This window comes from Helianthus annuus, chromosome 14 (genome assembly GCF_002127325.2).
Source record: "Helianthus annuus cultivar XRQ/B chromosome 14, HanXRQr2.0-SUNRISE, whole genome shotgun sequence".
Classification (NCBI taxonomy): Eukaryota; Viridiplantae; Streptophyta; class Magnoliopsida; order Asterales; family Asteraceae; genus Helianthus; species Helianthus annuus.
In genome coordinates, this window is record NC_035446.2 from 114,609,626 (window position 1) to 114,731,473 (window position 121,848).

At 37.5% G+C, this 121,848-nt stretch overlaps 7 protein-coding genes across 9 annotated transcripts; 4 read left to right on the forward strand and 3 right to left on the reverse strand.

Annotated features, from left to right (window-relative positions):
• Positions 1 to 13,333: 13,333 nt before the first annotated feature.
• On the reverse strand, positions 13,334 to 14,388 carry LOC110907190. Its single transcript, XM_022152207.1, has 2 exons — positions 13,982 to 14,388; positions 13,334 to 13,871 (listed from the first exon to the last, which is right to left on the reverse strand). The coding sequence occupies exons 1-2, from the start codon at positions 14,386 to 14,388 to the stop codon at positions 13,334 to 13,336; spliced, it is 945 nt and encodes a 314-aa protein (XP_022007899.1).
• Positions 14,389 to 14,421: 33 nt separating this feature from the next.
• LOC110907192 (protein FAR1-RELATED SEQUENCE 5-like) lies at positions 14,422 to 15,940 on the reverse strand. Its single transcript, XM_022152208.1, has 3 exons — positions 15,282 to 15,940; positions 14,831 to 15,089; positions 14,422 to 14,682 (listed from the first exon to the last, which is right to left on the reverse strand). The coding sequence occupies exons 1-3, from the start codon at positions 15,938 to 15,940 to the stop codon at positions 14,422 to 14,424; spliced, it is 1,179 nt and encodes a 392-aa protein (XP_022007900.1).
• A 1,716-nt stretch (positions 15,941 to 17,656) lies between these two features.
• On the forward strand, positions 17,657 to 22,584 carry LOC110909079 (serine acetyltransferase 2). The gene is made up of 9 exons (XM_022154085.2): positions 17,657 to 18,131; positions 19,312 to 19,509; positions 19,898 to 19,957; positions 20,099 to 20,194; positions 20,670 to 20,694; positions 20,781 to 20,875; positions 21,067 to 21,233; positions 21,343 to 21,416; positions 21,972 to 22,584. The coding sequence occupies exons 1-9, from the start codon at positions 17,847 to 17,849 to the stop codon at positions 22,043 to 22,045; spliced, it is 1,074 nt and encodes a 357-aa protein (XP_022009777.1). The 5' UTR covers positions 17,657 to 17,846; the 3' UTR covers positions 22,046 to 22,584.
• Positions 22,585 to 24,075: 1,491 nt separating this feature from the next.
• Positions 24,076 to 35,051, reverse strand: LOC110909080 (protein GRIP). The gene is made up of 21 exons (XM_022154086.2): positions 34,721 to 35,051; positions 32,406 to 32,954; positions 32,157 to 32,272; positions 30,407 to 30,576; positions 30,062 to 30,155; positions 29,870 to 29,956; positions 29,698 to 29,778; positions 29,488 to 29,613; positions 28,864 to 28,972; positions 28,707 to 28,786; positions 28,492 to 28,620; positions 28,306 to 28,406; positions 27,429 to 27,562; positions 27,236 to 27,342; positions 27,036 to 27,155; positions 26,877 to 26,951; positions 26,707 to 26,778; positions 26,583 to 26,630; positions 24,632 to 24,737; positions 24,474 to 24,532; positions 24,076 to 24,380 (listed from the first exon to the last, which is right to left on the reverse strand). Exons 2-21 carry the CDS (start codon positions 32,842 to 32,844, stop codon positions 24,267 to 24,269), a joined length of 2,367 nt encoding a protein of 788 aa, XP_022009778.1. The 5' UTR covers positions 32,845 to 32,954; positions 34,721 to 35,051; the 3' UTR covers positions 24,076 to 24,266.
• Positions 35,052 to 45,959: 10,908 nt separating this feature from the next.
• LOC110909082 lies at positions 45,960 to 52,854 on the forward strand. Of its 3 annotated transcripts, XM_035982779.1 has the most exons (17): positions 45,960 to 46,208; positions 46,297 to 46,372; positions 46,652 to 46,762; positions 47,445 to 47,542; positions 47,647 to 47,730; positions 47,828 to 47,964; positions 48,043 to 48,115; positions 48,323 to 48,368; positions 48,507 to 48,616; positions 48,738 to 48,845; positions 48,927 to 48,983; positions 49,482 to 49,543; positions 49,624 to 49,936; positions 50,838 to 51,194; positions 51,294 to 51,362; positions 52,359 to 52,634; positions 52,668 to 52,854. In XM_035982779.1, the coding sequence occupies exons 1-16, from the start codon at positions 46,146 to 46,148 to the stop codon at positions 52,620 to 52,622; spliced, it is 2,028 nt and encodes a 675-aa protein (XP_035838672.1). In that variant the 5' UTR covers positions 45,960 to 46,145; the 3' UTR covers positions 52,623 to 52,634; positions 52,668 to 52,854. The 3 variants fall into 3 exon arrangements, with proteins under 3 accessions (XP_035838672.1, XP_022009779.1, XP_022009780.1); XM_022154087.2 differs by having other exon boundaries at positions 52,359 to 52,854; XM_022154088.2 differs by having other exon boundaries at positions 45,961 to 46,208; positions 47,688 to 47,730; positions 52,359 to 52,854.
• A 1,522-nt stretch (positions 52,855 to 54,376) lies between these two features.
• LOC110907193 (protein FAR1-RELATED SEQUENCE 5-like) lies at positions 54,377 to 57,603 on the forward strand. The gene is made up of 7 exons (XM_022152209.1): positions 54,377 to 54,515; positions 54,878 to 54,960; positions 55,067 to 55,516; positions 55,562 to 55,638; positions 55,721 to 55,961; positions 56,337 to 56,729; positions 56,818 to 57,603. Exons 1-7 carry the CDS (start codon positions 54,377 to 54,379, stop codon positions 57,601 to 57,603), a joined length of 2,169 nt encoding a protein of 722 aa, XP_022007901.1.
• A 59,570-nt stretch (positions 57,604 to 117,173) lies between these two features.
• LOC110909083 (G2/mitotic-specific cyclin-2) lies at positions 117,174 to 120,242 on the forward strand. Its single transcript, XM_022154089.2, has 9 exons — positions 117,174 to 117,485; positions 117,638 to 117,800; positions 118,077 to 118,122; positions 118,215 to 118,340; positions 118,418 to 118,543; positions 118,999 to 119,088; positions 119,176 to 119,397; positions 119,491 to 119,768; positions 119,851 to 120,242. The coding sequence occupies exons 1-9, from the start codon at positions 117,428 to 117,430 to the stop codon at positions 120,017 to 120,019; spliced, it is 1,278 nt and encodes a 425-aa protein (XP_022009781.1). The 5' UTR covers positions 117,174 to 117,427; the 3' UTR covers positions 120,020 to 120,242.
• The last annotated feature ends 1,606 nt before the right edge of the window (positions 120,243 to 121,848 follow it).

The following is a 121,848-nucleotide window of genomic DNA, read 5'->3' on the forward strand; positions in this document are numbered from 1 at the left end:
TTGAATTTTAATTTTCTGCAATTTAGTTTAATTTTAGTTTAAATACAAAGCTATACAATCAACACATTTTCCACATACTCCCTGAGTTCGATACCCTACTACCGCTAACTACAGTTGTTTAGGGATTAAATTTGTGTGACCCACGACATCACGTCAAATTTTGGCGCCGTTGCCGGGGAGTAGTGCGCAACGTGTGTTAATTTAGTAGTTTTGTTTGTTATTTTCGGGTTTACGCTGGTTGTGTTTAGTGTGCAGGTACTTCAGGTGTATGCATACTAGAGGCTCTCAAGGAATGGCAAGTGTTGGTGGAATGCCACAACAACAAATTATACCACAACACATTCGGCCAAGACCACAAGGGCCACCAATCCAACAACCCATTCCATTGCAACAAGTTAGGCCACAACATGTATACCCACAATTTCAAAGGCCAAATCAATACCCACCGATGCCCCAACAACCAATTGCACCACAAGGGCCTATACCAAGACCAATGGGTCCTATTCGTCCAAGGGGCCGATTGGGTGTTCCAAGAAGGCATCTTAGGGAACAAGCAAGGGGAATAGAGGCACATTTCAGGCCAATCATTACTCAAAACCCTTCACCGGCGGTTATCCCTCACAACAACCAAGGGAGAACTTTTGAAGTAAGAACAAACTCGTTGCAAAGTTTACCGAAGTACAAAGGGTTAGCAACGGAGGAGCCGTATTTCCATCTAGAGGCTTATGACTCAATTTGTAACACTTTTGGGAGTCAAGGTTTTTCGGCCGATGAAGTCAAGTTGGTCTTATTTCAGTTTTCTTTGGAGGATAAGGCAAAGAAGTGGTTCTACACTTTGCCTTCGGCATCAATATATACATGGGGGAGATGCAACAAACCTTTTTGGATGAATTCTACACCGCCCAAAAGACCAATGATGCGCGGAAGGGATTGAGAAGCTATCAACAACAACACGGTGAGATGTTCCATGAGGCGTTTGAGCGTTTTAACATGATGATTAAAAACTGCCCTCATCATGGAATTGAGTTATGGGAGTTGATGAACGCCTTTCATGAGGGGTTGAGTGCCGAAGACGCACGTGATTTGATGTCTATCACCGGAGGGACGTTTGGAACGAATTATGAGAATGAAGATTGGGAGTTTTTGGAAAGCATGGCAACTACATCAAAAAGGAAGGCCCAAGCTTCAAGGAGAGCCCGACCAACCACTAACCGACCACAAGTGCACGCCATAGATGATGGTAATGTTCAAACCACTAACCAAATATATAATGTTTGTGCTTTGTGTAATGAAATAGGTCATGCGGCTGAAAATTGCCAAGGAATGTTGGAAGGGCAATACGAGGAAGTCAATGCGGTTCAAGGTCAAGGTCAAGGAGGAGGTGGTAGGAACTACAACAACATGAATTCAAACACCTACCACCCCGGATTGAGGAACCATCCGAACTTTAGATATGGGAACCCGTCAAATCAAGCGAACCCGAATTTTCAAGGTAGCCAAGGTAATTTTGGTTCACGGCCATCTTACAATAACCAAGGTGGGTACCGAGGCGGGAATAACCAAGGGTATCAAAAACAATACCAAACGGGTCAAGAACAAGGGGGACTTTCAGGTGGAAACGAGGTGATGGAGATGCTAAAGAGCATGCAAATGGAGATGCAAAAACGGAACCAATTAGACGAAGTGCGAATGCAAAAAGACGAGGTTCGTGATAAAAGCATCCAATCACTAACAACTCAAATGGGTCAATTAGCAACCGATGTGGCGGAACTAAAGAAAGGTAAGGGTCAACTTCCAAGCGACACTAAGGTAAACCCTTCACATGGTTCGTCACGAGGTAATGTTAATATTAACCATGTTAGTGTTCTAAGAAGTGGGAAAGAGTTTAAGGCCAATTTGTCACCCGAATTGGTCGAGGGGGTGGTTGAGGATATCACGGGAATGGAAAGTGATGATGAACTTTCACCGGTTAAACCAAAAGAACCAATTATTAAAAAACCGGGTTTGGGTGAAAATGAAAAGAATGAAAAAAGTGAGGGTGAACCGAGTCAAGTTCCATTCCCATCGGCCCTACTTGACCCGGGAAAGAAAAATTTTATTGTGTCAAGAGGTCCTCAAAAAGAGGAAATGTGGGATATGTTCAAACAAGTTAAAATAAATCTCCCACTCCTTGATGCAATAAAACAAGTTCCCGCTTATGCAAAATTCTTAAAAGAATTATGTACACAAAAGAGGCAAAACAAGAAAAAAGTGCCTAAGCGGGTAGATTTGACCGGGCAAGTAAGTGCGGTGTTGAATGGGGAGCTTCCTCCTAAGCTCCAAGATCCGGGCACGCCATTGATTAATGTACAAGTGGGTAATTTTCAAATGGCTAAGGCGTTGCTAGATCTCGGAGCCGGAGTTAGCATTTTACCGGGGGGCTTATACGACCAATATGACTTTGGTCCATTAGCAAGGGTGGAGACGACGGTTGTTTTGGCCGATTTGTCTCATAAGTTGCCCCGGGGTATGGTTCAAAATGTTATTGTAAAAATTGATGAGTTTTATTATCCGGTGGATTTCTTAGTGTTGGATTACTCATCGGCGGACCCTAAACAACAACAAAACATAATTTTGGGTCGGCCATTTTTAAGCACCGCACATGCTATTATCGATTGTAGATTTGGTACAGTTGATATGGCATTTGGAAATCGAAAAATGCGTTTGAATGTTTTTACTAACAATTCTAATGCTAACGGTGTTGATGAGTGTTTTATGGCAGACATAGTAGATGGATGCAACCCGCATGAGTATGAGGAGGATGGTTTGGATATTTGCCTGTGTGACTTTTCTGAACAGGTACATGCTTATGCACTACGGGTTGAAGAGGAAGCACAAGATGCTATGGCAATGAAAGAAGGTAGACCACCATGGACCCACCAATTCGAGGGTCTACCGGTGGAAATCGATTCGGGTACAAAACCATCGTTAGAGGAACCCCCAAAGTTAGAGCTCAAGGACTTGCCTAGCCACTTAAAGTACGTATTTTTAGGGGATAATGACACTTTACCGGTCATTATTGCCTCTAATTTGGAGTTGGCACAAGAGCAAAAGTTGATGGAGGTGTTAAAAGCGAACAAGGGTGCTATTGGATGGACGATTGCCGATCTCAAAGGAATTAGTCCATCCATCTTCATGCACAAAATTATCACAACTGAAGATGCCAAACCGACACGAGAAGCTCAAAGGCGGTTGAACCCAAACTTAAGGGAGGTAGTAAAAAAAGAGGTAATTAAGTGGTTGGATGCGGGAATTATCTATCCGATTTCGGATAGTGCTTGGGTGAGTCCCACCCAAGTTGTGCCTAAGAAGGCCGGCATTCAAGTAGTCAAGGATGAAAGTGGTGAACAAATTGCCACCCGACCGGTTACCGGGTGGCGGGTGTGTATTGACTACCGGAAATTGAATGCCGCCACTTCTAAGGACCATTTCCCACTACCTTTTATTGACCAAATTATTGAAAAATTGTCGGGTCAAAAATATTATTGCTTCTTAGATGGGTATTCGGGTTATAATCAAATTGCCATACACCCGGATGACCAACACAAGACCACCTTCACATGTCCATATGGCACCTTTGCCTTTAGGCGAATGCCATTTGGTTTGTGTAATGCTCCGGCAACTTTTCAACGATGTATGATGAGTATTTTCTCGGACATGGTTGGAGAGTCGCTCGAAGTATTCATGGATGATTTCTCCATTTTTGGCACTACTTTTGATGCTTGTCTCAACGAATTGCAAAAGGTTTTAAAAAGGTGCGTTGAGAAAAATTTAGTGCTAAGTTGGGAGAAAAGTCATTTCATGGTGCAAGAGGGCATTGTGTTGGGACATGTGATTTCGGAAAGAGGGATGGAGGTGGATAAGGCAAAGATACGGGTAATATCATCTTTGCCACCTCCTAAAAATGTTAAGGGTGTAAGGTCATTCTTGGGACATGCGGGTTTTTATCGACGTTTCATTAAGGGATTTAGTGTTATCACCAAACCCTTATGCAATTTGTTATTAAAAGATGTCCCGTTTGATTTTACTAACGAGTGTATGCAAGCTTTCACTGTTTTGAAGGAACACTTGGTCAAGGCGCCTATCTTGCAACCACCCGATTGGTCAAAGCCGTTCGAGATAATGCGTGATGCAAGCGATACCACTATTGGTGCAGTTTTGGGTCAACGGGTTGACAAGAAGCCGGTGGTTATTTATTATGCAAGCAAAACTTTATCCGAAGCGCAACTTAACTACACCACAACCGAGAAGGAATTATTAGCGGTGGTGTATGCTTTGGATAAGTTTCGTTCGTATATTTGGGGAAGCAAGGTAGTGGTTTACTCGGATCATAGTGCGGTTCGGTACTTGATGGAGAAAAAGGATGCAAAGCCGCGGTTGATTCGATGGGTCTTATTGTTACAAGAGTTTGATCTTGAAATCCGAGACAAAAAGGGATGTGAGAATGTTGTTGCGGATCATTTGTCCCGAATCCCGTTGGAAGGTGTAGATGATGCAAGTGAAATCAATGAACGGTTCCCCGATGAACAATTGTTGGCCGTTTCTACTTATGTTGCCCCTTAGTATGCTCATTACGTTAACTATTTGGCCAAGGGTGCGATTCCAAATCATTGGACTAAGAAGAGACGACAACAGTTTTCTAGTCAAGTGAAGCAATACATATGGGACGAACCCGACTTGTTCAAAATCGGGGCCGACCAAGTGATAAGAAGATGTGTTCCCGAAACTGAAGTTTTAGAGATATTGACCCATGCTCATTCATCCGCATGTGGGGGCCATTTTAGTGGGAATAAGACAGGCTATCGGGTGTTATCGAGTGGGTTTTATTGGCCCACGATTTTCAAGGATGCTCGTGAGTATGCCCGAAATTGCATCAATTGTCAAAGAATGGGAAGCATTTCGAAACGTGATGAAATGCCGTTGCAACCAATTTTGGTAGTGGAGGTATTTGATGTTTGGGGAATAGACTTTATGGGTCCTTTCCCAAACTCAAATGGGTTTTTATACATATTGGTTGCGGTTGATTACGTGTCGAAATGGATTGAAGCTATTGCCACAAGGACCAACGATCATTCCGTTGTATGTAAGTTTGTGCAATCCAATATTTTTTCTCGTTTCGGTGTACCTCGGGTGATAATAAGTGATGGTGGTTCACATTTCAAAAATTTCAATTTTGGAAAGTTGCTAAAGAGATATAGTGTGAATCACCGTGTGGCTACACCTTACCACCCGCAAACGAGTGGTCAAGTGGAGGTATCTAACCGGCAAATCAAAGAAATTCTAATGAAGACGGTTAGAACGGATAGGAAAGATTGGTCAAGCAAGCTTGATGATGCATTGTGGGCGTATCGCACGGCTTTCAAAACCCCACTTGATACCACTCCGTATCGAATGGTTTACGGGAAAGGATGTCATTTGCCTATGGAGTTGGCACATAGGGCATATTGGGCAATTAAAACAGTGAATGCGGACTATGATGAAGCGGGTCGGGCGAGGAAGCTTCAACTGAATGAAATTGAGGAGATAAGGGACCAAGCGTATGAGTGTGCATCTGCATACAAAGACAAACTGAACAAAGTTCATGATGCGAAGATAAAGAAGAAGAACTTTGAAGTGGGTCAAAAAGTGTGGTTATACAATTCAAGGTTAAAAATGTTCGCGGGGAAACTCAAGAGCAAGTGGATGGGTCCTTATGTTGTCCGACGAGTGGGAAGGTTCGGAGATGTTGACATTCAAGACGAGCGAACATTGAAACAACAAACGGTGAACGGTCACCGGTTAAAGCCGTATTTGGATGGCAATGACATCAACAACTTGGAGCTTGACAAAGCGGGCTACATCTTACGCCTGGTCGAGGAGGAACAACCATGAGAGGCCCAGGTTTGGTGGTAGTGTACATAGTAGTTTTGTTTTGTCTTGTTTTGTATTTTTGCACAATTGCCATAGTTCCTCGAAGTCTGTGTTCGAAACAAGTGTGGGGATATTCGGGTTGCGAATTGCTCTTACATTGTGTTGAGGACAACACGGGATTTTTGAGGGGGTAGGGTAATTTTTACAAGTTTTTGAAAAAATTAAAAACATAAAAAAAAATCAAAAAATTTAAAAAATCTAAAAAATTTGTCACTTATAACCTCAAGTTTTGTCAAAATGTGGATGCCCAGTGTCAGCCGTAAATTACGGTGGAGCCGTAATTTACGGTGGGTGTTAAAAAATGTGTGGACTTTATGGTGTAAACCTCCTGTGTTACGGTAAGAATTCAAGTCCAGAGTTTACCGTAAATTACGGTATTGCCGTAATTTACGGTGGAGGTTGAAAATTGTTGAGGGTTACGGTACAAACTTCCTGAGTTACGGTAAAGAAAAGAGGTTCAGGTCTCACCGTAATTTACGGTGAGACCGTAAATTACGGTACGCGAAAAATTCCTATCCGTCGGCTGGGGTCTGCACATATAAAAAAAAATAATAATAATAATAAACTCTAATACAACAAAGCTGATCACGTGAAGAAACCCTACCCACTCATTCAACTTTCACTTTCCCATTGTCATCTTCTTCTCCCAAAAACCCACAACCTCCATTGTTCTTCCATCTTTCTTCTCTCATAAAAACTTCAATTCCTGTCCAAATCAAGTGGAATCTTAGTCTAAATTGACTAATTTTTCGCAAGCTTTGTGATTGTGAGGAGAGATTTCAGAGAAAACGCGATTTTGGAGTCAAAGTTTGAAACCCTAGTTTGAGATAATTTGGGGGTTTTTGGGATTTTTGGTTTCACAAGCATCCTTCCATCTTGAAACAAGGTATGAACCCTTACTTTGCTATATTATGGTGATACATTGTGAAAAACAAGGTGATTTAGGTTATGTGTTTTTGCCCACTTGCTTGTTGTTAAGATATGATAATGGAATTGTTTATTGAACATGGTTGATGGTTGTAGATGTAGGAATTGTTGTTAAAGTAGTGAACTTTTGGGATGCTCTACATTCTAGAGCCACCATGCCCAATTTTTGAAAAATTCTTGAACACTTTAGGTTCACTAACATCTACAACCATGACAACAAGCAAGTGTGGGGAGGATTTTGAAGAGAGTGTTTAATTTGGTGTTTGTTTTTGTTGCTTGCCTCTTGTGTGTAGGAAATGGCAAAGACAAAGGAGAAAGCGGGTTCAAGTTCATCTTCCTCCAAAGGCAAAGGCAAGGGCAAGGAAAAGGAGCAACCATCAAAGAAGAGGCAATATATGGGTAGGGTAAGCGAGAGCGAAAGCGAAGAAGAAGAAGAGATGGAGTTAGACCCAAGTGATAAACCGGTGTGGAATTCGGGGTCGTTGGATGACCAACCCAAAATCTGGCAGCCAACCCTTTATAACGACTGTATGAACAAGTTAAACAATAAAGCAGCCGCGTTTATCTGTGAAAAAGAGGTTGATGAACCCCAGTTTGGCCAGTTCGGGGTGTTTGATAAGTTCCGTGCTTTGGGTTGGGAAGGAGCACTCAAGTGTTTTGATAAAGATAAGAGCAATCTGTTTATGACTGAGATTCAGGAGTGGATGGCAACACTTAAATGTCACAACTTCCACAGGCCATCACAAATGAAGTTGATTGGGATGGTACATGGGGTACCAGTTGAAATGTCATTCGATACGTTGAAGAAGCTGGGAAAATATGATAGTCTTCCGGCTAGGGAGTACATGATTCCCACGCTTGATGATTTATTGCTCAAACCAGAGAAGCACGTGACATGGAACAGCATGTTAGCGGATTTGTTTTTGCCCGGTAGGTACGGTGGCGTGTTATACCGAAAAAATCTGAAGATAGAAGCCAAGCTATTGCATACGATCTGTTTGCTTAATGTCATCCCAAGAAGAGGGGATAAAGAACAGGTGAGGTTTCCAGAGATACCTGTTCTGTATTCATTGATGCATGGATCCCCACGCTTTCCAATACGCTACCTGATTATGCACCATTTGTGGATATGCCGGAACAAATACGGGAGAGACATTGTCCCGTATTGTCGCATCATAACGGGTTTAATGAAACAGCAGAAGGCACTCACATCTGAAGACCGGGGTTTAACGAAAAGGCACCAGCCTTTTACTTTGGATAGGTTGGGAAACGTTTGGACATATACTCAGTCTGAACGTTATCACAAGCTGAAATCGGAGGGTCAACGGTGGAGGGCATTGAAATTGGGTGCAAGGGAGTTGTTACCGGGAGAACCGGATGAACCTGAAAGCGATGAAGAGTTGATTCTGAGTGGGGATGATGATTACGCAGACGAGCCACAGGGTGGTGCAAATGTTGGTTTTGGGGTTTTTCATGGTGGTCATGGTGGTACGTTCTACGACTACGCGCAGCAACCGTATGAGCCGGGGTGGGCTTATAGTGGTTCAATGCAGGAGGTGATCGAGAGCCAACGCCCGCCGGCGGCCATCTTTGATACTTGGTCGGGTTTGGAGAGGTCGTTATTTGATCAAGGCACGCGGAATAGCGCTAGTATTGAGCGGGCGCTTAAACATAGCTTCGATCGCAATGAATCATGGCACCGTACCCACGCATACTCTCGAGAGGTGGATGCTAATAACAGATATCATGATGATCAAATGAGGCGGATGCATGCGGATTGGCATGCCGGAAGGCCGGTGGTTGAAGATCCACAACATGTGGACTATGCTTCATTGCCGCCTTATGATGGTAGCATTTCTTATCCGACTCCACCACTCCACCATTCTCAGTGGCTTGATCCAAGACGGCAAGAGGGACCACAAAAACAAGAGGGAAGCAGTAGCGGCGCATTCGGGTTTGGAGAGTGGAATGATATGATGTCATCCATCTTTGGGCCTCCAGGACCGCGCTACTATTGATCAGGTGGTTTTCTCTCTTTTGTATAGTTTGTATATATTTGTTGGTTTATGTTGATTATGGTTGGGAGGATGGGTGGTGATTGATCATGTGGTTGATTATTGGGTTGGCGATGGTTGGTGGTGTTGTGTTTAAAATGAAAAAACATAAAAAAAATATAAAATAAAAAATACAAAAAGAAATTTGGGGTTTGAGATGAGAAGCTTTTTGGTGGATGTTGATTGAGTTAGTGATCAAAGCCTCCCAAAGCCATACATTGGGGTCAATGTATCCCAAGTGTGGGGATGGGGGGAAATTTTTGTAAGAAATTTTTGTAAGATTTTTGAAAAATTTTAAGCCGAGCAAAACAATGTGAAATCTTGTCGCCCTAATTTACCCCAAGTTAATGCACCGGCAACCCTTATTACCCTTTTCATTCTTGGTGAGAGTTGTAGCCACACGTGTATATAAATAATCTTTGATGAGAGTGGCTACGGGTGGGGGTGCGTTAGAACTTGTGCTTGAATGCGATTTGAATCCTTAGTTAGACATGAATGTAGAAAGGATAAGGGCATTAGGTAGCCTCGTCGTTGGTGTGAGCGAGTGTGGGATTTGGGGGGTTGGACCTCATAAGTTATATATATGAGCATGGTAGTGAGAGGGGCGGGGGTTTGGTCATTTAGTTGCCCAATTTTGTGCCTAAAGCCTATCATTTGTTTCCCCTAGCTACTTACTAGAAAATTTACCCAAATTTCACCCGGTCTTATAGCGTTAGTGGTAGAATTAGTAGTTTTGTGAGTGAAGTAGTTTTGTTTAATGTGATAATGTTTCTTGAAAAAAAAGGGAAAAAAAAAGAGAAAAGCAATACTTGAAAAAAAAAAAAAAAGGGGGGCTTAATTGTCTTGTATATAGTAGTGCGCATTTGTTAGTTGGTTTTTGGTATTCGTAATAAAAAGACCGGGTTGAATTTTCGCTACTCATATATATTCCATTTCCTACCTGTACACCTAGCCACGTTACAACCTTTGAGTCCCTTTGATTTGCATTCATGTTTGACCCATTATAGGAGAATGATTGATTCAGGTACAAGCTTATGATTGTGCATCCACCCGTTTGCCTAGTGTGTGTCTAGCTTATCGTTGCTAGTTTCCACTTGTAGCCGAGAGGAGAGAATTTGTGAGGGGTGTATTGCTTGGGTGTTAAAAAGGGGTTGGTAAAGAAATTGCATGTTTTGTTTGGTTTGGTTTGATCACTTGTTTTGAAACCATGTTGATGAGTTGCTTGGGACAAGCAACGGTTAAGTGTGGGGATGTGACGGGTGGTCCTTGGGACAACCCTTAAGCATGTTAAAATATGAAATAATCCTCCATTTAGCCGTGTAATTATCTTGAATTAGATAACTACGATGCTTATGTTTCAGGTATGAATTAGGAGCTAAAAGACGGATCAAAGGCAGCTTTTGGAGGCTCTGGTGGAAAACGGGTCAAGAGGAGAACAAGAGAATAACAAAGAAGTGAAGGCAGCCGAGTACCGTAAATTACGGTACTACCGTAATTTACGGTAGACTATTTTCTCACTTCAGTTTCCACCGTAACACAGGAGAGTTGAGCCGTAACAAAAAGTTGACCACCGTAAATTACGGTGGAGCCGTAATTTACGGTGGAGCCTGCACGGAAAATATGTAACTGCCATATTATAATCGGTTTTTGGGTGTCTTTTGGTATTATCTCATCATTGACAGTTCTTGGACACTTTGGGGGCGAATTTGGAGCACTAGCTTGCTTTGTGAACATTTCCAATCATTCGGTTTGTGTTTTTAATTTGTATGAACATTAGATTGATGTTGATGATGATTCACCGAGCCATGTCCGGCTAAACTCTTCGGTGATCGTCCTAGGTGAATGTTTCTAAGACTTTTGTGTGTTTAATTTCTGCATTTCTAGAATGATATCTTGCGTTGCTTGAATGTCATGGTGTATGTTTGATTGTTTGTAGTGTGTTAATCCATATTACAATTTCTAGTCTCGATCGTACGTTCTTGGTGCCGTTGGCAACCGAGATATCACGGGAAGGGTTAGGGTTGGTTATTGGTTAATAGGTCATCGGGAAACAACCTCGCGTTATCTAATCCGAGTACTTTGTTCCCTTTTATCACTTCAATCACATATACACGAGTTATGTCTATGTAACTCTTTCTAGTGAAATTGCACACAACTGTTTAAAGAAACTGAAACCTAGGGTGATCATTGTTCTCTCCTAATTGTTTACAACCAACTTTGATTTGACTTAGTTCTTAATTTAGTTTTCTAAAACAACAATCCACAATCTTGAATTTTAATTTTCTGCAATTTAGTTTAATTTTAGTTTAAATACAAAGCTATACAATCAACACATTTTCCACATACTCCCTGAGTTCGATACCCTACTACCGCTAACTACAGTTGTTTAGGGATTAAATTTGCGTGACCCACGACATCACGTCAAATTTTGGCGCCGTTGCCGGGGAGTAGTGCGCAACGTGTGTTAATTTAGTAGTTTTGTTTGTTATTTTCGGGTTTACGCTGGTTGTGTTTAGTGTGCAGGTACTTCAGGTGAATGCATACTAGAGGCTCTCAAAGGTCATCACCGCTATCGTTTGATCCGGAAATTGAAACAACTATATATCTTGTATATGCAGAAACTAGCAAGATTTTAGGGATTTTGATTATATTGTATAATAAATGCAATTTACAAAAGACACAAATACCCTTCTGTCATTTATTTTAAAGGGGAGTTACAACATTATAATTACAATCTTGCCATTGTTTAAAAATCTCTAGATGATGTAATCCAATGGCCCAGATTAGTTCACACAGTTCACTCTCAACCTAGTGTTCACTCTAGAACCCTACCCTATATATATATAGGGTAAGGTTCATGCGAGAACCACCTTTATTGCGAGAACCAATGTGAACACAACCTAAAATAGCTAAAAAAAACCCTAAAAAAGGCTAACCCCCAACCCCCCCCCCCCCAAAAAAAAAAAAAAAAACCTAACCCCCCCCCCCCCAAGCTAAATGCTAAAAACTAAAACCCCCAAAAAACCTAAAAAAAAAACCTAACCCCCCCCCCCCACACACACACACACCCCCAAGCTAAAATGCTAAAAACTAAACCCCCAAAAAACCTAAAAAAATAAAAAAAAAATCTAAATTTTTTTTAATATTTTTTATGTTAAAATCGCTACTTTTAGTAGCCAAAAAAAATTAAAATTTTTTTTTGCTACTAAAAGTAGCGATTTTCTTATAAAAAATATTTTGTGTGTCTTTTAGCTATTTTTAGGCATTTTTGGTTGTGTTCACATTGGTTCTCGCAATAAAAGGTGGTTCCTAACGGATCTTTGTCCTATATATATATATATATATATATATATATATATATATAGGGTCAGGATTTAAAGAAAACGTTCAAAAGTGTGAGAATGGAGAGAACGCTTATGGATCGTCAGATCAAAACAATCTATGGACTAGATGACGCGGTGGCATTTTCGTAAATAAAATCACTTTTATTAATCCAGCGCGCTTCATTAAGGGTAAAATGGTATTTTGACTTAACATAAAACGTCAAACTCACGCTATTAAAATCCCGCCTCAACCCACATAACACACTTCATCATAATATAACGCCATAGATATAAAACGCCAAACTTTGTTTTTAACCGATAAAGCTGAACAAACAGTACTAAAACGACGGAACTTTATTACTAGCATTTACTGCAATAAAAATCGCGCCTAAAATACGCGCCAAAAACTTCCTATATAAACAAACTCTCAGAATTACTAAAATCCACACCAAAACCACAAAAACCTATATTTTCCTCTATACCATTCATCTTATAAACCCCAAAAAAAAACCAAAATATCAAAGATTCAAATCCATGTTTCTTTGATATACACTATTTTCTCAAAAAACTTTCGCTCTATGAAATGAGCAAGATCCTCAATATAAACGCCAAAACATACAAAAACCACAAAACTTCAAAAAAGCTATTTCATGGAGATTCTGTTTTTGTTCTCTATAAAGTTTAGCTAAACGAGATGGATAACATTGTTACACATCTTTCTTGACTGAGGATTAACAATGTTATCCATTTCGTTCAACAAAACATTATTGAGTTTAGCACGACCAAAATTAGAAGTTTATGGAAGTTTTATTTAGTGGCGTTATTGTTTTTTTTTTTTTTTTTGGCGTTTGATTTCCTTGCCCGATCTTATATTGTTTGTTATTTAACTTCGAAGAAGCATGTTATGAACAAAGAGATAGAAAAAAAGAAAAAGATGAAAAAAAAAACATTTAAAACGCCAAACTGAGAAATGTCTGTGTTCTGTAGGATTGAAATAAAAAAAACGCCAAACTACTCTACACTGGCTCTCAAATACCATCTGTATGGGTTCTGTAAGAAAGACAAATACAAAACACCAAACTACTCTTCACTAGCTCTCGAAGACCTTGTCGATCTTCTTTTAATTACGGCCTGTTTGCATGTTGATGCGTAGTGTCCATAGGCTTTGTAGTTCTGACACCGTCTTTCTTTGGCCCTGGGTTTCGACTTTGATTTCTTTTTGTCGATTGCTATCTCCTGTTTAGATTTCAGGCGCTTCCGAGAACCAGAACCTTTGGATTTATAACCTACAGGGACTCTTATCGGATTCTTGTCATTTTTATATTGACCGGTTATCTCGGCAAATCTATCCCTAGATCTAGCGGGAGGAGCAACAATCTGCATATCTTGAACCTTCTTCATATAAGATTGAACATGATCCTTGTATAAGGATAGCTCCTCTTTATTACCAGATAAACGGTTCAAAGTGTATTCGGTTGAATAAATAATATCTCGCATCATACTTTGCACATCAGGATCAAGCTCGGTCATATATTCACGACTAATTGAGAATTCAGGAGAGCAGTTTGGGGAGGCGGCTTTGTGCCATCTATTCAGAATGTATTGTTTTGGAAATTCCCTAATGTCCATAAGTCTCAAAACATAGAATATATGTCTACATAGCAAACCAAACTGTTCAAAACGTCTGCATGAGCAACTGCATGTGCAATCAGACTTACGGAACATTACCTGAAAAACGCCAAAAACAATATCTCTATAACGCCATGCATAGAATGTTTGTCTAAAAAAGAAAAGAACACATTGCATATGATAAAAACGCCATTAACAGAAAACGCCATAAAAACCAAAACGCCATTATTTACCTCAAATAAAGATGTACAAAGTTGTTGGAAGTCATTTACGTAAAACTTAACAAACCCATCAGGTTGATCTTCGTAACGTTGATTTATGCAATCCGCAACTCCAATAAGCTCAGCTTGAACGTCACAAAAAATACTTTTTGTGTATATATCAACAGCTTGCCCTTCCAACAATTTGTAACTACTCTTCAACTGGGGTCTTTTGTATCGAGAATCATGATCATTTTTACGATGTGTGTGACGCTGTGCTTCTATTGCAGTCTCATAATGCGTCATGAACTCAACAAGAGTAGCTTTCGAATTGCACACTTAACCAAAAAAATGATTCTCACTCTCCGACCTGGATGTCGTTCGCATAGGACCAGACATATGCTCCATTCTATAGTATGCAGGGATCCAAGATTCCCTAAGTGCAAAAATATCAGATAGCCAATCATTATCTTCTAAATTGAATTCTGCAATAACCGCTTCCCATTCTGATTCAAACTCTTCAGGTGTGAGAATATCCGTCCACACACCACCACAAATACGTTCTTTAAAATTGGTGGAATTGCATAGCCTAACACCAACCTATAAATAACACGAAAACGCCATGCATAAATAAAAAAAATAACAAAAGACAAAACTTAATTAAAAAAACAGTAACAAGGGACAAAACGCCATGTATTTTAAAACGCATTGTATCTAATAACGCCAAAGGTAAAAAAAGCATAACAACCTTTAGAGAAAGTTTATGCATCACATGCCACATGCATAACCTATGCCTCGTGTTAACAAATACAACAGAAATAGCCTTCTTCATCGCTGGATCTTGGTCAGTGACAACAACTTTTGGTTGAGAACCAACAGCTTTTAGAAAAACTCTTAACAACCAAATATACGTATCAGCAATTTCCGACGCCAACAATGTTGCACCAAATGTAACATTGCAGTGATGATTGTCTATACCAGTGAACGGTACAAACACCATAGAGTATCTGCATATGAAAACGCCATGAGAAATGAAACAATAATAAAACGCCTTTGAATGTAAACTAGTAAAACCCCATTGCATGTAAGCTAATAAAACGCCATTGCATGTAAAATATAAAAACACCATTGCATGTAAATTAATAAAACGCCAAAAACAAAGAAGTTGAATTATAAAAAATTACTTGTTGGAACGATACGTGACGTCAAACGAAATCACATCGCCAAACACGTGGTAGTTACGTTTGGCTTGATCGTCACACCAAAAAAGACCCTTCAAACGATTCTCTTCGTCTGTGATGTAATAATACGAGAAATTAGGCTGGGAATGCTTTTTTTCATTCAAATGTTTCACAACCATATCGGCGTCATATTCCCCTATGAACAAGTTAATTTGCCTCTTATAGTTCTTAAATTCAACTTTTCTTGCACCCACATCTTCAAAACCGCTAAAACAACTCTTCATAACATTAAACGCCTTGACAGGACCCAAATTCAGTTTAGACATGCTGTGTATAACATGCTTCTGGAGCTGAGTGAGGTGTCGTTCAGTTGGAAGAAAATGCTTATCAGGACGTTCAATAAGTTCATGATTGTGCTCCTCGACAAACTTATACAACTTCCAAAATCCATCCTCAAAAAGTACACAAAACAGAGCACCACAATCAGTCCTCTTTGAAAAGTTAGATCGCACTACTCGCTCCTTTTGATCGGGGTCCAACGTATCAACCTTCTTGTCCTTATATACCCCAGCTCTTGTACACAAGAAATACTTAATATGTAAGAAACCTTTAGAGTTTGTCTTTGTAGTCCCTTTCCTGACTGAAAAATCACACTCCTTGGCATACTTAACATACATTGTATAACAATCATCAAGGCTTGAGAATAGCATGTCCTTTCGGGGCTTTAATTCTTCACTGACGTCAGGAATGATAAATGGTAATCCAGTTTTGGGGCAATGCCTTTGACTCGAGGAAGAGACTTCGTCTGAGAAAACACAGGGAGGAACAGAAAAATCAGAAAAACAGAGTGATGTCTCGTAATAACATTATACATTAAAACGCCATTAACTGAATAATAAACAAGACATAATAAACACATAATTTAAAAACGACATGATATAAAAGCCATGAGATGAATAATTAAAAACACTTAACAACATAAATAATTAACAAAATATAACATCATTATGAAAACACCAAAATTAACAAAACTAATGTTTACACAAATTAACAAAATAGTAATAACTGATATTTACAAATACTACTAAATAAAATTCAAAACTAATCAAATAGACGAAAAACGCCAATGATCGTAAAAACATAAGAAATACACTAGAACGTAAACGACAATTAAAATTAATATCGAAAACTCCAATTGCAGTTGTTAATAATAGATTAAATATCAATTAAAACGCGATTAAATTGCATAATTGAATAACGCTATTGAAAATCATACAACACATTATAAAATAATAATACAAAAAAACGCCATAGAACAATGTTAAAAGAACAAAACTCCATATCTGTTGCATGATTTGCTGGAACGAAAAATAGAAAACGCCAACGAATTTTACTTTGACGAACAGAATCCACGTTAAACGCCATAGATCTGAGAAAGCTTGCAAAGGAGGTAACAGCTAACAATAAATCTTTGGAGTTTTAATTTGAAAGAGATTTATAACGCGAATAATGAAGGAACGTATAAAAGGACAATCGTACCCCCGCATAACAATTAGGGCCCCCTGCCACGTGTTGGGTCAGGATCCGTTCTCACCGTTCTCACACTTTTCACCGTTCTCTCCTGAACCCGTTAATATATAAATATATATATAGGGTAAGGTTCGGCTACCAAAGTCCATTTTTCCTACAAAGTGTACAAAGTCATATAACACACAATTTTAGCCATAAAACACACTCAAAACCCATAAATAACAGAGTGAAGATCACTAAAACACAATATCCAAACCTTAACAATCCATAAAAACTTCAAATACACCATCCTAGAACTATGAATATAAAACGCAACAGGATAATCAACATAAAACACATTAATGTTAGTCATTTGATAATCAAAGCCTTATTATCCAAAACACAACACAAAACCCACAAAAATGACGTTTAGTAATCTTCAGTTTGTTATTTGGGGGGGGGGTGAGTATGTTTTATGGTTGCCATTATGATGTTTTATGACTTTTTACACTTTGTAGGAAAAATGGAATGTGTAGCCAACTCCCACCATATAATATATATATATCTTTAAAATCTCTAATATATATATTAATTATTTAATAAAAATAATTCGACCGAAACCGAGCGATCGATGAGCGAGTGGACCTTTGCTCATGCTTGGCTCGTTTTCAAATCAAACCGAGCTGAGCGAGAATCGAACGAACATTTTTCAGACATTTTTCGAGCTATTGTCAAACGATCCTTAATCGTCGAGGAGTTTGTAGAGCCCCGTATCCATGTCCCATACAATTTTCATTCTTTTAAGAAGTTTAATGTCAACCATACAATTTTTCATTGTTTTAAGAAGTTTAATGTCAATATATGTCATGTCCCTTTAATGTCAATAAATATATATGTCATGTCCCTTCAAATAAACCGCTAAAAGCCATACGATATGATAACCATAACAATGTCTTTATATCTTCACTTTCCATGATGACGTGCACTCGAATCACTGCAATCAATCGCACCAACACGAATCTCCACCTCTTCTTCACCCCTTTCACAATCCAATTCAAACCCTAGACCTCATCAATGGCGGCTTGTTTGGGTCCTCTATCCGAAATGCGCACCGTTCGCACGGTTCTCGAAGAACTGGACGAACAAAACCAACCGACCCGACCCGAAACACCGGATTCAAACCCTAATTCAACCGCCTCAACCTCCACATCAATCATGGTGATGCGGCATAAGGTGGAGAGAATCTTTCCGGTTTATGCGAGGGGTGGGTTGTCTCCAAGATCCGACCCGGTTGGTTATTCGGGTTCGGTTGTGGGTGATTCCATTTGGGATGCTGTTAGATTAGAAGCAAAGGCTGAGGTAATTTAAATTACTGAACTTTTCTTAATAAAGTTTTCTTTATCAAGTAAATCCCACCAATAGCAAAGCTAAGGTAGGGTCCGAGGGTTAAGATGTAGATAAGATGCAGACAATCTTACCTCTACCCGTATCCCGTAGGAGTGAGACCCCGGCTCGAGAGTAGTTTTGCATCAAGCCTTGAACATAAGCCACGTAACACTCAGCAGTTAAGACAAAGGCCGATTAGTGCATGTGTCTTTCGGCTATCAACTGCCACCACATGATGCATGATTAACCATCCCCTCTTTTAACGTTATTTTCACGAAATTAGTAAAATAACGTTAAAATCAGTGCACTTTCGCTTTTGACCCCGAGCGCCCACACATATATACATTATATGCGCGTATTTTTTGATAAAGTTTTGATTTTTGTTATTTTGTAGGTGTTTGATGAAATTTAATTTATTGTTTATTTTGTAGTGATGATGAAAGTTTAGTACTTTAGTGAGGAAAATATGTTTTGTGGGTTTATTTTTTTGTTGTAATAATTGTAGGGTTTTTTTTTTTTTTGTGTATTATTGGATGGTCCATAGTTTGTGTGGTTTATATGATACTTGTAATAATTGGTGGTGAGAGATTTTCCCAAAAAGGGAATTATGTGCAAGTCAACTTGTTGAATTATTAGTGTGATTAGTGGATATTCTGTTGGCCCCTTAAGAACCCTACTTTAGAATTAAAAGATAAAAGGCATGTTATTTAAAGGTTTTTTATTTCAATGATTAAACTTGGTTTAATAAGATTGGTTCTTTATTGAATCTTTTTGGATGAAATAAAGTTGGCTTAGTGTTAAATTTGAAATTGTTTTCTTTATTTATAAGATGGTACTTTTCTTTTTTTGAATAATTCAACAAGATTGATTCTTTCTGGATTTTTTTTACAATAAAATGAAGTGAACTTGAGGAGCATCGAACTTATCTTAATGTTAAAACTTAAAATTGTGCTCTTTGTTATAATATGGTACTTTTCTTTCGTTTAATAAGTTGTAGTATGATTGATCGATTGCTTGAAGTGATGTGTGTGAAAATTTATGTTAACCGCTTGCATTTTTGAGATGAACGATTTTGAAATGTGATTTGTGTGACAATGTAACAATTTAGTGATGATATTATTTCTGAGGTTGGTTATTTGATGTAATTTTTCAGGCAGAGAATGAACCGATTTTAAGCAGCTTCTTATATGCCAGCATACTGTCACATGATTGTTTAGAGCGAGCATTGGGATTTATTATCGCTAACCGGCTTCAAAATAATACTTTATTAGAAACCCAGTTGATGGATATATTTTGTGATGTATTGGTTCAAAACCGAGGCATCAAACGGGCATTACGCATGGATCTACAGGTGATACCATCAGCATCCAGAAGTGTGAGAAGTGTATTATAACACTATATATAACACTATATAACACCATATAAACATCGTATAATACTATGTAACACCATATAACACTATGTAACACTATATAACAAATATAACACTATATTTTGTCTGATAGCATGTCTATGATAGATGTATAGTGTTATATATTGTTATATAGTGTTATATAGTGTTACATAGTGTTATATGGTGTTACATAGTGTTATACGGTGTTTATATGGTGTTATATAGTGTTATATATAGTGTTATAATACACTTCTCACACTTTTGAATTAATGTATATTTTTGGTTTGGTTTTGTCGTTAATTTACAAAGGAACTTATTTTATTTTTCAATTAACATCTTTCCACAGGCATTTAAAGAAAGAGATCCGTCATGCTTGTCTTATTGCTCCGCTCTTTTATACCTAAAGGTATTTTCATTAGAATTGAACTTTGTATTGTTTATTTAACTTTTGTGAAAATTGTTACCATATTTGTTTTTCTTCGCCCGTAACTTCTAGAACCTTCTTTGATGTGAAGTGATAAATTAAATGGCATTTATTGAATTGTAGGGTTACCATTCTTTACAAACGCATCGAGTAGCACATGCATTGTGGAACCAAGGACGCAAGGTGTTGGCTCTTGCACTACAAAGTCGAGTCAGTGAGGTAACATATGGTTTTGTAGTTCATTTTATTCATGGTATCTTTTTTTTCAGTTTGTATCCATAGTTGACAATAGCGATCGTAGCGATCGCTATAGCGCGCTACGTAGCGTATAGGTCCAGTGTCGCTATTTGGGTTGTAGGGATGGATAGTGAGAATGGCGACACTTTATTTATTTATTTATTCATTTTTTAAATATAAACAGCAATTAAATATAGCTATAAAATAGGTGGATTTTAGGTTTTTGTTAAATATACATGTAAAACAGCATATATACCAGGGTATTTTGATATAATATACATATAAAAGTTTTGAAAATTCTTTTTCTAGTGTATCGCTATTTATAAAATAGCCACCCGCTATTTATTGCTATTCACTATGTAGCATATAGGTACCTTGTCGCTATTCGCCATTAACAACTATGTTTGTATCTATTCAAATTGCTTATTCTTATTTACAAACACTTACTTCTTTGTAGGTGTTTGGAGTCGATATACATCCAGGTATTGTTTCAAATTTGACTTCCTTGACATAAATAATAGATGTTTATTGGATTTTACCAATAACCGTTTCTCTTTTGTGTTCACAGCTGCCAAAATCGGGGAGGGGATATTATTGGATCATGGAACGGGCTTGGTTATTGGAGAAACTGCTGTTATTGGAGATAGAGTTTCACTAATGCAGGTAAGTTCAGTTTATAGCTAATTTAATCAATTAATCTGCATGGTCAGTATATGACATAAGGTTAAATCTTCATTGTAGAATGAGATCCGAGTTTTGTCAATCACCGACATGAAGTACATATTTGTTTAGGAATGAGTTGATTTGAGTTGTGTTATATAAATAACTATGAGTATAAATATTGTTTACTACAGGGTGTAACCTTGGGAGGGAGTGGGAAAGAAACGGGGGACCGACATCCAAAAGTTGGTGAAGGTGCGCTGATTGGAGCTAGTGTGACCGTACTTGGGAATATTAAAATCGGTGAAGGTGCAATGATAGCTTCAGGTTCCCTTGTTCTTAAGGATGTTCCTCAACACAGGTGAGACATGATATATATTGCAAACGAAATAATTTTGTTTCTTTAATTAGGCCTATATCAAACACCAGTGGTCCGATAGTTAACTTTTTTTTTTTTGTTTTGTTTAAAGTATGGCTGCAGGAATACCAGCCAAGGTGATTGGTTATGTAAAAGAGGAAGTTCCATCTTTAACAATGAAACATGGTATGTGAATGTAATATTAAGCTTGGTTTAAAAAAGCGCGCCTTAAGGGCGCTTAAGCGCAAAGTGACCCTAGGCGCAAAGAGCTGCGCCTTGTGTGACATAAGGCGAGCTCTGTACAAAAAGCGCACAAAAAGCGCACAAAAAGCGAGCTTTTTTGGAAAATAATCCCACTGAGGCGCGCGCTTTTTGTACAGAAGGTGTTTTTGTGCTTTAAAGTGTTATACATGTAGCTAAAATGGTTGTACATTAAATGATTTATACATTAAATCATATATAAACCTTATTTATCACTATATTTTGGGTTAGGGATGCTAAATGCCTGTAGGATATATATAAAAAAATATATAAGCACCTTGCGCCTCACGTACGAAAAGCCCGCCGCTTTTGCGATTTGCGCTTTGATTTTAGACCTTGTCGCTTTTGTGCGGTTCACGCTTTCTTAAACCAAGATATTAAGTTATTAACCGTTTCTGTAAAATCTGTCTGATAAATTATTGTTTTTTTTTTTGTTGCTATGAATCGTATTGTTGATTCTTTGTGTGTGTTTTATGACAGATGCAAGCAAAGACTTCTTTGAGCACGTAGCCATAGGTTACGAGGGAAGATCTAATGGCGAGGATGCTGCTTAACCATTTTAATGTCTTTAAACGTGCAACCGTAGGTTGCCAAGGAAGTTCCATAGGAAGACTACTCGATATAACCAATATATTCTCAAAGTTATAGTGTATTACTGAAATAAGTAGAAGTTATTTATTGTTACTCGATAGCTTGCATCATTTCCCGACATAGCATAACATATGAATCGTTCTCCTGACTGCATTTTCGCTTACATGACTACAACTCTGGCGACAAATGAGGTATGCAGTTGTGCTTTAGCTAAAGATCCTGATGAATATGTATCAAGAATGCCAAGCAGCTGCTTTTATGTTTGATGAAGAGGGGATTTTAGTACTGAGACCGCAAACAACTGTGAGTTTTTTTTTTTTATCTCGAATCAAGGTTGATCAAGTTGAAGTTATCGAGTGAGTACGATTACACAAACGAGTCGGGATTTGGAATAATAAGATATTGGCTCGAATTCTTAGTGAGGTATATGAGCCATGCATGTAATGTTAGAATAAATTTTGGCCAAGCTTGAATAAGATTTGCTTTATAGTAGTTATGGTTATTCGTGTGCTATATAAACTCAAATCTTCTGTGATCTTGTTGCGGTTTAGAAAAACGGTAGGCATACCTGACGATAGGTTCTCGAAGGCGAGGCGAGAGGTGAAAGCGAATGCTCACATACATTAGGTGATCGTATTTGTAAAGACACCTCTAGTTTTTCTATAAATCATATTTTAAACACAACATATTAACATGAATATTATATTAAATAGATGAAGAAAAGAAAGAATATGCTTAAGAATTAGAGGCAAAGTGTGAGGTTTATTGGGGAAAACTAAAAAAGTGGAGAACAGTGGGGAACCAACTCAAACGAACTCCGATTGGACTCATTCCAGCGGCGTTGGAACTGGCTCGTCGAACCCTAACTAGGATCTTTTAACCCTAAACCCTAAATCATAACCCCTAAACCCTAAATATATTGGGGTTTGACTTTTATGGTTTAGCTTTAGGGTTTAGCCTTAGGGTTTAGCTTTAGGTTTAGGCTTTAGGGTTTAGCTTTTAGGGTTTATAGTTTAGATTTTACGGTTTAGCTTAGATTTTAGTCTTATTTTTTAGCTTTAGGGTTTAGAGTTTAGGAGTTAGGATTTAGGGTTTAGGGTTAAGAGATCTTAGTTAGGGTTCGACGAGCCGGTTCCAAAGCCGCTGGAATGAGTCCAATCGGAGTTCGTTTGAGTCGGTTCCCCGCTGTTCCCCACTTTTTTAGTGTTCCCCAATGAACCTTCCCCTAAAGGCAAATTATATTTGCACAAATTAAATAATAATAACAATATATTTAAGTTGCAAAATTATCAACCAGTCTAAATGGTAGTTATACGTGAGTTTAATATTTAACCATAATGTAGTTTAAGGTGTAATATTGTAATTCTTGATGTGTGTAGTAAGTAAGTACTTGGAAGTTGGTCCTAGGTTTTTTTTCCTTTCATAGAGAAGCACACGAGACAGGCGTCGTAGACATGATTTGCTACAAGACATTCGCCTTTTGTACGGTGGTTATGTGTGGAGGCTCAATTTGGGATGGGCCGATTCAGTATTAAATGACAATTTTGAAGCAGACTAATTAATTTGAAGACATGACCCGTCTCATTTAATTATAGTCCACTTATTACTTATTAGTTTTCTTTGGGAACAAGTTATGTAACCCTAAAATGTAATTATAAACAGGCGTCGTGTACTTGTAATTCCAAGAGGCGAAAACAGCAGACATCTCAGTTGCAGCACGTGAACGTAGATTTCACATAGAAACCCAACCAATCATCCGCTCATCACCTGGGGTCACCTCGTGCCTGCATGCACTGTTTACAGCACAACTACGATTCACTTGAGCTTAAATGAAAAACACTTGCCTAGCTATCAAATCAAATTTAAGATTGAACTACTGTTTTGTTAAATTTTCATTCGTAAGCCGTAAATTTATGGCGATAGATAAATGATTACCAGACAATTTAGGGAACACCTGAATAAAATATTAATGAATAGCAAAATAAGATTGAAATGGAAGAAAAGAAAGGCTAAATGTATCAAACTTCTATACACCACTGTCTATGATGAATTCAGGATACAAAACTTCAAGACTGCAATCTGCATATATGTTGTATATAATGTCCTCTCATAATGACACTTTGGTTCATTAAAAAGTCAACTGTTACAAAAAGAATACAAGAATCACAGGTGACATCAGACTTCCTAGGAGAAGGAAAACCGAGAAAGAAGCGAGAGCCCGGAACTTGGTGCCTCACCCGCTCCTGGGGTCGGTGGAACCTCGGCAAAAGTGCGATAAGCATTTTGACACTTTTGCATCTGCATTTAAATGCCATAAACATAAAATTAGGTATCAGGTGTACTTGCTTCAATGCTGGATGAGAACAAACTGACAGTAGACGGATTACTCACCTCATCAGGACTGAACTGAAGGAGCATCGCAATAACAGGTAGTAGAGCACCGACTTCACCTATTCACACAAAGTTTAGATAAATTGATAGAATTCTGTGAGCTTGTAACCGAATTTAACTTATACTGAGGTTCCATGATTGATCACCATATAAAATACCTGTCTCGAGAAGCTTTACTATGACGTTTTTAAGATACGTCATATCCACTCCTTCCCTCTTTTTTGATCTTTCCATATTTCGAAGCTCTTCCTTCAACATAGCTTCCTGTGAGTTGATACAAAACAATAAGGTCATTGCTATACCTGGCCAAACGGGTGGGTCGGGTTGGGTGGCGGGTCAAAATGGGTGCGGGTCAGAACGGGTTGATTAAAAAAAGGTTATTTTTGGTTCGCGTCAGAACGGGTTTCGGGTTGGACCAGGTCGGGTTGGTTTAAAATTAAGCTCAGAGTTGATTAGAAGATCAAATGGCAAGAATGAGGTCACTCTCAAAAACCTCCTCTCTCCCCGGAATCTGATTCGCTTGATAAAAATTCAAAACACAATATAACAAACACCTCAGATTTGCTATAAACGTAAATTGTTGTCGAAATCCACCATGGCTGCAACAGTTGCATGTATCAAATACATACAGGCTGAATTGCCCAAAATAATGGAACAACAGCAGCAACACCATAATTAATTAATCATCATCTCCATGCCCACAAGAGCAAAACTGGTCAAACCCCAAATACAACAGTTGTACGAATTATAAAAAATCAAACGAAAATCAGAAAAAGGGATTAGGATCAAATACAAAAGCTCCTAAAAATAAGAAGTGTACAAAGGCTCCTAAAAATAAACTCACTACACAAAAAAAAACCTAAACACCCACCACCACCCAAAAACCTAAACCCCCCACCCAAAATAAAAAAATAAAAAAGAAAATGCCAAGAGGGGGGAGGGGGGTGTGGTTTAGGTTTTTGGGTGGTGGTGGGGTGGGGTGGGGGTTTTGGGTGGTGGTGTAGTGGGTATAGGTTTTAGGTTCTTGGACACTTGTCACTTTATAAAGCCTTCTTACACTTCTTACAATTAGACCATGCGTAGTCGTTGGAGTGAATAATGCCCCACCCTAGGGCGTTTTGCGCCATGTGGCAGCCCAGTCAGCAACGGGGCATTATTGGGCGTTTTTACAAAATGGGTGTAGTGGGGATGTGGGGCATTATGTTAAATGAGATGTAAAATAATTAAATAAAACAAAAACCCTCAAAAAATCTTATTGGATAACAAAAAGGGAGATGGAAGGTGATTGGACAATGAAATGGGGGCAAGGCGTGTTTTAAATCACGCTGGAGGGGCTTTTATTGCAAAATCATGCCCAAACACGCCCAGGGGGGGCGGTCGAGGGGCAATATTGGGCGTTATTGGGGCTAAATTTTGAAAAAAACACGCCCCACTACGCATGGTCTTAGGAGCCTTTGTAGAATAACTTAACCCCAGAAAAAGATAGCATAATTTATCAAAGAAAGACACATTCAATAGATTTGAATGGCAATGTGATGATCGCAACAACTTCATATGGCAAGATAAGATCATACACATAAGAATAAACTCACCCTTTTGCTCCATTATACGCTAAAAATCAGAAAAAGAAAGCATATAAATTGAAATCGAACCTGCAACAGGCCCTAAAATCAAACCCTAAATCAGGGGTAGCAGCAGACGCGAAATGAAGAGTGTGACTTCGATCAAATGTAGCCCTGATTCAAGGAAGAAGAAGACCCGATTCGCGAAGCATTCAAGCGTTCTTTGCGGGTAGGTCGGGTAAAGACGATGACCCGTTCTCTTTTGTTCAACCCAATCTGACCCGCAACTTCTTTCCTTTCAACCCATTATGACCCGTACCTTCCTTTTTGTTATTTTCAAGTTCACCCATTTAGACCCCTTTGAAAATAATTAATTACCCAAAACAACCCGTTGTCTAATATTAAAAACCCAAATCAACCCATTTCTAATTGTTTGGGTCAGAATTGCCAGGTGTAGTCATTGCGGATCAACGTGGCCCAACTCATTTTGACCAGTTACGTAGCCCGCCATGACACATCTAATGTGACCATATGTAAAAATAAATACCTGCTGGCTGTGAAGACGATTTTCATGTTCAAGCTCTTCAAGTTCTTCCTGGAATAAGGTATATAAGAATCTACCCTAGAAAATTTGAGATATAACTAAAAAACATAAATCCGCTAGAGCTTACTTGAAGCGCAAGAATATGCCGTTGTGACTGAGCTAACTCTTCCTCCCTTTGAGCTTGTTGCCTAGCCAAAATCTGAATTCCAAACATCAGATATCATGATGTGTTTTTGAGTTTGAAAAACAGAACGAAGTGTTTTCGTAACAGTATAAAACAGAACAAATTATGCATACCAATATCTGTTGTTCTGCAACAGAAGTATTTGAGTTTGATGCACCCATATTTTGGCTATTTTCATTGTTATTCGCCTGAAAATAAAATCGAAAAAAATTCACAGTAGGGCAAAATGACAGTTAAAAATATGATGGGTAAAGAGGAACAACTGGGAATACCGATGGTTTTGACGATAATGAACGAAGAAGATTCTTATTGTTGTCTGTAAGCCTTGTAATCTCCATGTCCTTCTCTTCAATTAACTTATCAGCAAGATCACGAAACGAATCATGTTCTTCCTATAATAAAATATAAAAAAAAATTAACAAGACTATAATTTGATATTAGTCTCAACATACAAGTATCACACAAATAGTACCTTTAATTTTTTATATCGTGTTTGGAGATCTTGTACTTCTTTTTGTAGAGTTTCACTAGGCGATGATTTTTGTTCCTCAAGTTCGGACTTTAGTGCCTGAAATCTCACTGTAGATAATAGTTAATTTCGTTATCGAAATAAATCTAAGGTAATGTTTAAAAAAAAACTTTAGAATTAGAATGATTTTGATTACACTGCCAAGTTTCTTCCACATTTTGAAGATTCTTTTCCCAAGATTCTTTCTCGGACTGATGACTAGAAAATGCAGAAGAGAGCTTCATTTCCATGTTCTTCACTTGTTGCTCAACAAGACTAAGAGCTTCGTCTCTAAGCAAATAAATGAATTAATTTAGTCATGCATCAGATATTAAAATAGAAAGTGAGGCAAAAAATGATAAACAAAACCTGAAAAACATGAAAACTAGGGCTGTAAACGAACCGAACGTTTAGAGAATAGTCCGTGAACAGTTCTGTGGTTCGTTTAATAAATGAACAAGAATGAACAAGAAATTTCGCTCGATAAGTTAAACAAACGAACATGAACGGAGGCTGCGTTCGTTCGTTTATGTTCGTGAACAATTGGTAATGTGTTCATTTATGTTCTCACTCATTTATATTCATTTGTGTTCGTTCATTTAAAAGTTATTTTATGTTATATTTTTATTTCAGTGGCTTTAGTTTTTAAAATTTGAAACCATAGTTGTACTATACGCATCCGCAACATCCCTCATTTGATCAGAGTTCAATTTCAGTTTGTGTTAAAGCTTGACAAACTTCTTAATTTTTTTGTTATATTATTTATTTATTTTTGGTGGATTCTTCGTAAAATGCAGATTGAATTTTTAAATGAATATATAACGTTCGTTTGCGTTCGTCTAAGTTCGGTAAGTGTTCATGAACATGTTCATTTCCTTAATAAACAAACACGAACAAGAAATCTGGTTCAGTAAGCGTTCATGAACATGTTCAATCCTTAATGAACGAACACAAACAAGGCCTTGTTCGTGTCCGTTCGGTTCGTTTACAGCCCTAATGAAAACAATAGTCTTGAAAGGAAAGTAGCAACCTACCTAGCACTGAGTTCTTTGTCATGACGATTTAAAGCATTCTCGAGATCTTGTAGCGTTTTGTCTTTTTCAGCGGTTATCATCAGTATTTCATTTTCAGCCTCCTATAAAACAAGGTGATGTACGTGAGTAAATTCGTGCCAGATTATCACGAGAAAGGCAGAACTATGAAGTTAGAAACATATAAACCTTTAGTGCTTCTTCAAGAGCTTTAACTTGTTCATTATCTTTAGCAGATGCCAGCTCAGCTTCCTTTCTCTGAAGAAGTGCATGAGCACGAGACTTATAGGAAGCGAATTCACTTTCTAGACGCTTGATCTGCATAATTAAATTTAAAAAAAATACAATTTCAAATTGCGTTAATATAAACAGGTGTAGTTACAAAAAATTGAAATAGTGGGTACCTCCTCTTTGGCAGCAATTAGTTCAGCGTCTTTTGTGTTTGACCGTTGACTTTGCAAAGAAATTTCTAGATCCATTTGACCTATGGATTTCCATTATTAGATCATTTAAATTATAAGTATCGAAATAGAAAGTCAAACAAAGAGATGATATATATACTTTTCATTTTGGCAGCTTCGATTTCCGCACGTATACACTTATCCTCGGCAATCTCCAGCTTTTTGTTGAGCGCCTGGGTGGCAGCTTCCCATTTTTCCTTTTCATTCTCCTACAAAATTATTAAGAAAATGCATTCGGTAACCTAAATATGCTACTAATAACATAAAATTTGGAGTAAAATGCCATTTCCGTCCCTGAGGTTTGGCCAGTTTTGCGACGTTCGTCCCAAAGGTTTGTTTTTCCGCATGTGGATCCAAAAGGTTTGAAATCTTTTCATTTTCATCCAGCTCGTTAACTCCATTCATTTTTCTCCAGGGGTATTTTCGTCCATATATTTCGAATTGTTTCAAATCTGGTTCAGCTTAGTAAGGGTATTTTAAATGCTTGTACATAAAGTGAAAAAGACCGAATTGCCCTTTAAGTTAACTAAAAGGACGGAAATACCCCTGACTTAACAGAAAAAAAATGATGGAGTTAACAAGCCGGATGAAAATGGCAAGATTTCAAAAATTTTGGATCCAGATGTGAAAAAACAAACCTTTGGACGAAAGTTGCAAAACTGGCCAAACCTCAGGGACGAAAATGGCATTTTACTCTAAAATTTGTGAAGTATTCAGTCCATACATGCTCATTTTTCAGGTGAACAATTTCTCCTTTAATAGTTTCCATTGCAGCTTTAAGTCTAGCTGCTTCACCACTAGATGCCGCATCCATCTCTGCCAATTTTGACTCTTTTTCCGCAACGACTTTCTAAAAGACGAGAAATGATGCCATGTCAGCTTCAAAAATTAAAACTTAACGGAATTATGTAAATATCTATAAATGCTTATTTACCTGCAGAGAAGATATTGTTTCTGTTGCTTTGGTTCTGTCTGCTGCTGAGTCAGCAAGTTGAGCTTCCAGATTTGCTATTTGCTGAAAAGTAGAACAGAGGGTTTAAATTAGCATATAACGGATAAACATAAAACGCATATTCATCACCATCAATCAGTTACATACTATTTACCTGTTGATGTTTTGAAGAAAGTTCGGCCAGTGATGCTAGTCTCTTTTCTTCTGCAGCTTGCAGTAGCCCTCGCATGTTCTCTAGCATCTGCCGATATGCAAGTTGAATTGGAGAAAAAACAAAAATATTGTATAGTCACAAGTAATCTTTTACTATTAAACGTAAAAGTCACTAGTTTAAACATTTCAATACCTGCTCTTTTTCTAGAAGTGACTGTTGCAATGTCTCAATAGCATTCTCTTTGGGCTCCAAAGAACGACGCAATTCTTCGAGATTGTCCCGAAGTCTAAAGGAAAGTGAGATAAATAAGTCAAAATAGAAGAAAAATAACACAATAAAACTAAGGATGCTTGCAAAAGACTGAATTCCAAATAAAGTTACAAATAAAAATCATGGTGATTATAATATGTAGAAAATTTCTACAAATTTGGAATAGTTAATAATACAAATTCTATATGTAATTCCAGAATATATAGATAACTATTAATGCATGGATGAGAAGGTAAAAAACTAATTTATTTTAAGAAACATAAGTACCGATTGTTTGCACTTCTTAATTGCTGTCTCTCTGTATCAATTGCTTTCAGTGCCTCATTAGCATGTTGGCGTGTGCGATCAAGCTCTTGCTGCAATGCTGACAACTGCGATGAAGCTTGCTCTGACTTTTCATTGACTTCACGGTACTTAGCCTCAAGATCATCTTTCTCCTGGAAACGATTATGTCCACAAACCAATCAGAATTATACACAAACTGCATTAGTTTACATACTCTCACTACATTACAAATTACACTATAAAACAAAATCTGATGTTATCATGTATTTACTTCAGGTCTCAGGTTCCTGAAAACATTAAACTTTCTCACATAGCATGTAACTGTCATGTTATGATAATGGGTTGCAAACATGCAGTCATGTTATATAATAATATGTTACTGTCGTACGTTCTGTTAAATAAAGTAAGAAATATGAAGAACGGTTATCATCTACGTAAACAGTAATTACCGCTTATTGACTCTTATGCGCATTTAACAAATCCGGCGCATCATTTTAACCAATGGTATCAGTGAGAGAGAAAAGCATTATGCCTTAACAAAATAATCAGCTGACATAGAGGTATAGTATTATATTCTTAACGAAAAGTCCCTAAGATTTTGCCAGTTTTGCGACTTTCGTCCACAGACCACAGGTTTGTTTTTCCACATTTGTATCCAAAAGGTTTAAAGTCTTGCCATTTTCATCCATTTTTCTCCTTTAATTCAGTGGTATTTCCGTCTTTTTTGTTAACTTAAAGGGCAATTCGGTCTTTTTCACTCTGTAAAAAGACCGAATACCTCTGAAAAAGACCGAATTGCCCTTTAAGTTAAAAAAAAGACAGAAATATCCCTGACTTAACAGAGAAAAACAGTTGGAGTTAGCGAGCCGGATGAGAATGGCGAGACTTCAAACCTTTTGGATCCAGATGCAAAAAAACAAACCTTTGGACAAAAGTCGCAAAACTTGCCAAACCACAAGAACGAAAATGGTATTTTACTCATCATCTTATTACTTCAAGTCTCAGCTGCCTGAGAACATTAAACTTTTTTCACATAGCAAACAAAAAATTTATCTTGCTTTTTGCACCATCCGGCATCCGGATCTTGTTTACTCTCTTCTTTATAATAATGGGTTGCAGACGTGAAGTCAGGTTATATAAGAATATGTTACCATCTTACGCTCTGTTAAATAAACTAAGAATATGAAGAACAATGGTTATCATCTACGCATAATTGTTAATAGCGAATAGCAACAAATAGCGACAAGGACCTATATGCTACATAGCAAATAGCGACAAATAGCGACCGCTATTATATATAGCGATACACTAGAAAAAGAATTTTGAAAATTTTTATATGTATATTATAAAAATACCTTGGTATATATGTTATTTTACATGTATATTTAACAAAAACCTATAAATCCAGCTATTTTGTAGCTATATCTAATTGCTATTTACATAAAAAAAAACTAACTATCCCTATTCACGCTATTGGTCGCTATGACCCAAATAGCGACACTTGGTCGCTTCGCTACATAGCGCGCTATAGCGGTCGCTATAGCCGCTATTGACAACTATGCATCTACGTAAACAGTAATTATAGCTTATTGACTCTTATGTGTACTTAACAAATCTGGTGCATCGTTTTAGCCAACGGTATCAGTGAGAGAAAAAACATTATGTTTTAACAAAATAATCATAGAGATAATAATGCATATCGAATGAATAGAAAGGGACCAAATAGAATTACCTTTTGAACCTCTTGAATTCTTTGTTTTGCTCGCTTGTGAAGCCTGTTCAACTTGGAATCAAGTTCTGAGTTTTTCTCATCGCGCTCTTTTATTTGTTGTTCAAGATTCTTCTGAGCTGTGTCCAAAAACCACAGCATGCATTCATAGTAAGATCTCAACACTAATCATTATCAGCAACACAAAGCATAGTTATACTTATAATAAAACCATAGTCAACAGTCAAACGATAAATGGAAATTTTATACAACCTTCTTCTAGTTTAGCAGCAAGCTCTTGGGCCTTAGCATCTGCCTCTGTATATTCTTCTCGGAGATGCTCGAGAGCTGCCTCTGCAGCACCACGTGTTTGCTTTTCTATTGCAAGTTCCCTATTCAAAGACTCGATTTGTTCATGCAACGTTGTTGAATCTTCACGTGTTCCATTTTGGTCAATTTCTTTTGGTTGTTGGATTGAATCAGCTGAATCTGTGTGTGCATTCTTCAGTTCTTGAAAACGAGATTTCAAGTATTCATTCTGAAACTTGAGCTCTACCACCATTTGCATAAGCTGATCATCATCCGATACTATATTATTCTCGTTTAGATCTTCAATCATTTGAGGACTCATGTTTGACTTTTCGTTTTGTTGTTCAACATCTTCAACGTGATTTTCTGATTTCCCGTCAATGTCACCTCCTCCATCTGACATTGTCTTGTAGTTTCTAGAAAACTGTGATGTATTTTTTTAGTCGGTGACCCCTGTGTCTACTCTACCGGCTGCATCATATATTCGGAATTTCGAACACTAACAAATGATTCCTGTGTAAAACAAGGCCTTCCTTTGTCAGTACAGTTCATATGTGAACAACTTCACGGGAAAAGAAAAAAAAACAGAAACAGGAAAAAAAAAACTAGGTACAGCAGTTGCGTACTTCAATATTTACTACAATGCAAACTGTTCCTCGTGATACTTACGTGCCTACGATTACCAAGGGTGTGTTTGTTTTTTGAGGTTTCGGGATGAAGTAATTACATGGGAAGTGTATAATGGCAAGTATAATAAGGGGTTGAGTTTAGAAAAACCCATGGCATAAAGGTTATAGGAAACCTAGCTACAGAAAGCCTTTAAGAAAACCATGAAACAAAGGTTTAAGAAAATTCATCTAAAGAAAATGATCAGAAAACCCATGCCCATGGTGATTCCCGTATCAAACCACACGTGACGTAAATGGCTAAAACTATCATCCAGTGATACTGTTGTTGAGATTCTATTTAAAGGGTTCATATTTTTGGTCTAATATATGTGCAAAAACCTATCTCGGAATCAAGAAAATAACTCAAGTGAGGTTGGGGTAAAAGTTCCTCATGGAGTTCCAATTATCAGCTACTTTTATTATTCTAATCTATAACGTTTGGTGATAATTCTACCATAGTTATTAAAGGCGTTAGGCGCACTCAAGGCGCATAGGCCTCGCCTGGGGCCTAGGCGCAAAGCGCAAAAAAAGCGAGCGCCTGAGAAAAATAAAGTGCATAATGAAATAAAATTAAAAGATATTATGTATTAGAAAAAGTAAAACTATTCTTCAAACAAAATAAACAAAATATTTTATATAACACCTTATATCATCTATTTAATACCAAAAGTTCTAAAATATTAGTGAAGAAAAATAGATTTCCTTGGATGAAAGTAGAAATCTGGCTAAAATCTTGTCGGAATTTAGAGATTGGCCGGAAACTCTCCGGAATCTAGGAATCGCGCCGGAATGTGCACCTGAACCATCACCTGGAGAATTAAAGCGCAATTTCTTCTACTTAAAGCGCAACTGCCTCGCCTCGCCTCGCCGGAAAAATGAGCCTAGGCGCAAGAGGCGATGGCTTTTAACAACTATGAATTCTACTTTCTGAAAAGAAAATAAAATGAAACACTCAAACACAACATAAGGCTATAAAGTCAGTTGCTTCTAATGAATAAGAATACCCAATGCCAGGTCACAAAGGTAATGTTTGCACCATCAGACTAAATGTATTGGGGTGGTGCCCCTGCCTAGTCAGTCCTTTTAGGGCTGCCGCCCCGTAGGGGCGTTAAAGGGGGCGTGAGTGTGGTAACGGGCATCAGTCTTGTATGTGCAGATATGCATGTGGAATTAATTTTCCAGCCAATCAAATAATTCCATGTGGACTAGGGCCTCATAATTACAGCCAGTATAGGAGCATATTAATCCAGTTCAAATTATGATATCAAACAAACATCAATTCCAATTCTAGTCAATATTTAAACTAACATAGGTTCCAATCCAATTCAGCCTTCCCAAACCCTACCCTAACTCAATTATAACAAACATGAATATGAATCCTAATTCTTAACAATGTCACACTTAAATAATCACTTCAAATAGAACAGATCATGATAACACTCAAACAGAACATAAACTAAACCTAAATTACAGTATAAACACACCAGAATACCAGATTAAAACTAACTGTAATCAAATCTGTAACTACTGAAACAAAATGATAATGTAAACAATTGGAGATCTTATGGTGCATACAAAGTACTCATGCTAAACAAATTTAGAGAATCACACCTGTTCTATTAGATACACGAGATCAGAAGCAACTGATAGTTTGAAATTCGAATTGGATGCCTGATTTGGTTGATCAAGATCTGTATTGTGTGATTGATTGAATACCTAACGGATCTAAACACTACCGCCACCCCCTCTGTGAATCAATCAAACCGTAATTATGAAAAAAGGGGTGGAGATTCGGAAGTCTATGAATCGTATGTTTTTTTCACGATTCGCATTTGGTGAAAATGGGGAAGCTTCAGTGCACAAGGTTTTCGTTTTACGTATACTCCCGAGTCACGAGTTTTGGACTCAGAAGTATACAAGATGAACGGATCCGGTTTGGAACGGTTTTTGCCTTTTTGGTAATCCTGATATGGCCCAAAGTCCGTATAGGATGATTACATGTTAGACTATGGGGTATGGTGGGGCGTGGGTTGGGGGCATGGTGCGACACGTGGATTATGGGGCACCTAAGATCAACAGTCAATTTCAAAGGGGTATGGTGGGGTGTGGGTTGGGTGGCGTGGAAAAAAAACAATTTCAAAGGGCTAATGCTCTTGGTCAATAAGGTTCCGCCATGTCATGTGGGTAGCCTCGCCCAACGCCCGGGCTGAAACCCCCGCCCAAAGGGCCACGCCCAAACTCAAGCCTACCCGGGGTGGTGACGTGGGCGTTTGTACCCAACCCCCGCCCCATACCCCATAGTCTTATGTTAGTGTAGGTTGTGGGTGGTTTGGGTTGGGGTTTTGTTCGACATGTGGCGGACGATTGTGGTTTCTACCAGACTATTCAAAAAAAAGTGGGGTGTGAAAGCGGCGTTGGTGGTCTATGTTGGCTTTATTATATTTTTTTATATACTTGAGATTTATAAAATAAAACACAAACTTATATTAATTAAAAAAAAAGTTACATAACATCCTAAAAAAAACTACTTATTAAATCCTAAAAAGTTTTAAAAAAAAAAGTAGTTAATAATTCCTAAAAAAAAACTTACAGAGTTCGATAAATGTTAAAGTGAGGAACCCACTTAAATTCTGGATTCCCGTCGTGCATCCACTCGATCTTTGCGATCTCCATTCGATCGTCGTGGCTCAGGTCCCCCGCATGGACACGGTCAAAACAAATTTTAAACCGATCCAACTTCGATTTTAGTTCACGCCACTTGTGTTGGCAGGCGTTTAAACTATGACGAGCGTTCCAAACGTGTTGTTGGTATTGCTGGAACGCTTGTGTCCACTACGCGGTTTGACCGCGTTGTGTTGACAGGCGTTTAAATTATCAAAGTCACGCTAGCGGGGCAACGCTGTGACCAACTCTGGCACGGTGTGGGTTAGCCAGCGTTGCTTGGCATCCCCCGCCCCATAAAACGTCCCACTCCCCACAGCCTTAGGATTAGGTATGCTTTTGGGTTTTTAAAAAGCAAAAAAAAAAAAAAATCTTAACATTATATTTTTTCTATAAACTAACATAAAAAATTATGAACATTTTATTTTTTTCTATAAACTAACATAAATTTCACAAATATATGAACATTAAAAAGATAAAGTAAAATTTAGATTACCAAATTAATATACTAGATAATATAAAAAATAAAGTAATTTCAGTTTTATTATCTGGCAAACACGTATATGTTTTCAGGTAATTAGGCCGGGTATATCACTTAATCCTATATCGTTCATATATCGCAATTTCTTTAAACTAATCTGATTATCATGTATTCATCCCTACATAGGAGACGAGTATGTGTTAGACTGTTAGTATTGGATACTTTACACCACTCCATTTTAATATGTTTGTCAGCTCGTATTTGGGCTAAGATTGCTGTATGTGGTAAATCTTGCAAAATATATTCGAATAATACTTTTATCAATAACAATGTGACGTATCCACGTCCTCATGTCTCCAAGGGCAAGATGTTATGATAATGTATCTTCCCTCTATCCATGGTATGGTGAGTTCAAATCCTAAAAGACACAGGTATTGAAATACTTAGAAAAAAATAAGTAAAAAAAAATTATCAACGTCACCACAAGAAAAACACCAAAATTTGTGTCAATAGACCATCAACCCATATTATTAATGGTATCAAGGGTTTTGTATGTGTATGGATGTCAATTCTGACACAAACACGATAACACGACATAAACTTATACGAAGTTAATAGGTTCCATGTTTAACAGGTTTTCTATAACAAGTCGACATGATAAGACCCGTTTAATTTCGTGTCGTGTTTGTGTTTACCTAATTTGTGTTCGTGTCTATGTTTTAACAGGTCATGTCAGACACGATATGACCTGTTAAGATTTAAAACCATTATACAATACTTGTTAAGACATATTAATGGCTAAATATCAAACATGTAGAAACAGGTCGTGTTCGTGTCTTAACAGGTTGTATGATACGTTGGTAATTTTCCGTGTATTATCAGGTCTTTTCGCGTAACCTGATTATTATCAGGTTCGTGTTCGTGTTTGGAAAATCTGACACGATAAGATTTCGTGTCCGTGTTTATCTGTTTCGGGTCCGTGTTTTATCATGTTCGGATCTTAACAGGTTGAGTTGACACGATATTTCAACCCTACGTATGTGGCTCCATCCCAACCCATGACTCCATAGGTTTAACCTCATTACAATGATCCTATAGAAGCTTGTATGATTGACATGCGCACTGACTTAAGACGTGTTTGAGATTGAGTTTGAAATTACTTATTGACTTATTAGTTTTTTGAAAAATTGAAAAACTAATAAGTCAATAAACCATTTACAAAAGCCAATATTTGGGGCTTTTTGAAATGATTTAGTGGCTCAAATAAGTTAATAAGCCATTTCAGAACTTAATCCCAAACACCCTCTCCCTAAGTATTGAAAAAGACGTCATGGTGTCGATGAGTAACATCTTTAATTGCATGGCTTCATGTTGAGTCCACTTTTTATTGTATTGTTTGGCTCTAACAACACATAAATGTGATTGTGTGTAGTTTGAGTCTTTCAAATTGTTGAACCTTCAGTACATATAGATGGTGGTGACATCAATGACCGGTAGTTGGTAATCATACATTCTAGTTAGTTTATTAATGTGTTTGTCAATCAAATGCATCATAAAAACCAAATCACTTGCCATATTCTAACTCGTCCAAATTCCAAATCCGTTTACAAACTTTAAATCATAATCTAGTTCCTAAAATTCTAATATCTTAAAGAAGGCTTTGCGAACAATTGCTTCGTTAGCTAGTGGCTTGGATTTATAATTGACAATATTGGTCTTGTAAGTTGTAATAAAAACAATCACTTTACGATAAGATGACATATTAGTTCTTTGAATGGCTAGTTTTATATACAAGTGTATAACACATTATTTACCCATCCTATTAAACTTATTGCCCAATAAGGATGATCATTAAATTGTCAAATGTATGCAAATGCGGAGACTGTCATATGCGTTTGATTAAAGAAGAATAATGAGATAGTCACAATTATGCAAAGGTGTATACACCTATCCGGAGATTGGGTCCGTTCTCTAAGGACATTGCATGTTTTCTATCTAGACGATATCATGACGAATGGTGTTATAATGAGTGTGGCCCTTTGGAAGGTGTCGCGTCACAGATAATGGAAGCGATGCCCCTCACTGGAGATCCACCGATGTTTGCTGCTCACTGGAAATAACCTATAAAAAAGAACACCGCTAGCCTCACCACGGATAACCCCAGGGGAGGGGGATCTGTGACCAAGCTCTGATGTGAGAATAAGTCTCGTGCCTTTGATCAAATATCATAATAAATGAGAGTAATTAATTGGTCAGAATGTTGTGGTTGAGATCACATAATTGAATGTGAGAATTCAATGTGTTTCGAGAGTATTTTGTCAATTCCAAGTGGGGTGTTTTTTTTATAACTTACCTTCTGTTGATCTCCCCCTTCAATTATATGAACGAGGCCCTTTATTCGAGGTGGACCTTTCTCTTTTTCAAGAACCGTTGGGTGGTTTACTGGACAATAAGAATGTATGGATATTGTATAGAGGGTTGTTCCCTTTTTACGATCTTTGGAGATCCTTCTAATTAATTTATGTTTCACTCTCAAAGAACAAGCCATCCATCAAAGTCTTCAGTCTCCAACGCTATTGACACCTCTTGGGGTATTTAATGTAGGTGGGAGATCACATCACACATGCTCTGTCGGAACAATAACCTTGGGGGCGTCGAGCACTGGCGGGAAGATGATGTCTTTGACTAATTCTTCCCCTTATAAGACTGGAGATATTATGTTGGGCCCAAGCCCATCATCCAATTGGAGGTAACAGGTCCAGACGAAGGAGCTAATAGATAACCCTCGTCGTCAGAAGGTGTACTCATGATGTTATCCAATTTTCAAATGGTAGTTGCTCGATAGTGGTGGAAGTATTGATACAAGTAGTGATTCATGTTTCTTGATTTATGTTGGTGGACAAGATCATTATCCCAATGTGTAATATAGGTTAACATAAAGCACAATTGTGGTATGAGCATTGATTGGAAGAAAATGTGCTTGCAAGTTATGCCAGTGGATGAGATTATTTATATTGAGATGTGACACGACTGACATGGTGCGACGTCGAAATACATGCTTCACATAACAGGCTACCCAAATAGATTATGCAAAGTAGGAATGACGGTCGCTACACACAAAACTATAGTCACTAAAAAGTATGGATGAGCCAAGTACCGTGCCTGAAACGTACTAGTACCGAAAGTACCGATCTCAAAATTGCTAAAAATGAGCACCGCTACCGAAAGTGCTCAGTACAACACGATTTCGAAGGTAAAAAGTGGGTAAAATACCATACCGTACAGAACTGAAAGTACCGATTTTGGAAAATGTAAAAAATAAATACCGAAATTTGATCGATATGGTACAATTCGGTACCGGTATTTTCGGCCCATCTCTAATAAAATTATAAAATGAGTAACGAACCAACTAAGGGTTGGGGGGATATTGTGGTTGGACCACTCGATGAAACTTTTTTTTTTTTTTGAACTGCCAATAAAAGGAATTTTATAGCCAAAAGGAAACAAACTGTAACACCTCAAATTTTTGTGTCCAATGATGTGTTAACACGTGTCAATTGATTACACGTGGCATTGATATTAAATAAAGGACTAATTTTGACAAACCTTGAAAGTATGTAAATTCGAGGGTTATAAATGTCAACAAGGGTAAATATACTGTATAGTAACCCTAAATAATGCTTGTACCTTCAAACGAATAAATCATGGATCGTACGGAAGCGAAACGCGGAAGAAAGTGAGAGATTACAAACCACAGGGGTTAACTGTGTCAACATGTTTAATTATACCTCTGAATGACCCTTTAACGTTCCCAAGGCTTTGTAACAGTGTAATACACTCACTAGAATGCAAAATATAAATTTCGCGAAGTTCCGTTATAAAACGAGAAAGTTACGATCGGACTCGTATGAGAAGGGTTAAAAGCGTTAATAATATAATTTAAGGTTTTCCGGATAATAAATAAATTAACCGGAGGCTTAACAATGCGGGTAAATAACGCGAGGTCCTTAACTGTAATTAACCGAGGGCCAATTCGCAAAGTTACCCCTTCAAACCCGAAAGGTCAGGTAATTAATTACCAAGATTTTCTAGTCATTACAAAAAGATTTAAAACGATTTATTTTTAACCCCTTACGGACCGTAAAGGGTATGCCTTACGGACCGTAAGGAGGGGGAATGATTGCTGGTGATCCGCCTATGGCTTACGGACCGCAAGGCCGAAGCCATACGGTCCGTAAGCGATGCCCAGCGACAGAAAGTTGGCTGTTGGCTGATTTAAACGGCAAAACAACTAAGGATGGGTTTCTCAGGGTCATGGGCGCCCCCTACTCGACCCATAACCCTCTAGGACACATGCCATCCATCCATGCTCAGTTGTAGAGTGCTGTGTAATGATCTAAGGGCTTGTCTTTGACTATAAATAAGCACCTTGTGCTCATAACTTTCATCACAACTCAAAACACTTCTCTGGTCACTTCTAAGAGCTCTCAAGCATTCCTCTTTGTTCACTAAGCAAGTCTCAACTTCTGTAAGTCCATTAGATCCTTTGTAGTTTGATTTATACTTAGTAAATAGCTAAAAACCAAACCGTCGTAAATACGGTTTGACTTCAAAATAAGTCCGTAATGGCTCAGGCTTATGACGGATCAAAAGTAGTTATGAGTTGGTATTTATGTGGGTAATAAACCTCTAAAAGGGTTCCCTCTGATCACCACTCTAACTAGCTCAAATGTCGAGTCAAACGAATGCTTAAAAAGTCAACAGAAAGCTATTTTTGCGATTTGTGCATAATCTGTAATATATATGCTATGGAACTTGTTTAGACACTCATAAAACATGATATTAAGTATATAAACTTGTTTGCGCTCGTTTGAATCGACCATTTGCTATATTGACCCGGTTCGGAGCCGAATGTCGCAAAAGTTTGACTTTTGCTTTGACTTCAGTTCTGTCCCGTTTTAGTGAGGTATAGATATGCCTTAGGGCTCTCTTAGGACCAGGTTACATGATGGTATAACCCTCTGTGACCGGTTCATTGTTTGTCCGAGTCTTTTACGCATTTCCGTTAATCGCCTAAAAGTTGACCGTAACGCCCTTTTTAAAATAAAACGAGTATTTCGGACACGTGAACGGACCATGACCTTGCTTACTAAATTATAAGCATGTCCTTAAAGTTTCACGTCAATCCGGGGTCTAGAATAAGAGTTATGCTAAATAGCGCAATTAAAGTAAACTTTTGTAATAAACGGCGCAATTAGCATAACGCCTATCTAAACCAAGATTTCGTCACCAAAACTTTTACCCACTGTAGTAAAATAATATTTTTAGAATTTTAAAGATTTTTAATAAATTTTACCTTGCTCATAACCTGCGGTTATGGCTACGGTTCGGTAAATCCCGAATATGCCCTTTTCGGCCAAAACATGAGTTCTACAAGGTCTTTCGACCCGATTCCAGTTGCTACTGATTTTAAATAATAAATAAAATATTTTAGACTTTATAAACTGTTCGGGAAACTCAGATTTCCTGTAGAACTCGAAAAGCTCTTTAAAAGTCTTTAAAATGACTGAAAAACCCCTACGGGGCGATATATCAACTAAAACTCGTTACGGGCATCACAGAAGGTATCCTACTGATACCACAACCTCTTTAAGGCATATTGACTTAGGAAATAAGCGTAAGACTCTCATGGTTAACCGTTTCGCCTATTACGCGCACGGTTCGGCTTATGAAACTAGTTTTCATAAAATAGCCGATACGGGTCAAATTATATTATTTGGACCCCAAAATCCAGAGTGTGAACCTTAAACCCATCTAAAACAAGTCTCTGAACTTGTTGGGTCAGAATCACACTCCATTCTCGGTTTTCGCCTTTTCGCGCGATTAAACCGTATTCACATATCGGAACCAACCGGTCTAGGCTACGGCCAATATAAAGACTCGTTAGGATTCTAATAGGTTAATTAAAACCTTCGTTCCAGAATAGGAGCCCCAGTAAAAGCTATCGGTGATTTAATCAAATTAAGGATAATACTTGCAAAGGTAAATACTTTTAACTTATTTTCCCTATACGGGCTTGGGATACGGTATAATATTTACCGCTTGATTGAGCATCATATCTTCCATCGCTTAGGTGGTTAATTGAATAATATGATCGGCTCATTTAAACAGTTTTGTTTCTTAAAAGCCTTTGGGGGGTTAATGACCGTTGTCCCGGATATCCTTGGCATCATTTTACGAAATGGCCACGACCTCGACATCCCGGTGTAGGCGTACACCCGGTATATTATGTCGACATTATTATTAAAAGACGTAGCCGTTGGTTTTTATACTACGGTTTTACGCAATGTGGTGTGTCTATTAATCTTTAACCCGGACAGGATCCGGGCTACTGAACGCATAAAAGGACATGTAATACGTTCACAAGATTTTAATAATTTTCCCAAGTTATAAAAGAATTTGTGCCTTGTGCATTCAAATCAATTTTAATAAACATTTTCAAATGTGTCAGTTGAACGTATTTACCAGTGTAAACTGACGTATTTTTCCCCAAAAGATTAAGTGCAGGTACTATACGAAATGGGCTGGTAATAGCTTCCTAAGCATCACGAATAGTCTCGCAAACTCGATGCTGTATCTGACTGAACAATACTTTATTATTATTTTGATCCCCTATGGATACAATTCGACTTCTGTAATACACTTGATATTACATTCAAAAGGTTGAATTATATTTATCTTTAAGCTTCCGCTGTGCATTCATATAATTGTGTGGTTTGACTATATTGTTGCCAACTACATCACGGTAATCCCCCACCGGGCCCACCGGTGATACACGTGGAAATCGGGGTGTGACCTAAAGGAAACATTTCGCCTTAATTTCTTCGGGTATGTTTGTTACCGTCTTTCTCCTCCCCGAAAAAACTAGTTCGTTCCGCAAGTTCCAAAGACTCCAGATTGTAACCTAGCAAACTGCATGAAAAACCTTTTTCCTCTTCATTGAGCCATGGTACAGTTTGTGATCTTCAAGAATAGCCTTGAGACTAAATACCATGAAGGGTTGTGCCTTACACCATTGAAACACTAGCTGCCAAACAATTTGAGCGAATTCGCAGGAAACAAATAAGTGTTCACTAGTTTCGTTATACACCCCACAAATTACACATTCCAGATTTTGGACCGAAATACCCCTTCTTGACAATGCCATCCTGGTTGGAAGTTTTTCTTTTTGGGCTCGCCATGCTACCATCCCAACTTTTTTAGGAATCCAATTATTCCATTCAACCACATACTTAGGTAGCGCACGGTTCAGCTCAATTATAGCATGTTTAATACTGGCCACATTGAACCGACCCGCTTCATCCAATTTCCATACCCAGCAGTCATCCCCTGAAGTAACCGACACGCCCTGCAAAAGAATATTTAGTTGCTAAAACTCCAGCAGCTCGTCGGCGCTAGACAGTTGTCGTCTCCAATCCCAGACCCACGTTGACCCGTTCAACCCCACTCGAGTTCTTTGAGCTACCGTACACTACCGATCGTTTTCCAGTTAAAACAGTAACGGAAAAAGGACTTGTAGTGGTTCCGATGTCACCCATGAATCAATCTAATATGTTATATTAGACCCGCCCCCTACTGTTTATAGATAGTTCATTAGTTCTATCCCCAAATTCGAAAGAACCGATGATATGCCATATATATGCTTCCAAGGTCCCGCAACTGAAACTTTACTCGGGATTGGGTTCCACGATCTTGGGTTGTAATGAATGGCCCACACCACTTTCCGCCACAAACCTTCTTTTTCCGTTTTAAACCTCCACCACCACTTCGCAAGCATTGCTAGATTTACATCCCGTAGTGTACCAAAACCCAAACCCCCATACTTTATCGGAGCGACCACGTTGTCCCACGCCATCCATGACATTTTTGAAACCTCTTCTGACCCGCCCCAAAAGAATACTCGCCGAAGTCTTTCAAGTTGATTCAAGACTTGGACCGGAGCTTTGTATAATGAGAAGAAATATATCGGTAATGATGACAACACCGACTTCAAAAGTGTGATTCTCCCTCGTATGACATTTTTTTTTTGAAAAGAAAGTGATTTTATAAAGATAAATAAAACAACCACAACCTTAGCAAGATGCTAAGGCAGTGATACAAGTATAGGTACAACAAGACAAATGAAACAGTACAATCAATACAAAAACCTCATTTGAAACAATTGAATTCAACCCAATCTTTCCAATCTAGATCCACTTTTCCAGCCCTTGCTTTAACCCATAAGAACGAAAGTGCCTTGATGTCGCCAACAGCCCGTGAAACCTATGTTGTTTTACAATTGAAAATCATATTATTCCTGATCCGCCATAAGGTCCAACATGTCGCCGCAATGACTAGATAAACCGCCTTCTTTTTTTCTTGTGATGCACTGTGTGTTTCAATATGTTCCAATAATCCAACCACGCTTAGAAGGTATCTCAGAAAGGGAATTTTGACCCATAACGAGATCGCTGTCCAAACTAGATGAGCATATTGACAAGATATTAATAAGTGATCCACCGATTCATTGTGTGTGTTACAAAGTACACATAGAACCGAGAGGATGTGTATGTTCCTCAATGCTAAAGCGTCTCTAGTCGGTATTCGATCCAACACCGCTCTCCATAGAAAACAGTTGATTTTCTTCGGTATCCAATCCAATGAAGCCATCTAAGAACTTGTGTTTCCGGGATCATGCTAATTCCGTCCAATTCAGCACGTAGACAACCCACCTTAAATTCTTCTCGACTATCTTCCTGTTTCCATAGCCACGTATCCGATCTTTTATTCACCTGAACATTTTCTAGCCGTTTAATACATTCCTCCCACAGTTCGGCAGTCTCCGATTGGGAAATCGGTGACTCGCCACCCCAGTTCCAACTTATTTGCCCATCTGCTGTTGTATATCGCTTAGGGGTGTGCACGGTTCGGTTCGGTTTTTGGTTTTTAAAAACCGTTCGGTTTCGGTTTTTTCGGTTTCGGTTATTTCGGTTTTAATAATGGTTCGGTTCGGTTTTTTTGTTTTTCGGTTTTTGAAATAAATTATGTAAGATTCAAAACTTAAAAGTATAATTCAAAGTTTAAGAATCTTTCTTAAATGTTTACATTTAAGTTAATATATTTAGTCTTTTAAATTAATATTATTCACATAAACCTAACCTTCTAATCTATTTTAATATTTCTCCAAAGTTTTTGTTAAGACGTTTTCTTTTATAATACTTTGAAAACCATTTAATTTTTATATTAAACTTTGTTAGTTCTTGTAAACAATGGATAATTTTAATGATAAATAAACATGGTAATGTTGTTATTATAAATATTTAACAAACAAGAATAAAATTAATAATTCTTAGTAGCATGAGTAAACACTTAAACAACTTAAACATAAAAATATATAGATTTGGTATACTATTAAAACTTATCGGTTCGGTTCAGTTATTTTCGGTTATTGAAAATGATTATCCGAAAATCGAACCGAAATTTTCGGTTATTAAAAACCCGAAAACCGAACCGTTGGCTTTTGTTTTGGTTCGGTTTTTTTGGTCCGGATTTTTCGGTTATTTCGGTTACAGTTTGGTTTTTTCGGTTTTCTGCTCACCCCTAATATCACTGCTACACCATACATTTTTTATGACAATTTTTTTGCCTTCCAAATAGATTAACCTACTCTTGAAAAGATCGCCAATAGGCTTCCAATTCCACGTCCTCTTGACTCGCATCCCATTCCATCCCCTTTGAAAAGATTTGACACAAAAGGAGCGTCTACGTCGAGTTTCCCGAAAAAACAAGTACGATGAAAGTACAATAACGATTTCATGGCGGCGCCGTGGCAACCGGCCGCTCATTGACGTTTTCATGGCGGCGATACACGTTAAGCGCGATTCCTTCTTTGCTCGCTTCAAACCTCGACTATCACAGGTTCCTTCCCCTATTTTTATTTTCTTCTCTCAGTTAAGCATTTCATCGAACACATGGTGAGCAATGTATTTGTAAATTTCAATTGCAGCTATTTTACCATAAATTGGTTAAAGTTGGAAACAAACCTCGTCCTCCAAGCGATAAAGATTCGGTTTCTGGACCAGGTATATTCGGTTATTGTTATGTAGCAATGAAATTGATACCTATTTACTCACTTTTTTAAGCATTCTAGCATTGTGCTGTTATTGAATTTTGATTCAGTTAAGTTGATAAATACATGTTGGAAACTGGAAAGGATGTTTTAAGTCAAGTTTAGATTTTTCTGGGAAGTGAATTAGTAAAAGAAAAATAATTTTATCCTAAACATTTAGTAATTGTGTTGTTGGATATGTTATTGTTGAATGTGAGTTCATGGCTATATGGTAATTGATGATAATCGACAGGTAAAATCGATATTTCTAAATGGCGAAAGATGGATTCCAGATCACTGGGAATAACCCGAGTAATGGTGCCTTCTTCTCCCTATACTCTTCTAAAGATTCTCCGAAGCAGAGGTGATTCTTTAAACTACCTTTTTAGATATTGAGCATTTTGCCATTTTCTATATGTAGCCGCAGGGGCGGACCTACCTCAGGGGAAGGGGTAGCCTCCGCTACCGCTTGACGCTTCGGCGGTAGTGTAAATTTTGGAAAAATTTGATCTTTTTTTGAGGTTTTTTCGATTTCGTTACCGCTTTTTCATAAAACGTTACCGCTACAAAGATTTTCTAGATCCGCCACTGTGTAGCCGGTCAATACTTGCTGTGATCTTTTTTTCTTTATGTTTTTATTTTCTCAATCTTGCGTATTTTTTATCTGCGTAAATTCTCTGATTTCTTTGGAAACAATTATTTAACCATATCCTACATTTCATGCAGTTATCCTGTATAGAATGTCACATAGCTTGCCGTTTGATGCCATCGTCTTAATAGTTTTAAGTTTTAACCAATTTCATTATTTTGGAGTTCGTTTTTTTTCGGGATAGTTTCTAACTTTCTATCACACAATATGTTCTTTCTTTGTCCTTTTACTAGTTTTCAGATATTTTTTTTTCTGAGCTAGAAATATTTGACAGTGATCCATCATTTGATGCTCTTACCTACCCAACAGTTATTTGGAAAATATACCAATATACTTGTTCCATCACACTACATTAACTATTTTGAATTTTGGACATAAATGGTACGCTTATTTACAGGATTCGAAGCCTATTTGGTTGGTGGTTGTGTGAGGGATTTACTTCTAAACAGACCGCCCAAAGATTTTGATGTTATTACTACAGCTGATCTTAATCAGGTTTTCCTTTTCTAAAACTTAAAAGTTAAATCTACTTCATTTCTGTGCTGTTCGATTCATTGCATGTGATGTTGGTGGTTTAAGTACAAGTGCTATTTTTTCAGATTAAAAAGCAGTTTCATCGTTGTATAATTGTTGGACGCAGATTTCCTATATGTAGAGTGCATATAAAGGGATCGGTTATCGAGGTACGTTGTATTCACTTTTAAATTTCTGATTATTTTGAATGCAGTATATCATTAACTATCTCGTATATATTAATCTTTTCTGTATGTTGTATACCAGGTCTCCAGCTTTAAGACGTTGGCGAAAGATTCTGAAGAAAAAGAAAAATTTCTTGTATCTCAAATGCCTAGAGGCTGTGACAAGTTTGACCTTAATCTCTGGAAAAACTCTATGCATCGTGACTTCACTGTTAACAGGTATTTTGCGTATGGTTTGTGTACTTGTTTGTGACAAGTTTGACTTTTTTTTATGTTGCGGTGGATTTGTGAAAACAGCTTGTTCTTTGACCCTCTAAACTACAAGATATATGATTACAACAATGGAATGAAAGACATACTGGAGCTAAAGGTTAGACATACTCTTCTGCATTTTTTTAATTTTAAACTTTGTTAGTTATTGGAAGGGGTAATTTCAACTTGTTAATATAATATTGGGTCGATTTGAACTATGTTATATTTCTAAGGGGTCAAACATGTATAAAACTTTCTATATCAGTTTGTTTAAAACCCTAGATTACTATTGTAGTTATATAATTGTTATGTTATGTGGTTTCAGCTACGAACATTAGTACCTGCTCATGTGTCATTCACAGAGGACTGTGGTTAGTTCATTACTTTTCATTTTAATTCTTTTTAGCATGAAACTTTACGCTTTCTATGAGTTTATGGTGGCAAATTCGAGTTTTCATCTTAATAAAATAACTCTAAGTTTCGATATGCTCTTCTGTAATCCTTTTCAGCAAGAATTCTTCGGGGACTGAGAATTGCCGCTCGTCTTGGATTATCATTTTCAAAGGATATCGAATCCGCAATTCATAAACACGTGTCGTCTATTTTGAGTTTAAGCACGGTACAGTTTTTTAATTACCTATGGAGTACTGTGATCAAATGTATTTTATTATTCATGCTTCTTTTGGATCTGTTACTGGTCTTATTTCTGTTGTGATATAACTATAAGCTTGTTTATTCAGTTTAGGATAATGATGGAGATGGATTATATGCTTTCATACGGGGCTGCAGAATCTTCGCTCCGTCTACTTCATAGATTTCACATTCTCAAGATTTTGCTACCAATTCAGGTAACTTATAATAATGCTTCTGGATTATTGTTCTAAACGAATATAGTTACAATAAGCTAATATGTTAACGTTTGATTGTAGGCGGCGTACATTTCCAGACAAACTACTGGACCTAAGCAACGTACCATGATGTTGATGGTATGCTTGCTAGCTTTTGTCTCAATATTCGAATTAACATTCCCTCTATGTGTCTTATCATTATGAATAAAATAAGTTACATGAATTGAATTATATTCTTTTCTTCGTTGGCATGATTTTTTAAGAGTAAATTACACGGACGGTCCCTGTGGTTTGCACTTTGTAACTCATTTAGTCCCCAACTTTTGCCAAAAGTACACAAATGGTCCCTGTGGTTTGCACTTTGTAACGCATTTAGTCCCCAACTTTTGCCAAAGGTACACAAATGGTCCCTGTGGTTTACACTTTTTAACGCATTTAGTCCATCCTTGGACCTACTGAAAGGCTGAAATCCTTAAATTTGTTGGTTGGGGACTAAATGCGTTACAAAGTGCAAAACACAAGGACCATCCGTGTACTTTTGGAAAGCTAGGGGCCAAATCCAAAATTTTAGTTAACCATAGGGACCATCTATGTACTTTACTCTTTTTTTAATTGACAGATGACTTTTTTTTTCAGAAATTGTTCTCTCATATGGATGAGCTTGTTAGTTGTGATCAGCCATCCACCTGTTGCTTATGGTAACCGTTTTCAATCATTAATCATTTTTAGTCAAAGTTTAAAGTTGACTTGACTGTTAAGCGCTTGTTGTTTACTGCAGGATTGGACTTTTGGCTTTCCATCAGGCACTACTAAACGGACCCCAACATCCGTTTGTCGTATTGACTTTTGGTTGTGTTCTATATCATCAAAGTTGGGTAGATGGCCTCAGGTTTGCAAGGAAATATTGTCAACCACTCGTCAGCTTTGACCCTGAAACTTCAGATCCGTATGAGTTCATTTCTGATGACGAGGTTGCTAAAAAAGTAACGATGTTAGCAAGGCGGGTGATAAATTCGATCGATGTTTTGGTGGATATAGATACCCTGCACAAAACAATGTCCAAATTCTCCGGTTTTCCCTGCCGTGGTTTGGTAAGTGAATCTTATTGGTTCCAACTTGTTGGTATTTATTACACATAGTTCAAGTGACATGTGTTATTTCTCAAATATCTACAACTAGTATTTTGACCCGCCGCACGTTAAGGCAGCGTCGATACTTAAAGTAACTCGAATTTATACCGTCGTACGTATGACCCAACTTGTTTCCCAACAAAATTTACGTCAAAACATAAACCAATTGAAAGCGCGCATAAACATAAGCACGAAAATGTATTATATTCGACCTGGCTCATTACCGATAAAAATTTACGTCGAAACGTAAACCAACTTGAATTTATACCGAAATGTACTTAAAAATAAGCACGTAAGAAGATCGTGTTTTTTTAAGTTAAAGAATGGTCACGCGCGTTGTGCGGCAGTGAAACATACAATAACTCGAATTTATACCGCCTAGTGAAAACGTATTTTTTGACCCGACTCGTTTCCAAACAAAATCTATGTTAAAATGTTGACCAACCGAAAACGTACATAAAAATAAGAACGAAAATATATTATATTCGATCAACGTACATAAAGATAAACACGTAAAATTTGAGGGGGATTAAAATGACAATTTACACACTTTTTAGAAAACTAAGAGGGTGTAAGTGCCAATGCTGAAAGTTGAGAGGTCGAGGTAATCAAAAATACAAAAACAAAAAAAGAAAAGAAAAAAAAACTAACAGACAAAAACCAAGGTCAATTTTGTATATTGTAGCAATATAATATTATTGTTGTACTGTAGCGAACGTTCACTGATTGTAATATATTGATTATTTCAACTTGTTTGTATTTTTGCTAGCATAGTTCTTGTTCCTCTTTTATTTGTTTATTTCACTCATGATTACTGCCAATGCAAGTAAACGACGATCTCTTTATAAAATTTCCTTTTCAGGTTTTCGTATCCAAGAATTCTGCTCACGGTGCTGCACAACTCTTTCACGTTCTTGCACATAAGGTAGAAACTTACGATAAAGGAAGAAGTTCGTTTGAGATGAATCATCAGTTGCTTGGAAAAGGCGATGCTTTAGAGACTAGATTTGCCCTAGGAAAGATCATAATGAATACTATGGGATGTACGGTTAATTTAGATAACCACTTTGGGCCACCTGAAAATGTACATTTTACGCCATCTGATTCATGTTTACAAAAAGCGAATGCAAAATCAAGCACCAGTCAGAAGCAAAATGCTTATACAGAGGAAAAAGTTGAAGATATTGAGATACTCGGTACTTCCGGTCTAAAAACAGAGGTACAATTTGAAGTATTAGATTATTTTTTAATTTTTTTATGAAGCGAATGGATGTTTTCTTTTCTTAAATGAGGGATAGAGATTGTTAAAAATTTGCAGGGTCCCACAAGTAACAGTAAGAAGAAAAATGCAGCCATAGATAAAGAGATCAAAGATTTTGCAGCTACAGTGAGTACCAAAATTTTAAACTTATGAATAATTATTATATGTGTCAATTATGTTTACAAAATTATATCTTTCCGATACTAATTTGATCTTTTGAAATAAATGGTTTAGGAGGTTTTATGCATTAATATTAAACTATGGGTGACTTTTTGACTCGTTTCATTTAAAGCTAATATTTTAACGTTTACAAGTTTAACCCATTAGTGATTAAACGTGACCTAAATCAAAGAATTGATCAGGAAACTAACCTTTATCTCGCAATAGTTACAATGTTCAATTTTGCACATAATGCGACAACTATTTAACTGTCGTTTTTTTTTTTGTTAAATAGTGATTAGGTTTATTTAGGTTTTTTTACTAGATTGTATTGTTTTCTTGTCTTAGGTATCTAGATTCGTTGTTTTGTCTATAAATTAAGGCATTTACTTTCAAAATGGAAATGCAGTTATTTCCCAAGAGTTAAATGTCATTTTAGTCCCTGTGGTTTGGGCCATTTTGTCAGTTTAGTCCAAAGGTTTCATTTTTAACCTGTGGGTCCAAAAAGGTTTCACAGTTGCCATTTTAGTCCACTGGGTTAACTTCATTCATTTTTTCTGTTAACGAGAAGGCCAATTCGGTCATTTTATATGGCTGAATTGCCCTTTTAGTTAACAGAATTACATACAAAATGACCGAATTGGCGTTCTCGTTAACAGAAAAAATGGATGAAGTTAACCAAGTGGACTAAAATGGCAACTGTGAAACCTTTTTGGACCCACAGGTTAAAAATGAAACCTTTGGACTAAACTGGCAAAATGGCCCAAACCACAGGGACTAAAATGGCATTTAACTCTATTTCCCAATTTACACATATATAAATGTCATTATGTAGCAAATTTGCAATGTAGGTTATTCAATCTCTAAAACATGTCAAAAGAGGAAATTTCTTCATTTTTATGGAGCGGAAAACCTCTCGATTCCCCAAATTTGATCTTAATGCTTATCATCAACAACTTGCAGGATCACTCAATAGGGAAACCAGAAGAAATGCGCGTGTCTGATTCACCTACACAGGAACTTATGACCACACCGGAACCTTGTTTGCACAATGGAAACCATAACCGAAATGAAAAGCTTCCATCTCAATTAGAAGCTCAAAACGCTAACGAAAAAGTCAACGTAGTCGCAGAAGTGGAAGTAGATCAGTCAACATTTAAAGAACAAAGTGTAAACAGAAAGGAAAAATGGAAACAAGTGTTGCCGTTATCTTCTCTTTTCAAGTAAATGACACCACAAATCTGTTATAGGCATTAGTTACTTCTTTGAGTTATCATTTTATAAAATTAGAACAGTTCATTTTTAGGCTCATAGTGTTATTTTAAAAAATTAAGTAGAGCTAACAGCATGTGATTTAGCAAATGTTTGTATTGTTTCTTTGTCTTCCATTTTTCCCAGTTGGGAAGATTTTGTTTTTGTAGACATTTTTTACATCAAAGACTTGTTTTTAGTGGGGAAAGTATCTGAGATGGTTTTTGTATCATCATGTCTCACACGTGATTTTACCTTTTTTTATTTCATGGAGATCATGTAATATTTGACTAAGCGTAGTCTTCTATAATTCTTTTGACTCTTACTTGGATATATATACACACACACATACATGTGTGGGTGCATTATAAAGTACAAATTATAATTCGAAAACCATAATTAACTTTTGCATCGTGCTTGCTAGAGAGTGAGGTAAGCGGTTACATAACCACATTATGTATCATGGTTTAAGGAAAAGCTACAAGTAATAATGTGGTTTTTCGGATTACTCTACTTAAAATTGGTTTGTTCAACACATGACCGTTTTTAAGTAGAGCTGGCATAAACATTTGTACGTAGTGATGATTAGATTAGATGTGTTCAATACATGATCAAATATGCTATTAGAATACCGTATATAGTTAGATATATATGTTTGTGACCCAATAACTTTTTTGAACTCTTATTTTACAAAGACTATTTAGTCGATATAGTTAATAAAAACACTTGTGAAAACTAAATACTTAATAAGAACGCTTAATAGAATGTCAATATATGGGTTGTACGTTATAACATCATCCGCTATATAGAAAAAGAAAGACATATTATTAACATTTTAAACCTCATAACAACCGTTAAAGTGAGGTTAGGTTGCAAATCTTTAAGACTTAAACTTAATTGTACAGTACAACTTGGTGATGCACAGTGAACTGTGAAGGTTTACAGACTACAAAGACAGAACAGGAAGCCCACTGGGGTAGTCTTCTGACATAATATTCAATTAAGGTACTGTCATTTGTCAGTCAATTTATTTTAAGAACAACCATGCCATATTTTATTATTAGTAAGTTTAATTAAAATATTTAGCAAGAATATACGAGGCAGATCAAGATCCCAATTATCGACATACAGAAGATGTATTTTTTTTTTTCCGAATTGTAAAACTTATACAAATTGTGAATTTGTAGATAATTGTGAATTTGTCGAAGGGTGTAAACGAGTTCTTACTAATTTGACGTTAGCTTGTTTAGTTTACGAAAGACTAGGTTCGAGCAAGTATTATTTCGAACTCTTTGTCTAAAACTCGAGCACAACTCTTTAATAATTTTTCAATATCGAGCTCAAAGTCTTTTACTAGTTATTATTAATTTAATTATTATATATAACAAAATATATATCATTTAGTTATTTTTTTTATAAAAAACTTTATGTATAATTATATTGAGAAAATATAATGTACAAAAGCCCTAATCATACTTCATGTACGCGACAAGGAGATCTTAACGCGTGACACGGATTAAGATTTCTCATTAAGGGCAAATTAGACATTTTTCATTCTTGAGACATGGTAATTCAGTAATTTACTAACATCAAGAGAATTATGCGAGTTCGTTATCTCCTGCATCCCGGTAATTACGGTTCGAATCAGTTTCAAATATTGTCCATTTTTCAAAGTATCAAATTAGCGGTTATAGGTGTGCGATTAGGGTTACTATCACTTCTTGTTTGAAATGGATCCACAGAGCAGTAACGCACAAAACACAGATGATATTGAATTTGAAGATGCTGAATTCCATGCCGTTCCTGATGCTGCTGAGCATTTGAGGAATCGGACATCAGACGACCACGTTCTATTAGACGACCAGACCAGTAAGTTGTCAATTAATCATTTTAATTTTCCAGAAATCAACGAAATTATTGTTATCTGATGTTTTGTATTTGATCGTGCATCATTATTTGATAATTAGTTTTTTGAAACGAATGTGTCATAAATCACACCTGTTTATATGCTATATAGTGTATGAGACCTGTGTAATTCCATCAAACAAGCGTTATTATTATGAAGTATACAGTTCTGGCTGTTTTTTTCTACCTGTGTTATTATTTGAAGTTATCATGCGTGATTTTTGTTGTTTGCGTGATTTTTTTTTATTTCCTAGATGAGTGACTGTGTGTTTTGGTTTAGTGCTCATGTTTTTTTTTTTTTTTTTTGTCATTTTCAAAATGTGCAGATGAAAGATTGTATATTCCTGAGGTAGCTTCATCATGTGTTCCTGTTATAGGAATGGAATTCACTTCCCTAGAGCAAGCATATGTTTTTTTATCAGACATATGCCAAGAAGTCAGGGTTCTCTGCTCGAAAAGGAGGTGAACACCATAGTGGTGGTATTATCAAGACTAAATACTTTGTGTGTTCAAAGGAGGGGCATAAACCTATGGCTTTTGATGATCCTTATTCGAAGTTGTCTAAGCCATATAAAAGTAGGAACAGGCCGACTATTCGAACCGGGTGTAAAGCTCAAATTAAGCTTTGTTCGACGGATGGGGTGTTGTATAAGGTTGATAAGTTTGTTCAAGCGCATAATCATTCATTCGTGTGCCCCAAAGATATGCATTTATTACCGGCCTATAGGCATCTGTCCGAAACACAAGAAGAGATGATATGGGATCTTGGTACATTGAATCTTGGGCCAGTGAAAGCGTCCAATATAATGAGACAAAGATACGGAGGTTTTGAAAATGTTGGCGCAACTAAAGACGACTGCAATAATTTTAGAGCTAGGATACATAGCTATATAGGAGAGTATGATGCAGATATGGTTATAAATAGGTTGACCGACAAAAAGCAGTTTATGGTTGATTATTCATTTGTACATTCAGTCGATGAAAACAAGCGATTAACTGGCGTGTTCTAGGCTGATGGTTTGTGCAAACGTAACTATGCTGAGTTTGGAGACGTCATATCGTTTGATGCTACATTCAAAACCAACAAGTTAGTATTCACTTTAATGTTTTAACATTTTTTTTGTATAATTTTGTTGTTTTTTTATTCAATTTATTTCATCATTTTGAAGGTATAAAATGGTTTTTGTACCCTTTACTGGTATTGATAACCACTGTCGGAATGTGACGCTTGGAGCCGGGTTGCTAGCATCCGAAAGCATTGAATCATACAAATGGCTGTTACAATCATTTTTGGACTCATTTGGTAAGCAGCCGAAGGTGGTCGTCACTGATCAGGACGGGGCGATGAAACAAGCTATCGAGGCCGTGTTCGATAAGAGTAGGCACATAATGAAGAAAGTTGCCAATAAGGTTAGACACAACTACAACTTGCGTTATTACTATTACAACCGGCGTAATAACTATAAAGATTTCTGATTTTTATATGCACTTGTACAAAAAGTTTATCATGCGTTATTATTTCCTACACTCAGTTTTTTTTTTGGTTTTTTTAAAAGCGTGAATAATTATTAAGATTTCTGATTTTTGTTCATTCCAATTCTTTGTTTAGAATAGGTGGGACATGAGTTGTGTAACAACGAAGACTTCAAAAGACGTATGTGTGACATTGTATGGACTGATTCGATTGCACTAGAAACGTTTGAGACAGAATGAAAACTGATAATGATTGAATTCGGTCTAACTGAGAATAAATAGATTGACGATATGTTTGGCATGAGATCTTAGTGGATTCCAGATTTCTATCGTCATGAGCCTATGTCTGGGCTCATGCGGACCACCTCCAGATCAGAGAGCGAAAACCATTTTTTCTGTCAGGTGGCGAATTCTCAACTTACCCTTGTTGAGTTTTTTAACCATTTTGATGGTGCAATGGACGTGCAAAGATTCAACCATCGAAAAAATGACCATATTTCTAGAAATACAACCCCAGATAACTGGTCTGAAACTACGTTAGAGGATGATGCTATGAAGATTTACACCAGGTCCATCTTTGCTGATCAACATGCAGAGTTATATGGAACACTGTCTGAGTGTCTTCCTATGGAGACTAAAATCGAGGAACCGTTCTTGAAGATAAGTATGAAGGATTGGAAAGCCCACAGTGACGGTTTATTAGAGGTAACACTATCTATACTAGATAACATGCGTTATTACATAACAACATGCGTTTTTTCCTTGATTTCTAGTTTTCAGTTTTTTTATTTAGGTTTGTTTCAAGAAGGGGGAGGATGTAATTGCATCATGCAGTTGTCGCAGGTTTGAACAATATGGATTGTTGTGCAAACATATATACTTTGTGTTCAAGATGTTCAAAGTTAAAGAAATTCCCAACAAGTACGTTATGAGAAGATGGACCAAAGATGTGGTACCGAATGATCTAAATAACACATTTGATTTAAGTGTTGATGATAATGATGGGCATAAAAAGGCCAAAGAGGTTGCGTATGAGATAATGCAGACCGGAGAGTATCTTATTGGTAACTTGATGAGAGATTTTAATCATCTAGTTATAGTCAGGGATCGGATGAGGGAGATGAAAGAAATGGTTGATGAACTTCGCATAACCAAGCCCATCGACCCTAAGTTTGATAGATATTCAAGGTTAATCGGTTACAAGAAACCGAACACTGATGTTCCACCTACGGTTCGTGTGCCAACCGGTATTAGAAACAAAGGTCGCGGTTCTCATAAGCGGATTAAATCAAAAAAAGAAAAGATGATTAGTCTAAAAGGCAAGAGAAGTCGGACATGCAGTGTTTGCAATACCAAAGGTCATGATATCCGAACTTGTTCAGTTTTAAAGGGTCAAGCTAGTGCTGCCGATAAGAAGGGGAAGAAAAGAAGAGTAACTCAGTTGGAGACTGATCCTGGTTTAGTAGACGAAGAGGACGAGGAGGCAGAAACTGGTGAGGGAGAGGAGGAGTATGAGGAGGTTGACAAAGCAGATGATAGTGATTCTGAATGGGAAGAGCTAAACGACGACGACGAGTAATTTTTGAATCACAATTGCATACATTTAACCATGGGGTTTTTCATGCCTTTTTAAATAAACAACTTTATTTTATGTGATTTGTGATCTTACATGTTAACATGCATGATTTTTAGACCAAAATCATAAATATACAAGACTATCTTTGTGACAACCCTCACAAATCCAGGTATCCGTACCAATTAATTAATATTTAATTAGTGCTTAATTACTGTGCTTGATTACAATTATGATTGAACTGCTTTCTGTTTTCTGATACATACATACTCATGCATCACACTTTATTACTGTCACTCCATTCATTACACACAAACAATAGTGACAAACTTGATGCACAAAGCACAGTCAGCACAGTGAACGGATAACCATAAAGACATGCTGACAATTCCAGCACCTAGACAGACATTGTTTTGAGGCCAGTGTAAGCCAGGAATAGAATACTACACTAGTAGGGAGTGTAGAGAGGTGAGGAGCATAAAACCGCGTCACTAGGTGATAGTTATAGAGCCCGGAAGTGCCTAAAACATACTTTAAGTGCAGAATTCTGCACTAAATACAAAAATTCAGCATTTAACAATGCTAGTAAAGTGCAAAAACTTGGTAAAATAGTCCTAGACACTTTCCAAAATGTTGGGAATTTAATGTGTCACTAAAAATAATATAAAAGACACTTTAAAGCTTTATTTAGCACTTTAACGGATCAACATCCAACCGAACAACCGGACTTTACCCGGAACTTAAAAATATTGCTAAACACCTTGTTTTTACTTTTCTGAGCTAGTTAGGGTCCCCGAACACCCTAACACACCTTATATTATATAACACACACTAATATACTAACTAAACATTAGAAATCCTAACTAAATGGTTACCTTAACATTACAACCCAACCCCATACCCCCCCCCCCCCATTTGACGGTCACCAAGGGGTGACCCACTCTTGTTTTCTTTTGATTATTTTAATTGCATATGTTGGGTAATTAGTGACACATTACATGATGGTTAAAAGTGTAGATTGGTTTATAAATAAACACCTTGGTCTAACCATTTCATTTCATCAAACACCCAACAAGCTTTCTCTCTTCCTCCTTCCCCACTCACGGCCGCCACCTATCACCACCATATCACCACCATCAAGTCTTGATCAAGCCATTCTACATACATACAAAGGTGCAAGAGATCATACAAGTAAGCTTGGTGCACTCGGAAGCTCAAGGACCACTCTTGTTTTCTTTTATCCACCACTTTTACGCTTTGTTTCTCCCCTAGCCTTGTGCTAGTAGTAAGTGCTTCAAATCTTCATCTTGTTCTTGTTCTTGTTTTTAGTGGTTAATAGTTGATTGAATGATAAAATGTTAAGAAACTCTAAAGAACCTAAACTAATCTTGAACGTAAAAGATGAAAAATGGATAAAAAGATGAAGTAGTGTTAAATGATGTTGAAATCATGTTGATCTTGTGTTGTTATGATTAATACATGTTGTTGTTAGTAGAAGTAAGATGGCTCATCACCTAGACTTGCTAGATCATGTTTAAGAACATGAACTAGCAAGATGTAAAGGTTAAAGATATGAAGGATGATGAAACCATCCACACATGAACTTGAACTTGAATAACTATAAGTTTTCTTGAAAAATAAAGTAATAAACCTTTAGATCTAAAGGTCTACGAGTGGGTTTTCGGAAGAACCAAGTGAAAAATACTAGTTTCGTTAAAACCCGGATCTTGTATGAACTAAAATCATTTTTGGTAAGTAAACAAGTGTATGAACACTTGTGTGACAAGAAAATTCCACAAAGAAATATTTTTGGAAATCATGACTAGAAGTTGTGAAAATACACATTCTTTAAAAATATAGTTTTTAAGAAACTAATCATATTTTTATAGATAACAAGACCTACTAAGTATGTTAGTAATTTACTACATATTTTTACAAACTTTCAAGTTCATAAGTTTATGGTTCATGTTTATTTTTGTCAAAGTTAGTGATCAAAAATTGTATATTGTTGATTGTTAAATTGTTTGAATGATTTTACAAAAGAAAATGATATGCTAAAAAGCATGGACACCTCCATTTACAGGGGAAACTCTGGCGAAATTTTTCTAGAATTACAACACTTAGAAATATTTTTCTAACAAGCGTTTACAAACATATTTTTAACTTGGTTTCAAAATAAACTTCGCCATGATTTTTATTACAAAAATACCAAGTACCGGAGGTGGATTTTCGTAAATAAAATTTGTTAAATATATATTTAGAATATATATTTTATAATAAAACGCTTGTGCGATTGTTTGTTTATTATGTGAACTAGATATATTATTTTTAGGGTAAAAATAATATAACTTGAAAATATCATGAAATTACTACTCCAAAATAATACCAACGCTCTCACAAAATAATATTTAAGTTACACAAGTATTGTTAAAACGCGAACTTTAAAACGTAACATAAGTAGTATTTCTGAAAAATACTCTTATATGTATATTTTGATAAGTATTATTTTGGAAAATGTATAAGGTAAAATATAATATTTTTGGGAAAAATATATATATTTTGGAATTTAAAACATTTTAGACAAGTGATTAAAATATATTTTTCAAGTGAGACTTAAAAATATATTTTCGGAATTATAACGTGTACATGTATAAAAACCCCCATCCTTGGGAAGGAAATATACTTATAAAATAAATAAGAAGTGTGAATACGAAATAGTTACCTAACTATTTTACCAAAAACGTTAAACCCTAAGCCAAGGCACGGCCATCCGTCTAATAGGCAATAGTACGTGTAGGTCGTCACGCAGCAGATTGAGTTGGAGATTGACGTTTCTGGATACGCACTTCTGTGAGTTCATGTCCCCCTTTTCTCTTTACTGTTTTCAGTTTATTACTTCGGGGGTGAAGTACATGCGACAATTATTACAAACATTTATTACATGGTATGGTTAGCGTAGGAAGGGTTTATACTACTAGATCATGTGAGGGGTGGGCACAACACTTGAGGCCATTAATCCTCTTTGTTAGGACCGAGGGACACAAGAGTGATAGATCAATTTGGGTGTAGCGAGCCCACACCCGTGAGGCCGGGGCGGCCCATAGAGGTGACTGTGTCTTCCAGCCGAAGCCCGGTAACAAATTTGCTAGGTTTGAGTTTCCCTGCACTTTCTCACACATACCAGTGGCTTTGCAACCCATTGGTGATCTCTTTTTCGTTATTGCTACATACCAGGGATTTTATACATACTTTAAAGGTTTATACATACTCACTTTTACATGAACTCGCTCAACTTTTGTTGATTTTTCAAATTACATGTATTTCAGGAAATTAGTGGATCTGGCAAGGTATACATTCACGTCAAGCTGCGTAGGAATAATGATGTCATCCTAGTTTAGGAAATGTGACCTTTGCCTGGACGGGTTACAAGTCTTAAACTGTGTTTTTATTCATGTCTTTTGTTATGTCGTTGAACAAGTTTTAAATTATGTCATGTAGTAACTTGTTTTAAGTGTCGACTTTTTAAACAATGTTGTCGTGTTTACTTTAAAATTTTGATGAATGGATGAACATCATGTATTTTATTTTCATATAGCATGGTTATGATAATTGCTATGGTATTAAGAAGTCACACCAAATAAACCCACGCTTCCGCAAAAGCCAGGGTGTGACAATCTTGATGCGTGATTATGTATACCATATGAACTGATCCTTTTTATCCCTGTTCAATATGCACATGACCATTTTGATGCGTGATTATGTAAACCATCTGAACTGATGCTTTTTACCCCTTTTCAATATGCAGATGCGTTATTTTACTGTATTGGTCCTTAACCTAAAATCGTAAATATACAAGACTATATCAAATGGAGATCTCAAATGACCATTTAACACCTCTCTTACATTTTGTATAACCTGTCATAACCCCTGTTCCCAAATATTTCAACCAAAAACATACCCAAACACAGATCACTTTTCCATAACTAGCGTCTTTAATTGTAACATGCGTGATAATTTTTAACATGACTTTTTTCATATAAATAGCGCCAAAACACCATACATAGATGCCTGAAAAGGTATCAAAACATGTTAAAAGTAAGCCTACATGATTTTCCTAAATATATCCACATATCAGTTTCTATTGCCAAAAACCACCATAGTTGCAAGTTTTCAAAATACCATCATTAGAACATCCCCAAAAATCAACAAAAAACGTTGATTAATCAGACATACCACCTAGTTCGATGTGAATATCTTCCCAAGCTCCTTGTCACTGGTTTCCATCTTCTCTTGCACCGTCTCCACAACATCTTTGAGATATGAGTAAACCAAGTGATCAGCAGATGCCTGATCCTTCATGAACGTTATGCCGTTGTCCCTCAACGAAGATTTTGGTTCTTCTAGTAGTTTCCCCCAGACTTCCTGGTTCAGCTTCTGTTGTTCTAAGACCTTCCTCTGCACATCAAAAATACTGTTAGTAACTTAGTAGAGTTTACATCAGACGCAAGCTCTGTCAACGTGCGGCTGGAGAGGAGCTCCTTGATGGCTTGCTTGCCGGATCAGTAGACATTCTTGTTTCTTGATGAGAGTTGTTATTTTTTTTTTTTTTTTGCAAAAATCTAACATGGGGAATCATATATGTATGAAGATTGTGAGTTAATATGGTAGTTGTGGAGATTTGGTAAGTAAAATTAAATTTCTCACATAATTACTAGCCATGTCGATTTTTTTTGAAGGGTGACTTTCAATATGTACATGGACCATTGGTCACCGGGTTCCCGTTAAGGACGGTTACCCGTCAGCCCAGCTTTCGCAAACGCGATGTTCTATCGGGCCCCGGTTGCCGCTCTGACTGACTTTCGCCCGGAAACCATACTGCCCCCACACGAGAGACTCGCTGGGGTAACAGCTGGATGAAAACCGGGTTGCCTTCAGGACCGCACCATGCCTCGGTAGGTAACATCCATCATAGGGGCGTCCCGCACCATAAGCCACAAGTTGGAGTCGAACCGGCGACCTCCCAAAGGGAAGAAGCCGGCCTAACCAATTGGGCTATGGTGGGGGATAGCCATGTCGATTGGGAAGGCTGTTTTTAGGTTTCATTATTATTAAGATTAATTATATTTTATATCAACTTGCATCTTGCATATCAAAGTTCAGTAGCTTAAATAATTCACAAGCAGGTCCTGCGTGATTATCAAGACATGCGTGATTTATTGATTCGTGCGTGATTTTTTATACCTGCGTGATAATCTATACATGTCACACCTGACCACGTAAAACAACAAATCGTGGCGGAAACGTCGGGGAGTGTCATAACAGAATCATTGTTTCACAACCATGGATTAAATAATTTCGTTTTATTAAATTATTGAACTCATTGTTTTATTACAAATCAGATAAATACAAATATTATCTTTCAAGTTTTAAAGTCGCTAAGGCACGAGTCCATCCTATGTATAGCATGCATCAACAATCATCACATAACAGTACCTGAAACATGTGTAAAAATAGGTACGTCAGCATAAAAATTCCTGTGAGATACATAGGTTTTATTATAATAGGATTCATGACTTATAAGTTTTTTTAAAAAAATATATATTTAATCAAAAATAGTCATGAACCTTAAAATATTTTCTTTTATAAATCATACTAAAATTTATAAGAAATCAGGTGATATAACAGAATAATACATAAATAAATAATTAAGTAAAATGAGTTTAAATAAAATAGGTTGTTTGTAAAACAACATTTTGATAAAAAAAGGTTTGTAATATATATATATATATATATATATATATATATATATAAATATACTTTGGTTTTAAGAAAGTCGAATAAGTAATATATTAAAATACATTTCAGTTCCAAAATCGTTAAACAAACAGTATATTAAATATACTTTAGTCATCAAAATAATAATTTTCAGTAGTATATTAAAAGTATACTTTGGTTTTATTAATAACATAATAAATTATGTTTTGGTTTTATAAATAAAATATCAAACTATGTTTTAATAATTAACAAAATATATGTTGGTTTTGTACAATATCACACATGCGTGCATATCAAACTATACTTTCCAGAGTATAACAAAATATACAATAAAAATGTGATTTAAGAATTCAATCAAACCTAGTGCATCAAAATTCACCTAGGAGACTATAGAAATACCACGAATGACATTCCATGACAACAGGAATGGGGTGTCAAATCCTATAGCGCTATATCATACTACCAACCGGTCTGGTGAACATAAAATAAGTACTATCCAACAATTAATTTTATAATCTTTGAAAAATTAGAGTTTAAACCATAAATAATCATTCAGTTATACTTTTGAAATCATGAACATAACAATTAGGTACACATATTTCACCCCAAAAATATTTAAAAACAGTAAAAGATGGGACTATGTACTCACTTGAGAGTGCTTAGAAGTCTTGAACAACTACCAAGCAAGCTAGAGGGATCACGAAATTCAAACGGCACCTAATATAGGTAACTACATTAATAAACCGGACCTAAATCGGGAGATCGGATAGGATGAGGTTTCGTAAACCAAATGAGTATTGGAACTCATATGATATGGTTTAACAAAGCCTACATACTAAAACGAAACCTAACCTAAGTGCTTACGACCCATTACGACCCGTTTAGGTAGCTTATGCTACTTTAACGCGTCGTTTGAGTAAAACGCGTTCGGAACTCCTAACTAGTCCTATGACAAGTATTATATGCCTAAACGTGTTTAATTATGTTGTATAATCAGTTAAGTGACAAAAGTTTGGGTTACATATGCTTAAATATCAATTATGCATAAAAGGGGCATTTTGGTCATTTTCCTAAGGCATATAAACTACCTATCATACAACTACTTAAATGAAGTGACCATAAGGTATAACCTCGGAAGGTTATTCCCTATACAACTATGGTCACTAAACATGTTTGGTCGGATCCTAATGATCAACCAAACGGGTCTAGTTCGAAAGTCTAAGCGGTTGTTTAGACCGCTTGACTGACGACTCTACATAAGCACTAAACCTAAAGTGACGAGCTAAACATGTTAAAATATGTTTAACGAGGTTAGAAAACAGGTTTGATATCAAAACAAACGGTTTTGATACCCAAGAATAGTTTGGTTACAAAATAAGCATGAATACGCATTTTGACCGAAACTACGACTCATCACTACACCTAATCAACGTGGTAATCAGTAGGTATAGTCACTTGGGCCTATAACCATCGTGATTACGCTCACGTTGCGAAGTTCAAACGAACTTCGTGTTAACCATAAACTGGTCAATGCAGAAAGTCAAACACTGTTTGACTTTCCCGCTTAAAAAACACATAAAAGAACGAAAGAAGCTTACAAAGGGTCCAAGCTAGGAAGATATGATCTATAAATTCTCAGGTATGAACCATTTGAGCTTCAACTTAGAGAAAATTAGATCATGTGTGAGGAAAGAATGAAAATGAGGTGGGTATATATAGGATTCTGTCCACCGTTAAGAACGTTTATCGAGAACCGTGCTTTAATCATGGCCTTACACTTGGGCCCAAGGTTTTAGAATACCATGGGAACATGTAAAACCATCAAATACCAGCCCATAGGATGCAAAACCATTGGTTAAAACCATCAAAATCTCAAAAATGGACCAAGTTCAATGTATCTGCCAGAAATTTCAAAAATGGTCCATGCACTTGTAAAACTTGATTTTTTTTGCACTTTTAAGCCCCGTTAACCCCATTTCAAGGCTCTAAAATAAAGTTAAAGTATAGGGAACTTAAAATATGCTCATAAACATCTTGGATGTCGGTTCGTTTGGTCGTACGGTTGCGTTGTTCGGTTAATTGCGACGGAAATCGTAATGAACGCAAAAAAAACGATCCAAATTACACGACGAATGGAATTTTATCATGCCAATCACTAAAATAAAATATTTTAATGATTACATAAAATTTTGGATGTCCGGATATATTCAGAACGTAAGATATGCGTGAAAATGCAAACTTATGCACTTTTGACGCTTTTAGTCTCTATTGATCAAATAAGTTTATTTTAGAATACTGAACCCCTCAAAGCCTATTTCTAAGCTATGTAAAGGATATTTAGAGTATTTTTAACTTATGATCATGTTCCGGAAGGTTCGTTACTGTACAAATCGACATACTTTCGCAGTTTGTCGAAATTAGTCCCTGTAAGCGAATAAATTTGATTTCGATACACCAAACCATCCAAAAATTATTTCCAAGTTATGTAAAGGTTATTTAAGGTATGTTAAGCCTATGTCACTGTTCCGGAGTGTTTGTTGCATTAAACTGGTTATATTTTGTGACAACTCGAATTTCCAAGATTCGATTTCATATGTATTACACGATCATGTATTGACTAGTCACTTATTTGCACATATGGTTGCCATGAAATTTTATACGTTTTGTTTGTTTGATTGTACATAGTTGTTTGTTTGTTACATTGTGAAACTTGTAAAATGTGTAAACTTGTTAGTATGAAACACATTTCATCACACAAACAACCTTCGAAGGATGTCCAACCTTCGAAGGATGTCCAACCTTCGAAGGATGTCCACGAAACATGATAGATAGATCGAAGGATCACGAAAGATAACTTTAGGTTCGAAACATAATCCTTCGACATCTTTCGGCCCAGTCTTTCAGATGGGCTTGGCCCATTCCTGTGATACGATTTAAAAACGTGAAAACATGTATGTTGGCTGTTATTGTTCAAACCCTAGCTCCATTGTGTGTGACGGCAACCACGAATTTGCGGAGACTACTTGCTGATCAACTCTTGTTGCTTTCTATCCCGGTTAGTGTCTAGTGTATATGATTTGTCACTAAATGTACGGTATGAATGTTATAATTGTCTAATTGTCTTGCAATATGTGTTTATATGATCGGATACGTACGGTATGAATGTTATAATGGTTTAGCAAGGATAATTAAAGTGAACTGCCATGATTGTTAAGATTCTGTTGATTAATCGGCTAGCAAATCGGATCCGTTGTGATATTGTATGATGATAAGGTTTTATGGATTGGTTGTGATATTATGCAATTCGGATTTGTTATTGTTCGTTGTTCTTGAAATCGGATCGTATAGGATAAAGTGTCAATCTTGTTCTTTTGGTTAAATTAGGGTTCATGAGGTTTATTATGAAAGTCCCTGTTTGATCGATTTTGGATAACCGATTTCTGGAAAATGTGTTAATTGATAATCACGGATAAAACTTAGAAACTTTGAATAAGCGTAACTGATTATGAAAACGTAACTGCTTATGTCGAAAGATACTTGTCTACTCGAAACATAGTTATTGTCGAAAGATGCTTGTAGTCGAAACATAGTTGTGACCGAAAGATATCTGTTGACCGAAAGATACATGTTGACCGAAAGATATGTGTGTGATCGAAAGATGACAATAGGTTCGAAACATAACCTTCGGTCCGAAAGATAACTGAGATAACTAATGTGTCGAAAGATAAGGGTGGATCGAAAGATGCTTGGTTATGAATGTACTTTGAAAGATGGAATTATATGTTTGATTTATTTGGCATGCCATGCTTGATGAACGTTAACATTTGTATACGTGAAGTAATACGTGTTGTGCCGTTATGCAAACTGACTGTTATGTGAACATTAAATTGCATGCGTATCATTGCGAACATGAACTGATTTGTTATACGTGCATACAATAGGACGTGACTAATTACTTGTGAGTGCATAATCTAGCATACCGAGCAAACCAAGGTGAGTTCACACTCTTACCAAGGCATGGGATTCCCGGGGTGTTGGGAATGGGATTGAAAGGTTGATTAGATACTTTATTGACACTATGCCTAGACTACTACTTTACTATCCTCGGTTGTGAAGGATACCTATAGTTACGAGTAGTCTAGTGGTTATACAACGTGGAACACCACCACACAGTAACGTGGAACACCACCACACAGTAACGTGGAACACCACCACACAGTAACGTGGAACACCACCACACAGTAACGTGGAACACCACCACACAGTAACGTGGAACACCACCACACAGTAACGTGGAACACCACCACACAGTAACGTGGAACACCACCACACAGTAACGTGGAACACCACCACCAGTAACGTGGAACACCACCACCAGCATAACTTACTATCGGCCCTGTAGAGCCACCTGTTACTTACTGTTACACATTTACTTACTGTGAACTCGCTCAACTAGTTTGTTGACCATTCTGTTACATGCCTTGCAGATCGTTAGGTACTTGGAGCTTGCACTGGAGAAGCGGGTCGTTGTGGACAAGGATTCGTGGTTTCTATGCTGAACTATTATAACATTTGAACTATTTACTATTGTTGGATTATTACTATGCTTCCGCTACACTTTAAAACAATAACATGTTTTGAACACCTTTTGTATTGAACGGATGGTTTTCTTTTATCTTACTTAATACTATATGCATGTTCAATATGATTGGTGGCTTGATCCTGGTCAGTCACGCTCCCAAGCGGTGATACTCCGCAGGTGGATTTTGGGGGTGTGACAGATTGGTATCAGAGCCATTGGTTATAGAGAACTTGGTTTTAATATGGAAAAACGTTTTTTATTAAAACCAGACTATAACCAGAACAGGGCTCTCAACGATCCACAACGACGCTTCGCTCCACGTGCAAGACTCAACTTCCTAGGTAATAAGGTTTATGTTTATTGCCTATATGTTAGAATTTGCATAGAACTTTGCTCGTAGTATGCTTACATTACCTTGCTCACAACTTGTCATTGCATGAGAATACTTATGTGCTTACACTCTTCTGTCATCGCACTATTCGCGAACCTTTCTCACTTATATTGCCTTTGATGTGAAGATCAATGGCCGCACGAATTACCATGACTCAAGCCCAGCTAGAGGCTCTCGTTGCTGCGGCAGTTGCAGCCGCCCAAGCAGGTAGTATACCCTGCAGTATAGACACTAGGATCTTTAGATCCTACATTAATTCTCGTACTTAACTTTGCCCTATTCGTACACAATAGGTCAACCCGCTCAGCAACAGCCTGGGTGCACCTTCAAGAATTTCATGGAATGTCGTCCTAGTTCGTTCAGTGGCACGGAGGGAGCAGTTGGACTCCTCCACTGGTTTGAAAAGCTCGAGTCGGTTTTCGAAATGTGTGAATGCCCTGAGGCTCGCAGGGTGAAGTTCGCCACTGGCACACTTGAAGGGATTGCGCTCACTTGGTGGAACGCACAAGTGCAGATCTTAGGGTTGGCAGCTGCTAACGCCACCCCATGGAACGACTTTAAGGAACTCATCAAGCGTGAGTACTGCACGCGTGAAGATATTCATAAGTTGGAGGATGAGCTCTACAATCTGAAGATGGTCGGATCGGAAATTGAAGCGTTTACTAAACGGTCGAATGAGCTGGCCGTTCTGTGCCCAACTATGGTGGATCCTCCTTACAAAAGAATCGAGTTGTATCTCAAGGGATTGGCCCCAGAAATACAGAGCCACGTTACCTCGGCTAACCTCAACAACATCCAGGAAATCCAGCGTCTCGCTCATCGCATCACCGATCAGGCAGTGGAACAGAATAAACTGCCTAAGCGTGTCAGTGCTACTGCTACCGCTACTGCTTCTACTACACTTGCTACTCCCAGTGAAAGTAAGAGAAAATGGGATGGGGATTCTAGCAAGGGGTCAGCATCAGTACAGTCACAAGCCCAGCAGCGAAGGACAGACAGTTATCAGAATCCCAGTCAGCACTCCTCTAGCAGCCACAGACAGGGAGGGTATCGAGGAAACCTTCCGAAGTGTAACACCTGCAACAAACATCACAGTGGCCAGTGTAATAAGGTTCGTTGTCAAAGATGCCTCAAGATGGGTCATGAGGCCAAAGACTGTAGGAGTCCACGGCCTGCAAATCAGAACCAGCAACTCCCACCGCCAGCTCCACAGAACCAGCAGCAGCAACCACAGCGTGGAAACCAGGGATGTTTCCAGTGTGGGGCAGAAGGACACTACAAACGCGATTGCCCTCAGTTGAACCAAAATCAGAACCACAACAATAACCAGGGCAACGGGAACAACGACAACAACGGGGGAAACAACAATAACAATGGCAACGAGGCAAGAGGTCGAGTTTTCATGTTAGGAGGAGGAGACGCAATGAACGCTAATTGAACTTATAACTTCTTTTTGGGTTTTTCATTATTATGTTTCCGCTATTCGAACAGAGTTTGGTTTGAACATCAAATGTCTTGGGTTTTATGAATTATTTTAACTACTATATTTTATGTTTGATGTGATGAATGGTTTGATATTATTGAACACACCTGCCGTATTTACGGACTTTACGAACAGGGTGCGCAAACCTTGTCTTGACAAGTTCGTTATTGTCTTTATCGACGACATTCTGATCTACTCCAAGAGTCAGGAGGAGCACGAGCAACACTTACGTCTTATCTTGGAACTTATTCGAAAGGAGCAACTGTATGCAAAGTTTTCAAAATGCGACTTCTGGCTTCGTGAAGTCCACTTCTTAGGCCATGTGGTGAACAAGGATGGGATTCATGTTGATCCATCCAAGGTTGATTCGATCAGAAACTGGCCAGCACCGCATACACCAACAGAAATACGCCAATTCTTGGGTTTGGCAGGATACCATCGACGGTTCATAAAAGACTTCTCCAAGATTGCTCAGCCGCTTACGTTACTGACACAGAAGGGTGTCACCTATCGCTGGGGAGAACCCCAGGAGACTGCTTTCCAGTACCTTAAGGATAGGCTCTGCAGCGCACCTATTCTCCCATTGCCAGAGGGCACGGACGATTTTGTAGTATACTTGATGCATCCATACAGGGTTTTGGATGTGTGTTGAAGCAGCACGACAAGGCCAATGCTTATGCCTCGCGCCAACTCAAGATTCATGAACGAAATAATACGACGCACGATTTAGAGCTGGGAGCTGTTGTTTTCGCGCTTAAGATATGGCGACACTACCTGTACGGTACCAGGTGCACGATTTACACCGATCACAGGAGTCTCGAGCATATCCTTAAGCAGAAGGATTTGAATATGCGTCAAAGACGATGGGTCGAGTTACTGAACGACTACGAATGCGCCATCAAGTATCATCCAGGCAAGGCCAATGTTGTGGCTGATGCCCTCAGCCGGAAAGACACTCTACCTAAGCGCGTGCGAGCGCTGCAGCTTACTATTCAGTCCAGTCTTCCTGCACAGATACGAGCTGCTCAGTTAGAAGCACTGAAACCCGAAAACGTCAAAGCTGAAGCCTTACGCGGCTCAAGGCAATGCATGGAACAAAGGGAAGACGGCGCCTACTATGTAACGGGGCGTATTTGGGTCCCACTTTATGGCGGTTTACGCGAGCTTGTAATGGATGAAGCTCACAAGTCTCGCTATTCGGTACATCCAGGGTCGGATAAAATGTACCACGACATCAGCACTACTTATTGGTGGCCTAGTATGAAAGCCCACATCGCCACCTATGTTGGAAAATGCTTAACCTGTGCGAGAGTCAAGGTTGAATACCAGAAACCCTCAGATTTACTTCAACAACCCAAGATACCACAGTGGAAATGGGAAGAAATTTCCATGGATTTCGTTACAGGCCTACCTAGATCCCAGCGTGGGAACGATACGATATGGGTGATCGTGGATCGACTCACTAAGTCTGCACACTTCCTACCTATAAAGGAAACGGATAAGTTCTCCACTCTCGCAGACGTATATCTCAAAGAAGTTGTTTCGAGGCACGGAGTGCCCACCTCTATTATTTCGGATCGCGATGCACGATTCACGTCAGAGCTTTGGCAAGCGATGCACAAATCCTTCGGCTCACGATTAGACATGAGCACAGTATATCAACCTCAGACGGATGGGCAGTCTGAGCGAACTATTCAAACTCTAGAAGACATGCTTCGAGCGTATGTTATCGATTTCGGCAACGGCTGGGAAAAGCACCTCCCTTTGGTGGAGTTCTCGTACAATAATAGTTATCACACCAGCATTCAAGCCGCTCCATTCGAGGCATGGTACGGGCGTAAACGCCAGTCACCTCTCTGTTGGGCAGAGGTGGGGGATAGTCAAATCACGGGTCCAGAGATTGTAGTGGACGCCACAGAAAAGATTTCAGAGATACGACAACGCATGGCGGCAGCACGCGACCGTCAGAAAGCCTACGCGGGCAAGCGTAGAAAACCATTGGAATTTGAGGTCGGGGACCGGGTTTTATTGAAAGTTTCACCCTGGAAGGGTGTGGTTCGATTTGGTAAACGAGGCAAACTGAATCCGCGGTACGTCGGACCATTCGAAATCTTAGAAAAGATTGGTAAAGTAGCCTACAGATTAAAACTACCAGCTGAACTCGGTGCAGTTCACAATGTATTTCACGTGTCGAATCTGAAGAAATGCCTATCAGATGAGACCCTTATAGTTCCTTTTAAGGAACTCACTATCGACGAGCGGTTGCAGTTCGTCGAGGAACCAGTTGAAATCATGGACCGGGATGTTAAGGTCCTCAAACACAAGAGAATCCCTCTTGTTCGAGTTCGTTGGAACTCCCAGCGTGGCCCAGAGTATACCTGGGAACGCGAAGATCAGATGAAAGAAAAGTATCCCCAGTTATTCGAAACCAATGCATCCACTTCTGAGGCTGAAGCTACTACTACTGAATTTCGGGACGAAATTCCAAATCAACGGGGGGATGATGTGACACCCCAGGAAAACCAGTGAACGATGTAACTTACCTAGCTTCCTCAGTGAGTGCGTACCAAATTTCGGGACGAAATTTCTTTCAAGTTGGGGATAATGTGACAACTCGAATTTCCAAGATTCGATTTCATATGTATTACACGATCATGTATTGACTAGTCACTTATTTGCACATATGGTTGCCATGAAATTTTATACGTTTTGTTTGTTTGATTGTACATAGTTGTTTGTTTGTTACATTGTGAAACTTGTAAAATGTGTAAACTTGTTAGTATGAAACACATTTCATCACACAAACAACCTTCGAAGGATGTCCAACCTTCGAAGGATGTCCAACCTTCGAAGGATGTCCACGAAACATGATAGATAGATCGAAGGATCACGAAAGATAACTTTAGGTTCGAAACATAATCCTTCGACATCTTTCGGCCCAGTCTTTCAGATGGGCTTGGCCCATTCCTGTGATACGATTTAAAAACGTGAAAACATGTATGTTGGCTGTTATTGTTCAAACCCTAGCTCCATTGTGTGTGACGGCAACCACGAATTTGCGGAGACTACTTGCTGATCAACTCTTGTTGCTTTCTATCCCGGTTAGTGTCTAGTGTATATGATTTGTCACTAAATGTACGGTATGAATGTTATAATTGTCTAATTGTCTTGCAATATGTGTTTATATGATCGGATACGTACGGTATGAATGTTATAATGGTTTAGCAAGGATAATTAAAGTGAACTGCCATGATTGTTAAGATTCTGTTGATTAATCGGCTAGCAAATCGGATCCGTTGTGATATTGTATGATGATAAGGTTTTATGGATTGGTTGTGATATTATGCAATTCGGATTTGTTATTGTTCGTTGTTCTTGAAATCGGATCGTATAGGATAAAGTGTCAATCTTGTTCTTTTGGTTAAATTAGGGTTCATGAGGTTTATTATGAAAGTCCCTGTTTGATCGATTTTGGATAACCGATTTCTGGAAAATGTGTTAATTGATAATCACGGATAAAACTTAGAAACTTTGAATAAGCGTAACTGATTATGAAAACGTAACTGCTTATGTCGAAAGATACTTGTCTACTCGAAACATAGTTATTGTCGAAAGATGCTTGTAGTCGAAACATAGTTGTGACCGAAAGATATCTGTTGACCGAAAGATACATGTTGACCGAAAGATATGTGTGTGATCGAAAGATGACAATAGGTTCGAAACATAACCTTCGGTCCGAAAGATAACTGAGATAACTAATGTGTCGAAAGATAAGGGTGGATCGAAAGATGCTTGGTTATGAATGTACTTTGAAAGATGGAATTATATGTTTGATTTATTTGGCATGCCATGCTTGATGAACGTTAACATTTGTATACGTGAAGTAATACGTGTTGTGCCGTTATGCAAACTGACTGTTATGTGAACATTAAATTGCATGCGTATCATTGCGAACATGAACTGATTTGTTATACGTGCATACAATAGGACGTGACTAATTACTTGTGAGTGCATAATCTAGCATACCGAGCAAACCAAGGTGAGTTCACACTCTTACCAAGGCATGGGATTCCCGGGGTGTTGGGAATGGGATTGAAAGGTTGATTAGATACTTTATTGACACTATGCCTAGACTACTACTTTACTATCCTCGGTTGTGAAGGATACCTATAGTTACGAGTAGTCTAGTGGTTATACAACGTGGAACACCACCACACAGTAACGTGGAACACCACCACACAGTAACGTGGAACACCACCACACAGTAACGTGGAACACCACCACACAGTAACGTGGAACACCACCACACAGTAACGTGGAACACCACCACACAGTAACGTGGAACACCACCACACAGTAACGTGGAACACCACCACACAGTAACGTGGAACACCACCACCAGTAACGTGGAACACCACCACCAGCATAACTTACTATCGGCCCTGTAGAGCCACCTGTTACTTACTGTTACACATTTACTTACTGTGAACTCGCTCAACTAGTTTGTTGACCATTCTGTTACATGCCTTGCAGATCGTTAGGTACTTGGAGCTTGCACTGGAGAAGCGGGTCGTTGTGGACAAGGATTCGTGGTTTCTATGCTGAACTATTATAACATTTGAACTATTTACTATTGTTGGATTATTACTATGCTTCCGCTACACTTTAAAACAATAACATGTTTTGAACACCTTTTGTATTGAACGGATGGTTTTCTTTTATCTTACTTAATACTATATGCATGTTCAATATGATTGGTGGCTTGATCCTGGTCAGTCACGCTCCCAAGCGGTGATACTCCGCAGGTGGATTTTGGGGGTGTGACATATTTACGCATCAGATCGCGTATAGCCTTCCAGAAAGCGATTTAAAGCTCGAAATCGAACAAGAATTGATATGTGCAAACGATACACATATTTATACAAATCCCAGGTATGAAATACAATATTTCATTGGTTTGGTATTTGTTTGATGGTTGAAGTGACACAGGTGTCACAATACATGCGTGATTATCTTACATAATATCTGTACTAGACCAAGAAAACTCCAAAAAATAGCTAGAATTATTTCTGAACCATACAGCTGTCATGCTTAATAATTTTAGATTTCCTCTTGTTTGATATTTACTTTTATATATCATTGAAAAAGCATTCAAATATTACCTTAAAGATGGCAGATTCTTGTAATTCATCTTGTGGTTCTTCTTCATCATCAGGTAAGAGTGTTTATCTCAAAAAGAGAATCGAGGAACAAATTGCTCAAGACAAGTCTTGTAAAGACTTGTTGGAAACTAACATTTCTAGGGTCAGAGAGAACATGAAGAGGCGAGAAGAAATTTTCAACTTGCTGTCTGGTATGAAAGAGTCAAGTGTCCGAGAGGTGGCGATGATGTTTATGGTTGATCTAGGAGAGAGGGATGAGAAACAATTAAAGGAGCTTGCGGACGCAATAACCGTCTTAAGATGCTCTATGGACACGAAGATCAAGTTTTTGGAGTCTTTTTTCTGATGGGTATTATGTGTCATTTTCATCTGGGTAGTGAAATCATGTGCTTTTTATGTTTATCTAAGTGTCTTTCTTGTATCGAAATTGTGTTTGAATAAGGACATTTTCCCATTGTTTTTACATTTTTCATGTTATCTGATGTCATAGTTTATGAGTAATCAGCAAATTTAAGAATTAAAAATAAAAATAAAAAACGAACATGTCAAATATGTTTGCAACAAAGTAGTTCTATGACTTAGCATTTTGTTTCACTTTGTCAAGGTTGAAGAACTGATCCAATCGGTCCCTAATTTTGTTATCTAGATCGTGCAAAACATCTACGATGCTTGCGTTCTTCGTAAACTCCTTAGCTTTGTCGTACACTTCTTTCCTTATAAGATTGTAGTCGGACAATACAATCTTACTAAGATACCGGTTCCGCAAGAATCGAAGTTGTGAATCTTGAATGGTCTTTTTATCTTCGTTCACAAACCCCGGATTCCATGGTAATTTTCCTTTGTACGTCTCCATATGTCTCATAGTGAAGACACCACAGTCACATCCGTTTTGAAGGGTTCTCCAATCCATTTCCTTTCGAATTATGCTTGCTGTTTCCAAGTTTGTTATCCATTCTTTTTGTCGTATCTTGCCTTTTTGGTATAGAACTAGAACTCTTCGCTATAATCACGATAAAAAATCATTTTAGTACCTAGTCATTATAATATATAGTCGTTTTTGTATATAAAGGTAAGTATTCAAGAATTACCAACTTTTCGGGGCGCCCACGGTAGCGTTTGCTAAACGATTCGTCAAACCTAGAGTTATCAATTAACTCGATTTCGCCATTTTTCAAGTGAAAGCATTGGCACCAGAAATGATCAGATAGTAGTACTGGAATGAAGATAAGATCCACTATGTCAACTTTCTTGACCTGATACTTACACAGTATATCGTCTAGGCTTGGTGCAAATACTTTCAATCGATCATTGTCTGTGTATTTTGGCCCAAACTTTTCGTCAGGCTGCAAAAATTATGGTGATTTTTTTCATTAAACTCCATCTGTCCATTAAGCTTAAACAGCCGTGATTATCATATAGCATGCTTGGTTAACCTTAAACATGTGTGCATTAACTTTCAACATGCGTGATTATCATGTAGCATGCTTGGTTAATCTTAAACTTGTGTGCATTAACTTTCAACAGGCGTGATTATCATATAGCATGCTTGGTTAACCTAAAACATGTGTGCATTAACTTTCATCATGAGTGATTATCATATAACTTGCGTGATTATAATTCAATATGTGTGATATGCGTGATTAACTAAGTAAAATACATACTTGCGTGATTATTATGGAAAAACTTACAATCATTGTACTTGGCAAGAACAACCTATAGGGTGATGATTTTTTGTCCCTTTTTTTTCTCTTCAAAGTTCAACACATCTACAAACGCGTCCACTCCATTTGAAGCTATGTATTGCGATGGGTGAAAGCTTTCAAAAATGATTTTTAGTGTTTTGACGCCACTTTCAGACTTGTATATCAATGAACAGTTGTTTAATACCAAAAAGGACAGTTTAAAAAGAGATCAAGATTTTAAGCAGTTTAAAAGAGACAAAACATCTTACCCAATATCTCCGACCGGAGCTAAGAGGTAACAGATGATCGTTTGGTCACGTTCCAGAAGTGGCTCATATAAGCTGGTTATCCTGTTGCAGTAAGGTGATCTGTATGCGTCACCTAATTCTGCCATTCGTTTTTCGTTCTTTTCCCTCAACATTTTGATACGCGTTCTCACTAGTTTTGTCTGTCTCTCTTCATCCGTTTTCTTTTTGTTAGCAGACACATGAGTTTTTTGCTTACTTTCATTTGATGTTTGTAGGATGGGAGCCAATTTTAAAAGCGTCTCCACCGACTGCATTTCTGCATCCGTCACTTCATCAGTTTCTTCATGGAAGTGGTGGGAGGAATTTCTTTACCATAGACGTTAGGGTTTATCTTTTCAAGCTCACTCAACACCGACTCGGTTATTGTATTCTGAATTTGTGTTTTTTGCTGACTGCACTATGCTAAATTTACAGCTTGGTCCATTTGGTGTACCACATCTGCTTGTGTCACTGTTTGTATGTTCGAGTAGGTTATTTTTTTGTAAACACAAGTTAGAATACGGTTAATAATTTAGCAATGATCGTATTTGTTATCTCCTGTCGTCTGCTTGTATACACCTGGTTCGATGGTTTGTAATGCAGCCAGGCATGAGTCTGAAATACCCCCATCGTCATATGTCATATTATCAACATCATGACATCCTAAAAAATCACAAACGTTTTGTCATTATTGAACATAAATTACCGTTAATCTTAAGAAATAACACAAATTCTTATCTACCTTTTGTTTTTCCTGTGTTTTCATCTTCCACGGTTGCATCTCCATCCCCTCCTAACTCTTGAATTGTATCGCCACCCTCTCCAACTTTGTTTTGAAACGCCTCATCACCTCCAGAGCTTACTTGATCAGTCCTCGTCGACACGGTATTTTTAACTGCATCATCCCATCTTTTACACATTCTCATTATATCTGGATTCCAGAAACACTTTTCCTTTGCTTCCGTAACGATATTATTCATTTCCGTAACCAGATAAATGTATTTATTTATATTCTTGTCCATTGTTTTCAACAACAGCTGCAGAATTGGAGTTTTATCAATATCATGCGTTATTATCTATCTAAGTAGAGTAGTTTTTTAACAATATCATGCGTGATTATACATGTAACTAGCGTAATTTTTTTTTGTATTTATGTTCTTGTCCATTCTGTTAATCATGGGCTTTATTTCAAACCAAATTTAGTGCAATTTTTTTTCCTTTTTCAGAAGACCACAGCCCAATTACTCCTAATAAATTGGCCCAAGCAGCCCAATGTTTCTCCTAATAAATTGGCCCAACAACTTAATCTCTTGTGTAGCCTATATCATTCGAAGCCCATTCCAATATTTATGAAATCAAGAGTTATGCAAAAGACTAACTCAAGTCATGCGTTATTAATTGGACCATATGATCTATATTGGGCTTTGTTTCTCCTAATAAACTGGGCCTCTTGTTCCAGTGATCTATATTGGGCTTAGTTATAAGCTAAACACCACAAATAACAATCAAGCCACTATAGCATGCCATGCAAATAACAATATGGTCTTCTCTAACTGGACTCAGTTATAGTAATACAACTCAAGTCATGCGTGATTAATTTTTTCAGCTAACATCCGTTATTATTTTTTTAAACTAGCATGATTTTAATTGTTGTACAGGCGTTATTTTTCTATTATCCTAAACAAGCATTCTACTGTAATATGAGGTTCTTAAAGCATGCGTTATTAATTATATCATAAACTAAAATCCAAAAGACTGTACCTTCTTATTTTTGTTTGAGGCTTCCCCGCAGCATCATCATAGATCACCCCGGTTAGTTGAAGCGGAGTGGAGCAGTAGTCAAGCTCTTTTTGCGTTTGTGTCCCGATGTCCATATCTTCCAGGTTCAAATCTGAAATATGTTCACTAGGATTCCAACCCTCAAACCAATCGGTAGTTGATGGTATGTAACATTCTTCCATTGAATCTTCACCAGCCTGGTTTCTTCTTTTGTAGACCTTTGTGGTATCCACTGGTGGTATTGTGAAATCATTCGTATCTGTCGTAGGCTTGTATATCGTTTCAAATGCGGCGAGGTTTTCTTGTACTGCAGCAGCCTCATGTAATGGGATGTTGTCAGTGAATAGGTCCGTCAATAACGTCGAAGTTTGTTGATTTACATTTTCGAATGGCGTTTTCAGAGCCTGTTCATCTTGATGATCATCGCTATTGATGTCCGAGGCAGTCGTATGTTGTTGATCTTGGCGATTGTCATGCGTTTCTTCGTCTTTGTCAACTTCATCATGATCTTCAACATTCGACAGCGGCCCATTGTTGTATAAATACTCTTCCATGTCGTCGATTATGCCAGATGTTATATACTTTATGACAGGCAGTTCGACAACTTCATCGAAAATTTTGTGCCTTTTGTTGAATTCATGGATGTATAGAAGCTGCATATAATTGTTTAAAAAAAACAAATTACTACTAACAATATTGTATTAGCTTACATTTTAAAGATGTTTACAAACATACCGTTAGAAATGCAACTGGTCCATTGTATTATGAGTCCAGTTTTTTCCAACCTTGTCTAGTTTGTTTAAGCGACTCTAAAACAAACGAGCACCAATCAAGCTTCGAAATGTCTTCCTCTTTGTCAATGGCAAGTAGAAAACTTTGTTTAACCGTTGTTGACTTTGTAATCTCTACAAACAACGTGTTCCAGTAGGCTAAAAAATTTAACTTGAATAATTTGCCGCCATTTGTTTGTTTTTTCATAGCTTTTGCAACTAATGTATGAGTAATTCTGTTGGTGTCCGGCCACTGGTTTTTGAACTCATCAATAGTTGTTTCGACCCCTTGAGTAGCAGTATTTTTTCAACTATCGCTCCTTTCCGAGGCTTATTTTTTTCCCGTACTGGAACATGTCCTTTTGGAATACCAAACACATCATGTACTGAATCTCGTGTGATTTCTATCTTATGATTTCCTATGTTTAGTGTGCTGTATTGCTCGTCATAGTTTCGTACGAGCCAATAACCTAGACGTGTGCTTATATGATTAAGCTTTATATCAAGAACATCACCAAATCTAATGCTTTTCACATCCACTACCTGTGCTTCTGTAAATTGTCTTACTGTATTCAAGAAACCTGAAGGACTACACCTTAGGCTTATTACCTCATGATGATATTCATAGTACGGTCTTGGTTCCGTCCTAATTGGTTCCGCTTCGTTAATCGTCTGTCTTCCCTTTGTAGGATCCATCTGCTTGTCTTGTTTCGATGGTTTCTTTTTTGCGGGCTCCTCAATGTAACACCCCGTGTTACCGAATGTCAAAGTCAAAGTCAAAGTCAAAGTCAAGATTGACTTCTTTGACTATAGTTAGTCTATTCTATGTTGGTGTTTCTGTTAGTTGTATTATGTAGAGTAAGTGTTATTAATCAAAGTAATCGAATGTTTATCGACGGGAAACGATTTGCGACTGTGAATAATAGGAAGTAACAATGCGATAAAGTCAATCAATCAATAATCAAGCTAATCGAATCATCATCGAACTCGAAACTCGAATTACGCGAATCCTGGTGTTAGTATACGTGTGTGTGTGCCTTATGTGTTACTTGTGTGGTTCAAGATTCGGATTCTATCTACGAGGTTCACCAATTTCAGGTTAAATTATAAACTCCGTTCCGAACTGTTCACCGGCCGGACTTGGGTGGTTCCTGTCCGAGTAGGGGAAACAAGTAAGAACGAAGGTTCCATGGTTCAACTCATTGTCAAAATACTTCGATATAACTTCAAACCATCAGAACAGCCAAGTGTTAGACGAACAGGCCGACCTGGTCAGGATGCTGACCGATCGGACAGGCTGTTCGAACGAACAGCCCAACCGATCGGACATGTCAGCCGATAGACCAGGCCAGCCGATCGGCTAGCACATGGCCCCACACTTTAACAATTTCATGAAGTCTAGTATTGAACGAAGTGCTGTTCGATCGAACTACGGTTTGATTTGAATTACTCTTCGGATCATGAGATACTATGCTTCAACAGTTAATCGATTTTCAACTCGTTCGACGTATTGGAGTGCCACCCGATCGAACATGTCGTCCGATCAGGTGACATCCTGCTGAGGACTTACTACTGAAGTACCTAACCGATCGGTTAAGCCGGCCGATCAAACGGCCCGTTCGATCGATCGACCTGAAAGGTAAGGACACTTCAATGTTCTCAAATACTACAACGAAAACTTCAAAAGGACAAGCCATCATACACAAACACATCCTACACAAAGGAAGAAACAATCCACTCGAACAGCCCAACCGATCGAGCCTACCGGCCGACCGAACGGACTGTCAAACCGAATGAACAACCCGTCCGATCGAACCTACCGCCCGCTCAACCAGGCTGTTCGACCCATCAACACTTGTATTCGTTTTACGCGTTACTCATCGTTATGCTATCAAACTATCCAGGCTAACCCTACTCTCAAGAGCTCCCTTCAATCCACCAATCGCTGTGAGTATACTCGAACCCTTTTTGCTTTAGCACTTTTGGGTGTTACATACGTTACCTATCTAAATCACAATCGAACACACTACTCAATTATTTAAACGCTAACCGTTCTGCATGTATTACGTGACTAAATGAATGCTTGTTGTTATGTTTACACGTGGAATGCTGTCTACCTGCCTTAATGATGATAGTACTATAGTTTGGACTCAGCACCCGTTCACACGGGGGTTAATAAGGACCATTACTTGCATGGATTACGGTGGTAATCATGTATTGCGAACTGCCTCGGGCAGTCAACCCGCAGTCATTGGTATCGATAGTTCCATGTCGATAATTAACATGCTTCGTTTTCCTCTGTGTACGTGCTGGGTATGCGTAAACTATTTCGAACTCTATATGTTATATCAAACTTGTATGCTCACCTTTACATTTTATGTATTGACTTTATTTTAACGTATGTGACAGGCAATTAGGATGCTTATCTGCTAGGAAGGCGAGCTTAGAATAAGCGTCTAAAGCATAGTTGTCTGTAGATCTTGCAGATAGAGTCTCTAGAAGCATATGAACAATTTTTATATTTAAAATCTGAGTTGTCGGAACAAAATATTTGACTTGATGTTATCTGTAATAATTTGTTTGCTATTTAAGGTACGGTATGGGACGTATTATATAAATTGAATAGTGATAATAATTGTTATGGAAACTTCTGGACAATCTGTTTCGCTCAGTGCCATACCCCGATGATTCCGCCATTGGTTGGGGTGTGACACTCAAAGTTATCATCATCTTGGTCAGTTAAAGTCTTTGCCCTCTTTTTTGTGTTTTCGGCCCTTTTGCCTATCAAGTCTTTAATTGGTGCTTGAAAATCATCATCATCATCTTGAAGATTTAATTTCTTTGGCTTTTTAGTTACCTTTAACTTGCGAGGTTTGTTTGTTATCATTGGCAGAATGGGGGGCTCAAAATCATCATCATCAGCAACCCCTACATTCATATTTCAAAACAAATTAAATCAAGCAAACTAGCTTTTTTCATATAACAACAGGCGTTATTATTTTCATTGGTTGTGCTCAACAAATCTTATACAACTTGTGTTATTATTTTCATTGGTTGTTCTCAACAAATCTTATACAACAGGCGTTATTATTTTGCCAACAATTCTTTTTCATATACTGATAAAAGATAAACGAAGTTGTTTAGTGGACAAAGGCTTACTGATAAAAGCCACAGGATGTGCATCTTACATCAGTTTCAATGATTTCCCCACCAAAACTAACTAATTCTACCCTTAAGACCTTTTTTGACCTGTTAATCCCTGTATTATAGAATGCATACTAACATATTTTCACTGGTTTGTGCTCAACAAATCTTATACACCAGGCGTAATTATTTTCATTGGATGCGTTATTATTTTCATCCAGCTCAATCAAAAATTTGCTTAAAAACGTATGAAAACAAAGGGCAAGTTAGATCAGAAGCCCCAATATCAAAATTTAACCTAATAAAACATTCGTTAATTGTTTAAACAAAAAGGCAAGTTAGCTCAAAAGCCCCAATTTCAAAATTTAACCTAATACAGGGGATGGGGGATGAACAATCTAATACCGCCAGTTCATGTCAATCAATCGTCTAATATCAATCATTCTAATACCGCTAGTTCATATCAATGAATCAACATCAAATTACGCTAGTTCATATCAAATAAAGCTAGTTAATCAAACCCTAATATTTTGGATTTTTTTAGAAGAAACCTAGATTTATGCCGCTAGTGTGCACCGGATCGTTGCGTTTCTTGCTCCTTCTCTCTCGTTTAGCTTCAATTTTTGTTCACCATACAATAAAACCACCGATCAGTATGAGAATTTCTTCTACTAAAACCGTGTGATTAAAGAGGAAAACAAATGGATGAGAAGATGATTTAATCGATACCTCCCAATGCCGTAATCGTCATTCCTCACTTCAAATCGATACTCGTTTCTTGTTCACCGTTGTCGCCGTTTAGCTTCCGTCGAAGTCGCTTTGAAACTTCACCGTCAATTTTGGGGCTCTAATATCGTTTTTTGATTTGAGACGGAGATATAGCCGTGTAAATTGATATAGTAAATTGACGATTTTAACCTTTAGATACCATAATTACGCTTTGCCACCGCTTCTCATCATCAATTTAATCACCCTGATCTGACGGTCAGGATAGTCACGTACTTAATGTACGATTACTCATAATGTATGATAACCGCTCTCTAAGTATATTAATATATAAAAATAAATTTATTTACATAAATAATAGTTTCGCTTAGACTAGCAAACCTTGTTTATGTTTACCAAGTTCAAGCACATTTAAGCTTGATCTGTCTCAAGCTTTTAGTGAATCGATCTCGAGTAACTTTTAAGCATTTCAGCTCGTCTACACTCTACACCCCTAATCTGGTCAACCTATATGTGTTAAATATTGAATTTTGATTGGCTCCTTAATTCGTTCGATATATTGTTGATACATACAGATGTGTTTTACGTGTAAACTATATGTAAAAAAATAAGTTTGAGAAGTATAAGAAACGAGTAGATCTGGATTTAATGTTAGGTTTCTTAATCAATAAGTTCAAAATAGTGAAAATGGTATAAACATGTGTTTTTATTTCTATGTATATCTCGTTTTGAATGTGCGAGAGAATTCTTTTAAACATGGCACACTCTTGGTTTAACTGACATATGATTTTCTATATCAACATCATCCTTATAATCCACTAAAGAATTGAAGGTTTCATATAATTTTAGGAAAATTGGTATTTAATAAACCAACTTTTAACCAATTGGTAAATAATAATCCAACCTTTAAAATTGGTAAATAATAATCCTACCTATCAACATGTTGGTATTCAATGAACTTTCGTTAATTTTTTTTAACTGAAGTTAGCTTTTAAGTTTTATTTATTACACAAACAGTCCCTGTAGCTGTAATTTACTAGTTTTAACTATTTTATGAAACTAAAAAAACACTCGAAAATCCTCCTTTTCCTTGATTTGAGGTTTATAAAATAGCTAAAACTAGTAAATTACAACTACAGGGACTGATTGTGTAATAAATAAAACTTAAAAACTAACTTCAGTTAAAAAAAATTAACGGAAGTTCATTGAGTACCAACATGTTGATAGGTAGGATTATTATATACCAATTCTGTAGGTTGGATTATTATTTACCAACTGGTTAAAGGTTGGTTTATTAAATACCAATTTTCCATAATTTTAACACTATGTTATTTCACAATCCATATCTTTTAAAGGACAACGATATTGATTTCTCATGACCCACTATTTTTCTCTATTTATATTTTGTTTGATTTCTCATGACCCACTAGTTTTCTCTATTTATAGTTTGTTCATTTATTAAATGGAAGAAATAGAAAATAATAATAAATAAAATAGCTGATTTAATATGAATAGAGATGTGTAAAAGGCCGAATGTTATATTAAAATTTTTGGGGATAAATAAGATTTGACGGAATAAAATTCGAACGTTAGTGGTGGTAGTAGCACTATTCCTCAGGAACATTCCAGGGCCGGCCCGTAAGGCTTATCAACCTAGGCTAAGGCCTAGGGCCACCAAAAAACAAGGGCCTCCAATTTTATTTCTTTTCATATATTAGACATGTTTTTTTCCATTTAAAGAACGTTTCTAAGCCTAATATTTAGGAATTTACACTAGGAGTCCGCACACACATCAACCCTCGTTGGCGTTTTTTGAGTAAGCAATGTGAAATTGATTGCGGACCGAGCGAAATTAGGGCCGATATTAGGAAAAATCATCGCTCTGGTTATTTAATGTCTCAAATCTCAATTTCAATCCATTTATACCAATAATAAGGCACTGACTTTGTAGTTCGCTTAGGGCCTTCAAAAACGTTGGAACGGCCCTGAAACATTCTATCCATTTTTACATAAAATACGAAATATGTTATATAAAATGTTTAAGAGGCCGAATGTTATGATATATGTAAAGGTACATTTGTTATTTTAAATGAACAATTTACACAAAAGATCTATGTGGGCAGCACTGAGTTTAAAATTTGTCATGGTCTTCAAAAGGGATTTTTAATTTAATAATTTTTTTTTCTAAATGACAAGCTTACCAACAAAGGCCACAACCACATTTGCGCACCACATGACCATTAAGCATTCTGCTGAGGTGACACCAAATCAGCAATGCCGTCTCAACCACCATCAATCACATCTACATATTTGTTGGAAATCACTCTTAGCTACGTAGTGGGGCGGTATATCCAAACATAGCGCCGCTATACCTCCGGAAACACCAAAACTCAGGGCGTTATGTTTCGAAATTTTGGGATGGCGCGATGATGATAACGGCGGTATGAAATGGAATTTATTTTTTTTGACCGTTGTAAACGGTCATTTTCATTAAAAAAAAAAAAATCAATTTTTTTTTCAAACTTTCCTTTAAATAAATACCTCCTTTTCTATATTTTTACCACACACACTCAAACACTCTTTATCTCTTCCATTTTTTTTAGAAATCCTTATATTTTATACAATGCATCCATTCAACCGTGGCTTCATTCCTCCCCGATCAAGTGCGGACCCAAACCAAAGTGGTAATCCTACTCGCCCCGTGTCGCCGGTTCCCACTCGACCCAACCCTTTCGGCTCCGGTTTTCTCGATTACAATCAACAGAATCCCGGGTTCATGAATCTTTTGAACCAACCGCTATCATGGGACCCGAATCTCTACAGGTGGAACCTGAATCAAAACACCGATGGAATGGGGTCGTCTCAAGCGTTTGGGTCGGCTCAAGCTTTCGGCTCCCCACTACACGAACCCGATGTTGTTCCGGAAACACAACCCGAAGTAGTGGAGTCGCAAAAAGGAAAAGGAAAACGGCCACATAAAAAGAAAGCGGAAACCACCACCCGAGCGAAAAAAAATGTGATAACGTGGGAGCCCGATGAGGAGTATGCGTTAACCCGCGCTTTCATCGATGTGTCGGAGGACCCGGTTATAGGTATATTTTTTTAAATTTCTTTATTTTTTTTCTGTTTTTTCCTTTTTTTCTGTTTTTTCCGTTTTTTTTTTTTTTTTTTTGTGGAGGAGTTACCAAGACCGCCCGGAAGAAGTAGGCGGGCGAAAAAGCCCGAGTCGTCATCGATGTCTATGGGAACGGATATGAGTAACGCATTTTCGGAGATAAACAAGCGACTTCAAGACATGGACGAACTCGGTACTAAACGTATCGAGGAGAACCGCGAAGTTACGGAGATTATGCGGGATAGACAATGGGCTCACGACTTTGAGTTCTACTCGAAACCGCATGACCACTTAACGGGAAAAACTTTGAAAATGGCGTTGGCACAAAAGGAGCGGATTGAAAAAAAAACATAACCTTTGATTGTGTAATTTTTTTTATTCTAGTTTAATGTTTTTTTTTCTAGTTTAATGTTTTTTTTATTTTATTGTACTCTTTTTTTTATTTAATGAAATGAATTTATTTTTAAAAAACTTAGAAATGAATTAAAAAAATGAAAATCAAAATAATGAGTAATGATTACAAAGGGGCTTTATGACTACGGCCTCAACTTGCATAACGCCCCATGAAGCCCCGTGGTGACGTGGCATGCCACATGTCACATAACGCCCCCAAAAGGGCCTTATGACTACGGATGGCCTTATCCAATACAAAAACATCGGATGAACGAACTTGTTCGACTATTTTTATTATCCTATACTAATAAATGAAAATCTTTTTGTACACGTGTCACTCTCTGGTACCTCCTCCCTTTTAATAATAGTATTACATATTAATTTTAACATAAAATATAATATAATATTAATTAATATAGTCAGAGATAAACGTCTAAATTCAAATTTAATTAACAATTATCTATAATAAATATAAATGTATCAAATAATATAATAAGTATCTATCTACTATAATAAAAGAAACCAATAAGTGACACGTGTCATTCATTGAAGACGTCTATATTTGTAATTTCCTGCCTTTTCATACTTATCTTATATCAATTAATTAAATAATAAATAATCAATTAATATTAAATCTTATCTTATCTTACTTTGAATGTCGGATAAAATCATTCTATTTTTTCTAATAATATGTTATCTTCAAATTTAAGTTATAAATTAAAGATATTTTTTAAATAATAACACAAAACAATAATCTTAAACTTAAAAAAACAATAATACGCTCATAAAAAAATTACAGTACAAATAAAATATACAAAATAACTTATTAGACATTAGATCAAACTTTAAAAAAAACACTAATTAGGAAGAGAAGCTAATAATATAATTCTGTTTTTGATTTTTCAAATTGGGGTTCTAATCATTTTGAATTAAACTTAACCAAGTTTGTGAATTGATTCGAATTAAACCGAACCAAATTTATGATTTTTTAAACGAATCCAATAGTATATTATTTACTATACAAAATTACATTTATTTAACCCGTGTAATACATAGTGTTTTTAAAGATATAATTTTTTTATTATTTAGTATATATAATTAGATGTATTCAACCCGTACAATACACGGATTTTTATTATTTGGTATATAAAATTACATATATTAAGTACAATTCATTGGGTTCTTAGAGATATAATTTTTTATTATTATTTAATATGTAAAATTACATTTGTTCAACTCTTGTAATAAACGAGATTTTTAAAGAATAACTGTTTTAATTTAGTATATAAAATTACATTTATTCAACCCGTGTAATACACAGGGTTCTAACCTAGTAATATTATATAATATAGTTAGAGATCAAACATATAATTTCAAATTTAATTAATAGTAAATTACATTTTGAGTCCCTATGTTTTAGTGGTTTTAACCACTTGAATCCAAAATCAAAATGTTTAACATCTTGAGTTTCTAACCGCTCATTCCCACACTCTGTAAAAAATTCAAAAAAACCTTTTGTAAGGTTGAGTTCTCTAAATTCTCACAACTCGTAGAAGTTTTCATTTTACCCTGACCATATATATTTGTTAAGATAAAATATATTCTTTGGATATAAACAATATTTACTAATAAGGTATCAAATCACATGTATAAGTAACGAAAATATAATTGTTCTTTTGTTTTATTAATTTATCTAAATAAGTTATTTCATTAATAAGGATTATATAGAAGTTTATAATTTACATTTTTCGTCATTCAACCCGTGTAATACACGGGGTTGTAAGCTAGTTTATTAATAAAAGCACACCAATACAATATCCCTAATTCTTTATATATAATAAAACTCATTCTAGTCCTAACCCGACTCAAACACCATTTTAAATAATAATATATCTAACTAGATAAACTTATCTAATAAAAACAACAATTATCTCTAATTAAAATATAAAAGACTAAACAAATAATTCACTATAATTATCTATAACCCGTCTTTGATCCTTATCTCCAAATTCAAGGTTAACTCTTCATTCTCTGCCTTAATCTTGAATTGGACCCATTTCTTCACATCCGCATCGTTATCGACAACTTCAATCCATTTAATCAATCTTGATATTCGTCTTCCCGGGTCACCAGAACTACACCGTTCTTGACCACCGATCAAAGAAAAAAAAGCTCCCCATTTCAACTGTTTTCTTCTTTCCTTGCTAGGCGCGCCAAGATTAAAAACCTCCCCGCTTTGGCGAATCCTCTTCCGTCCGTCTACCTAAAAATTTTGATCGGATACTTCTGCCAATAAGAACAACCTACATCGGTTAACCGTTCTTATCCTTGGCGGGAAGGACCGAGTCTTGATATCACCTAAATTGAAAATTGCTAATGCTAAGAAGTTTATCAGCACCGAAACGAACTAAATTGATCACATGTCTCCATCGTTTACCCGACGATACTCCTCATGACACCGTTGACCCGAACCACCGTTCGCTTTAGTTTATGTAATACATATTGAACCCTTTTCTGATCGTAGTTTTACTACCCAGTCAAACTCCTTGATATGACCCCACATATATCAACCACCAACAAAGACATCAACCACCTGTTGATCTGTCCCTCGGTCGCCAAACGAATCCCTAAGACCCTCGCATTTTCATTTCTTCCACGACACGCCCCTTGGTTGTTTTCCGCCAAAAAATAATCAAACTCCTTGATGTGATTTCCTTCTTGGCGAGAAAGAGTCTCCGACACAATAAAACACGAACAAACCTGGGTTGAACCAACCTCACCAATACAATAACCCAAACCCGTTAGGGGGTGCTCCTCCTTCTCGAAAGTGACTCTCAAAACAGCCAAGCACTGATACCAGTTATTGGAAATCAGGCCCTTGATCGAACACAAAAACACCGGATGAACGAGCTCGTTCAACTCTTTTTATTATTTATCAATGAAAGCACACCAATACAATAACCTTTACCCTCTATTTATACTAAAACTCATTCTAGTCTTAACCCGACTCAAACTCTATTTTAAATAATAAAATATCTAACTAGATAAATGTAACAACCCGCTTGTTGAAGTCAAAGTACAAGTCAAAGTAAAAGAAAGAAAAGATTGCTAATTCGATCTGTCATTCCTTGCTAAATTATTACTTGTACTCTTTGACTCAATAATCGATACTTTGAATTATGTTACTTTAATTGTATTATGTGGAGTAAATGCAATAATCGCGGTTTATCGCTACTTTACTTAAAGCCATCTCATCGCAATCGCATTGCAACTCGAATCGCATGTTCTGGATATTGTTTTACGTGTGTGTGCTATTATGTGTTACTTATGCATGTTTATTATATGTTTTGTGGTGAATAATCGCAAACGCAATCGCAACTCTATCGCAACGCAATCTCATCGCGAACTGGAAACGCAAGGTTACTTATGTTGTTGTGTGATAGCTATGTTATTTGTGTAACTGTTATTTAAAACTATCACATCGCTTAATCGACACTCGCTTAGACGCATCGCAACGCTCAACGCAGAAAACGAAAAGTCAGAAATTAACTCAACCGAACCATTCGATCGAAGGACCATTCGATCGAATGGTCATCCGGCCCTCCGATCGCACCACCTGCACCACCTTACTTCCTCGCCACCTATAAATGGCACCTGTCACATCACTGTTCATGTGATGTGACAACTTTTGTTCGACCAGCACGCTTTTGGCCTATTTTCTCTCGATTCCTCGCGATTCTTGTAAGTTTGCACTCTAAATCTTGTACTTCTATGATATACACACCCTTTCTCACCATTTTCACCAACAAATCTCAACTTTTCACCATGAAATCTGCTGATTTGGGTTGTTCAATGGTGATGTCATCATGGAGTTCTTATGAACATTGAAGTGTGACATCATCTCACCAAGAACAACTCAGATCAAAAGGATTTCAACAATGTTTAAATACTGATTTCACCTAAATCTAAACATTTTTCAAGTGTTTCAAACTTTTCTTCAACATTCTCAACTTTTCACATAAAACCGATAGAATCTGAGCTCGATCAGGCCTTATACTCATTCTCTAGTAAAGTGCCGGTCTGAGAACAGATTACTATCAAAGAGACGACCGATTCACGGGTTGAACATAAAGCACCATCTTGAACAATTGATACGGATCGAACGGGGCGATTCCCGTCCGACCGGATGAGTTGGACCTGATGTGGTTTCCGTTGTTTGACATGTAGTCATACAGTCCAAACGCAAAACTTTCTAAACTTAGCCAATTTACCAAATTTCAAAACGAACAGATCACTGAACGGATTGCCGTCCGATCGGATTGCCATCCGATCGAACGACAATCCGAACGGATGACATATGATCCTCAACACTTAACCAAATTTTACAAACTTTTCAACTCGAACAAGTCGCTCAATCGAACACCCATCCGATCGGATAGCCATTCGATCGAACGACTATCCGATCAGGTGATAGGTGTGTTCTATACTTAAATGATTTTCACAAAACTTTAAAGGAGATCAGTTTTTCGCAAAAGGCCATCCGACCGAACGGTCATCCATCCGGATGAATATCCGACCGGATGACCTGATGGGTAGAAACACTCCTTGTTTTATAAAATGCTACAACGAAAACTTCAAAGTCACATCATACACAAACACATCCATCCCAAACGAATGACCATCCAACCGAATGGTCATCCGTCCGGATGACCATCCGTCCGAATTGTCATCCGATCGGATCACTAACCGTCACTTGTTCCACCGACATGCTGTTTAACGCACTGTTCATCACTTATGCTATCATTCTGCAATCCAACTAACTTTCCAGCGCTCCCTTAAATCAAGACTGTGTTATTTATTTAACACGATCTATGAGTATACTCGAACCCTTTTTGCTTTACCCACTTTTGGGTGTTACATACGTTATCTATATCAAATCACATCGATCACACAATGCAAACACACTTTTATACGCTAACCTCTCTGCATGCTATACGTGTTACTCGATGAATGCTTGTATGTTGTGTTTACAGAGTGATTGTTGCCTGACACCTTAGCAACGATAGTACTATAGTTTGGACTCAGCACCTGTCGTGGACGGGGGTTGTTAAGGGTTTTTACTTCACGTGTCACAGTGGTGATATGTGTTACGCATTCTACAACTCGCAGTCATGTATGTGCATATTTTTTTTGTCGATAACTTGCCAGCTTCACTTTTCAACATGTTACATGTTACATGTTGGTTATGCGTAAACAGCTTTTCGCTATCTATTATTACTATTAAACTTGTATGCTCACCTTTACACTACGTGTGTTGACCTCTATTTTAACGTCTGTGACAGGTGTTTAAGATGCTAGGATTGCAGGACGTTTTGGAGTCAAGCTTAGGGGAGTCTAGAAACAAAACAATTCATTTATGAGTTGTCGGAACAGTTTTATTTATTTGTCTTTGAGATACTATGTCTGTATTAACTGATTTGCTAAGTATGTTATGGTATGGGACGTAGCTTAAAATATTTAGTAAAATTAGTTGTTATGTGTTTCTCTTGGACAATCTGTTTCGCTCAGTGCCATGCCCTGATGTTTCCACCATCGGTTGGGGTGTGACAGATTGGTATCAGAGCCATAACTATAGGGAATTATGCAACCCTCGACCTAGTCCGGGTCGATGTCTTTGAAACGATCTAGTCTATAGTCTAAGTACTGATGTGCACAAAATGCAACATATAAATTACATCAATTGTGGCATAAAACTAACCTTTTTTTAGTACTAATGTTGGAAAAAGTGTGTTTTTGTCTTCCTTTTGTATTTTCAGGATTAAATGAGCTCAAATGAACAAAAGAACCAAAAAGGCACCAAAATCTAACACAAATACAAGAAAATGAACAAACGTGGCATGCCCGGCCCCCGACAGCATCTTCCCAAGCAAAATCAAGAAGACAGAAGGCTGAACACGCCTCGTGCTCAGTGAGCACGGGGGCGTGCCTAAGTGTCAGCAGAAAAGACAAAGTTGTAGAAGCTTCTATCGCCCACCACGGGGCCGTGCTCAGCGGACACGGGGTCGTGGTCAACTATAAGATTCGTAGAATCTAGGCAAATCTTGATAGTACAGATACGCTTCTGCACACGGGGTCGTGCTCAGCGGAAACGGGGGCGTGGTCAACTAATACAGACAAACTGCAATTAATGAAGAAAGAGAGAAGGATGGACACGGGGCTGTGCCCAACGGACATGGGGCCGTGCCCGAGCTTCTGTTCAGCCTATAAATAGGAGTGCTTGGATCACTTGCAACTCATCCCTTGGCACACCACCTCTCTCACACTTCACCCACCACCCACCACCATCACAACACCATCATCCACCACCATCATCTATTGTCCATCATAGAGTGTGTGAGTCGTCTCGGGATCCAAGATTGATCGTAAGAGTTCTTGACAATTAAAGGCCATGTTTGCCTAAGTCTCTTAATCACTTGGTGAAGACAAGTGTCTAGTGTAATACTTTTTATTTTTAATCTTTTCGCACTTTTTACTTGGTTATGTATTATTGACTTTAATAACTAGTTTCTTATGTTGAAGGTGATTCTACCTTATCGTTTGTCCGTGGTGTCTTGGCATTATTTTACTGTCTATATAAAATAAAAGATTTTCACCATTCATATCTCCACGGTCTATATGGAGATATGTTGGCTACCTGGTCGGGGGTTAAGGGAACGGTTTGGTAAGAGTCTTGCCATTGTTCAGTGTATAGATCCTGCAAAGGACCTGGGTCAAATTTAGTAGGACCTCCTTCAATACCCACCGGTATTGGATGGTGGGGGTCCAAACTCTTTGATCCCCTCATAAGTTAAACTACTATTAATATTTTAACCCGGCTACTTAGGACTGTATCCCTGCTGACTCAGACTACTTAGCCGAGGGTAACGTCACCTTCAAAAGAGGGGCCTACCACAATATGCATTAATAAATAAATTAATTAATTATCTTTCAATAATCCGACCCTTTAGGATTGTATCCTTGTTGACTCAAACTACTGGGTTGAGGGTAACGTCACCTTCAAAAGAGGGGCCTACTACAATAACTAAGATAATCTCTTAAAAAGTGCAAAAGTGCGGAAATAATCAAAGGTTACACTATACACGAGTCGGAGCCAAGTGATTCATCTTGTCTATCTGTTTTTATTTTTATTTTACTTTTCAGCATTTTAGTTAGTTTTTATTTTTCTAGTTTAAAACCTTTTTCTAAACTTTTGATTTGATTAGACGTTGAGGATAAATCGGTACTAAAAGCTCTTGTGTCCTTGGACGACCTCGGTATCTTGCCAACACTATACTATGCTCACGATGGGTGCACTTGCCCATATGTGTGTTTGGTGTTAGTAAAATATCGTGTTTTATAAATTTAAAACTTGACTAACGTGTAAAAAGGGCTTAAAAATATACTTAGTTCCATATACACACCAATCCGCATCAAGTTTTTGGCGCCGTTGCCGGGGACACAAGAATTTTAAGAAAGTTAGGAATCACCGGCCTAATCGTTTTCTTTTTCTAAATTTTTCTGTTTTTTTTTAAGATTTTCGTAATTTTTCAGCTTCTGCAGAACTCAGCACGGGTCGTGCCTGCTGAACACGCCCCGTGCCCAATCATTGGAACTGGCAATCCTGTTTTAAGTCAGACAGTAAGCTGAACACGGGGCCATGCCCACTCAACACGCCCCCGTGCCCAAGATTCAGTTACTGAAAACAGAACCGTAAGATCCCGACGGTTGGTAATTTCTGACACAAACATGAGTGATAATGGTATTTTTTACTTTCGGCACTCTTATGGTACGTGGTGTCAAATATGTGGAGGCTCTCATAAAGAATTAGAATGTTATTTTCTAAATTATAAGCCCCACTATATAGACCCATTGTTTTCTTGTAGCCTTAAGAGGGGCGAAAGTAAAAATAATCCCTATCTCTCCCTCGAATGCGCTCAACCGGACCTTCTAAGAGAAATGCTTCTTGATGAACTATTTCAATTAGAAGATCTAATTCTTAATTGGTTAGAAGAACTTAGGATGGATTTTATTAATTCATCTCAAGACAATACCCAAGAAGAATTGTTGAGATCGCATTCAAACAACTCCGAGGTTCCCGATATTACCTCCAACTCTAGCGAGGACTTGAGCGGTAGTCGTCCCTCTGCCGATTGTGCCGTGAAGGACTCCCCATCGACTTCATTCGATGCATACATAAACCTGAGCGATTCGGCATACACCTTCTTTAACGAGAGCTCGGGAAAGGGTTGGACTTGTCCACCTACATTTAGCATAGGAATCACCCTCACCGACAACCTCTTGCGTTCTCGTCTTAATCTAGAGCAATTAAGGTATCTTAGGCACTTTGGGGTTGTTCCATCCAGTAAGGAGCCACCCAATCAAGATAAATTCCTTAGAAAACGGAAAGTCCTTAAGACAGCTGCTAGACACGGGGCCGTGTCCAGGTCAACACGTCCCCGTGTCCACTGAAAGATTCCTTTCTGATTTTTATCAGAATATAGACAAAATTTGTCAGGATTATGTCTGCACACGGGGCCGTGTCCAGCCGACACGGGGCCGTGTGCAGCGTGCTGTCGTTTTCTATAAATGCAGCAAGATTCCTGCTCATTTGGTCCACTCCAAAGACAAAGATCTGCTGAAATCTTCACTCATACCATCCTAGGTATGGTCTAAAGAAGGTTCTCAACAACCATCTTGTCTTTTCCACTTTTGTTCATTACCTTCTTCTTCAATTTTCACTCAATACCTCCATTAAAGCTTGAAATCTCCTTGATTCCAAGCTTTATTGTAACGTTTGTAAGGTTATTATTCAAGGGATCTTGTTTAAAATAAGTTATACAACTTTGTTTTAAATTATTCATGCTTACAAATAAACTTACAAGTGGAAAAATAATTTAAAACTCCAAGATTCCTTGTCCTAAAAACCTGCAGACAACTGAACACGGGGCCGTGTTCATTGAACACGGGGCCGTGTCCGAGGTACTGTTCCATAAAAGTTGAACTCTTTTCGGTCTGTTTTCTCAGAATGGCAAGCAGAACTAGCGGAACATCTTCATCACAATCAAGAAACAACAGACAGGGAAGGAGATCATCAACGGTAGAAGACTCTCTTGTAAACTATGTTTACGCTTTAAGAGAGGCTATTGATGAAATGACGGGGGTGGAAGAAGCGTTGGTTGACCGTATTAATCACTTAACAGTGGGACTAGAAGGGTGTCTCCGAGAGGTCAACCTTTTGCACCAAAGGTTGAACATTCTCGCCTCTCCTCCTTTGGTACCGGTCATTACCCAAAGGGCATGGAACGTGGTGCCCGAAGTCATCATAGCAGCCGAATGGTACACAGTGCACCCGGGGCCTCCTCGTGATATACTACAAGGAGTTCCAGTTGGTGTCACTCCCCCTCCACGAGATGTTGAGGAGAATGAAGCCGCCTTCTTCCTCCCAAGAGAGATAGAAGAATGGCTTTAACAACATCTAGGGAACACCCTTCGGCCGAAGTTCTACCAAGCTTTTAGATACCGGAAAAATATTCTCGGGATTTTAGAGCTCTTTAGAATGATTTTATGCACCACTTGACCTATCTAGTTTAATTCTTATCTTTCTTTTTCTTCTTCTTTATTTTAATTTTCTAGGAATATTATGTAATTCTCTCTATGACTTAAATGAAATGATGGTTTTATTTAAATTGGTGTTTGGATGATGATGGTGAAGAATAACAAGGGAAACTTGCACCAGCGACCCATGCACGAAAACAGGGCCATCCGACAAATTTTTCTTCGTTACAGCAAGTTCAGCATGGGCTGTGTCCGCCCAACACGGCCCCGTGCTGCACAATCTGTAGAAAATGCCCAGTTCAGTTAACTGGACACGGGGCGTGCTAACTGAACACGCCCCCGTGTCCAGGCTTCTGTTTCTTTTTACAAACTTTTGTTACTGGCACCTGAACACGGGGCCGTGCCCGGACACCACTGGGCCGTGTCCAGATGCCCAGTAACAGAAAATTTTGCTTTTTCACACCTTTTCACACATTCAATCAACCTAAAAACTTATTTTTGGGACACATTGATGACAATGTGTAATTTAAGTGTGGGGGGATGCTAAAACCTTGAATCTTGCAAGTCCTAAATAACAAACCTTACACAAAACTCTATTGGAACCGCTAATCACCCCAAATTTTTTTCAAAAATTTTCATTTATTTTTACTTGTCTAAGTTTAAGTTGGGAATTTCAAAATTCTAAAAAGGTTATATTTTTACAAATTTACAACCGATAGCATCATGATAAAAAGAACCAACATAAGAAAATTATGAAACAGCATGACAAACTTAGTTAAAATTTGATTATATATACTTGATCACATAGAAACCCATTCCCACAAAAGTGAGTTTTGAGCCTTTATTGAGCATACAAATACATATCCTTAAACTAAATGCTCATTTTTCGTTTCTTGTGTGAATAGCCGCTTGGTTCTTACAACTCTAGAACTTGCCACGACGATACATTCCCGGTCCTTACCAACTTAAACCCGAGTAAGTAAATGATGGAGGCATTAGGACTAACCCTTTTTATTTCTACACCATTATTTTTTTATTTTTTTTACCACCTACCCAAAAATCCCCCTAGTTAACCCCTTTGAGCCTAAACCTTTTCGTTTCTTAACCCAATTCAAACACCCTTTTACCTACCTAAACCTTTTTCCTTTTAAACCCTTTATTTTTAGTAACAAAGCTCGGTTTTTCTTATGACTTGAAAAAAAAATGATGAAGTCAAAGAAATAAACAAACATGTTTATCAAAACTAACTTTGTTTGAAGGAAATACTTTATCAAAATAAAAAGTTTTGAAAAATATCAAGTCTTATGAAAACCGACGCTTTTTACGATTTTCGCCCTTTTACTAACCACTAACCCAACCACCCACCTTTAGCCCAAGCCTAACCCTTCACCCAAAAAGTCCTCTTGATATTTACAAAGGTGTATAGTTAAAAAGGAGGAGGATTGATTGCTTGGCAAACTTATGGTAGAAGTAAGTTCCATGCCGCTCTCGAGTGATTCACTAAAAATACACCTTCGGCCGAGTGTTGAGTGATCCCCCGTGAGGTATGTGAACTCATATATAAATGGAATTTTAAAAAGGCATGTTATGCCCTAATAAGTAATTTATCTTATGAAACGTTTTTAATAAATCATGACGAATAGGATTGTAAATAAATAAAAATAAAACTTAATAAAGAATCTTGGAAATCGCGACACTCTATGACAAGTCCAAAAACCTTCTCTTCTACCCATTCCATTTGGGAGTGTAAAGCTACATTATAAAGAGTTTTGCTTGAGGACAAGCAAAGATTCAAGTGTGGGGGTATTTGATGTGCACAAAATGCTACATATAAATTACATCAATTGTGGCAAAAAACTAACCCTTTATTAGTACTAATGTTGGAAAAAGCGTGTTTTTGTCTTCCTTTTGTATTTTCAGGATTAAATGGGCTCAAATGAACAAAAGAAGCAAAAAGGCACCAAAATCTAACACAAATACAAGAAAAGGAACAAACGTGGCATGCTCGACCCCCCGACAGCATCTTCTCAAGCAAAATCAAGAAGACAGAAGGCTGAACACGCCCCGTGCTCAGTGTCAGCAGAAAAGACAAAGTTGTAGAAGCTTCAATCGCCCACCACGGGGCCGTGCTCAGCGGACACGGGGCCGTGGTCAACTATAAGATTCACAAAATCCAGGCAAATCTTGATAGTACATATACGCTTCTGCACACGGGGTCGTGCTCAGCGGACACGGGGGCGTGGTCAACTAATGTAGAAGAACTGCAATTAATGAAGAAAGAGAGAAGGATGGACACGGGGCCGTGCCCAACGGACACGGGGCCGTGCCCAGGCTTCTGTTCAGCCTATAAATAGGAGTGCTTGGATCACTTGCAACTCATCCCTTGGCACACCACCTCTCTCACACTTCACCCACCACCCACCACCATCACAACACCATCATCCACCACCATCATCAATTGTCCATCATAGAGTGTGTGAGTCGCCCCGGGATCCAAGATTGATCGTAAGAGTTTTTGACAATCAAAGGCCATGTTTGCCTAAGTCTCTTACATCACTTAGTGAAGACAAGTGTCTAGTGTAATACTTTTTATTTTTAATCTTTTCGTACTTTTTACTTGGTTATGTATTAATGACTTTAATAACTAGTTTCTTATGTTGAAGGTGCTTCTTCCTTATCGTTTGTCCGTGGTGTCTTGGCATTATTTTACTGTCTATATAAATTAAAAGATTTTCACCATTCATATCTCCACGGTCTATATGGAGGTATGTTGGATACCTGGTCGGGGGTTAAGGGAACGATTTGGTAAGAGTCTTGCCATTGTTCAGTGTATAGATCCTGCAAAGGACCTGGGTCAAATTTAGTAGGACCTCCTTCAATACCCACCGGTATTGGATGGCGGGGGTCCAAACTCTTTGATCCCCTCATAAGTTAAACTACTATTAATATTTTAACCTAGCTACTTAGGACTGTATCCCTGCTGACTCAGACTACTTAGCCGAGGGTAACGTCACCTTCAAAAGAGGGGCCTACCACAATATGCATTAATAAATAAATTAATTAATTATCTTTCAATAATCCGACCCTTTAGGATTGTATCCTTGCTGACTCAAACTACTGGGTTGAGGGTAACGTCACCTTCAAAAGAGGGGCCTACTACAATAACTAAGATAATCTCTTAAAAAGTGCAAAAGTGCGGAAATAATCAAAGGTTACACTATACACGAGTCGGAGCCAAGTGATTCATCTTGTCTATCTGTTTTTATTTTTATTTTACTTTTCAGTATTTTAGTTAGTTTTTATTTTTCTAGTTTAAAACCTTTTTCTAAACTTTTGATTTGATTAGACGTTGAGGATAAACCGATACTAAAAGCTCTTGTGTCCTTGGACGACCTCGGTATCTTGCCAACACTATACTACGCTCACGATGGGTGCACTTGCCCATATGTGTGTTTGGTGTTAGTAAAATATCGTGTTTTATAAATTTAAAACTTGACTAACGTGTAAAAAGGGCTTAAAAATACTTAATTCCATATACACACCAACCCGCATCAAGTTTTTGGCGCCGTTGCCGGGGACACAATGATTTTAAGAAAGTTAGGAATCAACGGCCTAATCGTTTTTTTTTCTAAATTTTTCTGTTTTTTTTAGGATTTTCGTAATTTTTCAGCTTCTGCAGAACTCAGCACAGGTCGTGCCTGCTGAACACGCCCCGTGCCCAATCATTGGAACTGGCAATCCTGTTTTAAGTCAGACAATAAGCTGAACATGGGGCCATGCCCACTCAACACGCCCCCGTGCCCAAGATTCAGTTACTGAAAACAGAACCGTAAAATATCCCGACGGTTGGTAATTTCTGACACAAACATGAGTGATAATGATATTTTTTACTTTCGACACTCTTATGGTACGTGGTGTCAAATATGTGGAGGCTCTCATAAAGAATTAGAATGTTATTTTCTAAATTATAAGCCCCACTATATAGACCCATTGTTTCTTGTAGCCTTAAGAGGGGCGAAAGTAAAAATAATCCCTATCTCTCCCTCGAATGCGCTCAACCGGACCTTCTAAGAGAAATGCTTCTTGATGAACTATTTCAATTAGAAGATCTAATTCTTAATTGGTTAGAAGAACTTAGGATGGATTTTATTAATTCATCTCAAGACAATACCCAAGAAGAATTGTTGAGATCGCATTCAAACAACTCCGATGCTCCCGATATTACCTCCAACTCTAGCGAGGACTTGAGCGGTAGTCGTCCCTCTCTATCTCGTGATTCTATCACACAAACAGGAATACAGTGGTTAAGTTAGGGGTGAAACCCGAATCTTGATGACTTGTTCCACTCTCTATTTTGGTTTTACAAAACTCTCACCAAAGACTCGATGGATTCCAATGACTCGAGTTGCGTGAATAACTGAAAGGATGCGTGCCATTCACCGTGAGACAGTGAGAGAGCACAGTCTACTAGGCCAAAGCATGTACTTGGAGTCCTTGAGAATAGTCGAATCACTTTGTATAGTCAATGTCACGCATCCAGACGCTCCAATCGTTGATTTTAGTGTGTTTCGATCCTGAGCTCGCAAACCACTGACTCTGTGATTTATCGCTTTTATGTGGAAATTTATGTGTTTTATGTGGTTTTTACATGTTTATGTGTTCTGATTTTTGGTGATTTATACGCTTCTCGCTATTCTCTTTGATCAACACGCACAACTCGCACTGCACATTTACCTCAATACGCTAACAAATCGCATACGCTATACTACTCGTTGTGTACTCGCTACTCGCAATCGCTACTCTCGAACGCTTTACACAACCTTGAATGATAGGTGAATACGTGCAATATATGTAGGTAAATACGTGCAAAATATAGTGGATTTCGTGCCTCTGTGCTCTACGTGCCTATGTGGATTATGTGCCTACGTGATTATGTGATTAGATGTGTTCCTGAGCTTTATCTAGTAGTAGTATGACGTGAGGTGAGATTCGAATATATCGCGTCTAAATCCTATGACGTTGTCTGTTGCAGACAATGTCGTCACTTGGATCCCATACTTCCCGAGCCGCCCGCCGCAATCACAAAGACAAACGCATCGCTGCGCTAGTCGCTAAGCAAATGGTCATTCCGCAAATTGTCAGCGAGCTTAATGAAAACGCTAGCAAGTCCTCTGTGGAATCTTGGACCGACTCTCCAAATGGTACTTTTAGCTTTAAGCAGTTTAAGTCATGTGGACCCAAAGACTTCACAGGCGAAGACGAACCAAGCGCTATGTTTCAATGGTCGACTCAATTGAAGTCACGCTACGCCAGAGCGGATGTCCCGATCACCTACGTACTGTCAACGCAACTGGCGTTTTCTAGTCCAGGGCTCTGGATTGGTGGACAGCCGAAAGGAACAGACGTGGGAACGACGCAGCATATGTGCTTACTTGGGATGAGTTGAAGGACCTCATGATGAAGGAATTCTGCCCACCCCACGAGCTCCAGAAGCTGGAGAACGAGTTTTGGAACATCAAGCAGGATGGTGGCGACAACGCCGGTCTAACTGCCCGCTTCAAGCAGCTGAGTATCATTTGTCCCAGCCAGGTGGCAACACCTGAGATGACGATCAAGAAATACATTTGTGCTTTACCGGATTGTGTTGCTGACTTCGTGCAAGCTGCGAAGACGACCACCATAGAAGAGACTTATCTACTCACTGCCGAGATTAATGACAAGCGAGTATTAGCTGGTTATTTCAAGAATACCACCAAAAGTCTCCATCAAGTTACCGCTGCTCCAACCGCTGAAACCGCCGCACCGCAAGCTTCCAAGTCTTCCCGCCGCAAACGCAAGAACAACTACGGGTGTGCATGGGTCAGTTTGGTTCAGTTTTGATTTAAAACCATAACTATAATCGCGATGTCGGTTAATGGATAACCATAACCATAACCAATCGGTTATGGTGGTTATGGTTATTCGGTTTTGATGGTTTTAGCGGGTCGGTTATCGGTGGTTAACCGTGTATTTAGCTTAGCTAAAAATAGCTTAATTTTTTAACATGGAAAAAAATTGTTATTGCATATTTGTATAATATTAGTATATTACATAGTATAAAAAATACATATAATCTATAATATTAATACTTATTATTATCGAATATTGAAATAAAGTAATATGATACATTCCATAAAGTCAAATAAACATCCAACCAAAACTACAAAACGATATGAAAAACTTATAAATACTAAAAATCTTCAATAAACAACATCAAATATTAAAAATATGATGAAATGTCCTAAATCCTACAAAAATTTATTACATGTCGGTTCGGTTCGATTATGGTGGGTACGGAAAAAATGATAACCATAACCGAACCGCTACTTTCGGTTTTCAAAAAAACCATTAACCGACCCACCGGTTTTTTATTTGGTTCGGTTTTGTCAGTTAATTCGGTTATGGTTCGGTTAATTTGGTTTTTTGCACACCCTTAAGAACAACAATAACAAGAACTGTGCTGTTACCGCCGCTCCACTCCAAGTTGTCCCTGTGTAACACTCGTCTTAAATTTCTATTATTTTAATTATAAAATACGGGCCTTTTAAAACAAAATGCATACTTAGCAAAATTTAGTTAATAAGTTAAGATATACATTGTTTAGTGAGTTAACATAAGTAACCATCTAGTTCAAAGTATTCACATCTAATAGAGTTTACAAAACAACATTGTGTAGACAAGTTTAGATTAGTGCGGAAGCTTCAAAAATGGTGTTCGGTTCTTGATTTCACGCTTGATCGGCATCCGAAACTAGCGAGCATCACCTGAGGTCAAAACCACATAGATAATTAGTTTTGAAAATGTTAAACAAGTCTAGACAAGTCCCAATAACAATCACATAACAAAAATATAAAAATCCTAATTTTAAGTCTGTCACGCCACGCGCCAGACTCAATCGAAGTTTTCGCGTGTCGCGGGTGGCCCTGCGTGTCGCGCCAGAACCATGTGTCCCCGTCGCGTGGTGCGGGGAAGTGTGTTTTCCAGCAGGTCCAGTTTCTGGACATGCATATTTGCCCAGCTCCGAAAATTTGTAAAAATCTAACTTTAAACCTTCATAACTTTTTACTCGGTTGTCTGTTTTAGTCGATTCTTTTTCCTATGAGTCCGCAATAAAATTACGGATCTAACCATGTAAATTTCACACAACGAAAACCGAATTACGAACGATTGGTTCACCAATTCCTTGTTTCAATTATCCAACCCATTAGCAATATGTGCAAAGTACCATTTTTCAGTTCTAAGACTTATTGGACATAATTACCCAAATCCCCGGGCTTATACATCTCGGCATATCCGCGCCATTTCATGGCTTTACTCTCACATTAGAACTTGATGCTTGTTTCTCAAAATTCAAGCATACCGCTTCAAACGACTCTTACAATTGATTTCTATTGTTTGACCCGATATCTCGGATTCGTAAGCCTAAATTAGCATAACCAATTCATTGGCGTAGTATTATCCAACACCTAACGAAATGTGAGATTTTCAAGTCTCTACACACATGACCCTTTTAAAAGCATCACTTTGACCCGTTTGGTTGTCGAGTGAAAACCTTCACTTTGACGACAAGTCAAACCATTTCCAACCATTATTTTGACCCGTTTGATTGTCGAGTGAGCTTTGCCACTTCAAAGACACACCAAACGCGCATTTTACACTACGACGCCATTTGTACACTAAAACCAAACATTTATGCATAATGTAACGAGACTAAAGTCACGTACCTTTAGAACACACCCTTCAAACGCGTATCCCCTCCGGCTTGTCCGCTTGACGATCCGGATTCTTTGCCGAAAGAGTTCAATTCACAATCAATTTAGAACTTTTTTCATAATCATTAACGCAAAAATCTCTATAATAATCAAATCTGCGTTTTCATCCGATTTTTAACATTTTAATCCTCACTTAGGCATTTTAACAAACACCTAGCGGGTCAGATTTTTACATAATCAAAACCAAGTTCATGATTTGTAATCTTCATCTAGATCAGCTTCAATTAGGCAAATTTACACATGTTTTAACATCCATATTTCAGAAATTACCTCATAAAACTCATATTACACTAGAACAAGAATCATAATCCTAGTGTTTATCAAGTTTCTACAAACTCATTGATCACCTACAATGGTGATTATAATCCCCACAAGTATCATGCAAGATTTTAACAAGAAATCATCTAGGGTTTATCCCTAGACATCATATCACTTCTAATTTCATATATACAACACATAATCAAGCTCAATTTCAGTTTTTTCACAATTAACCTAGAATTTAAGATGAATCAAAACATCAAGATTTTGCATACCTTATGATCCCCTCAACAAGGTGATCACTAATTCGTGCTTGAAAATCGATTTGGAACTGTTTTGAACTCTCAATTTGATCAGTTTTGACAAGAACTAGGGTTTGGTGGGGAGCATGATGTCGCCCTTGTGTTCTTGTTCGACCAGACACACCTAAGTGTGTGTCTGGTGTGAGTTATTTTGATTTTAACCATTCCAGTTCCTAACTTTACAACTTTGGTCCCTCAATTATTGTTTTATTTATAATTTAGGAGTTTCCATCCATTTATTTGGTATCACAAGACCCGTATCTAACTGGGTTATCTATTCCTAGTTAGTTTGTTCTGGTTTATTTAACGCTTTATAATTCTAATATAAAGTTTTATATTTTCGGGATGTTACACCCTGCTCAACCGCAACCTCAGAACCGCCAAGTAGCGGCACTAGTGACCAATGCACCGCCGGAAAAGCGTGCATATACTGGTCCACACCCACTGTGCCCTACCTGCACCTATCATCATCCTGTTGGGATCGCGTGTTGATTTTGTGTTTACTGCAACCTGTACGACCACTTTACTGCCAACTTCTGTACTGGTCCCCGCCAAGCTCAAGCTCAAGTTCAAGCTCTTGTACTGCCAGCCCCTCTTGCTGCTCCCCAGGGCCAACAAGCAGCTCGTGCTCCCGCTTCTCACGCAAGAGCTTGCTTTGCATGTGGTGATCCCAACCACTTTGCAAATGTCTGCCCAAACAGAGTGGTGAAGCAAGAGCCACAGCAGCAGCCGCAACAACATCAACAGCAGGAGCCTCAGCAGCAGCAGCCAGCAGCCCGCGGACGTGCATTCAACATCAACGCTTGCCAGGCCCAAGCAGACGACAATGTGGTTAATGGTACGTTTCTTGTGAACGGTATATATGCTTCGTGTTTGTTTGATACTGGAGCCGATAACTGTTTTGTATCGTTAGAATTCGAAAAGCTCCTAAACCGTAAACGCGCTAACCTCCCTTCGACTTTCGACGTAGAAGTTGCCACTGGAAGAACCGTCACTGTTCGTTCTGTTCTCTGTGATTGTACGCTTGAACTCAACAATCGCGTCTTCCCTATCGATCTTATCCCGATGCAGGTTGGTAGTTTTGATATCATAACAGACATGGATTTTCTTCGCGAAAATCGTGCTGAAGTCATTTGCTTTGATAAAATAATTCGTTTCTTGCTCGCTAACAGTGATCAACTCTGTGTCTATGGCGAAGTCGCATAGAAGAATCTCAAACTTATGTCATGCATACAAGCGAGCAAGTATCTTCGAAAGGAATATAAAGCTTTCTTAGCATACATCGTAGTAGCGGAGGAAAAGGAAAAGAAGTTAATAGATAAGGTGCCTGTGGTTCGTGATTTTTCTAAAGTCTTTCCCGACGATTTACCTGGTTTACCCCTGAGTCGTGATATAGATTTTCGTATCGACCTCATTCTTGGAGCAAATCCTGTTGCTAAAGCACCCTATCGTCTCGCTCCGTCTGAAATGCGCGAACTCTCGAGTCAACTCCAGGAATTGCTTGACAAAGGCTTCATTCGCCCTAGCACCTCTCCTTGGGGCGCACCTGTCCTCTTCGTCAAAAAGAAGGATGGATCGTTCCGGATGTGCATCGATTATAGGGAGTTGAATAAGCTGACAATCAAGAATCGCTATCCGCTGCCCCGAATCGATGATTTGTTTGACCAGTTGCAAGGTGCTACGTGCTTCTCGAAGATTGATTTACGCTCAAGTTATCACCAGTTACGAATCCAGGAGGAAGATATACCCAAAACCGCTTTCCGGACCCGATACGGCCACTATAAATTCGTCGTAATGCCCTTTGGTTTAACCAACGCACCCGCGGTTTTCATGGATTTGATGAATCACGTGTGCAAACCATTTCTTGACCGTTTCGTCATCGTGTTTATAGATGATATCCTGATCTATTTGAAATCGAAAGCCGAACACGCGCAACATCTACGTTTGGTTCTCGAATTGCTCCAAGGGAATCGACTCTACGCCAAGTTCTCCAAGTGTGAAATTTGGCTAGAGGAGGTTTAATTCCTTGGTCACATCGTCAATAGTCAAGGTATACACGTCGACCCCGCGAAGATCGAAGCTGTTAAGAGTTTGGTTACACCAAAATCACCATCCGATGTTTGTTCATTCCTCGGATTGGCGGGCTATTACCGTCGATTCATCGCTAACTTTTCTAAAACCGCTGTTCCGCTTACTTTTCTGACGCATAAAGACAAGTCTTTTGTTTGGGGAACCGAACAAGAGCAAGCCTTTCAAACTCTCAAGCATATGCGCTGCAATGCTCCTATCCTCGCTTTACCCGACGGAAACGATGATTTCGTAGTCTACTGCGATGCCTCTAACCTCGGTCTCGGTTGTGTTCTCATGCAACGGGACAAGGTTATCGCGTACGCCTCTCGTCAGCTCAAAATCCATGAGAAGAACCATACAACCCACGATCTCGAGCTTGGTGCAGTTGTTTTTGCATTAAAGATCTGGCGATACTACCTTTACGGTACTAAGTGTACGGTCTTCACCGACCATAAGAGCCTGCAAAATATCTTGAATCAAAAGGAACTGAATATACACCAACGCCGATGGGTAGAACTTCTCAACGATTACGACTGTGAGATTCGTTACCATCCTTGCAAAGCAAATTTCATTGCTGATGCTCTAAGTAGACGAAGCTATTTGCATAGCGTTTGTAATACGCACGCCCAGCACGACCTTGAAGCCTTGATTCGTGACGCTCAGCATGCCTGCTTCATTGAGAATACCTCGCGAGAGGAAATGAAGAAGTGTGGTGCTGAATCTCAATTTGTCACCTAATCGAACGGTATCTATTACTATCTAGATTGCATCTGGATTCCAAGTCGCAATAACCTTCGAGATATATTGTTAACTGAAGCTCACAAGTCTCGATATTCTATTCATCCTGGTGCCGACAAAATGTACCATGACCTTCGTATACGGTATTGGTGGCCTGGAATGAAAAAGGATATCGTTATCTATGTTTCAAAGTGCCTGACTTGCTCGAAAGTCAAGGCCGAGCAGCAAAGACCCTCTGGCTTACTGGTGCAACCCGAGATCCCTTTGTGTAAATGGGAGAGTATAGCTATGGACTTTATAACGAAACTCCCGCGCACGCCATCAGGTCATGATAACATCTGGGTTATCGTTGATCGTCTTACCAAATCTGCTCATTTTCTGCCGATACGAGAATACTTCAAGGTAGAACGATTAGCACGGATCTACACCGACGAAATCATCTGTCGACACGGGACGCCTCGTGATATCATCTCTGACCGTGATGGTCGGTTTACCTCGCGACTCTGGGAAACGTTTCAATCTGCTCTTGGTACTACTCTCAATCTAAGTACCGCTTTCCATCCCCAAACCGACAGTCAGACTGAAAGAACGATACGTACCCTTGAAGACATGCTTCGCTCGTGTGTCATAGATTTCGGTGGTAGTTGGGACGTGCACTTGCCTTTGGTTGAATTCTCGTACAATAACAGCTATCATTCTAGCATTCAAATGGCACCATTTGAGGCACTATATGGAAGAAAATTTCGATCGCCTATTATATGACACAAGATCGGAGATGCGTAAATTACCGGTCCTGAGCTGTTGCAAGAAACGACTAACAAAATCCTTCAAATTCGAGACAATCTGCTGAAAGCTCGGAGTTGTCAGAAAAGTTACGCCGATAGACGCTGCAAGCCCCTTGAATTTGACGTTGGCGATCACATACTCCTAAAGGTATCACCTTGGAAGGGTGTGATTAGATTCAGCAAGAAAGGAAAGCTCGCACCTCGATATGTTGGCCCCTTTAAAATTTGGAAAGAATTGGCAAAGTGGCTTACAGACTCGAACTACCGGAGGAACTTAACAACGTCCACCCAACTTTCCATGTTTCGAACCTCAAAAAGTGCCTGGCCGTGCAGAATTTACATGTACCATTTGAGGATCTACAAGTGAATGAAACATTACACTTCGTGGAAAAGCCTGTCGAGATCATGGATCGAGAGACCAAGAAGCTCCGACGCTCACGCATTCCCATAGTGAAGGTTCGCTGGGAAGGCAAACGCGGCGTTGAGTTCACCTGGGAACTCGAAAGCGACATGAAGGCTAAGTATCCACAACTGTTCGTTACTCCTGCATCCTAATTTCGGGATGAAATTCCCTAAAATAGGGGAGGCTGTAACAACCCGCTTCTTGAAGTCAAAGTACAACTGAAAGTCAAAGTCAAAGGAAGAAAAGATTGCTAATTCGATCTGTCATTCCTTGCTAAATTATTACTTGTACTCTTTGAATTATGTTACTTTAGTTGTATTATGTGGAGTAAATGCAATAATCGCGGTTTATCGCTACTTTACTTAACGCTATCTCATCGCAATCGGATTGCAACTCGAATCGCATGTTTTGGATATTGTTTTACATGTGTGTGCTATTATGTGTTACTTGTGCATGTTTATTATATGTTTTGTGGTGAATAATCGCAAACGCAATCGCAACTCTATCGCAATGCAATCTCATCGTGAACTGGAAACGCAAGGTTACTTATGTTGTTGTGTGATAGCTATGTTATTTGTGTAATTATTATTTAAAACTATCACATCGCTTAATCGACACTCACTTAGACGCATCGTAACGCTCAACGCACAAAACGAAAATTCGGAAATTAACTCAACCAATAGGATGCAGTTGAGAGAGATGAATCTTGTAAAAACCAAGAATTTCAAGAAAGAACTTTGTTACAGGCAAGCGAAAGTTGCCTTCGCAAAAGAAATCCCAAAACAGAGTAATATACCCAGCCGGAGCATCTGCTGCCGTCGACCATCCGATCAGATGGCCATCCGATCGGAAGGCCCTCCGATCGCACCATCTACACTGCCTTACTTCCTCACCACCTATAAATGGCACCTGTCACATCACTGTTCATGTGATGTGACAGCTCTCGTTCGACCAGCACGCTTTCGGCCTATTTTCTCTCGATTCCTCGCGATTCTTGTAAGTTTCCACTCCAAATCTTGTACTTCTATGATCTACACACACTTTCTCACCATTTTCACCAACAAATCTCAACTTTTCACCATGAAATCTGCTGATTTGGGCTGTTCAAGTGTGATGTCATCATGGAGTTCTTATGAATATTGAAGTGTGACATCATCTCACCAAGAACAACTCAGATCTAGAGGATTTCAACAATGTTTAAACACTGATTTCACCTAAATCTAAACATTTTTCAAGTGTTTTAAACTTTTCTTCAACATTCTCAACTTTTCACATAAAACCGATAGAATCTGAGCTCGATCAGGCCTTCTACTCATTCTCTAGTAAAGTGTCGGTCTGAGAACAGATTACTATCAAAGAGATGACCGATTCACGGGCTGAACATAAAGCACCGTCTTGAACAACTGATACGGATCGAACGGGGTGATTCCCGTCCGAGCGGATGAGTTGGACCTGATGGGGTTTCCGTTGTTTGACACGTAGTCATACCGTCTCGGTCCAAACGCAAAACTTTCTTAACTTAGCCAATTTACCAAATTTCAAAACGAACAGATTGCTAAACTGATTGCCGTCCGATCGGATTGCCATCCGATTGAACGCCAATCCGAACGATAACATATGATCCTCAACACTTAACCAAATTTTACAAACTTTTCACTCGAATAAGTCGCTCGATCGAACAGCCATCCGATCGGATAGCCATTTGATCGAACGACTATCCGATCAGGTGACAAGTGTGTTCTATACTTAAATGATTTTCACAAAACTTCAAAGGAGATCAGTTTTTCACGAAAGGCCATCCGACCGAACAGTCATCCGTCCGGATGACCATCCGACCGGATGACCTGATGGGTAGAAACATTCCTTGTTTTATAAAATGATACAACAAAAACTTTAAAGTCACATCATACACAAACACATCCATCCCAAACGAATGACCATCTAACCGAATGGTCATCCGTTCGGATGACCATCCGTCCGGATTGTCATCCAATCGGATCACTAACCGTCACTTGTTCCACCGACACGCTGTTTAATGCACTGTTCATCGTTTATGCTATCGTTCTATAATCAGGCTAACTTTACAGCGCTCCCTTCAATCCAAGACTGTGTTATTAATTTAACACGATCTGTAAATATACTCGAACCCTTTTTGCTTTACGCACTTTTGGGTGTTACATACGTTATCTATATCAAATCACATTGATCACACAACGTAAAAACACTTTTATACGCTAACCTCTCTGCATGCTATACGTGTTACTCGATGAATGCTTGTATGTTATGTTTACACAGTGATTGTTGCCTGACACCTTAGCAACGATAGTACTATAGTTTGGACTCAACACCTGTCGTCGACGGGGGTTGTTAAGGGTTTTACTTCACGTGTCATAGTGGTGATATGTGTTGCGCATTCTACAACTCGCAGTTATGTCTGTGCATATTTCATTGTCGATAACTTGCTAGCTTCACTTTTCAACATGTTACATGTTGGTTATGTGTAAACCGCTTTTCGCTATCTATTATTACTATTAACCTTGTATGCTCACCTTTACACTACGTGTATTGACCTATATTTTAACGTATGTGACAGGTGTTTAAGATGCTAGGATTGCTGGACGTTTTGGAGTCAAGCTTAGGGGAGTCTAGAAACAAAATAATTCATTTATGAGTTGTCGGAACAGTTTTATTTATTTGTCTTTGAGATACTATGTCTGTATTAACTGATTTGCTAAGTATGTTATGGTATGGAACGTAACTTAAAATATTTGGTAAATTAGTTGTTATAGATTTCTCCTGGACAATCTGTTTCGCTCAGTACCATGCCCCGATGTTTCCGCCATCGGTTGGGGTGTGACAATAAACGTCTAATACTAATAAAAAAGTATACATAATGCAACATGTCATTCTCATACTAAAACAAGAGCCTACTTAATGGCACATGGCATTATCTCCTTCAATTCACTATTAATTAATTAATTAATACAAAACAATAAAAAATTTCTTAACAACTTAATACTAATAAATATTTTATTGTTTACTTAGATATTGATTATTTACTTTTCACTTATCTAAACTAAATAGTTAGTTATGAGTAATAATTCTAGTTTTAATAAACAATTTCAAATAATGTCAATGTGACAACACCATCTTATTCTTTAAAAGGATTTTTTACTGTAAGTTTAAAAATACATTAAATAAATTATTATTTAATATTATACTAATAAAAAAGGTAAAGAATAGGTTTATCTGGTATTTGAAAGCCGGTTTACTTCCATGCTTTGAAAACACTTTTAATGTTATTAGACCCGTGTAATAAACGAGTTTAAGGATAGAATATCTTCATAATAATTATGATGCACCAGATGTCCTAAATGGAGTTATATTTTTAGGCTTGCCAAACCATTGATAATTAACAAAGGTCAACGTTCCAGTAACGTTATAAAAAAATATTGATTGAAAGAATGGTTTAAGTAATGGAACTTGACTACAGATCCTAGCACCCCTAGCACTGGGTGATCAGGTTATTGAGGCACTCATATTATCCGAAAGTAATACTAGCACTTGAACGTTTATCCCTAGATTTCGTTTAATGGCGTCGTTTAATACCGCCAAATAGAAGGATTCCGTTTATATTGAAAAGAGACAGTTTCCTCTCACCCTATGTTTTGCCTTGACGATAAATAAAAGTATAGGTCAATTTCTATGTAAAGTTGTTTGTTTTTAAAAGAATTGGTTTTTACACATGACCAACTGTTGTATCATCTATGGTAAAAAATTCACTTATGTAAATTTATGAAGAGAATATAAAATTAAAAAAAATTACAAATTTATATCCTTAAACCCGTGTAGTACACGGGTCTAATAATCTAGTATCTAATAAACTAACAGTTACCCCTAACTAAAATATGGGTCCAGTTTACGTACAAAGTTTCTTATCGTACAAAACGTACGAAAGATATGAAAAAGCCAAAAAAACGCGGTTGCATTTTCGTAATTATTTGCTCGTAGGGTAATTATCAAAATTACTCTACAAATGATCTTGTAGAGTAATTTTGATCTTGCGGGGTATTTTGTAAAATGAACTTGTACGGTAATTATCAAAATTATTCTACAAGTGTATCAAAATTACTCTGCAAGTTTATCAAACAACATACAATTCAAAATTACCATACAAGATCAAAACTACCATACAAGATCATTTGTAGAGTAATTATGATACTCCACAAAATTACTCTACAAGAACATTTTACAAAATTACCCTACAAGATCAAAATTACCCTACAAGATCATTTGTAGGGTCATTTTGATAATTACTTTACGAGTAAATAATTACGAAAATGCCACCGTGTTTTTTACCTTTTCACCATATCCGTACGTTTTGTATGATAAAGGTATTTGTATTTGATTTTTTGTCACTAAAATATAAAAGACTAAATAAATAATTCACCATAATTATCTATAACCCGTCTTTGATCCTTATCTCGTTTAACGTTAACGTTTTCAATATTATCTCCCAATCCGAATCACCATTATTCACCTAAGTCGATGGTGGCCTAGTATGGTGCTTCGATTGTTTTTTTAGTGAGTAGTGGATGGTTGTAGGAAATGGGTATGAGAAGAACATCACCTTAAATTTTAAAGAGTAAATTGCCATTTTAGTCCATGAGTTTTGTCCAAATTTGCCATTTTAGTCCAAATAGTTTTTTTATTGCCACTGGGTCCCTGACTTTTACATTTTGTTGCCATTTTGATCATTTTGTCTAACTCCATCCAAAAACCCAGTTTGTAACAGGGGTATTTTGGGGATTTCCTTAAAAAATGTTTTCAGTTGCCATTTTGATCCAATTCCAAAAAATTAAAAAAATTCCAAAAAATCAAAAAAATTCAAAAAAATCTAAAAATAAAAAAATTCTAAAAATCTAAAAAATTCAAAAAAATCTAAAAATAAAAAAATCTAAAAAAATAAAAAAAATTCTAAAAAATCCAAAAATCATTAAATGTTTCGGCACGAACCGTTTCGACCCGAACCGTTTCGAACCCGAACCGTTTCGAGCCAAACCGTTTCGACGCGGACCGTTTCGACGCGAAGCGTTTCGACCCGTACCGTTTCGAACCGTACCGTTTCGACACGAACCGTTTCGAACCGAACCGTTTCGACCCGTACCGTATCGAACCGAACCGTTTCGACGCGAACCGTTTCGAGCCCGTACCGTATCGAAACGGTTCGCGTCGAAACGGTTCGGTTCGATACGGTACGGGTCGAAACGGTTCGCGTCGAAATGCTTCGCGTCGAAACGGTTCGGCTCGAAACGGTTCGGGTTCGAAACGGTACGGGTCGAAACGGTTCGTGTCAAAACAGTTCGGCTCGAAACGATTCGCGTCGAAACGGTTCGGTTCGAAACGGTTCGTGTCGAAACGGTACAGTTCGAAACGGTACGGGTCGAAACGCTTCGCGTCGAAACGGTTCGCGTCGAAACGGTTTGGCTCGAAACGGTTCGGGTTCGAAACGGTATGGGTCGAAACGGTTCGTGCCGAAACATTTAATGATTTTTGGATTTTTTAGAATTTTTTTGATTTTTTAGAATTTTTTAGAATTTTTTATTTTTAGATTTTTTTGAATTCTTTAGAATTTTTATGATTTTTTAGAATTTTTTTATTTTTAGATTTTTTTGGAATTTTTTTGATTTTTTGGAATTTTTTTGATTTTTTGGAATTGGATCAAAATGGCAACTGAAAACATTTTTTATGGAAATCCCCAAAATACCCCTGTTACAAACTGGGTTTTTGGATGGAGTTAGGCAAAATGATCAAAATAGCAACAAAATGTAAAAGTCAGGGACCCAGTGGCAATAAAAAAACTATTTGGACTAAAATGGCAAATTTGGACAAAACTCAGGGACTAAAATAGCAATTTACTCAATTTTAAATTAAAACAATATATCTATTACTTTAAACCTCACATCTATGATTATATGTTCTTCTTACAAGGATTGTCATTAAAACAATATAAAAACACCAAGGGTATTATGTAATTTGCTAATTTAAATTTTCAACCAAAAAATGGATATTCGTTTAAACGATCACACATTTTAAAAATAGCATGTTGCGAATGTGTTTTCACCAATAGATGGCGCACTTACAAAATCTATCCCTATACGGATGTCGAATCTTGTAAAGTAATCGGACACAATAATCTAAAATACGGTATACAGACATATATAATCAGACGCAATCATTTATTATTATGTTGTACTTTTTTGGCGATTATGCATCAAAATGTTAAAATTTTAAAAACCGTTCGCATCGGAATTCTTCTTACACTAAAGCCTTCAAAATTTAGTTTTATCCGAAACAAGTAAACCAAGAAATATGTTTGTAATTCTTTCCGTTAGTTGATGAACTTATATTTATATATTTTCTTTAGATGATATGGTATATATTTAATATAAGCCAAATCTGTGTGACTGAAATAACTCCTTAATCAAAGTTTTATTCCTTATATATAATATAAAATATTGTTGAAAGAGCGTTAACATGTGCCCAAAATTCAAGACAGCGGAGCTGCTTCGTAAAAAACAAGTTACCCTTCGTCAAAAAAGCCAAAGTGGGCGAGAGCGTTAGCATCCTCTAATCTATCCCTCATCCAAAAAGTGCAACACCTATTCAATTATTATATTACTTTCTACATTTTCAAATCATGTATAATATTATTTTATTTGAGATATAATTAATTAATTAATTAAATCAAAATAAAAGAGAACCAGCCACATGAATAAAAACAATACAGAAATATCATGTCTCCATAGTTATTAGTAAGACACAAAGATTAACAGAAATTAAGATGACATGACACAAAACAAAAAATTAAGAATACTCTTACAAACCCAAGATCAATTTTAAAAATCAGACTATTCATACTTTGTTATAAATATGTATATATTATTATGTTTATCAATTACTAAATAAATATGCTTTATTATATGTTTATGATTTATGATATTATTTATTTGTTTGTTAAAGTTTAAAGTTTGATTAAGTTTCTTACTCCTATATATATATATATATATATATATATATATATATATATATATATATATATATATATATAGAGTAAGGTTAACATACAAAAAGCCTTATCATACATCACGTAGGAGACAATGGTAACCGTTGGATCAGGGGTATAATCACGCATGGGACCACATAATCCCACATGGGACCACATAATCCCGCATGGGACCACATAATCACGCATGGGATTATAATCACGCACGTTGTATGATAATAACGCATGTTATATTTTTTGTCATGTATGTTAATGTAGGTTAAGCCTTGAAGTACATTATACTTTCTCTATATATATATATATAACTTATTGTATCTTATTTGTATAACATGTTTTATTAATAAAATATCGAATTTCGTTCTCCCTACATCTCTTTTTGATCCTCATATCATTTCAGTTCATCATCAGACTTCCAATTCTTGACCAGGGTCCAACGGGTCATCCACGACAATTATTCAGCCCCAGGGGCAAGGGGTTTGTCTTTGGAAGGTTATGATTTGCAATTTAGAAAAGGGTGGCGGCACAACTTGTTGCCCGTCTACCTTCTATTTTGATGTAACTTGATTAAAGCGGTAATAAAATTTGATAAAAAATTTTGTCATATCATTACATGATAAAGAAAATGAATAAAAACTACACTTAATTTTTTTTTTAAAATAGAGTTTGTCCATATGAACACATGTAAGAAATATTAATGGGCATAAATTTTCATTTATAATACTTTATTAACAATAATAATGACTTTCTAATATTTTTTCATTTACTCTTACCATAAACGGAAAAAAATTACTAGGCTACATTTTCTCAAACTAAAATAAATTCATTTTGAAATCATAAATTAATTTAACCCAATTACAAGTAAATATTATTTTTCCAAAACAAGTAAAATTCAAAACAAAAATATTATTCTTTTCATTTCACAAGGAAACGAATATTTTTCCATCTCTCTACAATCACAATCATTAATTACTCAATTCTTTATCACATAAATATTCTCACAAAGCGTGCATGCCACGTGGCATAAACCTCAAAGGTGACCGTTGTATACAATAACCCTTAAAAAGCGCCTTCCATTTTCTCCACACCAAAACCCACTAATTCCACACCGAAGTACAACTTCCACTACACAACCCACAACATTTCTATCAACAAAACCCTCAACTTAGCAAAACTTAATCTGAAAAAAAGCAAAATTCATGTATCTTATTACGCGCACGAATATTGTAATAAGATTGATTATTATCTTAAATCCAACGGGCCGATTTTATAGCCGTTGATTTCAAATATAATGGTCACATTCATACACTCATTTCTTCATTGATTCATTCTTCGATTCAATTTCTTTGATAATTCTTCAACAGTTGTATCTGCAACATTTTTATGACCATTTTCTTAAGTTAAATGGTCTCAGTTTGCATCATAATATCATAGGGTTTGTGGGAATATTCTTGATAGTTAAAGATCATTCATTATTCATCTCAAAGATTATTAAAGTTCGAGTTTTTTAACCGTCAATGGAGATTTCAATGGAAAAGAATCAGTCTTTAATGAATTCCAGAAATACCCATCAAGGTATGGCCCTATGGGTCGATCTTTTATTGCTAGATCCAGATTTTCCGGTGGTGGTTTATAATATGTTTGAAATTTGAAATCTGAAAATTTAGATTCATATCTGAGCTGGGTTTGTGTTTAAATTTGATTATGTGGATTGTGTGTGTGTATAGGTGAAAGAGATGTTATTGGTGCAAAGAAGTTTGGTGGTGAAATCGGGCATAAACGGAGAGCTTTGAGTGTGATTAATCAGAACTTGGATAACTGCGGTGGCGGTGTTAAGCGTACGGGAGGTCGTGTGCATCCTTGTGTTGCTAGCAAGAGAGCTTTGTCACAGTATGATTATTTTAACTATTTTTAATTTTATTTGTTTATTTATTATTGTCTTGTTGATATTTGATAAACTGATGTTATTAGTTATTAGTTAAAAGTTAAACTTATTAATTACACATTCAAAGTTTACTGTTTCAGTAATGAGGATAACCAAAAATTATTTTATGTATATGTCATATATGTATTATATGTATTATATGTATGTGTATGGGTGTGTGTAGTTCAATTTGATTTTGTTATACTGACAATTGGGTTTGACTTTTTTTTTTCTGATAAAAGGAAAGTTGCTGCAGAAATTGCTAACAAGAAGCAGTGTATTCAAGAGGTACCAATGACTTTTTCAGGCTCACAATTACGTTGACTTTTGTTTAATTTTGCTAGAATTTTTGACTTATGGTTTGAACTATTAATTACTAGGAGATTAAGAAGATTAATGAATCAAATGAGGGATTTGGTGTATGGGAAGATGGAGATGGAGATGAAAATGAACCTGTGCCAATGTTCTTGGAAACGTCGGATACAATGGTGGATGATCATGATATGGTATGTGTCTATAAATGTGTTTAAAATTAAAATGTGTTTGGAGATCATTAGGCTGACTTTTTTTTTTTAAATTATAGGAGGAGGTTGAGATGGAGGATATTTTTGAGGAACCTGTTATAGATATCGACGCTTGCGATGAAGGAAATCAGCTTGCGGTGGTTGAGTATGTTGAAGATCTTTATGCTAATTATAGAAAGATGGAGGTATATGATTTTCTTATGCTAAAATTGTTTTAATTTCTTTATAATGATTTTGGATTTTTTTTAAAGGTACTGTAAGTTGCTTTCATTGCTATTATGACAAACAATTGGGGAACTTTGTGCCCTTTAAATCAGTTATATTACATAATCTCAAATAGTCAAACTATGTGAATTGGTTGACTTTTTTGCTGCTAAAAAGGATAGTTCTTGTGTCGCTAGCTATTATCATATGGCGCGATAATCTCCGAAATTTTATCCACTTTGATGCTAAAAATAGGAAGTTAATTTATTTTAGTTGTTTTTTAGCAATATAGAATCTTTTAATTCGGCTTATTTGTAGAATTCTACCTTTGTTTCGCTAGATTAAAACGATAAAAAGTCAAATTGTGCGCGTTACTTGACTTTATTATTCGACTTTTAAAAGAAAATTAAATGAGACTAATTCGGGATCTTTGCAGAATTTTAGCTTGGTCTCGCCGAGTTATATGACACAACAATGTGACCTCAATGAGAAGATGAGAGGTATACTAATTGACTGGCTCATTGAGGTAACTTTTCGACTATCCAAAATTTGTAATTATAACATTCAAATCTAAGATTATCTATATTTATTACTAATAACGACAATTCGACAGGTGCACCACAAGTTTGACCTCCAACCAGAGACACTATTTTTGACAGTCAATCTCATTGACAGATTTTTGGCTAAACAATCTGTAATTAGAAAGAACTTGCAATTAGTAGGTTTGGTTGCCATGCTTTTGGCATGTAAATATGAGGAAGTTTCAGTCCCCATTATCGACGATTTGATTTTTATCTCGGACAAAGCTTACTCCAGAAGTCAAATTCTTGCAATGGTACCAAAAAGTCAACAACTTTAATCATAAATCTTGGATCTTGTTAACACATACAGCAAACCTGATCTTATTAGTAAATCTTGATCTTTTCAGGAAAAACTAATGGTGAACACACTAGAATTTAACTTGTCGTTGCCAACCCCATACGTTTTCGTGAAAAGATTCCTTAAGGCGGCTCAATCAGAGTCAAAACTAGACCACATGTCGTTTTTCTTGATCGAGCTTTGCCTTGTGGAATATGAGATGCTTAAGTTCCCACCGTCTTTACTGGCGGCTGCATCGGTCTACACGGCTCAGTGTAGTGTTTATGGGGTGAGGCAGTGGTCCAAGACATGCGAATGGCATGCTCGTTATTCTGAAGACCAGCTTCTGTAAGTAACTAAAACTTTTAGTTGATAATTTAAGGTTCATGTGTCTGTTTCTAATTTTGTTTGGTTTTGACTTTCTATTTAGGGAATGTTCAAGAATGATTGTGGGGTATCACCAAAAGGCGGCGATAGGGAGATTGACCGGTGTTTATAGGAAGTATAATACATTGAAGTTTGGTTATGCATCAAAATGCGAGCCGGCAAAGTTTCTGGTCGAGGAAACTGACGTCTTTTTCCAGAATAACAATTCTTAACGTCCAGAGTAACAACGTTACGTAACCTGTTTCGACATCTTTAATATGATTTTTTAGCAACTTCCCTTGTTGCCTTTAGGGGGGAGGGTTCTTGTGTGTTGACTTTATTTGTGGGGGGTTTGTGAGTCAGATTGACTTTATAACTTCATTGTTTTACTTTACTTATAAACAGTGTTTTACTTATGACAATAATCAAAAGATTATACAAAATTTACAAAGGTTATGCTGCGTTTCGTCTGTATGAATGTTTCCATGTTGAACATATGAAAATCGCCTTTGAAACTCTCCTTGAAATCCTAACAGAATCTCATGTGGATTCTGTTTAGACGGTGTGGGGTAAGGCTACCACCAAAACTAATCGTTGCAAGGGGGTACTGCCACCCTAGATCCGCTGACAACGGGCTGTCATTTTGGAGAGTGAGTCTAACACAATGATCAGTGTTAGATCTTCCCCTTATCAAGTTCGTCAAGCTTATCATAACGTCCTAAAGAACATGAAATATGGTTTATTTATTACCTAAATAGACCGTCATGCTAAGGGATGCTGTTTATTTGGAGTGTGTTTATAAGTTTTAACACTCTTCCTCATGCTTGATGCAACATTAAGAACATGAAATTTATATGCTCGAATTACCTAAGAAGACCATCATGCTATGTTGAAGACAAAGCTGAAGATAGAGCTCGTAAAATTATTGGAATCAACCCCCAACTTCTAATCTTATTGAACACTTAGTCGCCAATGTGGGATAGCCCAATTAAGGGGAGGTCTCAGGTTCAAACCTGGGTAAGGGGGAATAATTTAGTATTATCGGTGTAAAGGAGTAACATTAGCCTTTAAAAAAAATCACTTAGTCTCCAAGGACTTGACAAATGTCTTCACCATCTTGTATAAAGATAAAACTTTTGTATCTGTTAGTCATGAGTTCTAGGTGAGAAAGTCAACCTCTACTAAAATGTGTATCTACACATCAAAGACGAAACATGACAAATATTGTTGGAAACATTTAATGCTAACTCAAGTATAAATTTAGACGGTGATACACATAAAAACGCTAACTGTATTTTTCATGTCGATGATTTGTATCAAAAAAGTTGTTTCATTTGCATGTTTTTATTTGATTTTGAATCAAAGTTGCAAGTTGTTTAAGGTATATGGCATTGCCCAAAATAGTATATGTTTTATTAGGAGAGATAAGGTATAAGTTTTTAAACATATATGTGCTTCACTGGTTCCTGTTTTTCTTATAGGTTCAATATAGAAGGCTATATGCAACCGAGACGAAAACTAGTATTTAGCTAGCGCAAGACAATTTTTGGATAAACCACAAATGAGCGTTCGTAATCATTCGTCGTGTCGATTGCATGAGGTGAGGAGAAGAAGAGTTTACCTTCTAAAGACCACTCAACAAGCGCCCCAAGGATAACGTTACCATAGTGTTTACGGTTTAGGGTTTCAGTCAAGTCAGTTGTCCTTTCCTCTTCTAGATCTTCGAAATTTCGAATTTGCTTGTCGGATGTCCGATTGTTGCTGAAAAGGCTAGAAGCTGTGGATTTGATAGGAAGCATCTTTTTGGTTTTACATATCCATGTATTCATATTAGATTAATGGTACTCTCCTTGAGTTATAATATGATGTGTGGTTTTGTTTATATTGTTATACTTCACTTTTCTTGAATAAATTTTGAGTTCATCAACCTTATTGGATCACTAATTACATAGATTACTAAGAACTTTTTGTTTATATGAAACTATTATAACGAATAATAAATAGAGAAGGTGAGAGTAATTTGCAATGAAAGATAGGATAGGGGAAAAAGATGTCGCGCTTT

What these genes read in the sequence shown, in the direction of transcription:
- LOC110907190 (XM_022152207.1), bottom strand. Translation starts at nt 14,388, where the DNA reads ATGACGCATTATGAGACTGCAATAGAAGCACAGCGTCACACACATCGT. An exon ending in TTGTTTTTGGCGTTTTTCAG is followed by an intron (nt 13,872 to 13,981) that starts GTAATGTTCCGT and finishes TATGGACATTAG; the next exon opens with GGAATTTCCAAAACAATACA.
- LOC110907192 (XM_022152208.1), bottom strand. Translation starts at nt 15,940, where the DNA reads ATGTATGTTAAGTATGCCAAGGAGTGTGATTTTTCAGTCAGGAAAGGG. An exon ending in GTGATTTCGTTTGACGTCAC is followed by an intron (nt 15,090 to 15,281) that starts GTATCGTTCCAA and finishes TTTCATATGCAG; the next exon opens with ATACTCTATGGTGTTTGTAC. An exon ending in TGCATAAACTTTCTCTAAAG is followed by an intron (nt 14,683 to 14,830) that starts GTTGTTATGCTT and finishes TGTTATTTATAG; the next exon opens with GTTGGTGTTAGGCTATGCAA.
- LOC110909079 (XM_022154085.2), top strand. Translation starts at nt 17,847, where the DNA reads ATGGCGGCTTGTTTGGGTCCTCTATCCGAAATGCGCACCGTTCGCACG. An exon ending in TACAAAGTCGAGTCAGTGAG is followed by an intron (nt 20,195 to 20,669) that starts GTAACATATGGT and finishes ACTTCTTTGTAG; the next exon opens with GTGTTTGGAGTCGATATACA. An exon ending in AAGGATGTTCCTCAACACAG is followed by an intron (nt 21,234 to 21,342) that starts GTGAGACATGAT and finishes TTTTGTTTAAAG; the next exon opens with TATGGCTGCAGGAATACCAG.
- LOC110909080 (XM_022154086.2), bottom strand. Translation starts at nt 32,844, where the DNA reads ATGTCAGATGGAGGAGGTGACATTGACGGGAAATCAGAAAATCACGTT. An exon ending in GAATTCAAGAGGTTCAAAAG is followed by an intron (nt 30,577 to 32,156) that starts GTAATTCTATTT and finishes AATCGTTTCCAG; the next exon opens with GAGAAAGATGATCTTGAGGC. An exon ending in CGAAGCTGCCAAAATGAAAA is followed by an intron (nt 28,787 to 28,863) that starts GTATATATATCA and finishes GGAAATCCATAG; the next exon opens with GTCAAATGGATCTAGAAATT.
- LOC110909082 (XM_022154087.2), top strand. Translation starts at nt 46,146, where the DNA reads ATGGCGGCGATACACGTTAAGCGCGATTCCTTCTTTGCTCGCTTCAAA. An exon ending in CTACAGCTGATCTTAATCAG is followed by an intron (nt 47,543 to 47,646) that starts GTTTTCCTTTTC and finishes CTATTTTTTCAG; the next exon opens with ATTAAAAAGCAGTTTCATCG. An exon ending in AAGACATACTGGAGCTAAAG is followed by an intron (nt 48,116 to 48,322) that starts GTTAGACATACT and finishes ATGTGGTTTCAG; the next exon opens with CTACGAACATTAGTACCTGC.
- LOC110907193 (XM_022152209.1), top strand. Translation starts at nt 54,377, where the DNA reads ATGGATCCACAGAGCAGTAACGCACAAAACACAGATGATATTGAATTT. An exon ending in GCTACATTCAAAACCAACAA is followed by an intron (nt 55,639 to 55,720) that starts GTTAGTATTCAC and finishes ATCATTTTGAAG; the next exon opens with GTATAAAATGGTTTTTGTAC. An exon ending in ACAGTGACGGTTTATTAGAG is followed by an intron (nt 56,730 to 56,817) that starts GTAACACTATCT and finishes TTTTTTATTTAG; the next exon opens with GTTTGTTTCAAGAAGGGGGA.
- LOC110909083 (XM_022154089.2), top strand. Translation starts at nt 117,428, where the DNA reads ATGGAGATTTCAATGGAAAAGAATCAGTCTTTAATGAATTCCAGAAAT. An exon ending in TTCCAGAAATACCCATCAAG is followed by an intron (nt 117,486 to 117,637) that starts GTATGGCCCTAT and finishes GTGTGTGTATAG; the next exon opens with GTGAAAGAGATGTTATTGGT. An exon ending in TAATTGACTGGCTCATTGAG is followed by an intron (nt 119,089 to 119,175) that starts GTAACTTTTCGA and finishes ACAATTCGACAG; the next exon opens with GTGCACCACAAGTTTGACCT.